Raw genomic sequence first — 136311 nt, 5'->3', positions numbered from 1 at the left:
CAGGCATGCACACATAGATTTAGCAAGTGTAAGTCATTTGGAGTGTAACGTCCTACCCACGGGGAGGAAAGATGGGAATCATCCCTCCCTCATGCAGACACAAACAAATGTGCAATCACATATACTCGTGCAACCCCATGCACACACTTGCACAAGCATTTGTGTGTGCTAATCTTGGCTAGGGTCAAGCCCCATCTCTCACAGTGTCTGTCTGGCTGGAAAGCTCCCACATGGGTAGGAGCTGCCTTGGATGAGGCTAAAGATCTGCAGAGGCCTCCTCAGGGAAACGGAGGGTCTGCCCAGCCCTGTGTTCCTCTGTCTGTCCCTAGGACTACGTGAAAGGGCAGCTGCTGATCGTGCTGGAGCATGGGGACTGCGACTCTGGGAGCTGCCTCCATGCCCTGTCTGTCTCACTGGGGGATACCCACATCCAGCTCAGAGACTCAGGTAGCCTCAGGTCTACCTTCTCAGGGTGACTGCCACGCCCACTGTCCCCTCTTCTCACCCAGAAGACTTGGGTACCATCCAGTCCCTGCCTTCCACACTCCCCACCCTTCAGAGCCCAACAACTCTGCCCCAGATTCTGCAGCCGGGTTCACTGCCTCAGCTGCCCCCTCCCATCTCTGAGGAAGACACACTGTCCTGAGGACGTGTCCCAAGGCCTCTTCTGCCTCATCTTTGGGGAAAACACAAGTCATACTGTTATGAAAATCTAAAAGATCTCATCATGACCAGACCAGGCAGGCCCCTCTAAGCCACTGTCCCTCCAACTCCCCCATGCCCAGGTCAGTTCCTCGCTCTCTTGTGCCAGCTCTTTGTGCCAGCCACAACGGGAAAAAGACATGCAAAACTGGACACTGAAGCCGGGCATGGTGGCACATGCCTGTATTCCCAGAGGCTTGGAAGGCGGAGGCAGGAGGTTCGAGAGTTCAAAGCCAGCCTCAGCAACTTAGCAAGGCCCTAAGCAACTTAGCAAGACCCTGTCTCAAAATAAAAAATAAAAAGGGGTTGGGGATGTGGCTCAGTGGTTAAGCACCCCTGGGTTTAATTCTTGGTTCAAAAAGGGGGGGGGGCACTAACAGGCATCCTCCTTTGCTCCAGTAAAGGTCCTGCTGTCATGGCCACCTCAAAGCCACCAAAGAAATTTATCCTTATAATCCTCTTTCACAGATGGGACAAGACAGGCTTGTCATAGCCACTTCACACAAGACAAAACCAGAGGAAATGGGAACCATTCACTCACACCAGCCCTTCCCCCGCAATAAAGATGGATCATTTCCCAGACTTCCCATAGGGGGAGTCTCAAGTGGGACTGGTGGCCTCTGAGGGTCACTCTGATGGTCCCATTCCGATACAGGCCCTCCCACTCCCACCCGAGTCCTTCTGTTCTTGCAGCCCCATCCACCCACCTGCCCCCCGCCACCCCATCATCAGGCTCCTTTTCCAGGAGCTGTGCTGGTGGATGGGCAGGATGTGGGATTGCCCTGGATTGGCACTGCGGGCCTCAGCATCTCCAGAGCCGCCTCCACCTTTCTGCTGCTACGCTGGCCAGGAGTCCGTGTCCTCTGGGGAGTGGCTGACCCTGCAGCCTACGTCACCCTGGCCCCCCACCATGCCCACCAGGTGTGCCAGGAGGCCGGTGAAAGGCTGGGAAAGGTTATGCTGAGTCTGAATGTGACTGTCCCACATGGTCTCCACGGCCCAGGTCCAAGGTCTGTGTGGTACCTTCACTTGGAACCAGCAGGATGACTTCCTGACACCAGCTGGGGATGTGGAGACCAGCACTGCTGACTTTGCTAGCAGGTTCCAGGTGGCAGGCAATGGAAAGTGCTCCTCTGGGGACAGTGTCCTGCTCTTCCCCTGCAGCACACACTCCCAGCACCTTGCTTTTGCAGAGGCAGTCTGTGCCATCCTGCATGGCCCAGCCTTCCAGGTAGCCGGGGTGGCCTACCAGTCACAGGGAGGCAGCAATGGGGACCCAAGAGAATGAGGAGTTCATAAGGAAGAGCCCCGCTTCCTCTCTTCCCAAGGACTGCCACAGGCTGGTGGACAGGGAGCCATTCCAGCTGCGCTGCTTGGCGGCAGTGTGTGGCTGTGCCCCTGGCAGGGACTGCCTGTGTGCCGTGCTGTCTGCCTACGCGCACCGCTGTGCCCAGGAGGGCGCCCTGCTGTCCTGGAGGAACCAGACTCTCTGCCGTGAGCCCCCGCCCAGGCAGCCCTACCTCACGCTCCCTCCCACCTCCTCCTTCTGGCCCCTTCTAGGAGAAGCTGGAGAGGGCAGGAACCTCTGACCTTAGGGGGTTGCTGGGCTTTTCTTCCTGGGGAAGCACAGCGGGGGTATGTTCCAGAGGGGTTGACTATGCTCCTGATATGCACATGTCCCTGGGTCCAGCTGTCCTGTGTCCTGGTGGCCAAGAGTACCAGGAGTGCGCTCCAGTGTGTGGTCACCATTGCGGAGAGCCAGAGGATTGTAAGGAGCTGACCGGCTGTGTGGCTGGTTGTAACTGCCCCCCTGGCCTGCTGTGGGACCCTGAGGGCCAGTGTGTCCCCCCCAGTTTGTGCTCCTGCCAGCTTGGAGCCCATCGTTACACCCCTGGCAGTGTCACCATGAAGGACTGCAATCGCTGGTGAGGATGATGGCTTGGGGGGCAAGAGAAAGAATATGGGCTGAAGAGGGAGGGCTGGAGAGGAGGGGCTGATCATAGCAGGCTGGGGTGCTGGGAGGTGCAGCGCTCAGGGCTCCGGCATCAGAGCTGGGTTTCAGTGAAATGGATCTGGTGCCTGGGTCCCCAGCGTCTGGGTTCCTGGACTTTGGCAGAGCAGACCAGTGGCCTGGAGGCTGAATCTCTGCTGGGCCTGCCTCTTTCCCCTTCCACCCTCCCGCAGCATCTGCCAGGAGAGGGGCCTCTGGAACTGCACTGCCCACCACTGCGCCCTGCAGCGTGCATTCTGCCCCGGGGAACTTGTCCATGCTCCTGGAGCCTGCCTCCTCACCTGTGACAGCCCCAGTGCCAACCACTCCTGCCCCATGGGCAGCACTGATGGCTGTGTCTGCCCTCCAGGCACTGTGCTGCTGGTGAGGCTGGGAGGGGATGGGATGGGGCACCAGAGTGGCCTTCCCAGCACCAGGGCACTGTCCTGTTCCCCTAGCTGCCCCAAACAGTGTCCCCACTCTCTGCCCAGGATGAGCGCTGTGTGCCTCCTGATCTCTGTCCCTGCCGTCATAGTGGGCAGTGGTACCCACCTAATGCCACCATCCAGGACAACTGCAACACTTGGTATGCCCAGCCCCCCTGACCTACACCCTTCTGGCCTTGTGACTACTGGCTCTCCAAACACAATGTTTCCCCCCACTAGAATGAGTTGGGGTGATAGGTGGGGTAGGGCATCTGGGCTGGGCTGGGCACTGGGGACCTCTGGGATCTTCCACACTGGGGTCCTATCTGGAGTCGCAGGAATCTGGACCAGTTGCCTCCCCTGCTACAGCTCAGGTCCCTTCCTCAGTGACTCTGTCCCTGCCCCTTGCCCACAGTGTGTGCCAGGGCCGACAGTGGCATTGCACAGGCCAGCTGTGCAGTGGATGGTGCCAGGCATCAGGTGCCCCCCACTATGTGACGTTTGATGGGCTGACACTCACCTTCCCCGGAGCCTGCGAGTACCTGCTGGTTCGAGAGGCCAGTGGCCGCTTCAGCGTCTCTGCCCAGAACCTGCCCTGCGGGGCCAGCGGCCTCACCTGCACCAAGGCACTGACCGTGCGTCTGGAGAGCACTACTGTGCACATGCTCAGAGGTGGCCGTGACATTGCAAGGAGACCCTGACAGGGGGTGGGGGCACTCCAGCACAGTATAACAGCCACACACCAGGGTGGCCAAAGTCCAGGTTCCTAGGTCGAGTCCTCACTGGGCTTGGTTGTCCTCAGAGGGGTGGGACGGGTGGCTCTCCTCCTGGTTGGAATCATAATTTCTCAGATAAACCAGGCTCCAGAGAAGTCTAATGACTTTCCTAAGGTCACAGAGGTAGAGAGGCTAAAGGAGGTTTGAAGGGGAAGAGGGCAGGGCTTCACGGGACCTGGGAGGCCCTTCACTCCATGCTGGCCCTGAACACCTTTCCTCCTCTCCAGGCCGGGCAGTGACGGTGAACGGGGTGAGTGTAACACCCCCCAAGGCCTACACAGGCCCAGGGATGAGTCTGCACCGTGCAGGCCTCTTCCTGCTGCTGACCACACGCCTGGGCCTCACCCTGCTCTGGGATGGAGGTTAGGCCCCACCCTTATGCACCTGACCCACACCCAGCCTTAGTACTGGATGGACTGGACTCCCCCCAAACCCTTCCTCCCTGCGCCTGCCCAGCTCTGAGATCAGGGTTGAGCTTCCAACAACCCTCAAAGGCAGATATCCAGAGTAACAGCCAGACCAGGATCTTTGGCCTCCCCTGCCCTGCTGGCCTCCACTGGGCACCCCCAGCCCAACACCACCCCCACCTCACTGCCCGAACAAGTGGTCAGAGTTTCCAAATTATGTTTTCATCCTGTTTTTCTTCATTATGAAAGCAATGCTGCCTCACCCAAGAAATATTTAGAAAATACCAAGTTTTAGGAAGAAGAAATGAAAATAGATTCAACATTCTACCACCCAAACACAAGCAGTTGGCGTTTTAGAAACAGAACTCTCAGTGAGAAATTGAGGGAAGCCAAAATAACCCTGTAGCGACTCGGCGCGGCAGAGCCAGGCTGCCTCTAGGCCTCGCCACCAGGACTCTGGTGTGGGAAAGCCTCAGCCCATCCTGGTTTCCCATCCAGAATGCAGCCAGATGGGGAGTTTTCCAAACTTAGTTTTGTTTTCCCCCTTGTGGTACCAGAGATTGAACCCAGGGGTGCTCTCTATTGAACCACATCCCCAGCACTTCTTAATATATCTTGAGATAGGTTCTCACCAAGTGGCCTAGGCTGGCCTTGAACTTACAACCTTCCTGCCTCAGCCTCCCTAGGCTCTGGGATTACAGGCACCAACCTAAGTTTGCTTAGGAAACTAGGCTCTTACTTCTGGCCCTTCCTCTCCAGTGTCTGTCTCTTCATTTATGACCACCAATTAACCCACCCCCTCAGAAAAGAGGGAACCAGCACTCTCTGTTGGGTGGGGGTACCCATGCAGGGCAGTATTATGTCCCTGGGTCTTCTCTTGACCCCAGCCCTGCTGAAGGGTACCAGGGTCATTTTTTACAATGATGCCACCAGGCACCCGGGTCCTGATACAGCTGTCCCCACACTTCCGTGGTCGTGTGGCTGGGCTATGTGGAGACTTCGATGGAGACGCCAGTAATGACCGGCGGAGTCGCCAAGGAGTCCTGGAGCCCACAGCTGAGCTGGCTGCCCACTCCTGGCGCCTCAGTGCGCTCTGCCCTGAGCCAGGAGACCCGCCACACCCCTGCACTGTGAGCTCGGGCAGACAGCGGGAGGAACGGTGGGCCTGCCAGAGCTCAGGGCTGGGGCAGGTGTCTAGTTGGCCCAGGATGCTGGAGATGGTGCCCTGTGCTGCAGGTAAACACACACCGTGCAGCCTGGGCCCGTGCCCGCTGCGGAGTGATGCTCCAGCAGCTCTTTGTCCCATGCCACACAGAGGTGCCCCCACAGCAGCACTACGAGTGGTGTGTGTACGACACCTGTGGGTGAGGAAGGCTGGCCCGAGTGGGGGGACAGTGAGTGTGTGGGGGCAGCGCGGGGCTGCTGAGCCGACTGCTTCCTCCCACAGCTGCGATTCAGGGGGCGACTGTGAGTGCCTGTGCTCTGCCATTGCTGCCTACGCAGACGAGTGTGCCCGGCATGGGCACCATGTGCGCTGGCGCAGCCAGGAGCTCTGCCGTGAGTGTTCCCAACTCTCAGACTTGTCACCTGCATGGCCCTTGAATGGTGCTTAGCCTGCCCACCAGCTGGACACTTAGTCAGAAGTTCAAACATGTGCTACACGCTTACCGTGTGCCAGACACTTCCAGTTGAACCAAACATGCAAGAATGTCTGACCCACAGGGCCCATGTGTCCCACATCACCTTGGGAGGGTCTCAGCCAAGGTCTACAATATGAACTCTGTGCCCTCCATAGGTGTCACCTTGGGCTGACTCACCTGGTGCCCTTGTACCTGAGTGAGCTGAGCCTCTCTCCCTCCACCCAGCCCTGCAGTGTGAAGGGGGACAAGTATATGAGGCCTGTGGCCCCACCTGTCCTCCCGCCTGCCCTACCCACCGTGCTGAGCCTGGATGGCACTGCCGGGCCATTGCCTGTGTGGAGGGCTGCTTTTGCCCCAAAGGGACTCTGCTGCATGGTGCGTAGTCAGAAAGGCCAGAGGGGAGGGGACATCCCTGGGGAAGTATCCTGCATGGATGGCACTTGTGTGGGGACCATCCAGCTGTGTGATGGGAAAGGGCCACATGACCATGGTGGTGGGCTGGGCCAGGGGCACTGTGCCCCCTTCCCTCTGGAGTCCTGTGCTCTGTGATCTCAGGAGGAATCTGCATGGAGCCATCTGCCTGTCCCTGTGAGTGGGGTGGCAGCTTCTTCCCACCAGGGACTGTGCTGCAGAAGGACTGTGGGAACTGGTGAGTGGGGAGTACCTGGGTGGACCCTGTGCCCCTGGACTGGCCACGCCCAGCCGTGGCTGATCCCAGGATACCATATTCAGCACTTGCCGGGAAAGCCAGTGGCATTGTGGGGGTGACAGTGCCCCCTGTGAGGAGCTGGTGCCTGACTGTGCCGAAGGAGAGTCTCCCTGCCAGGGAAGTGGGCACTGTATTCCACATGAGTGGCTTTGTGACAACCAAGACGACTGTGGCGATGGCTCAGATGAGGAGGGTGAGTGCTTTCACCTGTGTGACAGGCATAGGTAACTGAGTTCACTGGGTGTGCAGCAGGTGTCCCCAGGGTAGCTTCCTGAGCTGCTGCTTCCAGGGCCAGCAGTTATGACTTGGGGAATGAGGGACAGGTAGGGAGTTCCAGTCCTTCTAGGGTTATGGGTTTCTCTGACTCCAGTGTCCTGAGCCTGCCTGCTTACCCTGTGCCAGGTTGCGCCACCCCAGGCTGTGTGGAGGGACAGATGTCATGCCGCTCCGGCCACTGTCTGCCCCTGTCCCTGCTCTGTGATGGGCAGGATGACTGTGGAGATGGCACAGATGAACAGGGCTGCCCATGTCCCTATGACTCGCTGGCCTGTGCTGATGGGCGCTGCCTGCCCCTCACCCTGCTGTGTGATGGGCATCCCGACTGTCCAGACGCCGCTGATGAGGAGTCCTGTTTGGGTTAGTTGTTTCTGCTCTGGACTTGGGCCCACCAGGCACGCTCTCCTACCAGGCCCAGCTCCTGGTTGCCCCAGCCTCGCCCGCCCACTTCTTTGCCAGGTTATATATTGCCTGTGAAGCTGGCACCTGTGAGTGGGGGCACCCCAAGTAGTGAGAAAAGGGGGCAATGTTCTGGGAGCAGCTCCTCCTTTCTGGCTGCAGGGCAGGTGAACTGCACCCCTGGGGAAGTGTCCTGTATGGACGGCACTTGTGTGGGGACCATCCAGCTGTGTGATGGAGTTTGGGACTGCCCAGATGGAACCGACGAGGGGCCTGGATACTGCCCGCTGCCCTCTCTGCCTGTGCCCCCAGCTGGCACCCTGCCTGGCCCCTCTACTGGCTCCCTGGAAGGTGCCTCAAGTCTGCTGGGCAGTGCCAGCCCTGGTGAGTCTCCTGGAGAAGATGGGGTGAGAAAGCTGGGGAGGATGGGGATGGGACCACAGAGGAAGGCATGTGGGTGGTGCTTTGGGGATGGAGCCAAAAGAGGTGGAGGGCATTTGAGGGGAACTGAGGTCCAGCCTCATTTTCTGTACCCAAGGCCTTCTCTGAGTTAGGGGAATCTAAGGGAAGTTCTTGAACCAGGGAGAAATTTGGGGACACCAATAGGGCAACAGAATACAGGGGTGGGTTGGACTCCAGGAGGGACTGAAGGTGGGGAGGGCTGGCTCAGGTAAGGGGCAGGACGACTGGAGCCTGGAGCAGGGGGAGGTGAGCCAGGAGCCGCTGTGGGAGGGCGAGACCCGCCTGCGGAAGCCGGTCCACTCCGGCGGGGTCTAGTGCAGCCCCCCACCCCCACCCCCACCCCCACCCCCACCCCCACCAGCACGGAGCTGCGGCCCCTTGGAGTTTCCGTGTGGCAGCGGAGAGTGCACCCCGCGGGGCTGGCGCTGCGACCAGGAGGAGGACTGCGCCGATGGCAGCGACGAGCTGGGCTGCGGTGAGCCCTGCGCGCTGCACCACGCGCCCTGCGCCCGCGGCCCACACTGCGTGTCCCCCGGGGAACTGTGCGACGGCGTGCCGCAGTGCCCCGACGGCTCTGACGAGGGCCCAGACGCCTGCGGTGAGAGTCGCCCCTGTCCTGCGCGGCCCTCCCCAAGCACCCCCTGCGCACAGCTAGACAGTGACTTAGGTTTGGAGACATCAGTCTGAGCAACTTTTGTGTTCCTTTGATTTTTTTTTTTTTTTTTTTTGTACCAGGGATTGAATCCAGGACACTTAGCCACTGAGCCACATCCCCAGCCCTTTTTTTGTATTTTATTTAGAGATGGGGGTCTCACTGAGTTGCTTAGGGCTTTGTAAAGTGGCTGAGGTTGGCTCTGAGTATGCTCTGAAAGGCTGGGATTACAGGGGTGACCAGCAAGACCCGCCCTTTGATCTTTTTAATGAAACTTTCTTTGCCCTCCTTCCCAGGCCCAGTGGAGAAGGAAGGGGCTTTTGGTTTGGGACAAGAAAGGACAAGAGAGTGGGTGTTGGCTCTGAGGGCCTAGGGAGTGGGTCTGTTCGTAGGGCTCCCCTGTCCCCATTTTCTCCCCATCCCACCTCGGTTGAACCCCTGTAGCCCTGACAAGTTGGTCTTTCTGGTCCTGGCCACTTCCCCTGCTAGGGCTGGCTCCTCCCCAGAATCCACCCCTCCTACACTCCTCCAAGGGTTTCTTTGGCCATGGAGAGCCCCATGCTGGCCCTGCCTCCTGCCTGCCCTCCTCCCCCAGTGCCTTTAGGCCCTTCCTGCCAGCCCTTCTGCAGAGAGGGAGTAGGAGGGACAGGAGCACAGCAGGACCCTTCTTACTGTGCCCACAGGTTCCACCCAGCCTCCCCTGTGCCATGGCCTCTTGCCCTGTGGTTTGGCTCCCTGGCTGTGCCTGAACCCTGAGCAGCACTGCAATGGGGTCCCCGACTGTCCCCAGGGCGAGGATGAGCTGGACTGTGGTATGAACACTTCTCATGGGTCTGCAGCTGGTGCTTGCCCGGAGGTAGCTGCAACTCCCTGCAAACTGGTTTTCTCTCTTGCTCCCCAGAGGGACTGCCACCCCCAGGAAGTCTCAACAGGACAGAATTTCCCTGCCCAGAATACTCCTGCCCCAATGGCGACTGCCTTGGTTTTCACCTGGTGAGGGTCAGGAAGGGGAGGTGGCAGGCAGAGCCGTGCACCAATGCAGAAGCCCTGAGCCTGTTGCTCCCCCAGGTGTGTGATGGGCAGCCCAACTGTGAGTTGGTAGGAGAGGCAGGACTCTCCCCAGAAGAACAGGGCTGTGGGACCTGGGGTCCCTGGAGCCCATGGGGGCCGTGCAGCCAGACCTGTGGGCTGGGGGTGCAGAGCCAAAGCCGCAGCTGTTCCCCATCCGGGCTGTTGGTGCTGCAGCACTGCCCAGGCCCCGCCCACCAGTCACAGGCCTGCTTTACCAAGGCCTGCCCAGGTAAGGGGCTGGGAACACAGGGGAGCGACTGTGGGACAGTGGGGCCTGGAGAGAGGAGAAAGGAAAGGTCCCCGGGCCTTCAACCCTGCCTTGCACTCCCACCCCCTCCCGCCCCATCCCTCCCCTCACAGTGGATGGTGAATGGAGCTCCTGGTCTTCCTGGTCTCTGTGCTCTGAGCCTTGTGGGGGCACCAGGACAAGGCAGCGGCAGTGCCACCCACCCCAGAATGGGGGCCAAGCCTGTGCCCTTCTGCCCGGGGGCCCTCATAGCACCCGTCAGACTGGTGAGTGGAAGGGAGAGGGCACAGGTGGGGGGCGGGAGGCTGCTGGGGGGACACCTGTCCTTGCTGCTGTTCCTCCCTCCCCAGTCTCTGACCCCACTCTCAGAGCCCTGCCCTCAGGATGGCTGTCCCAATGCCACCTGCTCTGGGGAGCTGGTGTTCCAGCCTTGTGCCCCCTGCCCTCTGACCTGCGATGACATCTCTGGCCAGGCTATCTGCTCATCCCACAGGCCCTGCAGCAGCCCAGGTGAGGGGGCTCCGGGATCGGGCTCTGTGGAGGCCACAGTGTCTGCCTGGAAACCTCACCGTGCTTCTTCCCTAGGATGTTGGTGCCCAGAAGGGCAGGTGCTGGGCAGTGAGGGGCAGTGTGTGTGGCCCCGGCAGTGCCCCTGCCTGGTGGATGGTGCCCGCTACTGGCCTGGGCAGCATATCAAAGCCAACTGCCAGCTCTGTGTCTGCCAAGATGGGAGGCCCCGGCGCTGCCGGCCCAACCCAGACTGTGCCAGTGAGTACCCTGCATCCTGTGGCCCTTCTCTCAAGGTCCCTGGTCTCCTCCCAGGCTACCCAGCTGGGCACTCACCTCTGCCTCCTGGCCCTAATTCTTGCCCTCTCTCAGTAAACTGTGGCTGGTCCTCCTGGTCCCCCTGGGCCGAGTGCCTGGGCCCCTGTGGGAGCCAGAGCATCCAGTGGTCCTTCCGGAGCCCCAACAACCCCCGCCTCTCCGGCCGAGGTCGCCAGTGCCGAGGCATCCACCGCAAGGCTCGCAGGTACCAGCAGGGACCTTGCCCTCGCCTTCACGCTCGCTCTTCCTGCATGCCCCTTCCCACGAGAGACCCCAAATCACTGCTCAGTGCCCTCCCAGCCTAAACCCCAGAACCCCCTGGAGACCCAGCCTTTTCCTCCTTTAGTGCTGTGCCATCTAGATCCAAAGCAGGGCAAACGGAGCCCACACGCGCAGCTCGACAAATGCAGGAGTGGGAATGGGTCCCCTGTGTCTCTGGAGGTGTGCGGGGTGAAGCTTTTGGGGGACAGCCATTTCCGCCTGCACGCCCTGCTGGGACCAGCTCTGCTGGCTGGTGGAGCTGGCACAAATTGCTTCCCCAATTTGGGGCCTGTTACAATTTCTGGAATTCAGGAGTGGGATGGGGTTCAAGGTGATGACCAGACATTAACCCTGGATTTTTCCAGTCTTATCACTTGAAGTCCCCAATCCTGAAATACCCTCAATCCAGGCTAACCAGGAGGGTGATCACTGTTAGTGAGCCCTCCCCATGCTGAGGCTGCCCTTCCTCCCCAGGTGCCAGACACAGCCTTGTGAGGGCTGTGAGCAGCAGGGCCACACACACCAGGTCGGGGAGCGCTGGCGTGGGGGCCCCTGCAGGGTATGCCAATGTCTGCATATGGGCACCGTGCACTGCTCCCCCTATTGCCCACTGGGCAGCTGTCCCCAGGTGAGGCCCTGGGAGCCTGGAGGGGTGATGGGAGGCCAGGCTTGTGGAGGCCAATGGAGTGGGTTAGAGGTGGGCAAGTGGCTAATTTCTGTGCTCCACAGGGTTGGATCCTGGTGGAGGGAGTAGGAGAATCGTGTTGCCACTGTGCCCTGCCTGGTAAGTGGGTCTGGGTAGTAGCAGAAGGGGCCAAGGGGAGGAGGACTTTAGGAGGGAATTGGGGATGGTCCAGCTTCCTTATTCTAAAAGTGTACCTATAGGCTGATGAGGTTGGGATCAAGCCAGAGCACACACGGTTGTACATGTGGTTCACTGGACAATTTTTGCCAGCAGTGGGGACTAGCCTCCAGCCCCAGGACTGCTTCCATCCAGAGGCAGCCCCTTTCTAATGCCCACAAGGTTGTAATTAATGACAGCAGTCCTGGGTTAGCAACTGCACCTGCACCTGCTCTGTCCTAGTCCTGAAGTGGCTTTGCACTGGCAGTTTTATTCTGTGTGCTCTGAATATTCAGTGGAAATATGTAAAACCTCCATTCATACAAAGGGAAAGAGGTGTCCTTTCCTGCTGGGGTGGTTCTGGGATTTCTGGGCTGTCGTGGGAGAGAAAGTGCTCCAAATGGGAAGGACCTTGCTGAGCGAGGGGCTGGCGAGAGCCTCTCTGGGTCTCTTCCTCCTGACCCTTGGGTCTCCCTACACAGCAGAGAATCAGACAGTGCCTCCAACAGCCACTCCTGCCCCTGCTCCAGCCCCCAGTCCCCAGATGGGTCCTCCTCTGGTCACCTATGTTCTGCCTCCCCCAGGAGGTAAGGACCCAGCTGAGAGGAGTGCCCTGGGAGGGAAGCAGACCACTGGGAGTGCTGAGGAAGTTGTCCCATCTCCAGCTCTGCCCTTCCCGCCCCCTGTCCTGGGTCAGGGTCACCTGTGTGGCCCTTTTCTTCCCCAGATCCCTTTATGGCATGCCTCTGGCACCCCCTCCTGCCCCCTCCAACCTCCCCTCCTGCCCCCAGATGCCTGCTACTCTCCCCTGGGCCTGGCTCTGCCCCCGGGGAGTCTGTGGACATGGTCAAGGCAGCTGGAGCACCCCACCTGGGCTGCCCTCCTGGGGGCTCCCACCAAAGGGCCTGGCCCCAGAGCGGGTGCTTATGCTGAGTGGCACAGCGGGCCACCCTTCCTGCAGCTGGACCTGCTCCAGCCCCGGAACCTCACTGGTCAGTGAGGAGGCGGGGGGTGGGGAGGAAGTGGGGGGGAACTAGTCCTTCAGCTCTGACTTCGCCCTTGGCCCGGCCCCTCCAGGCATCTTCGTGTGGGGGCCCACCTCCTCCAGCCCACATGTCAGCAGCTTCTCGCTTCAGTTCAGCACTGATGGTCTACACTGGCAGGACTACCATGACATCCTGCCTGGCACCTTGTCCCCACCCAAGGTACTAAAAGCCCAAGGCCTCTCAGGCCAGTGACCCAACATCCCCTTTGTGGATTCCACAACCTCTGTACTCCTGGGCCTTTCGGTCTCCCCAAGGGACAGTCCTTGCATTAGTTGCTTAAGGAATAACTGGTAAGTAATAGGGACTATATTCTGTGGAATAGAGGGCCGGAGTGTCACTGTCAACAGCAGCCTGGGAAGGGGGAAGGTGGGGACACATTAAAGTCACAGAGGGCCTTGGAGGCCCAGACCCACGTGTGTCCATATGGAGCAGCCTGAGTGCGGCCCTCTCTGAGGGGTTGGCTCCGCCGCCTGGAGACAGGCCCACGACCAGGAAGGATCAGTCCACAGGTGTTCCCTCTGACCTGTTTAAGGAGTACCTGCTCTGTCCCCGGTGCTGGGCTGTCCCTGTGGTCACAGCTCTGAGTGGGACCTGGCCCCTGCCATAGGAATCCTGCCACCTCAGTGGGAGGAGCTTAGGCCAGGACCAGACCCCCTGCAGCCTTGAGGGACTAGGTGGCTACAACCAGGGGGACATGGGCTCTGGCAGAGGCAGGATTCTTGTGAAGATTGAGCAGAGAGGAGGGTCACTCAGTAGGGCCACAACGGCAGCCTGAGAAAGAGGCAGGACTCGGTCAGCAGGCACCTTGTGCTTCAGTCTTTCCCCAGGAACTGGGAAGATGTGGCCTCCAAGGTGTGGGCCTTCAGCCGGATGGTGCAGGCAAAGTACATCAGGGTGTGGCCACACAGTGTCCCCCACAGCGACAGGCAGCCTGGCTTCTTCCTGTGGGTGGAGCTCCTGGGCTGTGAGCCAGGTACAGGCTGGGCTGGGAACGGGAGGACCAGGAGGGAGCAGGGGGATGGCGGTAGCCCTCACAACACCCCCCTACCCACAGTGTCCCCACCAGTGCCCCCGTGCCCAGGGGCTGGGCACCGCTGTGCCAATGGTGACTGTGCTCTGCGGGGGGTGCCATGTGACGGTGCAGCAGATTGTGAGGATGGCTCTGATGAGGAGGGCTGTGGGCCCCTGCCTGTGGACACTGGCAGGTATCCTGGGGTCTGGCCTGGACTTGGAGGGACAGCCCTGCATTTCCTGCAACCTCTGTACTCCTGGGCCTTTCCGTCTCCCCAAGGGACAGTCCTTGCATTAGTTCCTTAAGAAATAACTGGCATTTCCTTCCACCCAGGGGCCCACAGACCCTCATGCCAGGAGCTGCATCTGGGCACCCCGAGGCCCTTTCCCCATGGTCTCTCAGGTTCTAGACCTCTCCTAGTCTGGTCTTCAGTGGTTCTCAAATATGGCCCTTGGGCCAGCAGCACCCGAAACTTGTTAGACAGGCAGATTCTCGGGGTGGACCCAGAGATGCGTACTTTACAGGTCCTCCTGGTGATTCAACACAGCAAACTGAGCACCACTTAGCAGGCAGCATCCTTCCTGAATGCCCAGACCTCGCCCAGAGACCCCTGACTCCTCCTGGTTGTGGGGGGGTGCTCCGACTGGGAGAGCCCCTGGAGCTCCCTCTGTGATTTTTCTTCTCAGAGGCCATTCCACAGCCAGGACTCCAACCTTCTTCTCCACCCAGCCGGGACCACTGCCTCCCCAGCCTAGTGAGGTGAGTGGGAAGCTGCAGACCCAGCAGGTGGGGTGCAAGGTTGGGGGCGGCCTCTCTGCCCCCCAGCACTGCTCCTGCACCTGCGTCTTCCTCTCTCTCCATTCATTCATCATTTCCTCTACTTGTCTTCCTTGGTACTGCTCTGTCAGGCTTTTAGTCAGGAGCATTCTGGGGACCACCAGCTCAGTGCCAGGTGGGGAGCAGGGGGCCAGAGGGACAGAGGAAAGTGCAGAGAAGCACAGGGAAAGGCTCTGTCCTGGAGGAATTAGGAGACAAAAGACCCGTGCCCCTGGAGGGGAGGCTGTGCTCATGGGGCAGTGCCAGGGCATCTTCTCTGGGAGCCTGGAGGAGCATTGTGCCAAGGTGTCCCCAGAGGCATCCTGGACAAGGCTTGAAACAAGGGGGATGGGTGGAGAAGAGGGTCCTTTCTTGCTGACCGCACAAGGTGGCTGAGCCCTCTCCTTCTCAGGGTCTGGCAGAGACTGACCGCTGGCATCCCAAGCAGGGTTCGTCCATGCCCCCCACAGGTATGTGTGCCAACTCCATTCTCCCTTCCCATGCCCCTGTCACCATCTGTGTCTGCCCTTCCAGAGATAGGGGCAGTGATGTCTCCGAGGTTCAAGTGCCCTGACCCCTGACTTTATCCCCAAAACTGAGAGAGCTGCAGGGTTGATTCAGGGAAACACTGGTCACCTTGGTCATAGCCAGGTCCTGCCCTGCTCACCCTCCTGGATTCAAGGGTAGATTCCAGGCCAGCTTTTAGGGCTGCACCTGGACCACCTGCAGTGTGACCACCTCCCTCAGGCTCTGGCCGGATAGGTCTCCCCTTTGGGAGTGGGAGGCCACTTGGCTTGGACATCCTCTGCTCACCCACTTGAATAGCCAGGCACTTTTCTAAAGTGTTTGCTGACAGGAAATATTCGTAAATGGGCTTGAGAGTGGGCAGGGTCACCAGGTTGGCATGTTCCTAAACAGGAAAGGATGGGGTCCCAGCCTGGTCATGTGCCAGCCTCCCCAGAGCTACTAACCACTCACCAGCACTGTGGTCCCCAGAGGCCCTTCTCTGAAGGGAGGAGGGGATGCTCCGCTGTCAGACAGCAGGCGTATTCTGGTTCTCCTGCTCCCGGGCAGACCTTGGACACACTGTGCCGCCTGCCTAAGCCTTGGCTTCCTCTCCTGTGGGACCGTCGGGCCTGGTGGCAACCTCTGAGCCCCTCAAGGGGTTCTGATGACAGCTGTCCACAAGGCCAGCTGGCCCATGGCTGTGTCTTTTGTGAAAAGGAGATGAAGTAACTTACACCACCCCTCAGATCCACAAACCTGTACTCATGGGATGAATTCTAGTCTCATTCTAAGTCTGGTTCTTGAAAAAAGCCTGTCTTTGAAGATGAATCTCTTGCAAAGAAAATGAGTCTCTCAACACTCTTCACTGTAGTGCCACAAAGTCAAAACTAGTTTGTTTGGCTTTTGTACAGCAGTAACAATGGGCTCATCTTGAGTCTTGCTAGTGTTCTCTTGTTCTGCTGCTGTGTTTAAATGACCTCAGTTCTTTTTCTCCCCTAAATGACCTATCTTATAATGAATTTGAACTTGAAAGTTGCCATAAGTGTCTTTTTTTTGGCGGGGGCGGGGGGAGTGGGTAACCAGGGATTGAACCCAGGGGCACTTAACCACTGAACCACAACCCCAGCCCCCCCGCCCTTTTTTTTTTTTTTTTTTTTTTTGTATTTTATTTAGAGACAGCTGAGTTGCTTAGGGCCTCACTAAGTTGCTGAGGTTGAAATTTGTGATCATCCTGCCTCAGCCTCCCGAGTTGCTGGGATTACAGGCATGTGCCACCAAACCTGGCACCACAAGTGTCTTCTGTGACTAGAGTACAAACCTCAGATCAAAACTAAGTTTTCTTCTGCTTTTCACTTAAAACCCTTCTCATGCTCTTTGGACTACCAAGAGCTGCTTTACTTTCTTTTCTCTTTTAATCTGAGGCCCCTTGGAAGGTAGGGAATGGTCTGTGGCCCCTGTGATTACCCTGCACCACACAGAAGCCTGGGACACCTTCTCATGTGTCCTCTCATAGGAAGGGGAATTGGGCAGCCCTCATTCCTTCTCCCCTCTGCCCACAGAGAAGAGGCCAGTGAGCCCTGCCCCTGCCTCCAAAGCTCCTCACCCAAGTTCTGGGGAATCCGTGCAGATGGGGAGCAACACTCCCACACTCCATGCTGGGTTTCAGAGCCTGACACCAGGAATGGCAGCCATGACAGTGCTCCCCACACACCCCATGATTCCGATGACCCCTCCTGGTAAGCTCTGAGCTCTTCTACCTGGGCGCAAAGCCTGTTGTGAGCCCCACTTCCCCATGCAGGGGCAGAAGCCCTGGGAGGTTGGTCGCTTTGCTCAAAATCACATGGATCAAGGTCATTTTGGTAGAACCAGGCGTACGACCCAAGTTTCCCGACCCCATTCATTCCCTTCCTTTTATGCCAAGAGAGGCGGAAAGTGGGGCACCCCAGATGCCAAGAGGAGGAAGGTTAGGGACTGCTAAGAAGTGATCAGGGAGGAAGCACAGGGCCACAAGGTCCCTCCTCAGCTGGCTATGGTGGCACCCACAGGCCAGAGAGTTGCCCCCAGCCCCTTCCCACCCGTGCGATGCAGCCCCGGGCAGCTGCCCTGCGAGGTGCTGGGCTGCGTGGAGCCGGAGCAGCTGTGTGATGGGAAGGAGGACTGCCTGGACGGCGATGACGAGCGGCACTGCGGTGAGACAAGGCCTGGGACCGCCAGAGGGCTTCAGACCTGAGGAGACACTGTGCCCATTTCCAGTCATGTGGGAGGATCTGGGAGAGCAGGGGGCAGCAAGAGAGGAGAGGAACTGAATATGAAAAATCCAGGAAAGTGAACCTCTGTAGAAATGGCAAAGAGAGGGAATAGGGTAGAGCTTGAGTCCCACCCTGTTTTATAAAATCTGTTGGACCTTTAAGGACACTCATCTACCCATCTATCCACATATCCACTCATCTGTGTACCCACCCATCCAACCACCCTCCCACCCTCCAGCCAGCCATCAAAGTAATCACTATGATCAAAACCTGCTCTTCAATCAGGAAAAGAAAAATCAAGTGCTAATCAATCACAGGAAGGGGCACCCCTGGGAGTCACCATTCCAGAATGCAGAGCCTGTGTTAATCAGCTTCTCATTGCTGTAAAAATACACTTAAGGAGGAAAGACTTCTTTTGGCTAAGGTTTCAGGGATTTCTGTTCATTGGTCGACTGGCTCCAAGGCAGAAACATCATGGCAGAGGAAAGCTCATCACAACATGGCAGCCATGAAGCACAGGGAGGGAAGGAGGGAGGGAGAGAGGTTGGAGACAAAATATAGCTGTTCAGGCACACCCCCAGCAACCTTCTCCCCCAGCTGGGACCCCCTCCTGAAGTTTCCACCACCTCTCACTAGGCCATCAGTCATGAACCCACCAGTGGATTAATCCACAGATGAGATCAGAGTCTCATGATCCAATCACCTTCCAAAGGCCCCACCTCTGACCAAGCCTTCCACACATGAGCCTTTGGGGGACAATATAACAGGGGGTGAACTGCTCTTCCAGGTGCTGTGACCTCTCCCTGGACACTCCCATGAGCCTTTGACAAGTAGAGTAGGCTAGGCCTGTGTAGACCACAGGCCCATGTAGACCTCACCCACACATGGTGGAAGGAAGCCTGCCTCCGGTGCGGGCTGCAGGAGGCATCTGGAGGAAGGGAGTCCAGGGCCCTGGTCAGTGAGTTCTATCCTGCTCTTGGCCCGAGGCTGAAGGGGCTGTTTATCCTCTGGCCTGGGGTCACTTATGTGGCTCCCTTCTCCTCTATCTGTGTTTCATGGGCAGCAAGTCCTATGCCCTTCATGGTGCCCACCACAGTCCTGCCTGGACTGCCAGCCTCCAGGACTCTCTGCTCCCAGAGCCAGCTGAGCTGTGGCAGCGGGGAGTGCCTGCCCACTGAGCGGCGCTGTGACCTGCGGCCCGACTGCCAGGATGGCTCGGACGAGGATGGCTGTGGTAAGAGCAAGCTGGGTCAGGCTCTAACCTGAGGCCCCACTCCCGCGTGAGCCCCCTCTGATCCCTAGGCATCTGTCCCCTGCAGTGGACTGTGTGCTGGCACCCTGGTCTGGCTGGAGTGGCTGCAGCCGCAGCTGTGGCCTGGGCCTCACCTTCCAGCGCCGAGAGCTGCTGCGGCCTCCCCTGCCTGGGGGCAGCTGCCCCCTGGACCAGCTCCGCAGCCAGCCCTGCTTTGTGCAGGCCTGCCCAGGTAGGTAGGCAGCAGCCGAGAGGGAAGAGGGGATTGTCCCAGACGCCTGTGAGGGGGAGGCCTGAGTTGGTTCCCATCTGAGACCCTCATCAGGAATGTGCCTCTGCTCTCCTTGGGACCCCAGTGTCCATCCCCCCATCTAGAGTGTGATGACCCCCTGATGACAGCCTTTAGCCCCTAAAGGGAAACCTGCTCCCTGGCCCCTCCCGCCTTGCCTCCTAGTGGCCCAAGTGAGTCCCTTCACCCAGAGCCATTCCTGCCCCAGCAGGCTCTGTGTGGGTAGAGAGGCCACATGAGGTGGGATTTGGCACTGGACCACAGATGTCAGCTGGCTGTGCCCCTCACCCCTGGGCTCCACACAGAAGGCCCTGTAGCCCTTTTGTTCCATGAATCTCAGGGACTTGTCCCCGTGCCCCTGGCTCTTGTGCTTGTTCCAGAGAGGGGATTCCCACATAGGGTCTCCTCAGCCCCACGTCTGGTCCCAACCCTCGCTCTGGTTGGTTTACCACTGTCATCAGGGTGCGCCCCACTGCAGGGTTCTGGCCATCAGGGCCTTCTCAGAGACTACACCTATTGTCCTGGGAGGAACCCAGTGTCCTCTCCTATGGGGACTGTTCCTGGGACAGAGGAAGCTACAGACCTCCCAGAGCACCACTGAGCCGGGGAGGGCGCCTCTGCTCTGCCTGCCTCCTCTCTTTAGTACAGTCTTTGTCTCCTTGGGACCCCCCCATTCTTCCTTCCCCACAGTGGCTGGGGCATGGGCAGAGTGGGAGACCTGGGGACCTTGCAGTGTCTCCTGTGGGGGCGGCCATCAGAGTCGCCAGAGGAGCTGCATGGACCCACCACCCAAGAATGGCGGTGCACCCTGTCCTGGGGCCTCCCGGGAAAGGGCACCCTGTGGCTTGCAGCCCTGCACTGGTGGCACAGGTAAGGGGGAGCTAGGCTGGGAGAGGTGTCCTACACGGAGTGTGGGCAGGTCTCTGGGCCTCTCAGTGCTCACCCCACCTGAGGCCCATCCCCTAGATTGCGGGCTGGGCCGTGTGCATGTGAATGCTGAGCTGTGCCAGAAGGGGCTGGTGCCCCCATGCCCACCCTCCTGCCTGGATCCCGAGACCAACGGAAGCTGCACTGGGCCCTGTGTGGAGGGTAAGGTAGACCCAGCCGGCAGAAGCCCACCAGCCTTCAGTCTCTAGCCCGCCTCCCTGCCGACCCCATGGAGCTGAGGGCCCTCCTCTCCCTCGCTTCCAGGATGCCGCTGTCCCCCGGGGCTCCTCCTCCATGATGCTCACTGCCTGCCCCTCTCTGAGTGCCCCTGCCTTGTGGGTGAAGAGCTGAAGCCTCCAGGGATGTCCTTCCTCCTGGACAACTGCAGCCAATGGTGAGGGTGCTGGGCCGGGGCAGGGCCCCGCGCAGGGCCCCCAGTGCCAACCAGCTCCCCCGCTCTCCTTCCCTGCAGCATGTGTGAGAGGGGGACTCTGGTGTGCGAGCCAGGGGCCTGCCCACAGCCCTGCGGCTGGTCAGCCTGGTCCTCCTGGACTCCCTGCGACCGCTCCTGTGGCTCTGGAGTGAGGGCCAGGTTCAGGTGCGTGAGGAGGAAGGAAACGGGGGAGAGAGGGGAAGAGGCTCAGAGCCAGGCAGGCCTGGTGGGGAGGGTAGTGGAAGGAGGAAGGACAGGAAAGCAGCAGCAGGAGGACAGGCACTCAGGATGTCCTCTCTCCCAGGTCTCCCTCCAACCCTCCTGCGGCTTTTGGAGGTGCCCCCTGTGAAGGGGACAAGCAGGAACTGCAGGTCTGCCACGTGGATTGTGGGACAGGTACTACAAAGCCTGCCCCTCGTCCTTGTGAACACAGAGGATGGGACCCACTGACACTCTGGATGGGGATCAGCAAAGCCTCCCCAGTGCCGGAGGCAGCCCTGGAACTGGCCTTGGGGGATGGGCTTGGTGGGGGTGAGTTACGGGCTGCCTTGACGGAGCAGGCTGGCCAGGTGGAGCTCGCGTCTGCAGAGCCAGGAAGGAGGTGAGGCTGGCCAGGCTGGCTGGAGGAGGGACGCAGGAGCACAGAGACAGAGAGGTGCAAACGGCCAGCCCTCACTGGGCTGACAGAACGGGGAGGAGAACATGAGGAGAAGCAGAGCCAGGGTCAGCCCAAGGAGGAGGGGCAAGGGAGGAGGCTGAAACATGAGTCCAACGGTTCTGGGCCACAGTCTTGCAGCAGGAAGAAAAGAGAGGTCAGGTGTTCAGAGACTCTGAGTTTTCCCACATAGAAAAATCTGGAAGAACTGCTCTAGGAGAACTGTGAGGATGGGTGATGATCATGTCAGAGGTTGGCTGGACCGTGGGTATGTCGGTGTGGGTATGGAGCTGAGGCCAGGCTCAGTGGGGAGCTTTGTTCCTGGCTCCCACGTGTGAGAAGTAGGGCTCAGAGTGGAGATCCAAGCCAGCTGGGAGGTGACAGAGGCCATGCCCTGAGCCCGGAGCAGAATCCCTCATGCTCATGAACACTGTCCTGGCCTTCTGCTTCTCAGACCTGACCTGAGTTCATCGACTCTTCTGAGCCCAACCAGGTCCTCTATGTTGGCCTGTCCTGTGTCCCTCTGCAGAGGTGCTGGGCTGGACACCCTGGACATCTTGGTCCTCCTGCTCCCAGAGCTGCCTTGTCCCTGGAGGAGTCCCTGGCTGGCGACATCGTTCCCGACTCTGCCCCAGCCTTTGGGATATCTCCTGCCCAGGAGAGGCCACCCAGGAGGAGCCTTGCAGCCCCCCTGTGTGCCCAGGTACAGCCCCACTGCTCCTGTGTCCAGACACTTGGGTGGATGAGGATCAGGAAATAATGACCCTTGAGCAGGTCCCAAGCCTTAGGGAGACGAAGGAGCAGAGGGAATGGAGGAACCCTGGCTGTTCTGAAACCCCTCCCTGCCCCAGCCGTACACCCATGAGCCAGCACATGAGTAATATGTTTGGGACTGTCCTAGAAGAGGGACCTGCATGACCCAGGACTCTGACCTCTCTCAACCCCTCCCCTATCCACATCTGTGCCATGTCTGTGACTGTGGACTTGACCCTGGACAGTGCCGAGCAGCTGGGGTGCGTGGGCTTCCTGGTCTGCCTGCTCAGCCCCCTGCAATGGAGGCATCCAGATACGTGGACGCAGCTGCTCTGGCTCGGCTCCTGGAAATCCCGCATGTCAGGGACCCCACAGCCAGACCAGGGACTGCAACACACAGCCCTGCACAGGTAGATTCCTCCCCATCCTCTAGCTGGCCACACTGCTGGGATTAGGATCGTCTCTCCACCCTCACCTTCTCATATCACTGAACTCTTTCTTCAGGACGAGGTGCCTTGAGCCAGGGAGACTACGGGATGTCCACTGTCCCCTCCAGTCCCCTTCCTCCCCCACCTGTTGGGGACCAGGTTCCTGCAGGCTTCTTGCTCCTTCCTGCTAGGGACGGGGCTCCTCCCCTGGAAGTGGCCTAGGAGGGCAGGCTCCTCCAGGAAGTCAGACCAGCCTGCCACTCCCAGGCAGATTGCAGGGAGCAATGCTAGCCCCTGGACTCCTCGGCCCCCTTCCTCACTCTCCCCAGCTCTTTGAGTCCTCCTCCTGGCAGACACCATTGTCTTCATGTTCTACTCTCAAGAATATTTGTATAAAGTGAAGCAAAGCTGTGACTGTACTGGTGACATTCCAGGCACTGGAACAAGCCAGTGAGGGCAGGGGGGTAGGGGCTTCATCAGCTCAGTCCTGCCTACCAGGCCAGTCACTGCCTGGGGGTTCCTCTCTCCATTGGCTTCCCCGGCCTTCCTTCTTGCCCCTGCCAGACCTGTTCTGTCTTCCTGTACAGCCCAGTGTCCAGAGGACATGGTGTTCCGCTCAGCAGAGCAGTGTCACCAGGATGGGGGTCCGTGTCCTCAGCTGTGCCTGGCACAGGATTCTGGGGTGGAGTGCACAGGCTTCTGCACCCCCAGCTGCACCTGCCCACCTGGTCTCTTCCTGCACAACGCTAGCTGCCTGCCCCGCAGCCAGTGCCCCTGCCAGCTGCACGGGAAGCTCTATGCACCAGGAGCAGTGGCTCGCCTGGACTCCTGCAACAATTGGTAGGCCGCCGGGCAGGGGGTACAGTCAGGCTGGAGAAGGGGTGGAGAGGAGGGGTGGGTACGGGCTCCTGAGGTAGGCAGGGAGATAGGAATGGATTCACACACACACACACACACACATGGGCTCATCATGCCTCCATTCCCAAACATGTCCCAGCCATAGGTGCCTGGCACAGGCCCTGTGAAGACTAGTGAATGAGATGCTGCCTAGCCACGCACTGCCTCTGCAGGGAATGCTCATCCCCATTTGACACATGGGAAGACTGGCTCTCAGACAGGCACAGCAGTGATGGTGGAACTAGAGACTGGAGAGGACCTTCTAACCTCCAAGCTTCCTGTCTCTCTTCCTGACTGTAATTCTCTTCCTGGGATCCACTGGATACCTGCTCAGAATGTCGAAGTGCCCAGTACTCAGAGCTAAACCAGATTCTGCCAGCAGATGGCGCTCTGACCCATTTCTCTTCCCACTGCTTTTCCTTTCTCATTTCATTTTCTCCATCCTTCATTTTCTCCTCCCTTTTCCCCTTCTGTCCTCTGCCCCCTCTTTCAATTCCCTCCTTTGTTTTTCCTCCTTCGCACTCCCTTTTCTCTTTTTCTGGACAAATGGATTGACAGTAGTTGACAATGGACTTTAAAACCTGCGTTTTAGCCCAGCGCAGTGGTGCACACCTGTAATCTCAGCAACTAGGGAGGTCAAGACAGGAGGATCACAAGTTTGAGGACAGCCTCAACAACTTAGTGAAACCCTGTCTCAAAATTAAATATATAAAACGTTTGAGAATATAGCTCAGTGCACTTGGGTGAAGTGCACTTGGGTTACAATCCCCAGTACCAAATTTGGAAAAAAAAAAAAAATGCATTGGAGAAAACTAGCAGTGGAGAAAAGTATCCAGTTCTCCTTCCTAGGAGAACTCCTTCCTAGGAGAACTCCTTCCTAGGAGAACTCCTTCCTAGGAGAACTCTCTTTCTGAGTTGCTCCTACGTCACACATTACTGAAGGCCATTTCCAAATGGTATTTAGTAAATGTAGATGGAATAAAAAGTACAAAAAGGTGTCTCCTGATGAAATGACGTGACAAAGGGACAGCACAGTACCTGGGGCATCCCAGAGCCCACTGAGGCTGGATTTGAGTGGGGGCACCACTGCATGAGAACCTGGAGTCACATCTGAACTTCTCCTGGGGGACCTGGTGGCCCAGCTTCCTCCTGGGGCAGGTGCGCAATGCCCCAAGGGCAGTGGCTGATTATGGTCAGGATGGGCAAGGTTGGGTCTCACTGGCCCCTCTCTCTGCAGCACCTGTATCTCTGGAGAGATGGCGTGCACCTCAGAGCTCTGTCCAGGTACCCACATACAGTGATGGGTACTCAGGGGTCACTGGGGGCAGTGTCTCGGGGAAGTCAAGGTGCAATACGGCTTGGCCTGGTTTCACACAAACGACCCCCTCACCCTGACAGTGGCTTGTGGCTGGAGTCCTTGGACCCCGTGGAGTCTCTGCAGCCGCAGCTGTGATGTAGGCATACGACGGCGCTTCCGGGCAGGCACTGCACCCCCCGCTGCCTTTGGGGGTGCTGAGTGCCAGGGCCCCAACATGGAGGCTGAATTCTGCAGCCTGCGGCCATGTCGAAGTGAGAATGGGAACTTACATCCTGAGACCTCCTTAAATAACCTTCCATAGAGAAGCCAATACTTGCACCATCCCCAAGGGCCCCTGAGAGATGCAGGGGATTTCCTTGGGGATGCCATTAAGAGGTGGTCCCCAGGAGATACCCTCCCTGGATTCAGCCCCCTCCCTCCCCAGAGGCATAGGCTTCCTGAGACCAGAGACAGCTGCTGGTGAAGTGGCTTCAGGGTTGAGAAGGGAGGGGTGTCCTTGGGTGGGAGGAGGAGGTGCACTGGGCATGGGAGGCAGGGCCTCCAGTGACCTGGGTGCCACCCCCAGGTCCTGGTGGGGAGTGGGGTCCCTGGGCTTCCTGCTCCGTGCCCTGTGGTGGTGGCTACAGAAATCGCACCCGAGGCAGTGGCCCACAAGTCCTCATGGTGTTCTCTACCTGCAACCTGCAGCCCTGCGCAGGTGAGGAGCTGCCCTGGGGACCCTCCATTTCTTGTTCCCACCAACTCAGGACACTGTCAGTCCCATCCGCTGCAGTCCTATCCCTTGGCCCTGTGCAGCCTCCGTGACAACCCAGCCATACAGAGAGCGCTCCCAGTGCCCCTCCCAGGTTGGGAGCCCAGGCAAGATGAAGTGCTCCGGGCTGAACTGTCAATTTCTGTGTCTCCAGGGCCAGTCCCTGGTGTGTGTCCCAGGGGTCAGCTGTGGCTGGATTGTGCCCAGGGCCCTGCCTCCTGTGCAGAACTCAGTGCTCCGAGAGAGACCAAGCAGACCTGCCACCCTGGCTGCTACTGCCCACACGGGATGCACCTGCTGGTGGGTACCCCCTGCCTGGTCACAACTGGGACCTCCTCGGGGCCTGGGAACTCTGGGATAACAAGCAAGGGACAGTCAAAATCTGGGCAGGGGCAGAGCCAGAGGTATGGGACTGCAGACAGGGAGATCAATCCTGCAGAGATGAGGAAAGAGCACTGAGTCCACGACTTAGCTCTGGCCTGAACCAGCAGGTGGCCCTGAGTGAGTGTCGGCCACCTCTCCCTGGACCTCTGTTCTCTCATTTGTAAAGTGGTTGATAGGTCTGGAAGGGCAGGGAACGGGAGCTGGGAGAAGCCATTGGGTGTGGAGGGTTTGAACAAAGGATTCCCAGTCACTGCCAAACTGTGGGTTAGGGTAAGGGACAGGTTCTGTGTGGCTCTGAGTCCAAATCAGTTTCTTCTGCCAGTAGCTTTGTGAGCTCAGGCAGAGTATTCTCATGCCTCAGTGCCCTCCAGAGTGAGCACGATGAAGAGTGCCTCTCAGGCCAGACCCATGAACCTCCCACGCTGGACTTTGAATCATGCACTACTAGATGAATGTTCCTGTTAAATTTGAGCCACTTCTGTCCAAACTCCATACATATGTTATTTTTTCGTTGTTGTTTTTATTGGTAAAAATTTGGTTTTTTTTTTTTACACCATTGCTGTACACATTGCACATTTTATATTTTCATAGCCGATTTCAAGGGCGTATGATGGTCCCATAACAGTCTTTTTCTTCCAGAAGTTGGGAGAGCGGTTCATGTGCCATCCCTGGCAGCCCCTGAGGGCCTGTATCTGCCCGACAGGAGGGGCTTGGGGAGAGCTCTTTGCAGAAGGAGCAGGGGTGGCATTTGAGGGGAGCTGAGGAATTGGGTGCTGGCTTTGACCGAAGAGGGGCAGGCTGGAACTGGAGATGACAGAGGGTGTTCCTTTCCAGAACAATGTGTGTGTGCCTGCCCAAGAATGTCCCTGTGCCCACGGAGGGCGCCTCCATCCCCCGGGTAGTGCTGTGCTTCGTCCATGTGAGAACTGGTGAGGCCCCCAGTCCCACGGTGGCTTTCTGTCACCTAAGCACCCAGCTGTCCCTCTTTGGCAGCAGGAAATGTTGGCTTCACGGGCCAGAGACACCTTCCCACTGCACTCACCCACACGGCCATCCAGCTCTGTGGGGCCGAACCGACCTGAATCCCTCCATCCACCCACCCCACCTGTCTTCTCTATTCCCACCTGTGTTAGTTTCTATGGTCACTGTAACAAAGTAGCACACACCTGCATGCACACATACACACACACACACACGAGGGATAGGGAACAACACTGGTGGTCTCACAGAGCTGGAAGCCAAAGTCCAAGATCTGGGCGTCTGGGCACTGGCCTTCTGCAGTGGTGAGCCAGCTGTTCCTGGCTCTCCTCTGGTCGTCTGCTGGCAGGCTGGCTCGTCTCAGCTTGCAGATGGCTGTCCTCTGCCTGTGTCTCTTCCCTCTCTGCATGCCTATGTCCAAATCTCCTCTTCTATAAGGACTAGAGTCACACTGAATTAGGGGCCACTTTAATTTGATTACCTCTGGAAAGACCCATCTTCCAGTAAGGCCACATTCATAGTACTGGGGGCTGGGCTTGAACAGAGGATTTGGGGGAACACCAGGCAGCCCACAAGCCACCTGACCTTCTGCTGTCCCCTGGCAGCTCCTGCATCTCTGGGCTCATCACCAACTGTACCTCCTGGCCTTGTGAGGAGGGTGAGAAAGGGTCCCCACCTCTTCCCTCGGCAGCAGAGGGCCTGGGCTGAGTCGGCAGGGGTTGTGGGGCCCTCAGGAGAGATGGGGGGCTGCTGCGCATCCATCCTGGTAATTACGCTCCCCTAGCATGCACTGTTCACCTTCTCCTTCCCCAATCCTGTGCACCCCAAGGCCAGCCCGCATGGTCACCCTGGACCCCATGGAGTGTGTGCTCAGCCTCCTGCGGGCCTGCCCGACGCCACCGGCACCGCTTCTGTGACAGGCCCTCTAGCGTGGCACCGTCCACCCTGGCCCTGGGGCCCTCACCAGCCACGCCCACACCCCTCTGCCCAGGCCCGGAGGCTGAGGAGGAGCCGTGCCTCCTGCCAGGGTGTGACCGTGAGTGCCTGCCTGGTGCTGTAGCCAACTCCTCCCCTGCCACCCAGGATGCCCCGTCCTTGTGGACACCTCCCACCACCACCGTGCTCCAACTGCCCTGGTTCTCCGCCAAGCCCTTCCCGATTCCTTCCTCTGATGTCCCCCAGGGGCAGGAGGCTGGGGGCCTTGGGGGCCCTGGTCCAGCTGTAGTCGGAGCTGTGGGGGCGGCCTGCGCAGCCGGACCCGAGCCTGTGACCAACCACCACCTCAAGGGCTGGGGGACTTCTGTGAGGGGCCTCAGGCCCAGGGAGAAGCCTGCCAGGCTCAGCCGTGCCCAGGTACCTGCCAGGGAGGGGGGTACCGGGGAGCAGAAGAGAAGCTGGAGGAAGCAGCCCTGGGAGTGGGACAGGAGGCCCCCACCTGCTCTCAGGCCACTCTGTCTCCCTCTTAGTGACTGACTGCACTGCCATTGAGGGGGCCCAGTACAGCCCTTGCGGCCCTCCCTGCCCCCGCTCCTGTGATGACCTCGTGGTGAGTCTGCGCTCCCTTGACACTCCCAGCTGACCTCTGGCCCAAGGGTCACCTTGGGGAGAGGCTGAATGTTGCCTTGGGCTCGTGGCCTCTTCTGACTTGGTGCTATGTGGCCAGCTCTGATGGAGACGGGTGAGGTCCTTCACTTGACAATCAGCACACCAGGCTGGCTCCCCTTGTTCCAGAGAGTGACAGCTGTACCCGGAAGCCCTTGGCTTCAGTGCAGCAAATTAAAACTTGTATCACAAACACATAGGGAGGGGAAATCACCCGGGTGTATCTTCTTAGATGCCACAAGCGTTTTGGTGGGCAAACCTCATCTCTTGTGTTTGTGCATGTGAGTGAATACTTACTGAGCACCTACCAGTCACCATGGACACCGAAGGAGGCCAACACAGTGGGGCCCTGACCCCATGATCACACATTCTGGGGGTAGGAAGACAGATGCAGCTCGAGATTGGACACCGTGATAAGCACCCTGAAGACTAAGATGGTCTTTGAGGCCCTGACGTGGGGAGCTGTGTGAAGGAGGTCAGGGAAGGTTCCAGATGTGGTGAGGGAGGGGGAGTGCAAGAGGACTTGGACAGAACATTGTTGCTGCAGCAGGCAGGCCTGGCCACAGTGTCCCCAGAGGACACGGCTCTCTCCCAGAAGCCTCCCTGGCTCAGCCAGGTTTCTAGGGTCCCTGCTCCTGAAGTTCTAGGGGGGGTCTGGTTGTGCTTCAGTTCCCAGGTCACTGGTCCAGGTCACCGGCTGAACCCAGCATCCCAAGACATTGGGGTTTGTCACTGGTAGGACGCCAGGTTCCAGGTCCATTCCCTGGGGAGCCGCCAGGTTCTCCACGTGGCCTTTCTGCCCATTCCCCTTCCGGCCTTCCTTAACAGAGCTCCAAGGCACGAACGGTTAGAAACAGGAGGCCTCTCCACTACATACGGTCACACCTCTCTCCTCCCCTCCTCATCCCCTCCCTCCAGCCTCCTTTCTAGGGTCCTCCCACTGAGTCCCCCCACCCCTCAGGCCTTATTTTCTGCTGACCGGAATCCTCCCTTGCTGTCCCTCCAGCACTGTGTGTGGCACTGCCAGCCTGGCTGCTACTGTCCCCCGGGCCAGGTGCTGAGTGCTGATGGGACCATTTGTGTGCATCCTGGTCACTGTAGCTGCCTGGACTTGCTGACCGGGGAGCGGCACCGTCCAGGTGCTCAGCTGGCGAGGCCCGACGGCTGCAACCACTGGTGAGCAGGCTGCACCCCTGTGGCAAGGAGGCAGGGATGTCCGCCGGAGTGGCCCCACCTGGCGTCTGAGCACCTGAGCTCCAGAATCTCATAGGCCCCACTGTCCCTGAGAAAATGTGGGCACCATGACTCCTATCTGATAGGTGGGGAAACTGAGGCAGCCAGTCCCATGTGTGTGCTGAGGGCTGGGTATACGCCCCCAGGGAGGAGGGGGCTGGTCATTTACTCCTGCTGTCCAGCCTCACCTGCAGCCCATAACCTGTAACCAGCAGCCATTCGCTAGTAGAACATACCAGCTGTGACACCCCTGGGTGGCCATCTGAGTGGCACAGGGAGAAGGCTCTTGGGATACTGGAGAGTGGGAATAGGGGGAGGAGGACAGGGGGAGGATGCCCAGGAGGCTGCATGTGGGGCCTGGGGCGGCACTGAGCTGCTGCCTCTCCCCACCCTGTGCCTGCTTCCCTGCCCAGCACCTGCCTGGAGGGGAGGCTCAACTGCTCAGAACTGCCCTGCCCAGGTATGTGCCCAGTTTGGAGGGAGGTGATGGTGGCCTGAGGGCTGGGGAAGGGATCAACTACACCCAGTGCCTGCCCTTCTCCTCTCAGTGCCTGGAGGCTGGTGCCCGTGGTCAGAGTGGACGGCATGCTTCCAGCCCTGCAGAGGCCAAACAAGGACCCGCTCTAGGGCCTGTGCCTGCCCTGCTCCTCAGCATGGGGGTGCCCTGTGCCCTGGAGAGATGGGAGCCCAGCATCAGAGGGAGACCTGTCCCAGCTCCACCACGTGCCCAGGTGTGGTGCCACCACAAGACCTGTGTCTCCTCACCCCTGGAGGCTACAACCTCCCTAACCTGGGGCCTCCTGGGCCTCCTGAGGTGACGATTGTTTCTTCCTGGTACAGTGGAAGGAGCCTGGAGCCCATGGGGACCATGGTCTCCCTGTGACGCATGTCTAGGACAATCCCACAGGAGCAGGGAGTGCAGCCAGCCCCCCATCTCTGAGGGTGGCAGGCCTTGCCCTGGCGCCCACTGGCAGAGCCGCCCCTGTCACGACAATTCCACTCAGTGCGCAGGTGAGGGCTCCACTGGGGCTGGGAGAGCCCGTCTTTCTAGGGAGACGCTGACCCCAAGTGCCCCACACAGCACTCGGGTAGGGAGGGCACTCAAGCCACTCACAGTCCTGGCCAACGTGGCCAGTCTGAGCAGATGGCAGGTGTGGCAGGAGGCTCTTGTCACCCAGAATGGTCCCTCAGCATCCACCCTCTCTGCTTCCCTCTTGCCCTAGATTGTGGGGGTGGCCAGAGTCTGCTGCCCTGTGGGCAGCCCTGCCCCCGCTCCTGCCAAGACCTGTCCCCTGGGAGTGTGTGCCAGCCAGGCCCAGGAGGCTGCCAGCCCAGCTGTGGGTGTCCCCCAGGCCAGCTCTCCCAGGATGGGCTCTGTGTGCTTCCAGTCCACTGCCGCTGCCAGTACCAGCCGGGAGCCATGGGTCAGTGCCTCCCCCCCTCACCCAGCAGCCCACTATCCCCTGCCTGGGCCCTGGGCCTCTGCCAATGGGGCCAACCTGAGGCTGCCGGAGGGGAAGGGGAAGGCCCCGCATCCCAGCTGTCCTGTCTCCTTGCTGAAGGACATGGGCACCGTGGGGTGGGGTGCAGGAAGGCAGGGATGTGAGGTGGGGATCAATGGGGAGCGCTGAGCTGTCTGGAACCCCCATGCTCACTCCTGCGCCCTTCAGGGATCCCCGAGAATCAGAGCCGGTCAGCAGGCTCTGGCCTCAGCTCCTGGGAGAGTCTGGAACCTGGAGAGGTGGTAACGGGGCCGTGTGACAACTGGTAAGGGGCTGTGGAGCCGAGCAGCCATGCCCACAGGGGAGTGGGCAAGGCCCATCCCTGAAGCCCTCTCCCTTGTCCCCAGCACCTGTGTGGCGGGCATCCTGCAGTGCTGGGAGGTGCCCAGCTGCCCTGGGGCTGGTGTGTGGGGCCCCTGGGGCCCCTGGGAGGACTGCAGTGTTTCCTGTGGAGGAGGGGAGCAGCTGCGCTCCCGGCACTGTGCCCGACCCCCCTGCCCAGGACTGGCCCGCCAGAGCCGCACCTGCCACACCCAGGTCTGCAGAGGTGAGCCCCCACTGGCCTAGGCCCTGAAGTCCCCACTGAGCTTTGAGTCCCATCATGGCTCGACCCTGACTCATGGGCGCCTTTTGACCCCTCCTCCCCGCACTCCACCTGCCTCTTCCCTGGCCATTAGTGAAGGGGAGGCAGTGAGGCCGTGGGGAGCCTGTGGGAAAGGGTGTTGTGGGGATGGGGATCCCGGGGGGTGGAAAGCAGGCCACAGGAAGTGTGGGTGAGAGGTCAGCAGGAAGAACACTGGGCCGAGCTGGGCACTGACAGGGGTGTTGCCTCAGAGGCAGGGTGCCCAGCTGGACGTCTGTACCGCGAATGCCTGCCCAATGGAGGATGCCCCTTCTCCTGTGCCCACGTCACAGGGCAGGTGGCCTGCTTCTCTGATGGCTGTGAGGAGGGATGCCACTGTCCTGAGGGTACCTTCCAGCACGGCTTGGCCTGTGTCCAGGTCAGAACTCAGCTGGCCAGGGGCACCGGCTGCCTTCCCCTGCCCCTCCCTGGCAGCTCACCACTCCAGCGGACTCGGTGGCCTCTGGACAGATGACCCCTTCCTCACCTGGCCCTAAGCAGTACACTAGCCTGTAGGGCTGCTAGGGACTCTGCTGCCAGCATCAGGGCAGAGTTGGTGGAGCCGGTGCAATGTCCAGGGTGACTCTCATTCTGGGGAAAGGGGACCACCTGGGGCCCACAGCTGGTGCCTGGGCTTGTGCTCCTCACAGCACTTCTCCTAGCCCCTAGCACCAGCTCAGAGCCACCCACAGGGCTCTAATGCCATACACTCAGGTGCCGCAGTGTGTCCCTTTAGCTACAACACCCAGCCCTCCTGGCACCAAAGGGCAGGGCCTCCTCCAGGGCCCTGTGGTTCCCCCACACCATCCCTCCACACCCCCTGGCCCAACCTCACCCATGTCTTCCACCACAGGAACATGGTCTCAACGCCCCTCCTTTCCCTGGCCCACCCTGGTGGGGAATTACCCCTCACCTTTGCTCTCCCTGCCCCCCCATGCCTCTCTGCCCCTCTGCTGAGTCCAGCAGGGGCCAGGGGCTTCCTTTCCCAATCTCAGTGGCATCCCCACAGTCAGTTCCAGGATGCCATGGCCAGAAGGGGCCTGTGCAGCTGCCTCGTCCCACTTCATTGACTTAAAGATGATGTCACTGAGCCCAGAGAGGGGAAGGGACATACCAAGGTCATGCACCCAAACTCAGTCACCCTGATCCCTCTGATTCCTGTCTGAGGCTCCCTCTGCCTCCATATCCTGTCACCTCAGGGCCTGCTTGTGTCCTGCTGAGCACCCTACTCAGGAAGGTGGCTGATCCCTTAGGCCAAGCCCATGGCCTGTGTATTTCTCATGGTGTGTTTATGCCCCTGACCCAGGTCCCCTGTCCCTCTGGCATCCACTAGTGCCCTCCTGGGACCCAGAGCCCTCTAGGTCCTTACACTGCTATTCCTTCTTCTCCCTTAAGAAGGCTCCCTTAAGGTGCCCCGTGAGCACCTGGTGACTGCTGTCCCCTCTGTCCCACCCAGGAGTGCCCCTGCATGCTGACAGCCTTGCTGCTTCGGGAGCTGGGAGCCAGCAGCACTGATGCTGGGGTGCACGCAGCCTCTCTGGGAGAGGAGGGTCAGCCCCTCAGGCCCGGAGATGAGCTGAGTCCAGGCCAAATGTTTCGAATGGGCTGCAGCAACTGGTGAGGGGGATGCCGAGGGCGGGACTGTGCTGGGGTGTGTGGGGAAACTTGGGGCCAAAGAAGGATGAGAGCCCAGGGAATTCCTCTCTGTCCCCTGCCCCCACCTGGCTGACTTCAAGACTCTGACCCACACTTCTCCCAGTCCACCCTGCCCTGTCCCTTACGTGGGTTGCCTCTCCCCAGCTCCTGTGCCCATGGGAAGCTGTCTTGCTCCATAGAGGACTGCCCCGAGGCCCCCAGCTTCAGCCCGTGGGACCCGTGGGGCCCCTGCTCCCGCTCCTGTGGCGGACTGGGCACCCGCACACGCAGCCGCCAGTGTGTGCACCCCGCACCTGCTACTGGTGGCCAGGGCTGCCAAGGGCCCCGCCAGGACCTTGAGTACTGCCTCAGCCCGGACTGCCCTGGTAAGGAAGCCAAGGGGGGCTTCTGGAGGAGAAGGGTTTTGAGAGAGAAAAAGCGTTCTGATGGGCACTGGAAAGGAAGGAACAGCAGGCAGAAGAGCGGCCTGAACAGAGGCCTTGGCGCCCTGCGAGGGTGTGAGCTCGGGGCTGGGTGTCCAGGGCCTTCAGTCACCCCGAGGGAAGGTGAAGCAGGCCTGGCGCTGAGCACCCGCCTCAGGCTGGGGCCTGGCGCACTGCAGGCTCCAAAACATTTCTGAGCAGGGTCTCCTTTGACACAGGGGCTGAAGGGTCCACGGCAGAGCCAGTGACGGGCCTTCCAGGTACCTCAGACTCCCTGCAGCTCCCCATGTGGCCTCCCTGGGGCCTGCCAGGGCCTCCTCCCATCCCATCACGACTTCTGGAGAGACCGAGCCCAGGGCTGACTTAGCAGGAGGTTCCCTCCCCACAGGTGGCTGGGGCCCCTGGGCTCCGTGGTCCCCCTGCTCCCGCAGCTGCACGGACCCCACTCACCCCGCATGGCGCAGTCGGACCCGCCTCTGCCTGACCAACTGCACTGTGGGGCGCCCCTCCCAGGAGCGCCCCTGCAACCTGCCCTCGTGCACAGGTGCGCCGTCCAGCCTCAACCTCGGACTCTAACTGCTGCCCCTCTCCTAACACAGCCAGTGTCCAGCCCCCCATCCCCGATATCTGATACCACTCAGACAACACCAATTTCTGACACTGATGTCTCATGTCACATCAGTGTCTGGAACAGGACCACTGGTCCTCTGCAGGAGTCCTGCTGTCTGCCCGGTGCTCACTCGTGTATGTGCTGAGCACTCTCCACAAGACCACCCAGTCCCTCAGTAGCCCTGTGAGTGGGGGATTACTGTCCCCATGAGAAAAGAGTCATCAAGGATCAGCTGCTGAAGCCACACAACCATCAGCACCAGATCCAGAACAGAAGCCCTTGGTCCGGATGAGGTCACAGCTGGCTGCACTGGAGGAAGTCCGCACTTGAGCTGGGGCCAGGGAGGAGAGGCGGGGCAGGCTTTGCTGGCTCCAGCTTCACTTTGTTCTGCAGAGTTGCAGCCCCTGTGCTCCGGCCCTGGCTGTGGGCCTGGGAACTGTTCCTGGACCTCCTGGGGCCCATGGGAACCGTGCTCGCGCAGCTGCGGGGTGGGCCAACAGCGCCGCCTACGAGCATACCGTCCCCCAGGGCCGGGTGGACACTGGTGCCCCGACATCCTCACTGCTTACCAGGAGCGTCGCTTCTGCAGCCTGCGTGCTTGCCCGGGTGAGGCGGCACACACGATCAGGGCACACCCATTCCACACCCCTCCCCAGACCTGCCCATAAGAGGCCTGGCATCCTGCTTCCTCCGAGGTGCCCAGCTTGCCCGACGTGCCACATCCGTCTCCCATGCCCGACCCAGGCTTAGCCTCATGGAATGTGTGGGGACCTGCCTGAGCCAACCCCTGACGGAGCTCTCTTTCCAACACAGTGCCTGGGGGCTGGTCGCGCTGGAGCCCCTGGTCCTGGTGTGACCGGAGCTGTGGTGGGGGCCAATCCCTGAGGAGCCGAAGCTGCTCGAGCCCCCCACCCAAGAATGGGGGTGCCCCCTGTGTGGGGGAGAAGCACCAGGCCCGGCTCTGCAATCCCATGCCCTGTGGTATAGCAGTGGTGACAGCCGCTTCTCATCCCTACTGGGCTTCAGTCTCTAAAGCATGTCCACCCCCACTTCTAACTCCATCCCCACAACACCCACAGGACCCATGGGATAGTGGGGGGCAGGCTGATACCTCACTGGCCAGTTAAGAAAACAGAGATCCAGAGATGAGTAGCTTGACCTGAGCACGGGGCAGGAAGTCCCTGTGTGTACCTGGGCACAGCGTGGCCCAGGATGAGCCACCAGGACGCACCCTGAGCACCCACCCACCCTGGGTAGAACTTACTCCCAGCTTTCCCCACTCTCCTGGGGAACCCCCAAGCTCAGACAAGATTTTCAGAGGATTTGAGGGTGAGCCGGTAGAAGCATGCTTGGTCCTCCTGGGGTGTGGCGGAGCCTGCAGCTGAGCCCTGTCCCCCAGCCCTCCCCACTTCAGCTCCTTTCATCGCTCCCCCCCAGCTCACGACCCCAACAGGCCTTGGCTACTTGGTCCCTTCCTCCTCCATTAGGAAACTCCCAGCCCACAGTGCACACAGCCAGGCCCCTGGGAACAAGCCCAACGGAGCCTCAAGGTAGCTCTGAGATGCATAAATTCAGTCCCACTCAATGAACACTTCGTGCCCAGCTAGGTGCTGAGAACACCCCAGTGGGTAAGGGGAGCTCACTGTCCCAAGGTCACCATGCACCTATGGACACCAACATCAAAGAGAGGATGGGCCCTCTAGCCTCTAGAGATACGGAGGTCCTGGACAGGCAAGGGGAGGGGTCCTGAGCCCTGATGCTCAGGGTCCTCTTGACACTTGGCCTCCCCCTCCACCCAGAGGAGGGCTGCCCAGCAGGCATGGAGCTGGTCAGCTGTGCCAACCGCTGTCCTCGCCGCTGCTCAGACCTGCAGGAGGGAGTCCTGTGTCAGGATGGCCAGGCCTGCCAGTGGGGCTGCCGCTGTGCTGAGGGTACATCCAAGTGTTCAGTGGGAAGGCAGGAGGGCCCCAGGGGCCAGCACCAGCCCTCAAGAGCCATCTCCCCACAGGGTCCCTAGAGCAGGACAGCAGCTGTGTGCCAGTTGGGCACTGTGAGTGTACAGATGCCCAGGGCCACAGCTGGGCCCCAGGGAGCCAGCACCAAGATGCCTGTAACAACTGCTCCTGCCAGGCCGGGCAGCTGTCCTGCACAGCTCAGCCGTGCCCACCTCCTGCCCACTGTGCCTGGAGCCGCTGGTCAGCCTGGAGTCCCTGCAGCCACTCATGTGGGCCAAGAGGACTGCAGAGTCGCTTTCGGTAGAGGGCCACCAAGACTAGACGTCCCCTGTCCTGCTCGGGTCTCCCTTGGCCTGGTCCCCTCTCTGATATGCCATTCCTGGGTCCTGTTCTCATCCCATGTCCTGGTCCACCTGTGTCCTGGTTACTCTAGCCTCCCTTGTGCCCACCCTGGAGTTTTCCCTGGGGTATCACCCCAAGGCCTGAAGGGGAAGTGAAGGCCAGAGCTGTTGCTCATCTCTTCCACCCTGGGCCCTGCCAGATCGTCCACATCAGGCTCGTGGGCCCCGGAGTGTCAAGAGGAGAAGTCCCAGAGCCAGCCCTGCCCTCAGCCTCCGTGCCCACCCCTGTGCCTCCATGAGGGCCGTCCCCGCACCCTGGGGGACAGCTGGCTACAGGGAGAGTGCCAGCAGTGGTAAGTTCAAGGCAGGAAGGGTGACCCTACTGTCCTGGAGAGCGGTACCCTAAGCATGGACTCCTTCCTCAGCTCCTGTACTCCGGAGGGCATAATCTGTGAAGACACCAAGTGTCCAGGTCTGGGGTTCATCCCAGGGGGCTGGGGCCCCTGGTCGCCATGGTTCCCCTGTTCCCGCAGCTGCACACAACACACTCACCCTGCATGGCACCCACCTCAGCCCTTCCTACTAACCTCATGTCTCTCAGGCCATCCACTCTGTGTCCTGTGTTCCTACCCCTGCCACCCAACTGCTGCCCTGGTCATGATGGTCCCTCCCACCCTCTGATCTTTGCTGCCTACCTCACTCCTCTAACTACCTATGCCCTCCCACACTGACAGGGAGCTGGACGCTGTGGTCCCTGTGGTCCGACTGCCCTGTCTCTTGTGGAGGTGGAAACCAGGTGCGCACCCGGGCATGCATGGTGCCGGACCCTCACCACAGGGAGCCGCTCTGCCAGGGCCCTGACACCCAGACCCAGCCCTGTGGGCAGCAGCCATGCCAGCCGCTGCTGGAGGCCTGCTCCTGGAGCCCATGGGGCCCCTGTTCGCGCAGCTGTGGCTCAGGCCTGGCCTCCCGCTCCGGGTCCTGCCCCTGCCTGCCGGCGGAGGCAGAGCCCACATGCAACGGCACTTTCCCACACCTGGACACCCAGGCCTGCTACGCGGGGCCCTGCCTGGGTGAGTATGGCGAGGAAGTGAAGCCCTGTCCGCTGCTCCCACCTGGGGAAATTCAGGGAATAACGTGTTGTCCCCGCCCCCAGCACCCCCAATATATACCTATATCCATCCCCCCAACATTTGGCTGGTTTCTTTCCTCTTCCCTTCAAGCCCTTTGCTACCTGACCTCCTCCCCAGGGAGACAGAGTCCACCCAGTGGGACCTTTCTAACCCTTGGTTCCCTCTTGCCCGTGTCCTCTGCAGGGTCCCAGCCAGGGGAGGGCGAGAGGGGAGGATGCAGGGCAGGGGCTGGGGGAGCCAGAGAGGTGCCTGCTGATGTCCCCCCGGCACCCCCTGTCCCTAGAGGAATGCCTGTGGAGTGGCTGGAGTAGCTGGACGCGCTGCTCATGCCAGGTGCTGGTGCAGCAGCGCTACCGGCACCAGGGCCCAGCACCTGGCCGCATGGCAGAGGGCCCCCCCTGCACCCGCCTGGATGGCCACTTCCGGCCATGCCCGACTGGCAACTGCTCAGGTGAGGCCCAGGAGCCAGAAGCCAGGTTGCTGAGCAGGAGCAGCAGTGGCTCCTGTCACAAACCCTGGGCCCCCTAGACCCCAGGACAGTTTTCTATGCCTGCACTGACCCCTGCCCCGGTGCCTGTTTACTGTCCCTGCCAGCTACTCTTGCCCCACAGGCACACACCAAGATTTTCCCACTCCATAGCTACTGGTCTCATGTGGCTTTGTCCCATGTAGCTGTCCCAGTGACAATGTGTCTCTCAGCTCCCATTGAAGCTGCCCTCCATCTTGTCCCTGCCAGTCCCTGGAGCACCCACCAGGCCCAACCCTCAGCTCCCTCCTCTGTACCATTACCTGGCTCCCTGAGGTCCAGACCATACTGATCCTCCCCTGGGGGGACACAGGAGCCCAGCAGGTTCCAGATGGGGGACACAGCAGGGGCAGTCTTATACTCTCACCAGGTGACCCCAGGAGCCTCCCTGGGATCACGCAGTATGTGCTGGGGTGTGGGAGAGGGTGTCTCTGGGCTGCTGCCCCAACAGCCTGCCTCCCCCCAGAGGACAGCTGCACACCTCCCTTTGAGTTCCAGGCCTGTGGCTCCCCCTGCACCGGGCTCTGTGCCACACACCTGAGCCGACAGCTCTGCCAGGACCTACCACCTTGCCAGCCTGGCTGCTACTGCCCCAAGGTGAGGGCTGGGAGCTGGGGACACCCCAAGAAGAAGAGTGTCCTCTCTTTGTGATGCCCTGGGGGACCCCCCACCTCTTCCAAACCCTCAAAACCTCTTCCCAGCTGTGTTCATTCCCACATTCATTCACTTAGTGACCACATGGGCACCTGCTGCCAGTCAGCATGGTGCTGGGCATTCGGGTGACACAGTGATCACCACATAGCCCTGTCATGTCTCTCCTTCCACACAGGGGCTGCTGGAGCAGGCTGGGGCCTGCATTCCCCCCGAGCAATGTAACTGCTGGCACATCTCAGAAGAGGGAGCTGAGGTGACACTGGCTCCTGGGGACCACCTGCAGCTGGGGTGTAAGGAATGGTGAGTGATGGGGTGATGAGAGGCAGAAGGCTAAGGCCAGGGAGTAGAGCAGGGTCCCCCCAAGAGGCAGCCTGGCCTAGCAAAGAAGGCCAAGCTAAGCCCTCAGGTCTAACCCAGCCTGCGGGCAGGTGGCCCTAAGGTTCCAGACTTTACAGCTCCCTCATCTTGCCCCAAATACACCCAGAGCTCAGGCTATCCCCAAAGGAACCCTCCAACACACACAGCTCTGGGCTGGGTCCTGCCTGCTAGAGCCCACTCTGATGTCGCCTTCCCACAGCGAATGCTGGCACGGAGAACTGCGCTGCACCAGCTGGGGCTGTGAAGGTAACCCTGGCCTGGGGAGACAACTGTCCCCATTTGCCCAGGGTGGGGTTTCCAGGAACTTTCAGTGCTAAAACTGGGATAATACCAGATAAAGGGGACCCTTCCCTGCCCCTAACTCCTTCAGTCTTTCCTATTTCCTGTTCTTCCTAATCATAACCCTGAGCACCCTCCCTGCCCACTGGGGTCTCTGGGTTAAGGGGTCCCTGGGAAGTGCACAAACATCCTGCCCTTCCAGGGCTCCTGCCTCTGAGCAGCTGGTCTGAATGGTCACCCTGTGGGCCCTGCCTGCCCCGAAGTGTCCTGACCCGTACGTCCAGGACTACCCTGGAGGAGCACTGGCCTCCGAACACAACAGGCCTCTGGCCACCCTCGACATCCCTGCTGGTTTCGGAGCAGCACCGCCACCGCCTGTGTTTGGACCCTGAGACAGGGAGGCCCTGGGCTGGGGACCCTCAGCTCTGCACTGCACCCCTTAACCAGCAACGCCTCTGCCCTGACCCCGAAGCCTGTCAAGGTAGTGAGAAGGGGCAGAGGCCAACAGGAAGGAACAGGCCTGGAATGGCATAAGGGGGTGGGAAGCTGGGCCACAAGTTCATTCTAGTGGACAGGAGTTAGCCAACCTGCTAGCCCTCCTGCATGCCTCTGGGGCCTGCTGGATTCGAGGCTGGGGTAAGGTCCAAGCAGCAGCTGGAAAAAGGGAGCCTGGCAGGGCTTCAGGACATGTTTGCAGAGGTCAAGTCCACAGTCTAAGGCAGGGAAGGAGGTGGGGTCAATACACTGACCTACAGTTTCTTTCCCAGACTCATGCCAGTGGAACCCTTGGGGACCCTGGAGCCCCTGCCAGGTGCCCTGCAGTGGAGGCTTCCGAATGCGCTGGAGAGAGGCAGGGGGCCTCCCTGGAGGAGCCTGCCGTGGGCCATGGGCTCAGACCCAGAGCTGCAATATGGGGCCCTGCCCAGGTAATGCCATCTCAGCATCCAAAGGGTTGCCGGGACTGCATTCAGAAATAGCACTGCACAGGGTTGGTGCCTCTGTCCTGGAGTTGGACAGGACAAGTGGGGCCACTGTCCTGGATGCCAAGAGTGTCCCCAACACAGATTCCTGCCTTTTGGGCCCCAGGAAAAAGCTGTGAGGCTAAGGACACTGTGCCCACCCTTGAATGTGCCAATCAATGCCCTCGAAGCTGCATGGACCTCTGGGAGCGTGTGCAATGTCTGCAGGGACCCTGCAGTCCAGGTAGCCAGCTGTGCTCAGCCTGGCTTGGGAATTCTGGGGGTGCCTGGTTCCCTTTCACTACCTCCTGCTTCCAGAAAGTGTGAGACCTGGGTCGAAGATCGAGTGGGCTGTGGGGTGGGGGGTAAGATCAGACTGCCAGGTCATCATAGAGTACAAAAGTGGGTCCTTACTTGTAGTAACCAGCTCTGAGTCCTGCACAAAGGCTTTATCAAGCCCTGCTTTTATGAGGAGGCTCACAGGTGCTATAAGGGTGACAGGATGGTGATCACGTACACAGGGCAGGCTAGAGTAGTGTCTCCTGTGCAGCAGTGGGAGAGATTGTGCAGACCCACATTTGCACCAGGTGTGGCTGCTGGAGGGACCCACCATGTAAGCCTTGCCTGAGCACCAAATCTTCTTTGTCCTCCCCACTTCTACCTTTAGGCTGCCGCTGTCCTCCTGGCCAGCTGGTGCAGGATGGGCACTGTGTGCCCATCTCCTCTTGCCGCTGTGGCCTTCCCAGTGCCAATGCCTCTTGGGAGCTGGCCCCAGCCCAGGTGGTGCAACTGGACTGCCACAACTGGTGAGCTGCCATAGTGATGCCCTGGCGTAGGAGATGTGGGGCAGGTCAGGGCTGTGGACCCTGCAGAGGAGTGAGGTTTTGTTCCCCCTGCTTTGTCCCTTGTCTATAGCACCTGCATCAATGGGTCTTTAGTGTGCCCACACCTTGAGTGTCCAACCTTAGGGCCTTGGTCAGCCTGGAGCAAGTGCTCAGTTGCCTGTGGTGGGGGCACCATGGACCGTCATCGGAGCTGCAAGGAACATCCTCAGGGGGCACTATGCCAGGCCCAAGACATGAAACAACAGCAAGATTGTAACCTGCAGCCCTGCCCTGGTGAGCACCCTGGGCCCAGGGGCCTGCCATCCCTCCCTCTGTCCCTCCATCACTGCTGGATCCAGGCCCTGACCTACCTGAGTGGAGGCGGAGGTTGGGAAGTCCCATCAGCCTCATCCTGGGACACTCCCACTTCCCCACAGAGTGCCCCTCAGGCCAGGTGTTCAGTGCCTGTGCTGCATCATGCCCAAGCCTCTGCTCACACCTGCAGCCTGGCACCATCTGTACGCAGGAACCCTGCCAACCGGGCTGTGGCTGCCCCAGGGGACAGGTGGGTACGGCTGCTGGGTCCTGACTCCTGCCTGGGGAAGCGGGCAGGTTGGGAGGTAAGAGGCAGTGTCCACATTCAAGCAAGCCTGCCCTCCTCAGCTGCTGCACAATGGCACGTGCGTGCCCCCTGCTGCCTGTCCCTGCACTCAGCTCTTGCTGCCCTGGGGCCTCACCCTGACTCTTGAAGAGCAGGCTCGGGAGCTGCCTCCGGGGGCTGTGCTCACCAGAAACTGCACCCGCTGGTGAGCCCAGAGACTTGGAGTGGGGAGCCGGGTGAGGACGGGGTTGCTGAGAGGGCGGAGGGGAGGATTGTGCAAAAGGCTCTGAGCTGTGCTTCTGTCCTCCCAGTACCTGCCAAGATGGAGCCTTCAGCTGCTCCCTCATCGACTGTCAGGGTGAGATGTGGCTGTCCATGCCCCTCAACGCCAAGGCTGGCCGGCCTGAGCAGGGCTGAAGCTAAGCTAGCTCCTCAGGAAGCCCCTTCCCTCTCTGTCCACACTGCCCCCTCCCTGCCCTGAGGCCCAGCAGTCCCTGCCCAGGACTCCTAGGCACTGTCACACCGCCCCACCTGTAGGGTGTTCACCAAGAACATGTGCACACTGAGCCAGGGCCACCCGTGAGGCCAGGTTCTCTGTGGAAGGTTCTGTCCTGCTGTTGAGGACATTGAGGCCCAGAGCGGTAAGCAAAACAATCCACAGATCTCGATGGATTCAGAGGAAGACACGGCCAGCCCCAGGCACGCCCAGCCTGGCTGGCAAGAGGGGGCCACCACCAGAACAGGTAGAGACAGGAGATCACGCCTAGGGCACTGACAAGCAGGCAGTGTCACAGCATGTGAACTTGGTGCCAGAACACAGAGGTCAGGGTGGCAGGATGGCCAGGGGGTGAGACCTGGCCTGGTCCCAGCTATTTGGGTGGGTGGGTGGGTGCAGGTGGCTAGAGCTGAGGAGAATCACTTAGGAAGAAGAGGGGTCTGAGGGCTGCCCAGCAGGGCAGGGGATTGAGGCTGGGCCCAGGGCTGACCAGAGAGTGGGTGGATGGTCTTCTCTACAGAGTGCCCCCCTGGGGAAATGTGGCAGCACGTGGGTCCTGAAGAGCTGGGTCCCTGTGAGTGGACATGCCAGGAGACAAACACCACAGCAGCTCAGGGCAACTGCAGTGCTGTCCAGACCCCGGGATGCATATGCCAGGAAGGGTACTTCCGTAGCCAGGCGGGCCCCTGCGTCCCCGCAGACCAGTGTGAATGCTGGCACCACGGGCATCTCCACCTGGTAAGACGTGTCCCCCTGCCTGACCCCAGACCGCCCCACCTGCTGAGTATCTGTAACTTCCCTGGCTGCCCTTACTCCCAGGACCTACAGCAGTGGAGCCAGGCTTGGCCATCTCAAGGGACAGAATCTAGCCCTGGGTGGGACCCCTGCTCTGGCCCCTAGGGCTTGTCACTTACCTGAGACTCATCACCCGACTCCAGTCCTAGACCACTGTCCTGGCTGGGTGCTCCCAGGCTGGGTTCAGGCCCAGGATGTTACCATGGAAAACTGGGAGAGACCAAGAGGTGACTTTTCCCCACCCCCCACTCCCAGCTTGGATCTGAATGGCAGGAGGACTGTGAGAGCTGCCGATGCCTCCGCGGGAGGAGCGTCTGCACCCAGCACTGCCCCCTCCTCAACTGTGCTCAGGTACCCCCTGGGCTCTGCAACGCTTCCAGGTGGCTCCTAGGCTCTTCAGGGGTCCTCATCTATGACTGATCTTAGGGTTCTACATAGGCTGTGTGGGGTGTGGGTGATGGGGCCATCCTTCTGACTCACGCAAGGGCCACTCTGCAGGACGAGGTGACTGTGCAGGAGCCAGGGAGCTGCTGTCCCACTTGCCGCAGGGAGACCCTTGGTACGTAGGACCTGGGTATTGGTCCCCAAAGATGCAGCCCCTTAGCCCTCAACCACTTCTGCATCTCCTTTCTCCCCAACTGCCCCTACACCCCAACTTTTTAGCCTGGTGTGTGCCCACCTTGCCCAGGCTGCTCATATAGGGATTAGAGGATGAAGCTCTATAGGGCTGCATCACAGCAGCTGGCCACCCCCACCCCACAGAGTCCCAGGCCCTGTCCCCCACACACCCCCTTCCCAGGATCCCCTTAGTCCTAGCCTCCCCCTCTGCCCTGCTTCCACCTCCTGCCACTTTTACGTGACCCTTCCACACACAGAGGCACAGTCAGCCTCCTGCCGGCATCTCACTGAGCTTCGTAACCTCACCAAGGGCCCCTGCCATCTGGACCAGGTAGAAGTGAGCTACTGCAGTGGGCACTGCCCATCTAGCACCAACGTCATGCCTGAGGTGAGCCAGAGGGTGCTTACAGGCCCAGAGTTCAGGTCAGATGGTGCCCCTGGGGTCCTGTCACCAGGACTTCTACCCTGAGACCTGAATGACAAAGGTGCTTTCCAACCTGGTCCCCAAAGATGCGGCCCCTCAGCCCTCAACCACTTCTGCACCTCCTAGAGATGCTTTCCCAAATCTCTTTTGGAATTTTAAAAATGTAGTGAAGAAAGTAATTGGGAGATATAATCAAATAATCTTTGTAGTTTTGTAACATGGTATTATGTGAATGTATTACCTGTCTCAAAGGAGAAGAATAAGGCTGGGGATGTGGCTCAGTGGTAGAGCACTTGTCTAGCATGTGCAAGGCCCTGGGTTTGAGCCCGAATACCCCCCCACACACACACACATGGAATTATAACTAGTTTACTTGTAAAAAGATCACTATAGCGTTGAAGGGCAAGAAGGGGCCTGTTCTGGAAAGAGAGCTCACTTTATACTGGATCAGAATTGCAGTTAGGGTTTAATTAGGGTTTCAATATTATCAGCCCATCTATCCAACCAGACCCTAAGCCCCTTGCGGGGGGTGGGGGGGTGGCTATGTCTTTCCCCTGCTGCTTTCTTTTAACCTGAAGGTTGTTGACCATTCAGGCTGGCAGAAGTGAAGAGGGCGGTTTCTTGGGAAGTGGGGCTTGCTGGTGACACTTCCCTCCCGGCTCAGCTACCCTGCTTGTCTAGGAGGATTGGGATCAATACTCCCACCTCAGATGGGAAAGGCCAAGGAACGGTTTAGTCCCTCCCCAATTCAACCACCCTGTCTCGCCCAGGAGCCCTACCTGCAGAGCCAGTGCGACTGCTGTAGTTACCGCCTGGACCCCGACAGCCCTGTAAGGATCCTGAACCTGCGCTGTCCAGATGGCCGCACCGAGCCAGTGGTGCTGCCGGTCATCAACAGTTGCCAGTGCAGCGCCTGCCAAGGTGTGTCTGCACCCCCCACCCCCACCCCCACCACCCCCACCACCCCTCCCCCCCAGGGGCCAGGGACACGGACAGTTAGTTCCTAGACACTTCCATCTTCCTTAAGTTCTTACAATGCGATCTTGTCCCCTTCTCAGGATTCTCTTTATTTCTCCGATCATACATAAACTTGGGTGTTTGGAGTAACTCATACCTGGTTCAAGCTCCTCTGTGACTCTGTAGAGCCCCCAAGGACCTCAGCTTATTTAACCGATATATGAGACCATGAGTGTGAAGTACCTGGTATATAACTGAGGTCACAGTGTGGCAGATGAGGGAGACACAGACGGAAGGGTGCCGATGCCTCCTGGGTTGCACACAGTGGAAGAGCAGATGCCAGCTTCTGCTGCCCTGCTTTCAATCCCCTTCCCTCTCTTGCTAGCCTATCTCTCCTCTTCTTGTCCTCCAGCAGGTGATTTCTCAAAGCGCTGACAGGTTCCACCAGATGCGTCCACTGCTGTCCCTCTTATGACATTTGGACTCAGAGGCACTGATCATCTCCTCCCATGCCCATCCATCCCCCATCCTCCCAAATAAAATCACACTGGCAGCAAGTCCATGTGTAGAGTCTCCATCCAGGAACTGGTAGGAAGGCCGTGGAAGGGTGGCTCTGAGCCCTGCCTAGCCCAGCACAAAGACTTGGTCTTCTGAGGACCTCTGTGAATCTGTCATGGATTCACCATGGCATTCATGGTGACTGGTGAACCTGGGAAAGACACTTTCCATAACAGGGCTTTGGTGTCCTCCTCTATAGCAGGATAAGGCTGAATATAATCTGAAGACCTCTCCCATTAGGAGTCTACAGTGCGCCAGGTCATATCCCTCCACTGAATGTGATTTCAGCTGCAGCACATTACAGAATTCCATGGAAGCTCAGGAACAAGTTTGCTTCTCCTCCTCCTTTTTATGTCTCTCCCTCTCCCTGTGCCCCCACCCCCGTCTCTGTCTTTTGTTGTTGTTGTTTGGTTGGTACCAGGGATTGAACCTAGGGGGCTTAACCACTGAGTTACATCCCCAGCCCTTTTTATTTTTTATTTTGAGATAGACTTTTGCTAAGGCACTTAGGGCCTCACTAGGTTGCTAAGGCTGGCTTTGAACTTTGGCTTTGAACTTTCAATCCTCCTGCCTCACCCTCCCAAGCGCTGGGATTATAGGCAGGTGCCACCATGCCAGGCCTCAGTGAAGTTTTGATTCACATTTCCTAAATGACCAATGATGTTGAGCATTTTTTTTTTTCATGAGCTGTTTTCTGATATCCTCTTTCCAAGCTTCTTTTTCTTTCTGCCCTGGGCTTTTCTGACACACAGACTGCACAAGAGTAGCCAGGAAGGAATACAAGTGCAGCGATGGGATGTAGTTCATGTCTCTGGGGTGACCCTCAACCACTCAGGATGAGAGCTGCAGATAAATGCACCCCCTCCCATTCCTCAGAGAGTCATGGCGAGCATCCTGTACAATTCTGAGAAGTGCAACCAAGCCCCCAGTGCTCATACCACTGATCTCTCTCTCTCTCTCCTCTCTCTCTCTCTCTCTCTCTCTCTCTGGGGTTTACTGGGGATTGAACCCACACCCTTGCACATGCTAGGTAAGCACTCTGCCACTGAGCTACACTCCAAGTCACCACAGGGTGATCTCTAAAATGCACCTTTGTGTCAGTTCTTCCTCTTCCCTGCTTCCTTTCCCAAGTCCCTGTGAGATCCCTTTCTAGGACCAAGTTCTTGTCTCAGGCTCCACTTCCAGGACGGAAAGGGTGGGAGCCAGGCCAACCACTTCTGCTCTGGGACTTGGTGATGCTGAATCATAGTCCTCAGACACCCTGCAGGCCAGAGTCCCATCCAGTTAAAGCTATTGGCAAAGGAGAGAGGACCTAAGATAGTTGGAAAGTAAGAGTCTCTAGTTAATAGACATGGGACACAGGAAGGGGGACTCTTGGGTAAGTGAACATTGGGACCTGAATTGTACACAAGGCTATACATGGGGTCAGTCATACAAGTTGGTGGGATTCCTGAAAGGGCTACCACTAGGCGTATCCAATTTCCATATGTTTCCTAGAAACCATTACTTCCTGCAAAGCCTTCCCCCCTCCTTTTTCTCTGCACATCCAGCTCCTATCTGGTCACCTACACCCCTCGTTTATCTTCATCATGCTCCTCCAGCATCTGAGTCCTCCCATTTTCTAAATCTATCAGTCCCTGCTTAGCTCCTCTTTCTTTCTTGACCAGTAGGGATGAACACCTTCAATTCCTTCATAGCTTATATCCTTCTCACAATCCCTAGAATTTCCAAGTCCTTAGCCAGTATCTCTCCTATATCTCCAGTATCTCTCCTGTACCTGATGTAATGCAGTAAACCATCATCCTCCCCCTCCGGGGAATTCAGTGGTCCACCTTAAGTCAGCCATGGCAGTCAGTGGTGACCCTCCCACATATCTGGGTGCACCAGAATCAACCATGGCAGAAATGGTGACAGATCCCTATCATAAAACAAGAGAGCAATGTGCATGGGCATCCCCTCAAAAGCACTGTTTCTGTGGTTGTTCAGGTAACTGTTGCTGTGTAACAAATCCCCACAAATGTAAATAATCTCCATTAATTTTCTTATAGGTTTGTAGAACAAGAGCCTTACATAGCTGAGTCAGATTCTCTGCTTAGGACTCACAAACCCAAAATCAAATTTGGTGACACATTAGGCTCTTACTTGGAGGCTCTAGGGAACAATCTATTTCTAAACTCACTCAGGATGTTGAATTCAGTTCCTGGTAGCTGTGGGACTGAGGTCACCCCTTCCTGCTGACTGTCATCTCATCTCTCAGTATTCCTTCTTGAAGCCAGCAAGAGCACCTTGCATCTCTCTCTCTGGCCTCAAATCTCTCTGACTCCATTTTTGCCCCATATGGAGAAAAATCTACTTTTTATTGGGCTTTTATGATTATGTTAGGTCCACCTGCCTAAGCCAGGAACCCCCATTCTAAGGTCAACAGTGCCATATCACACAACCATGGAAGTAATCTCATCAGATCCACAGGTCCTGGAGATCAGGGTGGGGTTCTCTGAGAGCCATTTGAGAAGGTCTTCTGCCATGGAAGTTTTTCATAGCCGTCAACAGTCCCAGTTTGGCTTCAAAGACCCTACTTCCCACCTGGTGGCAATAGCCAACCATTGATAATTACTGATTCTTGATCACATATAATTTTCCATGGGGAAGGACCATCAGAAATGTGGAAAGAAAATGTGCCAAAGGACTGACATCCCTAAGTCAAGCAACTTTTATAATTTGATTACCTACCTGATATCTGTCCTCCTGGACAGGTGACACTAACATATATTTGCGTATCCAACTGTCAACTAGAACATCCACCTGGATATCACTTAGGTCCCAAATCCATCATGTCCAAAAGAGCACTTCTCACTTTCCCACCACTCCACCCACCTCCAAGTGTTCTCCTTGTTTTATTCACCCCAAAGTCCCATCCCACTCTATAGACCCAAAGAAAGCAAGTGGCCTGAAGCTACACTACTGAGCCAAGTACTGGGGACAACAATCAATGCTCCAAGAGACCAAGTCCACCATGTTCCATGTCCCCACTGAGTTCTTTGTTCTTTAAAAGAGCTAACCCCTTGCTTGTTTCATAACATCACATCTCATCACCCACTTGCTTGTGAAACCCCCATTCTGAGCCAGCATCCCCACATCCTCCCTCCCAGCCCACACTGTGCTCTCTGGCTCCTGGTTTGTCTATAGTAGAGGCTGCCCGACTGTCAACATCTTTGGAAGTTTCTTCCACCACCGTTTCATGACTAACACTAGGATCCTATTCCTTGAAGCCTCCACCTTACCAGGAAGCTAATATTTCTTTCACATCCCACCTCAGAGCCAGGAAGAGAGACACTTGACTTCTGTGATGTTCACGTTGTTTCTCCTGGGCCAGTTCCGGCTCTTCTTCCTGCAAGAGATCTCTTCCTGTGTTGCCTGTGTGGCTACAACACTCTATACTGCTCCCCACTGTCCCACTGGGCACTCCTCACCATTACAGAAGAATTCTATAGAATGGTTCAGTCCTCCTTTCCACCCATGCTCAGTGTTTGAATAAACATGTGAAAAATCAAAATTCTGATCTCACTGGACACAGGGGTGCTCACTTGGAATCCCAGGTACCTGGGGGGCTCAGGCCAATGCATTGCAAATTTGAGGTCACCTAGGCACTTGGAGAGAATCTATCTCAAAAACAAAAACAAAAACTGACCTTATACTCTTTGCCTCCTCACCTACAATGTCCTTCTCCTTGGCTCCACCCTGGGAATCCACTCCCACACCTAGACCTCATCTTTAAAAACCTTCAGATATTTACTTACCAGTCATGATTTCCTATCATTCCAGTTTACTTGCTCTAGTAGTTTACTGCTATCATTTTTGCTGTTTTTGTAATTTCAAATTCACTGACTTTATAACATTTACTTTTTATTTGTTTCTTCCTCGCCTCTCTCATGACTCAGCTTGGATTCACGGTCTACGTAGTGCCAAATGCAAATTATACGTACTTGAGGAGTTTTTAAAAATGCCAATACTTGGTCCCCATCTTAGACCTATTAAATCAGGATTTGAGAGCTCCATGGGTAGTTCTAATGTGCAGCTGCAATTGAGAATCACTTTTCTATCATTATGATGTGAATATCATTAATTCCCTTGCTTTTTTCTCCCCTCATTTCCACCCACCTGCAATATTACAATCTAGAGTTAACTCAAACATCTGTCCCAGTTTTGGCTTCAAAACAGAATTTTGCAGCTAGGTTGTTTCTATCTTAAATTTGTGACCATAAATCTCAACTCTGGTTGAAATTGAACTTGGCCATCTTATTATGTCTCCCCAGTAAGTTCTATTTCCCCTTCTCCAAGATGAATATGCATACCTCTCTTCTTTCCCTGGCTTCATTTTCATGAGATGACCTTGTCTCAAAGAGATGTCATCAGTTGAGAATTTTCTCAGGGAATCTACTTAAGTAAACCTATATCTACTCTGTCTTCTCCTTCTTCCCTCCACATAAGCTAGAAGTATTCCTGACCCAGTCAGGGATCCTCATGAAAAACAGGACCCCTTAGCACTAAGGGATGAATATTTTTCAGAGGAAATAAGACAGTGTAAGGCTCTAAGGCTCTAAGGCTCTCGATCTTAGAGGGTTAACAGCCATATCAAGAAATCAAGAGTTAAAAGGTGAACCCATCTTCCAGGCTGTGGGAATGAAATAACACGCCAGGAGATGGGAGGCTGGGAAATCTGCTCTGCTGAGATTATGTGGTCAGCAGAAGCCAGACAAAGTGGGGTCTGCACTATTTGGAAAATAATGATATTAGAGACTTTCCCAGATGATAAGAGTAATTCCAGGTGGTGAGAGGCAAATTCACACACAGCATACTCACTGAAGTAACCCACAGTTACCTTTACCTTATTAGCATAGCAGAATGTGCACCCCATGGTGGACACTTAACACACAAGAAGACACATGATGAGGCAGAGCGCAGGCACATCTGAAGTCCCACTTCTTCGTGTGCTGACTTCCAAAGATGCAGTTCCTGCCTACTCCAGGGATGCCACAAAACCTACTCTGCTTCATTCTTTGCTTGAGCCAGTGCTGTTACTCCCTTCTGGCTCAAGCAGAAGGTCCTAACTAAAACCTTTCTGTGCTGAGGTTCTTCCTGGGTCCAGCGCTCATTTCTACAACTTGGACCCAAGAACTCAAGTTTGGTAACATTCGCAGCCTAGAAAGAGCCCTTTGTACTCTGTCCCCAGCCCTTCTTTTCTTCCTAAGAGCTTGGGTCATAGCATCATCCATCTTTGTTAAACCATCACTTTCTTCCCATCACACAAGGCATGATCTTATGTCTCCCACCTTAGACCTCCCGTTTTGACCCCACATTTCCCTCTAGATACTGTCCTTTTTTCTTGGAACAATGGAAACCTTTCATGGAAATTTTTGTTGAATTATTTATCTACCCTAGATATCTCAACTGCCTTATCTCCAATAGTTTAATCCCAAAAGGACTTTTTATTTTTTTTTTAATTTTTTATTGTTGGTTGTTCAAAACATTACATAGTTCTTGATATATCATATTTCACACTTTGATTCAAGTGGGTTATGAACTAAGGACTTTTTAAATAAGAATATCAGAATAGCTCATGGGCAGAATATAGCTCTCCAAGGTGGGGACGTAGCTGACCGGGGAGCCCGAGACTGGAAGGCCACCTGGAACCCAGAGTTCCTCACTGTCTGCTTTCTCATCCACTTCACTTGTGTCTGTCTCATTCTTCTTCCTCATTAGCACAGACCCCTCTATCTCTGAGTGCACCTCGAGGAAAGTGGCTGCTCACAGCACACAGCTCTACCCACAAGGAAGGATGGCCTCTCTCTTGCATTCCTAGAGAATGTGTTCTTATTGGCCCTGCTGAATTTAGCTCTATTCAACCTTGACCAGGAGAGCAGAGTCATATAATAGAAAATAGTCACTCAGGACCTACCCAGGACTGATCATCAGAATATTTTATAATTAGTATGGCAATATATAAAATATTTACAATATAAACTATATTTGCTTTATTTTTATTTAAAGCTTTGAATTGGGACTCAAAAGAAATACTTGTATGTATATATATACACATATAAAACATAAGCATAAAACATATGTATAAAACATAAGCATATAATTTAGTGAATAATAATTGTAAAACAATCATCCAGGTCTGGAAATAGCAAACTTCTCACACCAGAAACCTTGCATATCTCTTCCCAACCACATCTGCTTCCTTCTGTCTTAAAGTTAATTTGACAGAGACATTTATAATACAGAAATCCCCCTTTATCCAGTTTTACTTTCCACCATTTAGGCTATCTGTGGTCAACTAGAGTCCACAAATATTAAATGGAAAATTCAAAAAATAAACAAAATTTTCAAAAATATTTTTAGATGTACATGGACACAATACCTTTATTTTATCTATTTATTTTTATATGATGGTAAGGATCAAACCCAATGCCTCACAAGTGCCAGGCAAGTACTCTACCACTGAGCCACTCCAGCCCCCAGGAATAAACAATTTATAAGTTTTGTATTGTGTTCCTCTCTGAGTAGTGTGATGACATCTTGCACATCTTGAACTCAGGGGCACTCAATCACTGAGCCACATCCCCAGCCCAGTTTTGTACTTTATCAGAGACAGGTCTCAATGAGTTGCTTAGCAATTCACCATTGCTGAGGCTGGCTTTGAACTCACTATCCTCCTGTCTCTGCCTCCCAAGCTGCTGGGATTACAGTTTATTATTTGTTATTATTGTTAATCTCTTACTATGCCTAATTTAAAAATGAACTTCATTACAGGTATGTATGTATAGGAGACAACACAGTATATGTAGGGTTTGGTATTGTCCACAGATTCAGGCACCAACTGGGGGGGTCTGAGACCATATTCCTTATGGATAAGGGGAGCTACTATAATCACTTACATACATATGACATTTGGAGGACTTCAACATGTATATCGGGAGGAGGGATACAATTCCATTCATAGCACTTCCTTTACCTGGCTAATGCCTACCTCTTATTTTAATTCCGTTCAGGTACCATTTTTCCAGGGAATCCTTGACAAATTCTCCCATATCCCCCTTACCACCTCACTCCAAGATAACAAATTATGCCTTCTTACCCCTTTCATGGCACTTGTAATTCTTGACTGAATTCCTGTAGGGCATGATGTAACATGGGGCATGTTGCACCAGAAAAGAGGAAACTTAACTTGCTGGCTGCTACCCGCTTCCCAGTCTGGGGCCACATGTGGCTAAGAGAGCACCTAGCAATTAGCCAGAAGGTATTGCCATGGATAGGCTCAGAACCCTTCTGCCCTCATGAACACTCCTGTCTCCCATTACTGCCTGTAGGATGGGTGTAGATGTAAATTCTCCCCATCCTGTTGACCTTTACCCTGATTGGCTCCTGTACATTATATTAGCTATGTGTGTTTTCTCATTAAAGGAGATCCTGCTTTGACTGTTCTCCCTGGCGTGTCTGATTGTCCTCCGGGAGGGAGGGCTGGGTATGGGTGCCAGTCGACCTTTACCTTTCTTGGTTCCTCCTGGTCCGGGCGTGCTCCCCCAATCTCTCCCGCAGGTCAGGAGGGAACAGGGGGCTAAAAACTCCGACAAATTCCTAGAGGGTCAGGACTGTGTTTCACTCTAGGAAACCTATGACAGTGCCTTTCTCGTGGCAGACTGTCAATGATGCTTTTGAAAACCTATGAAATTTGCCAGATTATATTGTTATATTGTATGCATGTACGAATATGTAAGAAAATTAAAAACAAAAATGTATGTAAGGAAAAGTATTGTTCTCCTGGTTAAATAAAGCCTGGAATCTTCAAAGCTGACGTTGGCACAGACCAATCAGGGCGCTGTGCCCTTACGGCGTGGTCTAGACGGCTCCTGGGCCGTTGCCTAGTAACCATCGCCCAGGGAGGTGAGAAGCGCAAAGAGCGACCACCCGGAGTCCAATCAGGACCCTGCCTTACGGGAGCCAATAGAAGCCTCGACAGTCGCTCACCCACGCCGGACTACACTTCCCGTGATGCCCCGCCGCCTCGGCCAGGCGGCTGCCGTAAAGCTGTTCGTTCGCACGACGCTGGTCCCAGCTCAGCGCCTCTCCGCACTCCTCTGGCGCTACAGCCCCCGACGTGCCAGAGCAAAGTTCTCGACCGCGCTCCCTCCGCGGCAGGGCGTCCTCCCCCTCCGGCAGCCGGGGTCCCCAAGTGGGTCGTGGCGGCATCATCCTCAGGCCGGGCCGCGGGGGGAGGGGGCGGCCTGGAGGCAGTGGCGGGGTCAGCACGGTCCGCGCCGGCGGGGCCATGGAGCCCAGGGAGTCGGGGAAGGTAGGACTGGAAGGGCCCGGGGGCGCCCACTCCCTTCCCGCGGACCCCTGCCTAGGCTCTGTCTGAGCGGGACAGTACGGGAGAAGTGCCGGCAGCTGAGCCAGCCCTGCAGGGAAGGGCTTGCCCTCCCGCGCTTCCTCCGCACTTCGGCGGCTGCCTCTGGGATGGACGCCACCCCTCGGGTTCTCGCATCTTCCCGCTCCCTTGCTAGCGCCTGGCCGGCCGCCCTCCGGCCAAGTGACCGCTCTGCTGGCGCCGGCTGGGGGGACCGGCCCAGTGCAGTGCTGGGAAAGTGCTACGTGTCTCCGTTCACCGTCGCTGCGGTCTGGAGGGGGCCCAGCTGGTTTTAAGGCTTTGAGGCTGGTTAAGACACCAGTGGGAGCCAAAGGGTGGGGATCGAGAGGCGGGGTGAGAGCCGGCCCTGCCTACATCCTGCTTCCCCAGAAAGAGCTGAAAAGCGGGGGTGGGGGGGCATCTGGCATGTTTCTTGCCCACTTCTCTCTAGATTATCCACTTCGTGGAGCATCTGGGCTTTGCTTAGAAGCATATTCCACAAACTTGTTTGAGGCTTTGGGCAAGAGGATCTTTGAGTTGGAAGAGGTGGGAGAAAGTGCTTGGAAACAGTTAAGGGTTGCTAGAGCTCCGAGGCAGTGTCAGCCTCAGCGTCAAAGAACCCCATGATTGTAGGCACATTAACTTTTGAGACAGTGGCAGCTTCTGGGATTAAGATCTTTCTGGATGTTCTTTGCAGCCAATTCCTTTTTTGGAGCGGGAAGCTCAGGCATGCCAGGCAAGTGCTCTACCATTGAGATTTGTCCCCAGTTCTTGAGGATTGTATTTTTATGGCACAGGGAATTCTCTCAGCAAACATTTTCAAGTGTTTATTGAGTCTCTTTCTTGAAAGGAAAAAAAAGTGTCCATTTAATAAAGACTTTGTTCATTGAGTAAGATGCCTGAAGGAGCCCTCCAGAAATACTTACCTTAGGAATTCGAACACACCCCAGAAAGAAGGAATAGGAGGATATCCAGGAAAAAAAGATTCCTGGAAAGACTGGAAAGTCTTTGCAAATCTAGCACCTGGCTGGCTAGGCGCTGGAAGACTTGCAAAAACACTCCTTGCTTAAGCACCTCTTCCATCTTCCTTCCCTCCACAAGCTAAAATGATGCGTTTTTCACACTGAGCCACATACACAGTCTCCAGGCCAAGACAATAAAGTCAATAGGACCTAAAGAAAGATTGGAAGGAACTATGTGCCAGCATTTTGTTAAGCACTTTGGGGAATACAAAAAAGGAAAAGGAAATGCCCTTACCCTTAGATAATATCCCCAGATTAGTTTAGATTGAACCTGAATTTAGATGAGGAGGGGCAAAATTTAAGGGAAAGAGGGTAAAAAAAATAATAATAACTTGACAAGCAGGGCAAGCCTGTAGTCCCTGCATTCAGGAATCTCAGGCCAGCCTGAATGACACAGTGAGACTCCTGAGACTCTAGGGGGAAAAAAAAAGTAAGAAAGAAAAAGGCATTAAAATTGGAATTAGTGAATTGAGTTGATTTAAACTGTTCCAGTCAATGGTAGGCTTTAGCCTTTAACAGGAAGAGAAGAATACAAATATTTTGGGAAATGGAGTAGGAATTGATGTCCTTCTGGGATCCAACCACTAATTTCACCCTTGATTCTAATCCTCTGTCTCCATCCTGGGAATTGATGATACCTAGAACCTTCTGCATGCTAAGCAAGCACTCTACCAATAAGCTACACCCCAGCTCTTTTTACTTATTTTGAACTCACCAAGTTGCCCAGGCTGACCTTGAACTTGCAATCCTCCTGCCTCAGCCTCTGGAGTAGCTGCGATTACAGGTGTGACTATCATACCCCGCTACTCTTGATTCTAATCTTTGATTGCAGAGTATCTCAAAAATATGCTCACCCTTCCTAAGTATATTTGTTTTCTACCCTAATAAATAAGAATATTATCCAAAAATGAAATAAATTGATTGTAAAACCAACTGGCAATGTGAGATGTGCTACAAATGAATGACAAGGCAATGGCCTGGGTAGACTGTGGTTTTGGGGGACTCAAAGTTGGTAGCTAGGGGTTCTCTTGAGGTGGCAACTTGGTCAATTATTAGAATCTTCTATAGATGCTATTTTGTGACATTGGTTAACTGAAAGCAATCTTGGGCCATTGGATGGCAGTAGGATATCTCACTGTTGGTGGAATGATGGATAGAGGGCACCCAGCACTTTTATCCCACTGAGCCACATCCCTACATCCCCAGCCCTATTTTGTATTTTATTTAGAGACAGCATCTCACTTGAGTTGCTTAGTGTCTCATTTTTGCTCAGGCTGGCTTTGAACTCGCAATCCTCCTGCATCAGCCTCCTGAGCTGCTGGGATTACAGGCATGTGCTGCTGCACCTGGCTCTTTAAAAAAAAAAAAGTTCTGCTCTCGTACTTATAGTTGTCTGTCACTGCCTGATGGATTTTAATCTCTCTTCATATCTTTGGTTCACCTCACAGCAAGCACATAGAAACACTGAAATAAGCCAGGCATGGTGGTGCACGCCTATAATCCTAGCAGTTTGGGAAACTGAGGCAGGAGGATTGCAAATTCAAAGCCAGCCTCCAAATCTTAGTGAGATCCTGTTTCAAAATTTAAAATGCAAAGGGCTGGGGGTGTAGCTCAGTGGTAAGTGCCCTTGAATTCAATTCGTGATACAAAAACAAACAAAAACCACTTAAATAATGGATGTATGTTGACTGAAAAAATGAATTAAGTGCCCATGAAATTCTTTATAATGTGGTATCAGAGAAAGGGGTGGTGCTGGTGAAGGAAGTTATAAAATAAGCCAATCAGCATTGGTTTCCTGAGTGCCACCTACTAAAAAGGGAAATAAAGCATTCCCAGCTCTAGGGAAGGAGCACTGGCTGGGGCCAGGTGATGAAATCCCTCATGAAAGATGGAATTGAATAGAACCCTGATGGGCAGGTTAGCTCTAAGTAGAGGGAGGAAATGGTCAATCATGGGATCTAAAGATGGGTAGGTGAAGAGGAAAGGTGCATGGTAGGTTGAATGATTACAATGGTACTAATCTGGCTGGAAGGAAGACTCCTGGTGGGGAAGCCCTGAGATACAGATTGAGGCTCTTTGGTACCAAGCTGAGAAGCGAGAGCTTCATCCTGTAGATGGTAGGAATCACTAAAATAGAATTTCCAAAGCTACTTCTTACCCTCTATAGATAAGGAATTCCTTTTATTTAAGCAGATTTGTTTCCTTTACATTGCCAATCATCCAGAAACAGAAGGCTCTTGCCATAATGTTTAAAAGAGGGGTGCCAGGTTTTAGTGTGGTCACTTTTGCTGGGAGTACACCTCTTTATCATCCAGACAGTCCAAGCCACACTCCTGGTTGTGCAGCTAAGGTGATGGGGCTCACTGGCCCTCATTATGCTTACCCCTTAGCCCTGGGGGAAAGGTGTGAATAGGGAGCCCTGCTTGTCCTTGGTCACAGGCATTTTATTTTATTTTTATTTTTTAAATTTAATTTAATTTAATTTTTTATTAGTTACACATGTCAATGATCTTGACATTTCATACATTTGAATCAAATGGGGTATAATTTCTCAATTTTCTGATTGTGCAGGTTGCAGAATCACATTGGTCATACAGTCACATATATACATACAGCAATAATAATGTCTATTTTATTCTGCTGCCCTTCCTATCCCCCCTTCCTCTCCCCTCCCCTCCCCTCCCCTCCCCTCCCCTCCCCTCCCCTCCCATGGTCACAGGCATTTTAACCTACTCCGGTAGGAGCAGGGAGGCCTCCGGTCCTGGTGTGCAGCCGGCTTCCTGGGTTATGCCTTCCACATAATCTTGGGGTCCCCTCCTTGGCCCTCCTCCACTGTTTTCATGTTCAAGGCCCTGTTCCTGTGTACCTCCTTTGAATGCAGGCTATTCTGCAGTAGCTTTTGGAGATCGAATCATATTTTACTTTGGAAGACTCTCTCCACACAAGTAGTTATTTAAAGCATACATTTTACAGTACAATTCCATGTCTGTTTTTAAACATATTCATAGACAAAATAATACTGAATGTTAAAAGTAATTCTATTTCAGTGATGGGAATATGGGGATCTTAAAATGTGTTTTTTTTTAAATATATTTTTTAGTTATACATGGACACAATATCTTTATTTTATTTATTTTTATGTGGTGCTGAGGCTTGAACCCAGGGCCTCGCACGTGCGAGGCAAGCGCTCTACCACTGAGCCACAACCCCAGCCCCTTAAAATGTGTTTTTCTGGGGCTGGGGACATAGCTCAGTTGGTAGAGTGCTTGCCTCGCATGCACAAGGCCCTGGGTTCAATCTCTGGCACCACAAAAAAAAAAAAAAGAGAGAGAGAGAGAGAGAAAATGTGTTTTTCTACTTATTTTCTACATTTTCTGAACATGTTTTAATTCTTAAGAAAATGCTCAAATTATTTTTGAATTTATATTAGCAGCTGATTAGAACTACCCGTATAGTTTTTCTCAAGAAGCATATTCCATGTGAGCTAAAATAGATGTATCATTTATTTTAAGTGGCATGCTTCCATTTCCCAAAATGTTGTTTTTCTCTGGATTTCCTGTGCCTGAACCTTTGAGGATTTAGTAGTGGAACTGGGTTGTCCCAGCTTTGTTCTCCGCCAAGTAAGGATTCCGTTTTCTTGGATCTGCCCAGTTACTACTTTTTCATCTGCTTTTCACTTTCCAAATTTATGTTGCTATTGTGTCTTCTTTGTGCTCCCCATCCCGGAGCAGCTTTGTTTTTTTTTTTTTTTTGGGGGGGGGGGTTGGGGGTGTTCTTTTAAATTCACAGGGAACAAAGACAATCAGATGAGCTCGTTAAGGGGCCATCTTAATGTGGAAGACCCCCAGAGCTTCTCTGCAAGCCATACAGATGCCAAATGTCAATCTCGGCTCTAAAGCTTTGCCTGACTTGACCATCAACTTCATTCATAGATACAGTTCTTTCAACTACTTCTAGAAATCTGAAACATCTTCCAGGGTGAAAATTTATCATGTCCAAGATTTTGTAAAAGAAGGGGCTGGGGTTGTGGCTCAGTGGTATTTCTAGCACGTGTGAAGCAGGGGGTTTGATCCTCAGCACCACATTAAAAAATAAAATAAAGGTATTGTATCCATCTATAAATAAATATATTTTTTGAAAAAAGATTTGCTGGGACTGGGGTTGTGGCTCAGTGGAGAGCACTTGCCTAGCATGTGTGAGGTTCGATTCTCAGCACCACATGTAAGTAAATAAATAAATAAATAAAGGTCCATCAGCAACTCTGTGTGTGTGTGTGTGTGTGTGTGTGTAAATTTGTTCAAAAAATAATTTCTGAGGGCTGGGGTTGTGGCTCAGTGACAGCACTTGCTTCGCATATATGAGGCACTGGGTTTGATCCTCAGCACCACATTAAAAATAAATAAATGAACAAAATAAAGATATTGTGCCCATGTATAACTAAAAAAGTATTTTTTTAAAAAAGATTTTCTTGGGCTGGGATGTGACTCAAGCGGTAGCGCGCTCGCCTGGCATGCGTGCGGCCCGGATTCGATCCTCAGCACCACATACAAACAAAGATGTTGTGTCCGCTGAAAAACTAAAAAATAAATATTAAAATTCTTTTAAAAAAAAAAGAGATTTTCTGAAAGAGTGTGCCATAAATTGTAAATAAATCCTTGGCAGAGAGATAATGGGGAGTGTGGGAAGCAGGTGAGGAGCTGCAGGGAAACATCTGGAAGTTCTTCAGTCAGCTCTCTTTATGGCTGTACTTCGTTTCACTGAGTGGCACTTAAAGAACAACGTGCCTTATTTTCACTGTGATTTGCACCCAGGGAGTGAGTAGGTCGTGCATGTAAATTGACTGTGCCTCCACCCCCAACCCCAAAGCTGGTAAATTCCCAGAGTAGGGGCGCCTTGGGTGGTTGTGAACACTGTATGGAAGGCCGATCTCAGGAAGAAGTTGGTACTTCACAGGTGTCATTTTTCCTTGCAGGCTCCTGTGACATTTGATGATATCACAGTGTACTTGCTCCAGGAGGAATGGATGCTGCTGAGTCAGCAGCAGAAGGACTTCTATGGTTCTGACAAGCTGGTGCCACCACTTGGTATGGATTTCTACATGTCTCCACCACTGTCAGTGTAGATCCCCAACCAGGACAGTGTGATATCCCCAACCAGGCCAAGACATATTGGAGAATTTTCTGGGGGCACTTTACTACTGAGCTACATCCCCAGCCCTTTATTTATTTATTTATTTTTTTTTTTTTGAGACACGGTCTCCTTAAATGGCTGAGGTCCTTGCTAAGTTACTGAGGCCGGCCTCAAACTTTTAACCCTGCTGCCTTAGCCTCTGAGTTGTTGGGATTAAGGTGTGTCCCTTTGTAGGAATTTTTACATGACTCCTCTGCTCAGTCTCACATCTTACTTTCCTGCAAACTACACACCACCCTTTCCCTTCTCCCCTTAAATTGATGAGGAGATTAGGGAAGTCTGGCTTGCCAAGGATACCTTGAGGTCTGTCTTCTGGATGCCTCAGAATATCCCCCCAGTAGAAAGACTAGTCTGTGAATCTGCGAAGATCATAGGGCCGTGGGGTTAGTAAATAGTAGTGGGAAGAGCAGCAGACTTGCTATGGAAATCTGGTCTCTCTTCCAATTCTGCCACTGGATACTGGCATTCCTTTTGCCTTTTTAAGCCTTGGTCATTCTCTTAGAATTGCCTAGAGATTTAATGAGATTAAACAGTTTAAAACTTTGTACAAATGTAGGTATCTTTCATCTCCTCTATTTTTTTTTTAATTTATGTTTAGTTGTAGTTAGACACAATAGCTTTGTTTTATTTATTTATTTATTTTTATGTGGTGCTGAGGATCGAACCCAGAGCCTCACATGCACTAGGCAAGCTCTCTACTGCTGAGCACAACCCCAGCCCATCCTTTATTTTTTAAATGCTTTTTTCTCTGCTTCTGAGGGTAGATTTTCTGTACCAAGGAAAGAGTGGTTGTATCAACATGTGTATGTTGTATTGTGCAGGTTGAGCATTCCTAATCCAAAAATTGAAAACATGAAATGCCCACAAAGTCTAGAACTTTTTTTTTAAGAGTCACCTGCACTCAAAAGATTTTGGATTTCATGCCATATGCAGTGGCACATGCCTGTAATCCCAGTGACTTGGGAGGCTGAAATAGAAGGATCACAAGTTTAAGGCCAGCTTGAGCAACTTAATGAGACCCTGTCTCAAAATAAAATAAATAAAATTTTTAAAAAAGAATTGAGAGTGTAGCTCAGTGGTAGAGCACCTCTAGGCTCAGTCCCCAGCACCAGAAAAAGAAAGAAAAAGTTTTGGATTCCAGAGCTTTCTGGATTTTGAATTTTCAGATTAAGGGTGCTAAGCTAGTAAAGTCTTTGCAAATGTTCCAAAAACGGAAATACTTTGGACACCAAGCTTTTCAGGTGAGGGGAGCCAACCTGTATTCCCTGACTGCAGTTGGATGACTGTCTCCCATGCCTTTATCTTCTCTTTCCATGAAGAAAAAATGAAGGCATGGTAAGAGCAAAGAGCTTTCTATTGGTGGAGAGGTTGCAGCTGGGTTGGTCTTTCTGTGCCTGCTAAAGGGACAGGAAAACCATGGATTCTCCTAAGCCAGAAGTTGCATAGTAGCAGCTCAGATTAGACTTAAAGATTATAGTTGTTTTGTTTTGCCCCAGTTTTACTCCCAACTTTCAGGTCCAAGTTTTCAAATTTCTGCTCCACTCTCTGCTCCTGAATATCACAATAACCTTGGCTAAAAGCCACCAGCAATACCCATGCCACTTCTTGAATGCTGTCTACCAGATTAAGAAGTTCATTGCTTTTAAAATCAGCCTCACAGAAAGTCTCTAGACATGGGCAAAATGAAGACAGTTTCTCAGCCAGAACATAACACAAAGGGCCTCTACTCCAAATTCCAATAGAGTCATCCTCTGAACCCTCTTGAGCCCTGTCTTTAATGTCCATGGTCCTATTGGCATTCTGGTCTTCTGACCTCCACTAGAATCAGCCATTAAGCTCCGCTTACAACAACCTAAAGCATTTCCAGCTTGCACTGTTAAATATCTCAAAATTCCTCTCACCAATTCAAAAAAGCTCAGAAAACTTCTGAACCACAGGATCAGGTTAGGCATAACAACGACCCTACTTCTCAGTACCAATTTCTGTTTCAGTCAGCTTTTTCACTGCTCTGATTAAAAGACCCAACCAAACACTTGTAGAGGAGGAAAAGTTTATTTGAGGGCTCATGGTTTCAGAGGTCTCGATCCATAGACAGCAGAGTCCATTCCTCAAAGCTTAAGGTGAAGCAGAACATCATGGTAGACGAGTGTGATGGAAGGAGGCAGTTCACATCATGGTGATCAGGAATCAAGAGAGTGAGAGACTCCACTCTCCAGATAAAAATATGTACCCCAAAGCCACATCCCCAAATAACCACTTCCTCCAGCCACACTCCACCTGCCTCCAGTCACCACTCAGTTAATCCCATCAGGAGTTAATTCACTGATTAGGTTAAGGCTATAACCCAGTCATTTGTCCTCCAAACTTTCTTGTTTTGTCTCAAACATAACAGCCATTAAGAATTTTCATATAAAAATAAGGATGTCTGGCTTCTCTTAACAAATGGGACTGTGTGGCAGCTCTGAGTCTGCATTCTGTGCAGTAGCCTTCTGGAACTGAGTAACCACTGCCCCCATCTACAGGGTCCTCTAGGCTGCCGCAACCTCCATGCCCAGTCCGGTTTCCTCAGTTGTAGTATCAGGTTCCCCTCACCATTTGGGCTTGAGAGCATCCAACTGAACCATTACATTTCACACTGTTAGTCCCTCGTTGCTTTTACCTGTGTCCCCATTCTCTCAGGGTTCTCTCTGCAGAGTTTCCAAACTACTATGCTAAACCACCCGCTCCTGCTTTCTTCGTCCACAACACCAAGAGAACACAATGTTGTGTTCACAATGCCAAGGAAGGACCCGACTTCATACTGGGCCTAGAGGCACACCCTTACTTGCTCTTCTCTATTTCCAACTCAGGCCCAACTGTTACCAGCCCTGAGCTCTTCTGTGAGTTTGGGAAAGTGTCCAAGCCATGGCCAGGCAATGTCCAAGGCCAGAGGAGTCTCCTGGACCATCACCCCGGTGAGTGTGGCCTATGCCCCAGAGACAGAGCTCAGCAGGAGGGAACAGGGAGGGGTACCAGGACCATTCTCATCAGAGTACCTGACATATCTGCAAGTCTGCTGTTTCCCTGGGTGTCACCTTATCTGAATATGCACGCCTCTCCCAGTGTTCTTCTCTGCCCTCTTGGCTCCCTGTCTTTGATTTCTACCCTGAAGTATATGTTTATTGTTCCCAGAAGGTGTGGTTCTCTCATCTTCTACCATATTCCCAGTGCCTGTAATGATGCCTGGCACACAGTACATGTACCATAGGTAATCAGCAAATGAGGGAAGAGTGAAGAAATGAAGAAACAGCCGTCTGCTAAGTCCTAGAGATTTTTCTTTCCTCTCCTGTTTGATAAGCTTCTCTGCAGTTGGCTTAGCTAGAGCCAGGCCAGATGGCAACTTGTTATATAAGATGAGAGTTAACCCAACTCCCCCTATGGGAGAAGGACGTGGGGAATAAGCCTATATGATTTGAATCACAGAAGTTTGCTCTCCCTGTGGTTTCTCAAATGGACCATAGTCAGTGACTATAAAGAATCACAGAAGCCAAGTATGGGGATGCATACCCATAATCCTGGCTATTTCTGTCTGCTTGAGAGGCTGAGGCAGGAGGATTGCAAGTTCAAGGCCAACCTGGGCAACTGTCTCAAAATAAAAATGTCTGGGGCTGTACTGTGGTAGAGCTCTCCTGAGCTCAGCCCAAGTACTGTAAATAAACAAACAAGCAAATATATAAATAAATAAAGAGGCTCATTTGTTTTGTTTGATTTCACATCACATTTGGAGCCTGTTGACTGTGTTAACACTTTTGAGCTCTTGGGGTTAACTGTTTTATAGACAGGTCCATTGGTTTGGAGCCAATGTCTAGTTCTTGGCCACTGGCCATCTAAACTTATGTTAATACAGAAGAAATGGCTTTAGTGTGTTAGAGTTTCTAAGGTACATTTCAAGGAAGGAGGGAAAAAAGAAACTTCTAGTGCAGTTTGAAGAAGAAAATCCTCATGAGATTACGAGAGTCTTCACCTCTTTGGAAAGAGGAAGTTGGGTTTTGCTCAAGCCTGTGTCACCTTCGCCAAGCAGAAGTGCAGCAGTCCCCTTGTCCATGGTGTCACTTCCTACTATTTCGTCACCTCGGCCAACCATGGCCAGTAACAAGCAGTAAGATACTTGAAGGAGAGAGAGACCACATTCTCATAACTTATGTTGTTATCATTATTCTACTTTATTATTGTTGTCAGTTTCTTATTGTGCCTAGTTTATAAATTAAACTGTATCCCATCCATGTATAGATAGGAAAAAACATAGTATATATAGTTTGGTGTCCATGGCCCAGGAATCCATGGGGACCTTGGAATGTACTCACTGTAGACCACAGGGGACCACTGTACTCAGAGATGGATCACAGCTTAGGTAAAACTATCTGGAGATAAAAATAGTGCCCAGGGGATAAGTAACTTTTGCCCTAAAGGTACAGGATGCTGATGCCTCTCTGTTAGGCCTACCACAGCAGGGGGCTCTTGGAGAGCAAGGAGTCTAGTTAACTGGCTTTAATGACCAAGTTTAACCCTGTGTTTTCTTATATCCATGTTCTTATCCAAAAGTAAGTTCTGAGAGCTGGGGGTGTGACTCAGTGATAGAGCACATGCTTCATGTGCTCAGGGCCCTGGTTCAATCCCCAGTACCACAAAAGTAAGTAAATAAGTAAGTTCTGAACCCCTGAAGATTGCACTGCTGTCTTAGCTTGTATTGATCAAAGTGCAAAGATCTTCCTTTGGCTGGCTGGGTGTATCTTTCCTTTAAATTGTTTTTTAAAAAGGGGTTTGCTTAAAGCATGTCTGATACATATCTGTCAGCATATCCTACACACAACTAAACCAGTCAGGGTCACTTCAGGAGAATTGGGCTGGCACAAATTAATGACACACAGACAGAGAAAATACCTTTTTCTTTGGTTTCTGTGACCCCCAGACCCAGCTCCCACAAAGGAGGCAAGGCAGGCAAGAAAGAGAGGTAGGCTATTCAAAAGAACACTCTATCCATATAAGGCAGAAGGGTCATGTTACAAGAGACAGCCCACTCCCATTGGGTAACACCCACTCCCAAAGCTGTGCTCCTCTGCTGAGGCGAAATGGGGATCCACCTGCCTCCTGGTCAGGGAAGCCAGTCTCCACATTTCCATCACTCAAAGCCAGGGGGTGCTCAGCTCCCGACAAGGATTTTTCTTCTGGATTAGGCAAGGTGGACCTGGGAACTCCAAGAAACTAGAAGTGGAGAATTCAAGTATGGTAGAGCTCCTACAAGAACACAGGCTGTGTCATTTTGGACTGAGCATGTGCTTTCCACCTTTCATAGCGGATCCACTGTGAATTGTGGTGGCTCTGATCATAGAATTTCAAAGCAAATTCCTTTTGTCTCTTCTTTTTAAAGGAAAAGATCAGGTGGGCTACATGGGAGAAATGGATGTGCAGGGTGCTACCAGGGAAGGTGGACTGTACGTGCCACCTCAGAAGAAAGCTTGCCTTGGCCGCTGCAGTGTGGAGAGTGACACCATCAAGGGAGACTGGACAGGGAGAAGCAAGAAACCTCTGAAACCCCGATCTATCCAGAAGTCATGGTTTGCACAGTTTCCATGGTTGATCATGAATGAGGAACAGACAGCTCTGTTTTGCTGTGCCTGCAGAGAATACCCATCTGTCAGGGACAAACGGTCAAGATTAATAGAAGGTTACACAGGACCATTCAAGGTGGAGACTCTCAAATATCATGCCAAGAGCAAAGCCCATATGTTCTGTGTCAATGCCCTGGCCGCCAGGGACCCCATCTGGGCAGCCCGTTTCCAGAGCATCAGGGATAGTTCTTCAGAGGTCCTGGCCAGCTCTGAGCACCTCTTCACAGCAGATTATCCCATGTTCTACCCCCCAGGGCCTCTGGAAGACTTTGATAGTATGGCCAACCTCCTGCCAAGCTCGAGAGCAGAACTAGAGGACCTTGGAGGGAGTGCAGCAAACCCTGCATTGTATCTAGACTGCATTTCAGATGTGAGACAAAAAGAAATCACCAGTGACATCTCTTCAGACATTAACATTTTGTGTAATGACGCTATTGAATTCTGCAGTCAGGTAATACATACATAATGATTGAACTCAGGGGCACTCAACCACTGAGCCACATCCCCAGCCCTATTTTGTATGAGTCAGGGTCTCACTGAGTTACATAGCCCCTCCCCATTGCTGAGGCTGGCTTTGAACTCTCAATCCTCTTGCCTCAGCCTCCCGAGCTGCTGGGATTACAGGCATCTGCCACCGCACCCAACTAGAACATCTAACTTCTGATATAAGGAATGATAATCTATCCAGAATCCAAAACCTACAAAATTCAAGAAATAATCCACAATCACACAGTGACCACAGAGCTCTTAAATAATCAGTATTTTTAAAATTTCAACTTCAACTTGTGGAGTGATGTAGCACTTTTAAACTCTGCAGAATTTTTTCAAACATCTTGTATGATAGTTTGTCTAATGTTGTTAGGAAGCTGTGGAGCTGGTGTTAGTAACTCACCGTGTCAGGAGACGGAGCCTCAGGAGAAGTGTTGTAAATGTGGGACTCTGCCCAGGGCCCTTGACCACCTGCTCCTGCTTTCCTTCTGCTTCCTGTAGTGCTGCTTGGGTCCTAAACAACTCTAGCATTTGCCTTGTTTATTTTGAATTATAGTTTTCTGGAAAGTTGGTCTCTGAGGAAGCCGTGTTAGTTGGAATTTTCCCCATTCTGAACTGTTGCGTGTGAGTAGGATGTTACTATCAACCACTGTTAGTGCTCCTTTGGGAGTCCAGCGAGAGTAGCCTGGGTGTGCCTCAGAGCTAGCACCATAAGGAACCCAGCTGAAATTAGTAAGCATGAATTTTTCCAGAGTCCTGAAAAACAGCAAAGTTTCTTTCTCGTTCTCTCTTTTTTTTTTTTTTCAGTATTGGAAGCCAATAAACAAGTCAAACCTTTATAATGAATTCCTTTAGCAGTAAGACATGCGTAAGCTTAGTCACTGATTATAAGTATCCATAATTCTTTTTGCTGTCTTTCTTCATGTCCCATAGGGAAAGCCCAGCCGATGCTCCCAGAGGCAGGCAATCCCCTCTATAGTCATGGAAGAGCAGAGGGCACCCCTATTAGGACTCTAGCAGACAGGGTGCCGTTAGAGGCTCCACTGAAATTCCTACCCATGTGTTCTTGTTTTCTCCCAGGAGATCCTAGGATCTGACTGAGGCCTATTTGGTTTTACCTAATAATTCTGGGCCTCACAAATTTGATTCTTTGACTTCCAGTGAAGAAATTAATTCCTCAGCATGCATCTGGGTCTCCTGGTGGGCTTCTCAAAGGCTGCTGGAAGTGACAAGTGGTATCTGACTCCAAAGGTGAGCTGAGCAGCACTGCTCTCTGTTGCAGGACCCTCCTGAAGAGGGGCTGCTGGAGGTTCCTGTGGTGTCTGGGGAGCTCCCGGCAGTGTTTGAGGATGTGGCAGTGTATTTCACCCGGGAAGAGTGGGGCCTGCTGGACAAGTGGCAGAAGGAGCTGTACAGAGACGTGATGCGGATGAACTATGAGCTCTTGGCATCCCTGGGTAAAGCTTCCTGTAGTCTTTTTCATTTTTCCCCCCCAGTATTGGAAATTAAATCCAGGGTCTTGTTAGCACTCTACCACTGAGCTACACATCCCCAGCACTGTTTATTTTTTGAGACAGAATCTTGCTAAGTTGCTGAGGCTGTCCTTGAACTTGCAATCCTCCTCCCTCCGCCTCCTTAATTGCTAGCATTAATGCATGCACCGCCACGTCTGGCTTCCTGTAGTCTTTTATATGCCAAAATCAATTGACTTCAGAACCCACATAAACATCTATGGCTTGTGGCCCTCTTCCCATTTCTGCTCTTCCCTTGTTGTGGGCAGAGAGGGTTCATGTCTTTTGTTACTCAGAACTCTCTCTGCTTTGGAATACTGTACTTTGTCACCTCTTCATCCATCTACCTGTCCATCCACCTGTCTGTCCTCCACCAAACACTTATGGAGTGTCTCCATAAGTGCTAATGAACAAGCGCAGACCAAGGCCTCTAATTTCAAGGGACTTATTTGAGAGGTAAACATTTAGATGAGAAACTGTCAAATGACACAGGCAACCTCCATAGGAGCTTCAAGAAAGACTGCCCTGGGGCCACTGAAGTAGGGCCCTGTCAATCTGGGTGTGGGAGGAAGGGATCAGGATCTCTTCACAGGGAGGATCTGTTTAAACAGTCAAAACTAGGTGCGCAGGAAGGAGGAAGGGCATCTTGCATGACAGCAGGGGCAAAGGCTGGAGGTAAAAGGGCCTCTCGGTGGGTCCCATGCTCCTGTCTGTGCAGCAGTGCTGAGGCTCCTCCATTTCACCCAGGTGCCAGCACAGGTTGGCAGCCTTGGGCATCAGTTCACTAGGTGAGGGCATGCAGCATGGAGAGTTATGGAGGTAGTGATGGCTACCGCATCATCCTTCCCTGTGTCTGTTTCTTCTTCACTTTCCCTCCTTCCTGCAGACTCCCAAGGTTCTTATGCAGCATAACATGGGAAGACAGCTTTTCATCTTCCAGAGCTTGTATTTCTTTCTTTATTTTACCAGCCTATATCTGGTATCACAGTAGAAGCTTGCCAGAGCGGGCTGCTGTGTTAACTTAGGAATTGCAGCAATAACCCACGTCAGACTTCTGTAGACTTAAGCAGCAAGGATAATATGACTTCATTGATTTCATGCCCCTTTTTTTACACTCCAGCTAAGATCTGGACTATTTTCTAAATATTATTGCCCTGTGTATTTGTTTTTAATCATTGTTCATCAGTCTTATTACAGTGTGGTGATCAAACCCAGGCTTTGCACATGCTAGGCAAGTACATGTGCACCACACCACAATTGTCCCTAATTCGTAAATGGCCTCCCAAACATTCAGAAATGGCTTAAGTCATGGTTTATTTTGTGGTGACAGAAGTTTCGTATTTGGGTCCAGGGCACTTGAACACAGTGTACCTTCAAAGACAGTTGCTACCCTGCTGTGCTGAGAAACAATGAGAACCAGAGGAAATTGATTTGTGAACGTATACACCGGCAAAAGTTGGGTTTTCCTTTAAAGTAACGCGCAGCAGCACAGGAGCTCCTGTGAAGAGTTGTGAAAGGAACAGGTCGCTGTCACTGTGGAGAGCAGGCTCCTTGCAGTGCAGTGGGTGCTAGCTCTATCTTGTTTAGCCTGTACTTGATCCCACAGGTTTCGTATTTTGACACATGAGCTAAGCATTGTAAATTTTCTTTTCTTTGTTTTGAGTTAGGAAGTGGGGAAATGTTCACTAAGTAGGGGAAATTGGAGTATAGTTTAGACTTGGTGAAGTTTTGTTCAATGAGCAAAAAATATAATCAGAGGACGGGGAGCTAATTTGCTTGTGGGTTGGATCAGGAATTAGGAAGGCTTTATGGTGCCGCGACTAAAAGGCTCCAGGAAAAGTGGGCTGACTGGGCTGCACAAAATAACCACACAAGAGACATAAATACCTTTTTCTTTGGGGTCGCTGGGACCGCTCCTCTGACCTTAAGGGTCCACAGGGAGGGAGAGAGAGAGAAAGCATGCGCTGACCCCTTTTATTGAGGGAAGCTATTCAAATGAGGCAAGAGGTCAGGTTTCAGGGGGCTGAGTCTATCTTCATGATGTCCACTGTCAGCAAGTTGACTGACGTCTGGGTAGGCCACACCCAAGGGCACAGTAAGAGAAGGGGACACATACAAGGCACTTCCATGGAACATGCTATCCTAAACAGGGCAAGGGGTTATATTACAAAGGAACAGGTGAGCATATCTCCACCCATGGGGATGTAGCAAGACACATCCGGGCACGAAGACACAGTCACTCAAAGACGGTCACTCGAACCCTAGAAGAGCCAAGCAGTCTAGCAGCATGGGTGCCTGATGCCACATCGCCCAGCAGGGGAGTTAACTCAGTCACGTGCGAGGTTGGTCTCCCACATTATGGAGAGTGGGCTTGTCCTAAACTGAAAGCAGTGCGGAGTCCTGGATCTGAACCGCACTTGGGATCCCTGTGAGGTACTTCAGTTCAGTGTCCAGCCAGTCTCTCTTCACCCTCCTCCAACTTAAATACTTTCTCTTATTTGAAGTAAAAGCATGTTACGGAGCCTGGGAATTGTAAACATAGCCAGGCATATGTGATTTGTATGTTTAAAAGGAATCAGGCCAATAATTAGGGTAGAAAACAGTGTTAAAACATAGTGAAGATTCTCTAATCAATATTTTTACTTTGGATTATTTCTTTTAGTTGCCTACACTTGAGCTCCCTGTGGCAAGTGCTTTAAGAGTTAAAAAACAAATATTATTTTGCATTCTTTTAATTATTTTTTGGTAAGTAGAACTTCTTCTTGAAATGAACTCAGTTTTTGACTGCTTCTTATCAGAGTTTACAACTGAAAACACAATTAGAGTTTCAACTGAAAAAGAAAATGTTCTTTTAGAGTTAACACTATTGAGCCTGTTTTTAAACAGACAGTCTCAATTTAATACAGACAATGTTGATATTAATTTCTTTTCTTTTTTGGTCCTGGGGATTGAACTTAGAGGTGCTTAACCACTGAGCTACATCCTCAGCCTTATTTATTTATTTGTTTATTTTTGTGTTTTTTATAATTTATTTTAATTAGGTATATATGAGAGAAAAATGCATTTTGATTCATTGTACACAATTGCAGCACAACTTTATATTTCTAGGGTTGTACACAATGTAGCATCACACCATATATGCAGTCATACATGTACCTAGGCTAATGATGTCCATCCCATTCCACTATCTTTCCTGCCCCCTGCACCCTCCCCACCCTCCTTCCCCTTTGCCCAATCAAAGTTCCTCCATTTTTCCCATGCCTCTCCCCTCCCCGTTTTGGATCAGCATCCGCTTATCAGAGAGAACATTTGGTCTTTGGTTTTTTGGGATTGGCTTACTTCACTTAGCATGATATTCTCCAACTCCATCCATTTACTTGCAAATGCCATGATTTTATTCTCTTTTAATGCTGAATAATATTCCATTGTGTATACATACCACAGTTCCTTTATCCATTCATCTTTTGAAGGGCATCTAGATTGCTTCCACAGTTCAGCTATTGTGAATCGAGCTGCTTTGAACATTGATGTGGCTGTGTCCCTGTAGTATGCTGTTTTTAAGTCCTTTGAATATAAACCGAGAAATGGGATAGCTGGATCAAATGGTGGTTCCATTTTTAGTTTTCTAAGGAATCTCCGTACTGCTTTCCAGATTGGTTGCACCAATTTTCAGTCCCACCAGCAATGTGTGCCTTTCCCCCCACATCCTCACCAACATTTATTGTTGTCTGTATTTTTGATAACTGCCATTCTGACTAGAATGAGATGAATATTTATTTGATTTTGGTGTGAACCAAGGGGTGCAACACTGAGCCATATCCCCAGCCCTTTTTATTTTTTATTTTGAGACAGAGTCTCACTAAATTGTTTCGAGTCTTGCTAAATTGCGGAGACTACCCTCATACTTGCAGTCCACCTGAGTCATTAGGAGTATGGGTGTGTGCCACCACTCCTAGCTTGATAATAATTTCTATTAGTTTAGCATAGACTGAAGCTTTTTGACAGATGTGCATTTCCATGTTATACCCACTCACCTGCCACATATTCCTTGGCCTTGCCAACTGTCTTATCAATAGTGCTGAACTTACAAAAACTTTTTTTTTTTTTTTTTTGGTACTGGGATTGAAACCAGAGGTGCTTAACTACTGAGCTATATCTCTAGCCCTTTTTGTTTTATTTTGAGACAGAGTCTCACAAAGTTGCTAGGGCCTCACTAAGTTGCTGAGGCTAGCTTTGAATTTTCCATCTTCCTGCCTCACATACCATCGGTGATGCTGGGATTACAGGTATGTGCTGCTCTGCCTGGCAAGAACATTCATCTTGATTATGTTGATTATGGGGAAAGAGGCTTTTTTTCCCACCCTGTTTTGCAGTGCTAGGGGGTGGAACCCAGGGTCTTGCACTCTACCATTCTGCTCTACTCCACCCTTCTGTTTTATCTTTAATGTTTCCTGTTCAGTGGACTCACTCTTTTATAGCTATTTTAATTATCACTGTGCAGAGTTTCTGGATGTTCTTTTATGGAGTGTGTTGGTTTGTGCTTGTGCATTCACAGTGGTTAGTCCCCTCGGTCCCTTTCATTACTAGAGCTTAGGAAAGTCTGTTTGGAAATTCCCTTTGTCACTTGTTCTGAAGGAAACAGAAAGAAAAGGTTTTGGTTGCTCCTGGGGCCAGGGTGCTGGTGGCAGTCAAAAAGGTGGACAGTCCCCAAGGGAAATATAATCTGAGGCAAACAGAGTATATTTGCAGGTATTTGGTTGGTTGTTTTTTTCCAATTATTCTTTTAAAATATTTTTTCAAAATTATGTTTTTAATCAAAGTAGTCCCAGTAAGACTTATAATGCCAACCTGACGGTCCCCTGTCCTGCCTTGATTCTGAGTCCTCCTCCTGAAAGTCTTTGAACTGTGTTTTCCAGTCAGTTCCTCCTATTTCCAGATGATCTGTTGGCCATTAGTCTACAGAGTAGCTTGGGTAGGTGCATTCAGAAAACAGCTTGGCGCTCTCGTCACCACAGCTGCATGTCAGTCCTGGGGATCTTCTCTCTCACCTCTGGGTCAAATCTAGGACAGGGCCTGTGACTTTTTCTTGTCATACCCAGACAGCAGAACTTCCTCTAGGTAATGAGTGAAATGTCCAGTGCAGCACCCTTTAGAAATGTCCTTATTAAGAGGGTAAAGGAAGGCTGACGGACATTTCCAAACTAATGGAGACTAAAAGCTGTGGCACCGCATGCCTGATGCCAAGTCAGATGCTGGGCTGGCAAAAATAGACTTCTATAAAGAACATTTGGGGGACAAGCAGAGGAATTTAGTTGTGAGCTGTGAATTATATAATAGTATTATGTCAATGTTCAATAATCTGGTTTGGGTCATATGCTTTAGTTGTATAGGACACACGTTTCTATCGAACAAAGTCCCACACACTCACTCACTGTCTTTCAGCTCTCTAGGTCAGAGTCCAGGTGGCCTCAGCAGGGCTTGCTGCTTAAGGTTTCAGGCCAGAATTAAGATGCTGGTCCAGGAGCTCTTCCTAGAGGCTCTGGGGGAGAATGGCTGTCTTGGTGACAAACCCTGCTCCTTGTGGTCGTAGAGCTGAGGGCCTGGTTTGCTTTCTGTCAAGCAGGGATCTCTCAGCTCCCGACAGCTACTTGCAGTTCCTCTCCTGTGGCCACATCCATTCTCAGGCCAGCAACAGTGCACAGAGTGTCTTGTGCTTCGGAACTCTGGCTTCCCCATTAGCTTCCAGCTGGAGAATGCTCCCAGCTTTTAAAAGGCTCTGGAATGAGGCCAGTCTGCCTGGATGCCCTCTCTTTGTCACCCAACATAAAATGATCACAGGAGTGACATCCCCTGTTCACAGATCGTATCCACACCCGCAGGGAATAGATCAGGCCAGTGTGAGCATCACCAATGCCAAGTTAGAGTTCTGTCTGCTGCCCTTGAGGATGTCCTTGAGTAATACACACAGGATGGAGGGTCGTGATAACAATTTACTCTCAATGGTTCAGAAAAATATTAATCATATATCCACATGCAAAGAGTGAGTGTGCATGTGAGCTCATGAAAGAAAAATGGGACAAAATATATACAATTGGCATTCCTTGTATTACTATTGAAACTTTTATTAAGTTTGAAATTATATCAAATTTTTACTAAAAAAAGAAAAAAAGCTAGACCACAAAAGTCTAGTCCTCCATTAATGCTAAGTGTACTTCTATTAATACTAAAGTTTCTTACCTTTCTACCTCATCCTGCTTCAGGTCTAGAATCTGGAATCATAAAAGGAAGAGAGGAGCTGCTGGGCCTGGTGGCACATGCCTGTGATCCCAGCAACTAGGGACGCTGAGGCAGGAGGATTGCAAGTTTGAGGTCAGCCTCAGCAACTTAGCCAAAACATGTCTCAAAATAAAAAGGACTGAGGGGTGGCTCAGTGGTAGGTGGCCTCTGGGTTTAATCCTCAGTACCACAAAAATAAACGTTTTTTAATAAAGACAAGGGCTATTGTCTTCCTGCCCCCAGCTTATTCCAGGGCTTCTGCTGCACCCCGGGAGGGAAATGGGGTAAGTAAGAGATGTACAGGAATGGTTTACCTGGCCTCCCTGTCATCTGACACCAGCTCTTTACAACTGTGATAGTTTAAAGCTGCTTCTTTGGATATGTTTGGGTTCCACAGACCAACCCCCTCCCAACCCTGTCACTGGGGACCTTTTTTTTTTTGCAGGGGGGGTGGTACTCAAGATTGAACCCAGGAGTGCTTTTTACTTTTTAAGCTCATCCCGAGTCATTTGTATTTTTTATTTTGAGACAGGATCTCTCTAAGTTCCTGAGGGTCTCGTTAAGTTGCTGAGGCTGGTCTTGCATTCCTTCTGCCTCAGCCTCCTGAGTTGCTGGGATCACAGGTGGGCACCATCATACCTGGCTTCTAGGGACCTCTTGACATGGGTAAATGTCTTCTTTGACTTTCTTCTTAGGTTCCTTCATGGAGGGACCATCACACCAGGAAACAGCTATCATGGCAGAACCTCTGAAGTATGGTTCTGGACCTCTTCTCTTCCCTGCATGGCCCACACCTGGACCATGGAGAGTACATAATTATCCTTTGCTCAGACAAACCTTGGGAATGTAGGCAATTTCCACCAGGGCCCCTGTGAGGGCACCCACTCTCAGCATCTGCCTTTAACCCTTCCTAGGCCTGGATTCATGGCCAGCCCCACAGCTCCAGGGGACATAACTCAGGATGCATTTCTATAATTAGGAGAAAGAAACACCACCCTCCATAGTAGGAAAGAGAAACTCATAATCCACTTGACAACTTTTCCCAGAAACATCTCTAATACCCAATATCCTGACCCAGTTTTAGCTCCTTGATTCCTTCTTCCTGGGTGAGGGCCAGGGCCATCCTCCTTCCAAGTGTGCCTCCATAGTCCAGCTTGAGAATGGATGATGGTTGGCTCCTACTTTGGGGCCTCCAGCCCAGACAGACCCTGCTTGAACACCTTGCTGCCGGGTTCACTGCTCCTTCTGTTTGTTGATTTAGATGTATCTCTTGGTTCCTACTGTGGAAAGTGCAGACATGCCTCTCACATCTCCCAGGCCCACTTCTCTTCCCTTGTCCTCTCAGAACAGGTGTCACACACTTTCATGGTTCCATCAATGTAAGTTATTTGCCTGGTTGTAATTATGTGTTATTAACTGTTGAGCAAAGCAGTATATTATGGTGATATTTTCTTTGTTGTAGGACTTTCTCCCCGGAATTTGATTTTTTTCATATTTTTATTTTGCTAGTATTTGTCCTCTCTCCAAATCTTCCCAGACTATCCAGTGGAGTTACAGAACTCCTCTGGAGTCTTTCCACGTGGTGAACAATCATATGATCTGTTGGTCTTATTCTTATTCTGGAGGCTTCCTTCATTGGGCCTTCCTCTCCCTTGCTCTGTCTAAACTAGTGATTAATCTAGTTACTGGGCCTGCCATGTGGCCTTAGCCTCTCCTTGTCACTTCCCCACTTCCTGGACCTGTCTCTTCTTTCATGATGTGTGTCTTCAATTTGTGGAAGCCCGTCTTTGAGTAGCCTCCTAGGCAGGGTGGATAGGAGGACATTTCTTTTCTTTAAGACTCTACATGTCTGAAGATGCCTTATTCTACCTGCACAGCTGGTTGATAACTTGATGGCCATAGAATTCCAGATTGGAACCCCGTTTTCCTCACCATTCTGAAAGCATTACTCTGTTAGTTTTTATTGATGCTGTTGAGAAGTCTAATGCCCATTGTATTTCTAAATCTTTGAACACTACTTATTCTACTCTAAAAGCTTATAAAATTTATTCCAGTGTTCTGAAATGTCTCATGACATGCCTTTATATGGGAGTTCACTTATTTTTTGTTCTGGCTGTTGGGCGCTTTTCTTCCACTTTGTAGTTTAGGGAAGTGTTCTGTTCTTAAATTTTTTCCTTTATGACTTCTTCCTATATATTCTCTTCTCTTTCTTCCCCAAACTCCTCTATTAGCTAGATATTGGACTTTCTGAGTTGAGCCTTGGGCTTTTTTTGTTTCCCATGTTCTGCTTCTGTCCTTTTTACCGAACTTTCTTAGAGGTCTCCTCTGTTTTTTTTCCTAACAATTCAATTTTTTAAATTTTTCTATTGGATTTTTCTATTTTATAAGCTTCTTTTGTGGATGACTATCATTGCTTTTTTCACTGTGAATACTTACGCTTTTTTTTTTTTTTTGGTCTTTTTTGTGGCCTGGATTGAACCCCGTTCCTTACGCATGCTGGGCAAGTGCCCGACCACTGAGCTACACCCCAGCCTGTGAATATTAGTTCTGGATTGTTTGGAGTCTTGTTTTGCTCCCTGCAAGATCTTTAGTTCTTCCAGGGCTTTTTCCTACTTGTTTTGGTTTTTCTCTTTCATGTTGGAGTCTCTTGAAGAGTTCTCTCTATGTTCAGTCCTATTTAAAAACTGAGGGGAAGCTCTGCTTGTGGCTGGAACTCAACAAAGAGTAGGTGACACTGTAGGGGACCAGCTCAAGCCTGGATGTCTCACTGAGGAGTCCACAACACTGTCTGTTGATGTTTTGGCGGGAGAGCGAGGGGCAGTTCTATTTCTGCAAAGCCAACTCTTCGCCTCCGCTTGGAGGTATGAGCCGAGCCCTGGCTCCTGGAGCCAGCAGCGCCCCCAGCCTTGGTGTGTCCTGGTGTTAGCACCGTGCTTCTTCAGCATCCTGGGATCTGGAGCCTTTCTTGGTAGGTTTTCCTGCGGAATCTCTGTTCTCCCCCGAGGTGAGGTGATGGTGTTGCCTGGCTTCCTGGGATGGCTGAGAGGTCCTGGGGTCTGTGTAGACTTTGATCTCGTTCCCTGCTCCCTCGCTCCCTACCCACTCCCTTCCCTCACAGCAAGCAGAGCCTGCTGGTTCTTAATCTCTTTGGGATTTGGGGCTGCAAACAACTTGCTTCTCCTTGTCCCCCCCTCTGCAGGTGTGGATATGCATCTGTTGGTTCTCTCTTTTATTTCCTTTTCTTCTTCTAAAAATGTATCAGCTTTTTTTAGTCCAGTATTTCTCTTGGGCTTATGCGTCTTTTTATTATTATTCCTTTACTCTCATTTTAGAGATATTTCAAGAATGATGTGAGTTCAATCAACCACACTTTTAATAATTTATTTTTTATCACAGTAGATAATAGATACTAATAAATACCTACATAGTAAACTTAAATGTATTTAAGTGATCCAAAAGATGAGTAGCAAAAAATAATCCCTCTTTTCCCAACCTTCTTCCTCCCCAGAAGTTACCAGCTGCTTATATGCCCTTCCAAAAAAAGTCTATACGCACATTCATGTAGACATGAAAACATGCAAGTAGATAGTAATGGGCTTTATTTTTAAAAAAGGAAGCAATTTCTTTAGCATATCCCTGAAAAATAGTTACATTTTAAATAAGGGGTAACTTTCTTTTACTCAGATTTCAGGATCCATTGAAGGTGGTGAATTTTCAGGGGTGCGTCAAATAGCCTGTGCAGTTGGCCACCTAAAGTGCACTAGGGGATGCATGCATGGGACAGTTGTGGGTGGTGACATCCACTTCTTGTGAGGCTTTCCTTTTCACTCTGCCTTTGCTCTCCTTCAGTTGTATCCTCTGCTTTTCCTGTTTTTCCTCTTCCCCTCTGAATGCATCTCACTGGCCCCGGCTCCTATGGCTGATCCACAGAGCTGCAGAGGTGAGCCATCCTCTGGCAGGGCGCCCCTAGCCATCTCTTTGGCACTCTGGGTGGGTGTGCCCTCAGCTTGCCCTGGCTGACTGACCAAAGACAGACCCCACTGCGTGGACTGGGGGCCAGGTGCAGAGGGGCTGCTGAATAATGGTCTGGAGCAGTGGCAAAAGTGTGACTCTTCATTTCTGCAACAGGGCCTGCTGCTGCAAAGCCAGACTTGATCTCAAAACTGGAACGGAGAGCTGCCCCCTGGATCAGAGACCCGATCGGACTGAAGTGGGGGAGTGGTCGGTCCCCAGGTGAGTCTTCACCCACTGAATTCTGAAGGTCTTATGTGCAGGGGCCTTTACAGCTATGACAAGTAACACGACATTAGTTCAGCCATGTTTTTCCTGGACCTGTTGTGCGTCAGGCCCTGAGTAGGCGAAGGTGACTAAGAAACAAGGCCTGCCCTCAGGTGTGAATGGTCTAGGAACTGTGACAGTAAGGGGAAAAGGAGGTTCTTTGATGAACAGAAGTGCCAAAGGACTCTGTGGCAGAGCTAGCAGGAGAAGGGACATGGGGGACATGATGGACATGAGGAACCAGGTGGCCCACAGGTGTCGAGCCTGTCTTCCCCTCTCCCCTGGGTGTATAGTGACAAGAGTATAAGGAAAGGAATGTGAGAATGAGCAATTTTGTGCATCTCAGTCACAACCTGCTGGCTAGTAGCTGCCTGTGTGCTCTACCTCCCTTCTTTTCTCATTTCACAAGAGGATTAATGCCACTTCTTTAATAATATCTGTGGCCAAGGGTGATTGATTAAGCTTCTGAGCATAGGCATCATATGATCCCAGAGTAGCTAAAAGGATGGACAGGAGGGGAGGCCAACAAAAGCACCCACAAGGACACACACTACTCCTGGGGAGACAGATTGACTTTCTTTTTTTTTTTTTTAATTTTTTAGTTTTGGATGGATCCAACACCTTTATTTTATTTATTTATCTTGATGTGGTTCTGAGGATTAAACCCAGTGTCTCACATATGACAGGCAAGTGCCTTACCACTGAGCTACATACAACCCCAGCCCACCAGATTGACTTTCACAAGTAATACGGTGAGGGGTTAAGTAGAAGTCACTAATGATTTCTAGAAAGAGGGGTCACCTTCAGCTCCTCTGCTTTGCATAAGGAGCACTTATTGATTGGGAGTATCTTAGCTGGTAGAAGACTGCAGAGCTCTGGCAGCAAAACTAATCACAGTGTTATTTCCCCCAAAGGGAAAAAGAAAATGGTAGCAGAAAGAGAGGCAGATACACAATCCTGGGCTGCAGAATCGGCATCACTTCCGGCTCCTCCTGTGGAATCTTATGCCTACTGCCCTTCCAGCACGTGTGAGGTAGAAGCAGAAGGACCTAGGAAAATCCAGAGGACTTACCGACCCCGATCCATTCAGAGGTCGTGGTTTGGGCAGTTCCCGTGGTTAGTAATTGACCCCACAGAGACCACGCTCTTTTGCTCAGTCTGCAGAGAGAGACCTACCCTCCATGACAAATCATCTCGGTTAGTTCGAGGCTATACTGGGCCTTTTAAGGTGGAGACTTTAAAATATCACGAAGTCAGCAAGGCACACAAACTCTGTGTCAACACTGTGGCCGTCAAAGATGACAGCCCTCAGGCTGCCCTAATCCCAGAGATCTCTAGTGACCTCATGGCCAACATGGAACACTTCTTCAATGCTGCCTACTCCATCGCATACCACTCCAGGCCCCTGAATGACTTTGAGAAGGTCCTGCAGCTCCTCCAGAGCACTGGGACTGTGATTTTAGGTAAGTATCGAAATCGCACTGCATGCACTCAGTTCATCAAATACATCTCAGAGACTCTGAAGAAGGAGATCCTTGGTGACATCCGGAACTCTCCGTGTGTGAGTGTGTTGCTGGACAGCTGCACAGACTCCTCTGACCAGGCCTGCGTGGGGATCTACATCCGTTACTTTAAGCAGATGGAAGTGAAAGAGTCATACATTACCCTGGCCCCTCTCTACAGTGAGACAGTGGATGGGTACTTTGAGACCATCATTGCTGCCCTGGATGAGCTGGACATCCCCTTCCGGAAGCCTGGCTGGGTAGTAGGCCTGGGGACTGATGGCTCCACCATGCTGAGCTGCAAGGGAGGCCTCATGGAGAAGTTCCGGGAGATCATCCCCCAGCTGTTGCCTGTCCATTGTGTGGCCCACCGGCTGCACCTGGCTGTGGTGGACGCTTGTGGGAGCATTGACCTGGTGAAGAAGTGTGATAGGCACATCAGAACTGTCTTCAAGTTTTACCAGTCCTCCAACAAGAGACTGAGCGAGCTGCAGGATAGTGCGGCTGCCCTGGAGCAGGAGATCGTCCGCCTAAAGGACCTGAATGCGGTCAGGTGGGTGGCCAGCAAGAGGCGCACACTGAACGCACTCATTGTGAGCTGGCCTGCCCTGGCAAGGCACCTCCAGAGTGTGGCAGAAGCAGGGGGCCAGATTGGGCACAGGGCCAAGGGCATGCTGAAGCTGATGAAGGGCTTCCATTTTATTAAATTCTGCCACTTCCTGTTGGACTTCCTTAGCATCTACAGGCCCTTGTCTGAGGTGTGCCAGAAGGAGATCGTTTTGATCACAGAGGTGAACGCCACACTGGGACGGGCCTACGTGGCACTGGAGACCCTCCGCCACCAGGCAGGACCCAAGGAGGAGGAGTTCAATGCCGGCTTCCAGGATGGGCAGCTCCATGGCGTCTTCCTGGAGAGGATGGAGATGGCAGAGCAGCGGTTCCAGGCTGACAGGGAGAGAATGATCCTGACTGGGCTCGAGTACCTCCGGCAGCGGTTTGATGTGGACCGTCCCCCTCAGCTCAAGAGCATGGAGGTATTTGACACCATGACCTGGCCCAGTGGGGTTGAACTGGCCCACTTTGGGAATGATGACATTCTCAGCCTTGCCAGGTATTTTGAGCTCTCCCTTCCTACAGGGTACAGTGAGGAAGCGCTGCTGCAGGAGTGGCTGGGTCTAAAAGCCACTGCCCAGAACCTCCCGTTCTCCATGCTGTGTAAAAACGCCCTGGCCCAGCACTGCCGCTTCCCCTTGCTGAGCAGGCTTGTGGCTGTGGTGGTCTGTGTGCCCATCTCCACCTCCTGCTGTGAGCGGGGGTTCAAGGCCATGAACCGGATCAGGACCGACGAGAGGACCAAGCTCTCCAATGAGGTGCTCAACATGCTCATGATGACAGCGGTGAACGGTGTGGCAGTCACAGAGTACGACCCCCAGCCTGCCATCCAGCACTGGTACCTGACCTCCTCAGGCCGGCGTTTCAGCCATGTCTACTCCTGTGCCCGGGTGCCAGGCGGCTCCCACACAAGTAAGTACAAGGCAGTTTCCCCACAAGGGTGACAAAGCAGAGAACCTCATTAGCCAGGTCCCATGCAGAGCCAGAAGTGGGAGTGAGGGAGCCCACAGAAGAGGTTCAGTTCCCAGGGGCTTCTGCCCAGCCAGGCCAGTGGATGCTAGAGACATAAGAGCTACCCTCACAGGTGTGTACCCAACCCAGAGAGACCAGAGCATGGGCTCGAGGCAGCAGGCATGGTGAGAAGAACATGCAGTTCTGCAGCCCGACAGCCACCCTGGCTGTGGCCGGGCGCAGGTCAGCCTCCTGGGGCTCTGGTTTTCATCTTAGAGGTAGTAAGTCTACTCAGAACCCTGAGAGCAGTCTGGCCAGTAATACAGATGGCACCAAGTGAAGCCTGCAGAAATTAAGCTAGAGGACTGGATGGGGCAGGGCAGGGCATCATGTCCTAAGCAGGGTGGGTCAACCCTGGGCTGTGTGGGGATTGGCAGGAGGGAAGAGGACATCGTGGGTCGGGGTGGCAGTGGAGGAGATGAGGCAGAGGGAAGGCAGGTGTCTCAGGCAGTGAACAGAACAGGAAAACGGCCACCTAGACCACAGAGCTCATCTTGGTCACAGGCCTGAGGGCGGCCATGTCACACCAGAGGGCACACTACTGACAGCTGTAAACAAGAAATCTCCCTCTTAAGTAGTCACTGAGAACCAAGGCAGAGGCCCAAGCCACGGGAGTCCTCCAGGCTGTTCCCGTTTGCTCAGTAGGGACAGAGTGGGTGTCTTCTCCTAGCTGTTCGCCTTACCACCTCTTCCCTTCTCTCTCTCACCTCTGTGCCTGTGGTCATCAGCAGTGGGACTGAGTGCCAGGGTGGACTCAGGCTCTGCAAGAAGCCAAGTGGCCCTGAAGCCGCAGCTGGGGCAGGAGGCAGTCCCTCCCATATGAGAGACTGAGAGCCCAGAGGGGCTTCAGTGAGTTCTGCACACACCAGTCAGTTAAGGGAACGTGGGGTGAAGGAGGCAAAGGCGCCATTGGGTGCCCTCCAGCAAGCTGTCCAGCCCACAAGGCCAGGTACTCTACCTGGGAGGAAACAACTGCTGCATGTGATGACACCCTCCTGCCTGGGCAGGCAGTGGACCCTTCAGCAGAATATTTCCTGTGGTAGCCTCCATGCATTGTGTGGACACTAGTACCCGCCAGTTGTGACAATCAAAAGTGCCTCCAGACATTGCTACATGTCTGCTAGGGACAGATTCCCACACACAACCCTGCCCAATGCTGAGCTCCCTTGCCAGGGAAAAACACCAGACAGAACAAGGGTTGCGAGGTGCAGTGCTGGGCCACCTAGCCTGTCCTGCACGCTGTCTTCAGCACGCAGGCCTGAGGGCGTGCTTGGCTGGTTCTTTTGCTTGGTCTGTTTGTCATTCTCCTCTCCTGCACAGGTGCGGGGCTCAAGAAGGAGGGGATGGGAACACTCCACATGGAGGGCCCTGTGGCCCCGAAGCCACCCGTCCCGCCCTCCAGGGAGCCCTGGAGGTTCTGAAGGACTGCATCATGGAGCCTCCTGAGACTCCTGTACCAAGCACCAGCCCAGGGGCCACACACGGTTCTGAGCAAGTGACAGCCTGGAGAAGGCTTTGGGAATCCCCTAATGACCCTGGCCCTTCTCCCCCAACTTATGAGAACAGGCCCTCTGCAGGTTCTAGGATGTCCTGGCAGACATGCCCCTAAAGGCCCAGAAAGTGGGCAGATGGTTGAAACCAGCATTCCCAAAGGACAGGGTAATTAGGAGGTGTGCCACTAATTGCCCACGGTTGTATCTGAGCACAGCAGTGCCTCGCCACTCCAAATAGGCCAGCGAGCTGGGCATATCAGGGCATTTCTCTACTGCGCTTGGGCCTGCTTTTAGGATGCAGCAGAGGAAAACCCTTTGCGTGGAGCACCAAGATGGATTTTGTTCCACAGCTCCAGGACGGTGAGATGAGTGCTTTCCCTGGAGGAAAGCTTTGTGCTCCCCCCACCGCCACTGGAGCCCTTGGGCATGGCCAGCATCAGAACAAAAGAGTACATGGGATCAAGTCTGGAGCTGGGGGATGTGAGATCAGACCAGCTCCACTGCAGGCAGTGGCTCGCCATGGTCAATTCCTTCCTTTCTGTGCCTCAGTTTACCCGTCCATGCAGTATAGCAGAGTCCAAGTGCCTGCTGGCTCCCCGTCTGCCATACCATTAGAGAAGGCTCTCTCCAGGTCTCCATCCTTAGTGGGACAGTAAGTTTTGCCCCCAGAGTCCTGCTGTGGGCTGAGGTGCTCTCCACATGTACCTTCAACAGGACAGGCATGCCCATGCTCCTGCAGCCTCTTTGGGGGGCTCTGCTGGGAACCACCAGGGCTGCCTGTTAAGTGTGCCCCACCCAGATATGTGGAATCATCCTGTCAGGGCTTAGCTACTGGCAGTTTCTAAAAGGCTCCTGCAGGAACTCTTTGGTTATCCTGCAGCTTAAGAACGTGACCCTAAAGGCACAGAGGACCTCCTACACGCCCAGGTCCTTTGTCTCTTCCGCTGTCTTCAGCCTGAAGTGAAGCACTTTCCCTCCCCAGGGGAGGCAGCAGCTTGGCCTCTGCTGGCTCAGGGGCCTGCCCATTAGGGCGGGATGATTTGTCCAGGTTCTGCCTGCCTTAGCCATGGGTGAGAAGTAAGGAATATTTGAGGGGAGGGCTTCTCACTCCCGCCTTATGCCTGCAGGGGGGCCCTGCTCTATGGTGCAAGTACCCATAGTCGCCCTGACCAGCAGTCAGCCTGATTCTTACGCCAACAGGTGCTGGAAGCCTGTGAAATGCTGGCAGCCAGGTGCCTCACTGTTATGCAGCTGCCCTGGATCCTGCATTCCTTCCTGTTACCCCCTTACACTCTGCCTTAGCACCTCATGTTCCTCTAGTCAGGAATTCCTTCCCCCTTCTGCCCCCATCCTGTGGAGCTATCTCCACACCGGCCCTCTGGGCCTGAGGGCTGAGGGACAGCACAGGCCTTCAACCCTCCAGCTCTGGGAGGTGGCCACCTAGGGCACAGACCTCCCTCTCCCACCCACCTGCGTTTGAGCAGTTCAGGGATTTGCCAGGGCAGGGGTGGGGTTGTAGTCCCACCCCAGGGATTCCAGACTCAAGAGATGTTCCAGCAAGTGCCCTTCTAGTGGGTCTTCCATCCCTTCAAAGTCCCCTAAGTGAGCCACCAGTCTGAGCATTCAGGGTAGCTTTCTTCAGAGCAGTCTGGAAGGATGTTCTAGAGCCGAGGGGACTGTCAGGTAAGCAAGCGCCCTCCCTTTCCACTGCAGCACACTGTGGTCACCATCCAGTGCCTCCCGCTGGTGGAGAGGAATTGGTCCCTGAAGTGGCAACTGAAAATGCTGTTTATCCCAGGTGTTTGCCCTACCCCAAGTTTCTCGAGGGACCTGGGCCACCTCTGGTATGTCTTTGCCTGCTCAAGGCAAAGAGAAAAGAAGACAAGTGACATTCTTGTTGAGGACCCCTGGTGGCCATGTGGCAAGTGCCCTTCTGTCAGAACCTCAGTGCCCAGGCTGGCCTTCTTGCTCTGTGTCCAGGGGCTGGCTGTGTTCTAGAGTCTGGGCCCTGGAGACCCGGGTGGGAAATGCGCCTGTGTTTGCCTCACAGGGAAATGAGCTGGGGGGCACTGTGAGGCAGGAGAAGCACTTCCTTTGGCCATTGTCTCCACCTCCTTCCCTGCCTGAAATTTTGACAGCATCTCCAGGCGCACATCCTGGCCCTTGGCCCTCCCTTCCTTGATGACTGACGCCCACAAGGGCTGACATTCTGAGTAACCAGCATTGTACTTGACACTTGATTTCAGTAGCCATAGAGACTGGGGGAGTGAGGGAGCTTAGCCCCTGTCCCAGCTGGGCACCTTAGAGTGTAACCAACTCCATAGCTTTGTTTCTGTGTGTTGCAAAGGGCAAGTCCCTAGGGTGCTCGAGACAAGGTCACCAGTTCCCTCACACAAGCATCTTCATAGCCAAGAAACCAAAGGTGACTGGCCAGGAGTGTCCTTGCCTTCTCTCGTTTCAACAATGTACAAATGTGGTTTAAAAACCATGTTCAATTCTTAACCTTTTGTTATCTGAATAAAGCAGTTTATTTCAACACAAGCTTTTTAAGTCCCTGATTAAGACTCTGGAGATGAGGGATGTTGATCAGAGCTTGCTGGATCACCCCTCTTTCAAGAGGTGACAGGGCCCAGAACAGGTGGGCAGGGAAGCTCGTGTGTGCCTTCAGCATTGTCTGGGTCTCTGTCCTTTCTGATCCTGGAGGTGAGCAGAGTCTGTTCGCAGTGAAAGTGGTGGGATGTAGTGAGGAGTGCCACTATCTCCCTGCCACCTGGCATGTCATAGTTAGCAGAGTCCTTTCACAAATGCTGTCTCATTGGATTTACTGGGAATATCAAAGCCAGACTATTGAGGGGAAAACATCTCTTTCCACCAGTAGTGCCAGACCTGCCACTCCAAAGAGTTCCTAAGGGACCAGCTCTCAGTATGCCACTGCAGCCCTGCTCTGCAGGCCACACATCCTTCCTGGCAGTAAAGAGCAAAGGTTTACTACAGAGGCTGAGGTACAACCAAGTCTTTTTGGTAGAGAAGAGTCGACTGTATCTGAGGACATTTTTTTTTAAAGACATTAAAACCACTGATTGAGCAGGGCATAATGGTGCATCCCTGTAATCCTGGTGATTTGGGAGGCTGAGGCAGGAGGATTTTTGAGTTCAAAGCCAGCTTAGCAACTTAGTTAGGCCCCAAGCAACTTAGTGAGACCCTGTCTCCAAATAAAATTTAGAAAGGGCTGGGGACGTGGCTCAGTGTTTCAATCCTTAGTTCAGAAAACAACAAAAACTCCGTAAAAAGAGCTCAGATATTAATCTGGTGACAAGGACATACTACTTTCAGCCCCTATCACCCTCTCTTCCTGTAGTCCCAGCAAGATCACCTCTGAGAGCAGGATTGTGTGGATGTTGCAGTGGGGGCCAAGTGTGGCTTAGTGTCTCAACTCAGAGAAGTGTCCAGAATCTGAGAACACTGAAGTCCTGGAGCCAGGTGAGGCTATCTGGCTATCACTTCCTCCTGTCATCACAGCATCTGTTCAGAGATGACTTCTGCTAGGGAGTCAGGGCTCTCACTGCCACTTCAATAGCTCCTGAAGCAGCTGCTACTAGGAAGGCTGGGGAGCCTTCTATAGGCAAGTCAGAAAACATTTCTATGAACAATGTCACAGAAGACAGTATGTCCTTAGGAAGACAGATGGACAGAGAAGTACCTGGCCCTTTGCTCTTGACTGCCAGGTTCAGTGAACCATACTAAATACCTGCCTAGGCCAACCTATCAGGAAATTTTCATGAGGGACCTTCTGTTTCAACCCTCAAGCTGGTTTCTATAAAACCCATCCCTCATCTTCCTCCCATACATAATGAGATGGAGTTTTGCAGAAAGAGCTCTTGTGTTCAGGGGCTTGTGAGGCAGAGTACTTCTGAGTGTAAGTTCCATCTGTGGCTGCTAGACGTGAACCTCTGCAGGAGTAAACAGGAGGTCACCCTACAGCTCCCACCCAGATTGTCTCTGTTCCTTCAGGAGTAGCTGATCTCAGGAATTCCTAGGTGTTGCTGTAATTCTCACAGGCTATCCAACTCCCATCATAGAGGGGAAATGGGAGAACAAAGTTCTGAGGGATGTGGATCTGCAGGCTGCAGCCCGGACAGCTTCTGAGGCTCCAGGAACCTGATGAGCTCTGTGAGGGAATTCAGATGCCTGGCTAACAGGTGGTTTGGGGCCTTTCTTGGGGATGCTGGGAATCCTTCACCCAAAGCTCTTCTCCCTTTTACAATCAGCAAAAGCAGCAGCAGCATGTTCTGTGGAAAGACAGCCAGCCTCACTCTTCCTAAACCCACAGGTGTGCACACACACCTGCGCCAGTCCTGAAGCTGACTTGTGCTCCCTACTGAAATGCCATCAGTCGGAATAGTGGGAGTAGGTTTTAAGAGAACTCCAACACCACGCAGGAGAAATGAAGTTTATTTCAATGCAATTTCAAGAGTTCTAGGAGCTGTATAAAATAGTGTCACATTTTTCCTCTTTTAGAGGTTCCCAAGAAAGATCAAGCTCAACTAGTGACAGAGACAGCTGAGCTAGGAGTCTTCGACCAGCATGATAGTTTTAACATAGTGTATCACTCCTCAACTTGATTAGAATCTCCTCCGAGGCTAGGATGGCATTTTAAACCTAAGATCTTTGTGTACCACTCCCTTCCTACCTCTAACTTGCATGGATACTGAAATGATGGAGGGTGGAATTTTACACTCAAAAATCTTTGTATCACCCACCTCCACCTCCAATAAATACATGTTGAAATGATGGTTAAGAAGGTTCAACTAGAGAATGGCGAAGGTGGATGTGACTGGTTCCTGCTTTGGGAAAATAGCTAGAACCATACATCACTGGCGGCGTCAGAATAAGGCATTTCCCCTCTACTGTATCACAGGCTCCTTTCCCGTGCTACGCAACCACTGAAGCCAGAAAATATATGTGGCAGGCTGCTTGGGGAGGCGACTGCTGCTAGAGCGACCTCTACCAGCAGGTAGAGGTATCTCTACAGAAAATAGTGATAGACGCTCTTCGTCTCCAAAGAGCCCAGGGGCAAAATCAGACTCACCGTAAGAGCGCCCTACTATGCTAGGTGCTGTCCCCATGCTCACTTCACTTTGTCCCCCAGCAACTTCATAGGAATTGCCATCCCCACTCTATATTTAAGCGGACAGTAGCTGTGCGCGGAGTCGGGAACCTAAACACAAAGCCGCTGCTGGGTTTCCTAGACTGAAGCCAGGAGAGGGCGCCGAAACCCGATGAGTGTGGGCTGCCCGGGGTCAGCCCTCGCGCCCACCTGGCCCCTCCGCATTCGCCGCCCGCCACTGAGGGCCAGAGCACAGGCTGAGATCCTGCCGCCCCCTAACTGGGCTCAGCTCAGCCGCTCTCGTCTACTGCGGCTTCCAGGACCCCAGATCCACATCCCGGTCCGCCGCCCCGAGAATGGGGAGATCGTTGGCTGCAGCGCAAGATCGGGGTACAAAGCAGGGACGACCTCTGGGATGACCCACGGCGCCAGGGGTCTTTGGGAACAAAAAAGGAGCGTGGGTCCCCAGTACACCTAGAGGGGGGCGTTTCTTTAGGTCCTGGGACCGTTCAGCCAATTAACAAATGGGGTCCTCGGAAGGACCGCCCTCTGCCGCTGAGTGACAGTGTAAAGGCTGCGTACCCACCAGGCCCGACCCCGAGATGCGCGTGCGCGGATCGTGCCCAGAGGAGAGCCTAGACCCCCACCTTGGGTCCCTCTGCGCATGCTCACTGCCCGCTGTCTGCAGTCAGCTGCCTGCTACCCGCTGTCCGGACCAGCGCAGCGTCTGTCTCGTCTCTCCGGCCAGCATCTCAGCCTGGGCATCCCGCGCCCACTATGACGACGCACTCCTTTGCCCTCCCAATCATCATCTTCACCACATTCTGGGGTCTCATCGGCCTCGCCGGACCCTGGTTCGTGCCGAAGGGACCCAACCGCGGGTAAGGAAGGCGCTCAAGGCTTGGCTGCCTACGCCCCCTCCCCTCTCCCATGCCTGGGCTCACCCCTCCACCCCGGGGCGACTTTTTTTTTTTTCCTTTCCTTTTTGTTTTTTGTTTCCCTGCTGCAAGCCAGCGCCCACAGCCGGGGCACCCCTCTGTGACGCCTCCACCAGGTCTCCGCATTCGGGCTGCATTCAGCTCAGGAACAGGCAGGAGGCCGGGGAGAAAGGGCAGATACTGAGGTGAAGAGCAAGCGACATTGTAGTTGCTGTCGTCCCCTCCTGACTGGCGGATGGACTATGATGCGATTTCTGAGCTTCTCGCCATCTCTGGGACCTTGAACAAATGTCAGGCCTCGGTTTTTTTCATAGTAAAATGGGGATGACTATGATCCCTGCCTCATAAGGCTGCTAATACCTGAAATAATGCACTTAAAACAGCAGTGTATGGCACATTTTGTTACCAAAAGGCACAGAAGAAAAAAGAATATATACACATAACAAAGCATATAAAAAACAAGGACAGGGGCTATTAATTTTAGAAGGTTCATTAGCATATTTCTGCGCCATTCACCATTTGCTGCTTCATATTGTCCTCACAAATCCGTTGTCTGATCAGCACTACCCACCCAGTGCCAACCAGGACTGGACAAAATTGCTAGGTAATATCGAAATAAGGGATCAAGCAAGTACTAATTTCTCCAGCACCAATTGGAAGTGCTTTAGATCTGAGATCGAAGGCCCAGCTTTGGATTAGTTTTAGCCTAAGCTAAAAGGCTGGAGGCTGCTTGGATAAATGAGTGTTGCCATTGTTCTTAAAAATCTGCCATGTCAGCCAGGCGTGATGGCGCACACCTGTAATCTCAGCAGCTCTAGAGGCTGAGGGAGTATGGCGGGTTCAAAGCCAATTTCATCAATTTAGCGAGGCCCTAAATTACTCAAGGAGACCCTGTCTCTAAATAAAATATTTTAAAAAGTGGGGGTGTGGCTCAGTTGAGAAAGTGCCCCTGGGTTCAATTTCTGATACCAAAAAAAAAAAAAAAAAAAAAAAATCCTCAGGGCTGCAGGGTCCCTCCACTTCACTTTGTAAACCATTTTAGTGTCATTCTTTCTGCCAAATTTGGTGGTTCTTTTTTGAGTCAACTGACATCTCTCCTGCTGCATTTTAAGCTTTTGTCTTCAGTTTTGATTAGATACAATGTTGCTAGTCCCTGTACTTTATAACAGTTCAGCCTCAAAAATGTCTCAAGGTCTCCTTGCCTCTTGCTCTGATTTCTGCTCTATTACGTTTTTTTCCCTGTCCAGTGAATTTTGCATCCCAGAGGCCACTCCACAATGTGCAGCTCTGGGCAATGACTGTTCTCAACATGTTTGTATTAAGATGGAGAAATCTTAGGTGATGGAAAAGGGAGATGAAGGCAAGTGTTGGTAACATGGCTTGGATGTGGGCAAGGTTAGCCTTCCCATGACATTTGAATTTTTCATTTACATCTTGCAGTTCTTACCCTGATAGGACTCAGCCTTCTGTGTTCCTGTGGCATCAGAAAGGCCATTGGGAACAGAGCTGACACCAGGAGCTCTTTCTCTGGCCCCAGCCAGGCCTTCTGGAAGTGCTGATTTCACCCTTCTGACCTGTGTCCTCTTCTGTTGCAGAGTGATCATCACCATGCTGATGGCCACCGCTGTGTGTTGTTACCTCTTGTAAGTACTGCCCTCCTCAGCTTTGTCCTCCTGTTGTGCCCTGGCCTGCTCTTTTCTCTGCCTCGAAGTGAACCCTGCTTGAATGGCTGAATCTGTAACACAGGAGTGAAGGCTATGTGCAGGGGTCGTGAGATCAGATGAGGGCATAAGGGGAGTCATGGACTCCAGCTCTGGTGCTGGCTCTGCATGAATTCTGTAGCAACCACAAGCCAAGTTTTCCCACTTGTGGAACGAATGGGGTTGGACCAGCTCAGTGGTACCTGGACCTGGCTGGTCACCCAAATGGATCCTTCAAACATAGCTTTCACGTTCTACCCTGGATCCAGCATCACAGACAGGTCTCCAGTTTGCTCTTGGGAATCTGTATTTTTTTTTTAAGTATTTATTTTTTAGTTTTAGGTGGACACAATATCTTTATTTTATTTTTATGTGGTGCTGAGGATCTAACCCAGTGCCTCATGCATGCTAGGCAAGCACTCTACCTCGGAGCCACAACCCCAGCCCAGGAATCTGTATTTTTTAATGAGTGGCCCCAGGCACTGGAGTGCAGCTGGGTTAGAAGCAGTAAGCAAGAACAACTCTTCATACTTGGGACAAGTACCCTGGAGGTTCATAAAACCTAAGGATGCAAGTACCTGGGCACAGGTTGCTTTTTATTTGTTTCTGTTTTTTGTTTTTCTTTTAGCACTTTCCCTGGAAAAATCATCTATAAGTTCCTTTCTCTAATGTTGTTTGTTGGTCCTTCAGAGTTTGGCAGAATGTCTTCATTTACCCCAGGGAGGGCCTCAGAGGGGCTAAATTTGATGGATCAGAAACCAGAACATAAAGGATGATGGCCAGAATTTTGGGGAAATGGGATACACACAAGATATGGGATAATTATTTAATACCGAATCAGCGTATAGGAAAACAGGCCACAGATTAGTTTCACAGAGACATTTTAAGAAAATTCCACACCTAGAAATTATATTTCAAGACATAAAGTCTGATGATGCTGATATAAAACAAGTAAGATTCCTGATGGCTTCCTGGCACTGGGTGCTCCCAAGGCTGCTGTAGGGGACTCTGAGGTGAAAGTTGGACCCTTCCTGCAGAAACAGGCAGAGCACCATTGATAGGGGCTCTGAGCCAGGCACTCTCAAAATTTTCTGAGGCCTCTACTATGGACAAACAAAATGGGGACTTTTGCCCTAAGGGACAGGGCCAGACACCACCCAGATGCACAGCTGCTGTTGGGATGCCTTCATGTCCCTGGCCTGAAGGATAGAAGTGGCTCAGCAGTCGGCAGGCGCAAGGCTGTCTGCCCCGCAGTTTCTCCTGTCCTGGGATATTCCTCCCTCTTATTCCAGAAAGGTGTGATTCTGGGCTGTGGGTGTAGCTCAGTGGTATAGCCTTTGCCTAGCATGTGTGAGGCCCTGGGTTCTGTCCCCAGCATCCCAAAGAAAAAAGGCCATTCTGGCATACCGCCCCTCCAGGCTAGCACTGCTCTCCTGCACCCCCCACCCCTGTGTATTGGACTGGGGAGTCCAAACCAGAGATATTTGTGGACCCCCATGGGAGTGGCTCCCAAAGACCCCTGAGGTTGCCTCACTGTTTCCCAGATCCCTGTTCCAGCCCTAATTCAGGGACCTTACAAATCTACAAAAAATCAAATCAAGCCAAATCAAAACCCACAAACCCCAGACCAGTGCCCCTTGCCTGCTGCAGTGTGGGTAGCTCCCTGGGGCCCTGGGCGCATGTACAAGCTGTGCCACCTACTGTGTTGGCGACTTGCTCTCTAGGAGAAAAGAAAAGAATGGCCAAGACCTCCCTAGGTGTGCAGGGTAAATCCCTTCTGAGCCCATCCCCCACTCTGCTGTCCCCTGCAGCTGGCTCATCGCCATCCTGGCTCAGCTGAACCCCCTGTTTGGGCCCCAGCTGAAGAACGAGACCATCTGGTATGTGCGCTTCCTGTGGGAGTGATGGACCACCTTCCTGGCCCCAGGTACCAGGGTGTGGGTGTGGGGGCCCTGCAGGTGGGGAGGCAGGGAAGGCAGGTCGTGGAAGAGCTCTCCTTTGGGTTCAGGCATTCATTTTTTCAGCAAAACACAAAGGCTGAGTGCCAGCAACCAAGGGAGCTGAAGACTGGCCCCTACTCCATGTCCTGTGGTGTTTCCTAGGGAGGCATGTACCCCTGCAGCCTCTCCACACACAGCCTCGGGTGTGGGGCAGCCAGGTCATGGGAGGTGGCGGGTGAGATGGAATCTGTTCAAGCGAGGTGAGGCTAGGTCCCAGGAATAATGAGATAGCCTCCTGGACAGAGGGACAGGACAAGAACAGGGCTGAGGATGCTCTCCAGGGAGGGGGGGGGGTAGGGTCTCCACAGCAAGTAAGGTCTCCACAGTGACCCTTAATGTGATATTGCATTTCAGGTGCCCCAGCTCTCTGGATGACCCTGACTGGATGTCCCTGGAGACAATTCAACCCTATCCTCCCCGACAACTGTCCTGGTCCCTCTGCACTCCCTCCTGCCAGCACCTTGGGCCCATACCTCCCAGGCCCCCCAGGTCTAGGATGCCGCATCTTCCCAGCCTGTTGGGGCCTGGGGAGGCTGAGCAGGGGCATCCTGCCCTGAAACTCCCACTGCCCTGGGGTTTTCTCCCCTCCCAAGTGGATCCCAGCTGAGAAGCTGGTACTAGTGGGATCTGTCCCTTACGAGTGGGGCTAAAGCCAGGACTCCATCCAGGCTGAGGATGGTGGCATCCCTGAGAGGGAGGGGCATCCAGACCTGGAGACTGGAGCCTGGGGTGGAGTCGGGCTGGGTTATCAGCTGTGTCCCTGCCTGCTGGGAAGTGGAGGTCCCTGTTGGGTTAGGCCAAGGCCTTTCCCAGCTCTGGTGGGAAATTCGGAATCATTCTTTAATTTTCTGACACATCAAGATGTGAAATTTTTGGAATTATACTTTGGGTCAGATTTGACACCCATATGGCCAGGATCCTTTGTGGCTGTGAAATCACTTGATGGCTTTCTCAGGAGGCTCTGTCTCCTCAGAATGTTCTACTCTGCCTTCCTGCCCTACTGGGGCCTCCCCAGGCTCACTGCAGCGTCCAGGTGACCTAGAGTTGGAACAAAGAGAGACAAGTGAAGGCCTGACTGGGGACCCCAAAACCAAACAGCAAAGGTCATGGCCACAAGCATGAATGGGCGGCTACACCAGAAAGAACAGGGACACATGTCCTTAGCCCTGTGTCTAAGAGCTGACAATGACTTTGAGGTTGTGTAGAAAACAAGGATTGGGGGTTTGCATAGCTGGAGGCTTTGCAGAGCTACCAAAGCTGGTGACCTTGATAGGAGGTTGCTGTTGCTTGCGAGGCATCTTGGACTGAGCACGAGATGTTTATCAATCAGACCTGTTGTTCCTGGAATCCAGGGTCACTCTGAGCAGAGGAGACTGGAGAAAAATGGAGTCAGAGACTCCAAGTCTTTAATCCTGTTTTTAGCTATCCCTGGGAAGTTTGCAGGCAAAAGTGAAGAGTCTGGGTACTGGGCCTCCCTGACTCTTGCCAGCCTCTGCCCGCCAAGTGCTCCGGGCTCTGTACTGGGGACAGTGAGAGACAGACATGCAGATAATATGGGTCAGACCAGGAGGGACCTGGGGACCCTCCAGCCAGTGCCCTCGCTCCTCAGGAGAGAGCATGGGGACATCACACTCTGCCCGAACTTCCAGAGCTAGTCAGGACAAAGCTCACTCACCTTGCCTGGGCTTTTTGTTTTGTTTTATTTTTTGTCGTTTTTGTTTTTCGTACGGAGATTAAACCCCAGGAGCACTTAACCACTGAGCCACATCACCGACCCTATTTATCATTTTGAGACAGGTTCTCACTAAATTGCTTAGGGCCTTGCTAAGTTGCTGAGGTTGACCTCAGCCTCCTGAGCCACAGGTATACACCACCATACCTGGCCAGCCTCACTTATTTATTGACTATTTATTTGGCGTTTCTTCTTTTGTAGTGGCAGGAGAATATGAGTCCCTGGTGCTGGGTTTGCCAATCATTTCAAGTTGGGGCCTCCCATGTACAACCCCTCAAAATCCCTTCCTCCCCTAACCCCTACAGCCTCCCTGTGAAACGGAGCATGGTAAGCATGACTTGTATTGAAAACCTGATTCTTGTCTAATAAAGAATTGTGATGTAAGATTACCGTTTGGTGGTTCAACCCCAGCCTCTGCCAAGTTTGCTGGCTGCCACGTCCTGCCCACCTGATTTCCCTTTCTTTGGCGGGTGGATCTGGGGAAATGTAAAGGGGCCTAGCTACTGCTGCCTTTGGAACTGCACTTTTTGGAACATGGACACTGAGAACCACATTTCTGACACCTGGAGGAAAGCGGGCCCCTGCTCACAGGCCCGGGGGGATGAGGAGTGCCTTGGCTGGTGGAGTGGAACTTGACTCGCTACTCCCCTGTGGCCCAGACGACCCGACCAGAGCTGTGCAATAAAGCAGATCCCCAGTGTTTGTGCAGTGTGACCTGCTTCATCCCTAAGTATCCAAGGACTGGAATCACCTGCCCAGCTTTCTGCATGGGTGAGGAACAGAGAGGACTGAGTACTTCCCGACCAGGGCTTATAGCTTTGGGGATGTGCTGAAAGAAGTCCTGAGGGAGTAGGAGGAACTGGGGTGACATGAGGCGGAGCCAACTTCTGAGGCCTGTGGCTTAGATTGATCCTAGGGGCAGCTGGGATCCAGAGGGTTTAAAGCAGGGAGGTGGCATGACCCAACCTGATTTCCAGAATTCTCTCTTCAGGATGCACAGTAGATAGGAGACGGAACATCTGATGACAAGGGCCATGTGCAGGTGGCAAGGACAGAAGAGTGGGTGGGAGGTGGACACAGCTTGCTGGCTGCGGGTGAGGGAGGAGGCAGTGTCTGACCTGCATGCACTGTGACCCCTGATGACAGGATGCCAAGTCCCAAGCCAGCTGGGACAGCTTGGAGGTGAGCACCGAGCAGGAGCAGGCTGGAGAGGGGGTGTGATGAGCTGAGGTCTTCCTTTGTCACCTGCTGAGTTGAAACATCCAGTCAGTGGTTGGCGATGGGCTGCAAGGTCAGGACACGTGCCAGGAGATGCTGGATTGGAGTCCTGGGCTTAAAGTACCTCATGGTCACCAAGGGATGGGAGGGTCCCAGGGGGCCTCAAAAGCCCAGAATGGGACCTCCAGGAATGCCAGAGTTTATGGGGTGGGCCCATGGGGATGCTGGGAGAGGTCTGGAGCCAGCTGAGTAGGACGCCAAAGAATCCAGAGAAAGAGGATTCAAAGAGGAAGGGGTGGTCCTGAGTGTCACATGCCCCCATCGCCCCCCACAGCCAAGAAGTCAAAGCCAGCTGGCAGCTTTGGTGACAGGTGAAGTGAGCTGGGAGTGAGTGGGCAGATAAGGGGATAAAACACAAGTGACAGCGGGAGTGACGTGGCTGCGGACCCTCTTAAAGCTGGGCCTAGAACTGTCAGAGGGAGCTATACAAGGAAGGGACCTGGGGGTCAGCCTTGGGCCTGGGCACCACTGCAGCTCCTGCCACCGTAGCCGCTGTCACTCAGTCGGCCCCAGCCTGCTGCGGGCCCACGGCTAGAACCTCAGGTCTGGGATGCCTCAGGGCCCTCATGGCCCTTGGTTGGGGTGGGAGGGTGGGGGTGTCAAAACGGTTGTTTCCTGCACAAGGTTTCCGTGCTCTGGATTCGTGCCTTGTTGGTCGGAGGCCTAGAGCAAGGGTTGGCTGGAACGAACAGTGAATTCTTTGGCAGCCTTGAGCTTTCAGAAGGAACTGACATCAGGGACTTGGTGGACCCAGGGATGTGGCTTTGGGCTGCAAGAGGCCAGGCTGCCCTGCCTTTGGACATCATGTACCAAGGTGTCTTTTTATTCTAGATTTGAGCAAGGCCCTCGCCCACATGGGAGAGGCACCAGTAAACGTCAACCTGTCACAGATACTCAGGGAACCTACCTGAAGGAAAGATCTCTCCAAATGGGCAGTGATAAGAGTGCAGGGTACCCTTGAGCCACACCCAGAAGCAGAGTGGGAAGCAGCCTTGGGGACCACTGAGGAAAGTAAGGCTGCAAAGATTAAGCAAAGCTGCACGCTTTGCCTGTGGCCAGCAGAGGGCAGTGCCTGCGTGCGAGTGAAACCTCCAGAGCAGTGAGTCCAGTTCAGGCCCCTCTGGGGTGTATCAGGCTGTTAGAGGTGGTGGTCTTAGAGTGCTGCCTTGGGCTGAGGGCAGCAATAATTCTCCAGGGAGTACCACACCCTGCATGAAACATCTTCCATCTTTTTTTTTTTTTTAAAGAGAGAGAGAGAGAGAGAGTTTCATTAATATTTATTTTTCAGTTTTCAGCAAACACTGTTAGAGTCTGTAAACAAGTCTGGATGGCGCCTGGCAAAATGCCAGAGGGAGTGGTTTGTGAAGTAATGCCATCGAGCCATTAAGTGTGGAGATTCCTTATTGGTTGACTGCTGTATCTAGTTTATGCTAATTAGATAAGCTGTGTGGAATGTATAAATACTGCTCCTGTCCTGTAATAAATGGCTCCTATTCCTGCTGTATCAACGTACACAAGTTGTTCGTCACCTCCCGGTTATTTTGCCCAGCCAGCCGGGCTGCGGCAGATGGTGGCCCGTACGGGGAGCCCCGGGACACTTGAGGGTAAGTGACGAAAAAAAGCTGCCCGTCCATAGATAGGACGGGAGCAATCTGCTCGTCCCTAGGCAGATAGGGTGAGAGGAAAAATGGCCATTTTGAAAAAATGGAAAAGATTGATACAGTATGTTTGTGTCTTGTTTTGTTTTGAAATGTTGTATTGTCTTTGTGACGAAAATATGGAAGGGGTGAGAAGTAAATTACTAAGGAAAGGAGGCACCCCAGTGGAACCAAGAATAGTTAGGGCATGTGTTGATAAGAGCCCAGGAACTCTAGTCAGAAAGAAAAAGAAAGTTCAAAAGAAGAAGGATTATCAGGAAAAAAGTTGCAGCAAAAGGCTACTACTAAATACTTTTCGTTACCGGAGGGTGCGTGAAGCAGAGAGGCGGCTGCCGAGTGTGCAAGCCAGTCACAGCGCAGCAAGGATTTTCCAAGAGGCGGCGGCGACTGGCCCTTCCCCGCCTCCTGGCCGGGGAGCTGGCTCTTCCACTGCCGGGAGCCCAAATCTAGACCTGACCTGGAGGCACAGTCTCGCAGGCTCTTGCTCCCTGTGCCCAGTGGCAGTTTGAGTCTGGGACTCTCCCCAGGGCCATCTGGGGCTGCCCAGGACGCTACAGCCAGCAAAAGACGCTACTGGCGTCCCTGATGTTTGGTCATTTCCAAGGCTAGTAACTACAATGGTTCTCCCACACCTGGAAGCTAATGAGTAATAAGCACTATTAAGGCTTATTTCAAATGTAAAAAACCTTGAGATAATGTACTAAATTGTTCAGAAGGTTGTTTTCTTAGTGCCTGCTGGAATACTACAGGATTTTCTTTAGCCATCCGGAGTTCCTGCCTTCGTCCCAGTGTCAGTGAAGACGAAGGTGGAAGAATTTCCAGTGTTGCTGAGAACCGGACAAAACTTCGGCTGAGAAACGGACGAGACTTGGGAGTTGTTGCTGTTTCTGCTGCTACAGCTTAGGCTAGCTGCCTGCAGAACTTACCTGGACTGTGATTTAAGCTAGCTGCCTGCAGAACTTACCTGGACTGTGATTTAAGCTAGCTGCCTGCATAACTTACCTGGACTGTGATTTACCTGGACTGTGAGTTAATCTATTGAGACACTGCTTTACCTGGACTGAGACAACAAACTGTAACTACAACAAATTGTAACTTGGTATCTTTGCAAATGGTGTCATTGCTGGTATAATTTTTCCAAAGGCTTCTTGCATGGAGCCATCAATTGGCTTGGTATTGTGACATTTTGTATCCTCCCCTTCTGCTCGTAGCAGATTATTTGTGGTGTTTATGTAAAAACCACTATGGTCGTCATTTAAATTAAACAAAAGGGGGAATTGTTAGAGTCTGTAAACAAGTCAGGATGGCACCTGGCATTTTTCTAGAGAAATGTTAGAGTCTGTAAACAAGTCTGGATGGCGCCTGGCAAAATGCCAGAGGGAGTGGTTTGTGAAGTAACGCCAGCGAGCCATTAAGTGTGGAGATTCCTTATTGGTTGACTGATGTATCTAGTTTATGCTAATTAGATAAGCTGTGTGGAATGTATAAATACTGCTCCTGTCCTGCAATAAACGGCTTCCACTCCTGCTGTATCAATCTACACAAGTTGTTAGTCACCCCCCGGTTATTTTGCTGCAGCCGGACTGCGGCAGAACACAACATCTTTGTATGTGATGCTGAGGATCGAACCTGGGCCGCACGCATGCCAGGCGAGCGCGCTACCGCTTGAGCCACATCCCCAGCCCAATCTTCCATCTTTCAAAGATGTTTAACAATGGCTGGCCAGGCACGCTGGTGCACACCTATAATCCCAGCGACTCAGGAGGCTGAGGCAGGAGGATCTCAAGTTCAAAAAAGTTTTTACAAAACCAGCTTCAGCAAAAGCAAGATGCTGAGCAACTCAGTGAGACCGACCCTGTCTCTAAATAAAATATGAAATAGGGCTGGGGTTGTGGCTCAGTGGCCCAGTGCCCCTGAGTTCAATCCCTGGTACCCAATAAATAAATAAATGATAATATCAATGGCTAACATTTATCCAAGAGGTCCTCAGGGCCACACACTGCTTAGAGAAGCCAAGGGGAAAGAGCAGAGGTATCCCAAAATCTTATACTTCTCTGGTTCCAGACCCAGTCCCCCTCAACAGTCTCCTGTGGCTTTTTTTTTCTTTCTGTCTCAGCATTGCTAAGAAATTTGGCACATCCCAATCAATGACAGGGACACCCATCTGCCCACGTACCCACTAAGGAGAGGCAGGTACTGGCCTAGCATGTGTGAGACCCTGGGTTCAATCCTCAGCACCACATAAAAATAAATGAATAAAATAAAGATATTGTGTCCAACTACAAGTAAAAAATAAATATTTTAAAAATAATAATAATAGAATCATCCAAAGCAAAACAACCCCTTGAGCACAGCCCTCCAGGGGTTTTGGTTGCTTTTTACAAAAACGGTCATTTCACAGAAACAGGATCATTGATAATTCTGGAAATGTGTGGAGCTGGATGTGAAACCACGTGGGGGTGGGTCCCCCTGATTTTCTCCTCTTCTGTGTTCTGGAAGTGACCATCTATTTATAAACCCAGGGGTTTCCAGGAACAAAATCAGTTGGCAGCCACCACAGTTTTGCTGGACTTAAATAGCAGAAAAGTCCTGTGGGGATTCAGACCACACTCCAGTTAACAAGTCTCAATAAGAATCACTCAGTGGGGGTATGGTGACCAAAGAATATGAGATTTCAGCAAGACAAAACAAATACATTCAAGAGATCTCACATGTTGAGTAGAAAGTTGCTGAGAGCAGATTTCTAATGTTGTCACCTCTAAATAATATGGCTTGATTTAGCCATTCCACAATGTATACATATATGTTAAAACATCCCCCTGTACATGATAATTTTTATTTGTTAATTTAAAAATTAATAATAATAATAATAATAGAATCCCAGGGGCTGGAGTTTTGGCTCCTGGGTAGAGTGCTGGCCTAGCATGTGTGAGGCCCTGGGTTGAATCCTCAGCACCACATAAAAATAAGTGAATAAAATAAAGATATTTTATTCAACTACAAGTAAAAAATAAATATTTTAAATAATAATAATAATAATAGAATCATCCAAAGCAAAACAACCCATGGTATGCTGGGACCAAGGCCAGGTCTGTTGTGGCAGAAGCTCCCAGCATGGAGCAAACTTGCACACTGAGACAGAGTTCTGTGTGGTTCTTTTGCAGGCAGGCCCACACAGGTCCGGGGCCAACTGTGGAGTCATGCTGCAGATCAGTCTGCAGTGGTATTTCTCAGAGTGCAGGATGACCTAAATGCTTGAAGATGCAGGTCCCTGGTCCCATCCCCACGCCACCCCCACCAAATTAGGGTCTAACTGGTGGGATGCAGGCTGCATTTGGGGGATCGAACCCAGAGCCTCGTGCATGCCAGGCAAATACTCTGCCACTGAGCCACATCCCCAGCCCTCAGACTGCATTGTAAACCAGCTCCCAAGTGTCCTGGTGCTGAGATCCTCAAGGTCAGAGTTTTCTAACCTTGGCACCATTGACAGTTTGGGCTGGATAATGCTTTGGTTTGGGGAGGCCCAGGAGGGCTGTCCTGTGTATTAGAGATGTTTGCCCCAGATCTCTACCCAACAGAGGCCAGCAGAGCCTCTCTCACTGCTTTCAGCTGTGACCACTGTAATTTCTCCACTCTGAAATGTTTCCAGGGGAAGCTTCATGCACCAGCCCAGAATCTCTGAAAAAGAAGGTAGAAAAGCCCTGAGATAAAATGGGATCCTGAGCACCCCCGAGTATCTATCACCTTTCTTCTGGCTCTCCCAGCAGTGAGCTCTGAGAGAAGGAAGCACCCAAGTTTGGGGAAATTATTGGGTGCCAGAACCAGGTGACCCTTCAGTAAGTAGTGGTTCCTGGGGGCCAGGAGAACCTGGGGCTCACCCTGCAGCGCCTCCTGAAAGGGCACGTGGATATGCTTGGGATGGAGATTCTCAGAAACCTAGAGCACCTCCACCTTGACCCCCGACCTCAGGGTGAAGGCCACCGCGGCAGCAAGGATCCTCCCCCTACTGGAAGCTCAGGGTCCTGCCCCTGATGAAAGCCTGGCACCCCCTGGGGTGCGGACACCTCACCTCCTCATTCTGCGTCTCCTTTACCAGGGACCCAGGACTCTGAAGAATCACTGGCCCTTGGTTGGTGGCAGCAAGTGATTCTGCAAACATGGTTGTTTTTTTTTTCCCTCTCCTCTGTCTCCAGGAGCAGTTCTCCCTCAGGTAGCAGCCCAGCTCAGCTTCAGGGTGGAGAGTGCAGAATCTAGAACTGGCTTCTAGTTCCAGCTCCACCGACAGTTAGCCAGGTGAGAGTGACTTAATCTCTCTGATCTAGCAGCGCCTGCCTCATAGAGGCTGTGATAGGAGCTGGGATGACGGACTCAAGCGCCTGAGGGGTCAGTCACTGCTATTTATCACACTATTTTTACATACTAGCTCTTACATTCTGTGCCACACTTTATTCTGCCACAATTGCGGATCCCCCTGGTGGAACAGGAACTGCTCGTATCCTGAGGTTTTTGATATCAAGACAGGACCTGGGAAATGAGTGCTGTGTTTTGAAGCAAGTGACTTTAATATATCAATGTAGGGTCCTCTCGATAAAAAGTCAAATGCTCCGCGAGAGGGCAGCGGGAGGGAATGAATACTGGAACTGGGGTATTGATACTCAAGCATTCAGGGAAACTTAGATTTAAATGTGTAGGCTATAACCAGGATATTCTCAGGGGGGTGGGGGAGAGTATTGAGAGGGACATTAGTACTGCCAGCTATTAAAAATATGACAGGTTAGGGTTTGCAAGGCTGCAGAAATTAAGCCAATGATATTGGCCGATGACCACCAGATAAAGCAATGGAAAGAGATCAATGGAAGAAAATCAGAGCCCAGAAATAGATTTAAATTTGCTGGGCATGGTGGCACCTGCCCATAATCCCAGTGGCTCAGGAGGCTGAGGCAGGAGGGCTGCAAGTTCAAAGCCAGCCTCAGCAACTTAGCAAGGCCCTGAGCACCTTAGTGAGATCCTGTTTCAAAACAAAAAATAAAAAGGGCTGGGGATGTGGCTCAGTAGTTAAGCTCTCCTGAGTTCAGTCCTCTGGTACCAAAAAGAAAAAGAAATAGAATAGACCTTCCAGCAACAAAAGAAATGCCAAATGGATCCAAGATTCAACAAATTTAAATGACACTATAAATGTGTTACAAGAAAACAGAATTTTTAAAAATTATTATGTAATGGGAAAGATATCTAAAGGAAAGGAAAAAGTAAAAAAAAAAATAGAAGCTATGGAATCCTTTTAGATAAAAAGCTATGGAAGCTTTTTAAATAAAGCTTTAGAAATTTAACTAAATTAAAATTCAAGCCAAACACCATGGCACTGGGCACACTGCCCTGGAAGGGCTGGGTTTCTCTCTGGCCCTTTCCGTACTTTCTCTTTTCTGTCTCTCTCTTCCCACTCTCTAGGCTTGAGCAACGGAGCCAGCTCAGCATGGACTGAAACCTCTGAAACTATGAGCCAAAGTGAATCTCTCCTGCTCTAAGCTGTTGTCGCGGGTATTTTGGTCACAGGATGACTAACACAGACACACATCTAGAACCAGAGAGCTGTCAACATTACAAGGTATTGCCAAATTCCTCTCCAAAATGTTTGTTTCCATCTCCATTCCTACCAATCTTACAAGTGCCTGGATCCCGGTGCTCTTCATCCTTTTGGATTTTTTCGGTCAGATGGTGTGTGTGAGATGGAACTTGCTTTGACGCGCGTTTCCTAATCGCTAATGAGCTTGACTGTCATCCGTTTACTGACCATTGGGTTTCTGCTTCTCTAATTTGCCTGTTCACTTCATTAGCTGACTTTCTAGTATGATAGTATTTTGTTTGGCTTTTTGTTTTTTGTCTTTTTCCTATTGATTTATACAAGTTCTTCATATATTTCCACTTCAAGTGGAAATCCTAGAGAATTAGGTCCAGGAAGGGAGAGAAGGACCGTGTAGAAAGTGGGAAGTGCAATCAGACTGCCCCATCTCTCCTTCTGCTCTTCAAAATAATTAAGACAATGAAAAGCAACCACAAAATGGAGAACATGTTTGCAGTGTATACATCTGTCAGAGGACATGGACCCTGTTTTCATGAGCTTTTGCATCACGGTGACCAACATGCCCAATAAGAACAATTTAGAGGAGGAAAAGTTTCTTTGGGGTTCAGCATTTCAGGGGTCTCAGTCCACAGACAGCCCACTCCACTGGCCTGGGCAACATCATGGGGGAAGCTGCAAAGCTCATGGCAGGGTCAAGAAGCAGACAGAGAGAGAAAGGGGGGAATGGACCACAGGGAAGAAGTACCCTTCCAGGGACACCCCCTGTGACCCACCTCCTCCAGCCTACAGTTGCCACCAAGTCAGTCTGCTCAGGCTAGGATGGACTGCGCAGGTTACAGCTCTCACAATCCAATCATCACTTCACCTCTGAACATTCGGGCATTAATACAAGGGTTTTGGGGGGACACCTCAGATCTGAACCATAACATATCCTAAATATATAAAGAACTCATAATTGAACAAGACAAACCAAAGTTTTAAAGGGGGGCAAGACATTTGAACCCATTCTTCACAACAGAAGAAGTACAAATGGCAAATGAGCACAAAAACGAAGTCAACCCCATCCGTCATCTGGAGATGCAACTTTAAACTACAATGAGATACAACCACAACCACTTGAATGGCTAAAATGAAAAAGACTGACAAAGTGTTGGTAAGGATTTGGAGCAACTGGAAGATTGCCCGGAAGAGCACAAAATGGCACGAACATTTTGGAAGAGTTTGTCAGTCTTCTCTTAAAAAGCTAAAGAGGACTTACCATACAACCTAGTACACCCACTCCTATCTTACTTGCCCAGGATAAATGAAAACATAGGTCTACACAACACATATTCTTTATTTGCAATAGACCAAAACTGGACACAACCAAATCATCAGTGGGGTGAATAGGTAAACAAACTGTGCTGTCTGCACGTAACTGAATTCTACTTGCCAATAAAAAGAAATGATTAGGGGGCTGGGATTGTGGCTCAGCTGTAGAGACACTGGGTTCAATCCTCAGCACCATACAAATGTAAATAAATAAAGTAAAGGCATTGTATCCACTACAACTAAAAAAAAGAAAGAAAAAAGAAGAAATGATTAGCAAGGACACCAGGAGGCTGAGGCAGGAGGATCAAAAGCTTGAGGCCAGCCTCAGCAATTTAGCAAGACCCTATCTCAAAAATAAAAAAGGGCTATGGATGTACCTTAGTGGTAGAGCCCAGCTGAAAATCAGACATACAAGTATATACTTTTCTTAGTCCATTGGGTGCTATAGCAAAATACTATCAACTGGGTAGCTTGTAAACAACAGAAAATAAGTCCTCACAGTTTTGAAGGTTGGGAAGTCCCAGATTGAGGGGACGGCAATTTTAGTGTCAGATGAAGGCCTGTTTCCTGGTTCATAGGTCCTGATTCAAGGGGGTGACCTCTGTTGTGTCTTCTCATGGTACCAGGGATAAACTAGTTCTCTGGGGCCTCTAAGTGTGTTCATGAGGCCTCCACCTTCAAGATGTAATCACCTCCCAAAGACCTGTCACCTTGTTGGTCAGGATCTTGATAGATGAATTCTGTGTGTGTGTGTGTGTGTGTGTGTGTGTGTGTGTACGTATGTGGTGGCAGGTAGGGGCAAAAGCATTCAGATCAGTAGGGCGTGGTGGCACATGTCTACAATCCCAGCAACTCAAGATCTTGAGACAGGAGCACTCTCCTACCGCAGAGCCCTCTTAAAGAAAGGAATCTTTTGCCGTCTTTAACAATTGTTTGGATAATTTTTCTTTAACAGCTAATATCTCCTATTGTGTGACTGAGTACCGGTTTCCTCATCTGTACAGTGGAAAAAACAACAGCTTCATCTTTGAGGCATGGAGAGGATCAATTGAGATTCCAAATCACTTTGGTAAAGGGTAAAGCTAAAGTGTATACACACTCTTGTTCTAGAGGTCCCTGTTTTAAGTCCTAGGTGGAGGACTGCGCAAGCCTGGAGTTGATTGGCTTGGGACAGGAGGAGGAGGCCTTCGGAGTTTTTCTGACTCTGGTGGAAAGGAGCTAACAGAGCCTGAGAGGCAAAAGTTGTAAACGTTGGCGCCCACAAGGGAAAGGGCCATTCTCTGTTCCACCGCGGAATGCAGCCTTTTCGGCCCTCGGGCAATGCGGTTTGCAAGGCCTTTGGGGCATCACCATGCCGACTTGTGGCTCCTTCTTACTGTTGCTGGGGAACTGATGTCTCCAGAGAAGGGTTGGAGGAGTTCGCAGAGAGAAGGGGGAACTCAATTCAGGACCAGCGGGGTTTTCGCCATACTGGATGGAAAAAAAATTTCAGTACGTTGCAGTCAAAAGCAAAGGCAGAGGTTTATTTAGGAAAGTAGATACACATTCAAGGGAGAAGTGGGGATGGGGAGCAATCTCAAAAGAGAGACACCTTTGGGGTAAAGTATGGAATACACACTCAACGGAGAATGCTAGCCATGGCCAGAGGGAGGGACAGCAACCCGTTGGTGTGGGGTGTTCATGTCTACAGGGGGCCGAGAGCCGTACCGGGGGCTGGACTAGAGACGCAGGCAGGGTGGAGCTACACAATTTTGCACCAGTTTTTATCATTTGCTTACACATTTCCCTCATTTTATAAGGGCAGGAGCCAAGGGCAAGTTGCTGAAGCTCAAGATTTACAACTGTACTTTCTGCATCTCAATGGCTTGTGGGAGGGTCCTTTCTTTATCCTAAATCCCATCTCACTATCATCTTTGTGGCCTTCCACCTGCAGCGCCCGCGGAGTGGATCGGGTGGACTGGGATCTCTTGGAGGGGCCCGGAGCTGGTACAGTGAACTCCAACATTTGTATTAGATAAGGGCATACAATAGCTTTCTCCAAGACCATACTAAACCGGTTGGTACCTAAGACTCTCCCGTCCTGCGGTCCGCGCCTGCGCACTGGAGCCCGCCGCGGGCGGGAGGAACGTACCAAGCGCGGGGCCGGGGGTGCGCGCGGAGACCCCTGCGGGCTGGGGCTCACCGAAGCAGCCCCTTGCCCGCTCCGGAACTTGCAATCCCCGGTCTCTGCCTTCCGGTTGGCGCGTCGTGGGGACTCCCTCCCTCTGTGCTGGGAGAAGCGCAGCGGCGGCTTGGCGTGCACCTCCCTTGGGCGCGCGGACCCAGCCCTGGCACCTGGCCCCAGGTAAGCCGCGGGGGACGCCACCGTCCCACTTTCCGGTCTCGGGAGCTGAGGTTCGGGGGCGACCTGCTAGACTTACGCTGCGGGCGCACGGCTGAGGCCCTCCGCGGCCGGCCCGGTCCGGCTCCCAGAGCTCTTACGCACGGATGAGGCCAGAGCTGCGGGACAGACCGCCCTCCAGCCACTTCGGAGCCGAGAGCCGCCCTGGATGCTGTTACCTACCGGACTCAGTTAACCCGCGGCGGCCCTCCGGCTGGGTGCTGTCCTCGCCCACGGCGTAGCGCAGGCGCCCGGTGCGCGCAGGCTCGTGGGCGCACCTGGCGGGTAGCCGAGCCCGGGTTCTGGACACCGTCCTTCTAGGCCACCGGGGACCCTCACCCCCACCTCCCGGGAAAAAGCAGAACGTTCTGGTGGTGCATTTCAACAGATCTCATTTTGTGTCACTTTTGCCTAACTTAAAGGTCTGGTGATGTTTGATTATTATTTAAGACGTTCCCCCTTTAGGTTTTTGTAAGCCAAATGTGTATGTGGGAGAAAATCTAAAAATATATAGTGGTTTTCGCTCTTTAACTTCCAACACATTCCTCCTTTTCCCCACCACCTTTCCACCTGCTTAGAAGCCCAGGACTTGAGGGCCCAGCTAGTGTTACCGCTGTTTACCGGTGACGGTCCTGGCTTCCCCGATGCTGAAGTATAACATCAGAGAAGCACCCCGAGGCAAGTTTAGGGTGGAAAGTAGAAGCTTTATTAAAGACAGCAGAAAAGACTTGTCCCCGGAGGAAGAAGGGGACCCAAGAGGTGGAATCCGTGGAAGGGCGATGTCTTCCCCTTTTTATAGTTAAGGTCTTCTTTCAGCTTTCCCACATTTTGTCGCTGTTGCTGTCCTTTGTTCTGTTATCTTGCAGTGACACAATGTAGGTGGGGAGACCTGAAAGGTGAGGGGCAGTTGGGCCAGAGGAGTAATCTGGGCAGGAAGGACCTGGGGCGCTTCTGATTAGCACCTTCCAGTTTGCTGGGAGCTGCTCTATTAACATTTCTTTAGAATGGGCTCTGGGCCTTGGGAACATTAACATTTCAATTTCCCCAAGTGCTGCTCTGCTTTCCCGTGTGAATTCTCAACATGGCTTTCATTTTCGATTTTACTGGATATTAGACCCGATTTTCCTAACTATACTAACTACCTATCTTTAAATCTGGCTTCACTAGTGCCCTAGTATGGGGGGGGGGGGGCGCCGGGGACGGGGTGAGAGGTGGGGACTGGTTGCCCTGGGCAGAGTAAGAATTGGAAAAGATCTGGCATAATTAAGGCACCTTAGAAATAGAGGAGTGGCCCCTCTCTCTGGGCGCCCTCAAGGAAAGGATTGGCAAGAGCAGTCTGAATAGGATAGCCTCAGATTCATTAAGCCCACACATTTATCAGTGGCCTGGCTTCCTCTGGGGGACCAATAGTCCCTCAGGCATAAAGGACCTCATTTTCCGGGCACCTGATCGATGCTCGCCTGCCCTAACTCCCTAACTCCGAGGCCAATCCCTTCCCCCTCCTGTGCTCTCAACCCGTTTCCTCTGGAAGCTCCCGGCCTTGGATTTGACCTTTGTCCTGTGTGGTTAGCTTGCCCCTCTTCCCATTGTACTTGTTCTCTGTTTAGGGTTGCAGCCAAGCCCTTTCCTCCCATCACCATCTCCAACACTTGAAGTATAGTCAGCCTTCCACAGCTGCAGGTTCTGCGACCAATGGGAGGTCATAATTATCAGGAAAAAATTGTGGGGCTGGAGGTGTAGCTCCACGCTAAAGCCCTGGGTTCAATTCCTAGTACTGGGGGGAAAGGAAAGAAAGAAAGGAAAAAAAAAATTGTGTCTGCCCTGAACATGTGTAGACTTTTTCTTAAAATTAGTTCTAAACAATAGGGCTTAGCAATTATTTACATAGCATTTACATATATCAAGTATTATAGGTAATCGGAGATGATTAAAGAATGTGGGATGATGTGTGTAGATCATATACAAATGCTACTCCATTTGATTTAAGAGACTGGAACTGGTTTCTCACCCCAAATGCCCCGAGGGCAGTTATTCTCCTATATTTGTGTACTGGGGATTGAGCCCAGGGGCAGTTTACCACTGAGTCACATCCTCAGCCCTTTTTATTTTTTTACTTTGAGACAGGGTCATGCTAAGTTGCTCAGGGCTTTGCAGAGTTGCTGAAGCTGATTTCAACTTGGAATTCTCCTGCTTCAGCCTCCTAAGTCACTGGGATAACAGGTATGTACCACTGCACCCAGCCATATTTTTTTATCTTGAGGGCTTAATGCTGGCTCGTAGTGAGTATTTCATGAATCTTTGTTAAAAGGTTGAATACACTGAGTATAGCATCCTAATAGGACAAAGCTAATTGGGAAGCAACAGGATCGGTACCCTGAGGTACACTAGTGGATCTTGGGTGAAGGTTTTGGGGTGTGCCCCTGGGCTATAGCTCTTAACAGACAGGTGTTTCCCATTTCTACCAGGTTGTATACCATGGCCTGGTTTTAGTGCCCTGTGTCCTCGTTGATGGTGATATAGCCTACAGACTCCTGGAGGTTTGAACTCACAGTCTGGGTTGCAGTCTCCAGTCAGGAAGCAAGAGCTGAGGTAAGTCCCTTCCAGTGCTGACATGTGGAAGCAGCCTTCTGGGTTCAAGACAGTATCTTGTATGTCATTCCCGACGTTATCCAGCCTCCCACGTGGCACCTCACCTGGGCCTTTGTTCATTTGATGTCTGGGTGGATGACTGAGTTCTGTGAAGTAAGCTTGAGGGTGTTGCTTCTTTAGCCTTGGAGACTGCTATCTGGAAGGATCGTCTCCTGACAGAGACTCAGAGCCAGGTGGCTTGACACCTGTGAAATACAGCCCTGCCATCTCCGGGGATCTGTAATATTTGACGGCACTCAGTGTCAAGGTGTCTAGGTTTTCCATCTTCCCTCTTAATCTCATCTTGATCTTCTCTGAAGAGATGAGGCCTGCTGACTTCGGGTGCTGTGGGTGGGTTTCTAAGTCGCCTTCCCCAGAGTCTTCTCCATCACAAGGACGTGCATCCTGGCTCACTGGGCTCTTCCTCCTCTACTGTCTTCTTTTCTTCTCTCTTCCTGTGTCTCCTCTGACTTCTGAGGGTCTTGTCCCTTCATAGTCCTGAACTCCACCTAACACCCAGGAAAGTGAATTGAAGATCACACCCAGGTTTTGGACTTGAGCATCTGGATGGCAGGGTGTCCCAGTAACCAAGACGGAGTGGCACGCAGGGAGAGCAGGCGAGGGGAGCTTAAGAGAGAGTCCTGATCCCCAGACAGACCTGGGTGAAGAGCAGAGCAGCCTGGGTGCCGGTGGGCCCAGAGAGGCAGCCTGAGGAACATTACTCAGGGGACACCCAGAGGAAGAGGCACCAGAAGAGAAACTGGGAAGGCACCTGAGGTGGGAGGAAAACCAAGAAAATGTGTTCCTACCTGAGGGGAAAGGGCATTTCAAGAGGAGGAAGTTGGGGTGGGGGGTTGCGGAAAAGCCATTGAGTTAGGGGAAAGACCCTTAGAGGAGCAGGTATTGAAAGGAATGGGGGGGTGAGAAAATAGCCCTCCTGGAGGTTTGTCTGTGACAGGAAAGAGCTTGAGAGGGCACTGGGGATGCTCCATCTATAGTCTCTGCAGGAGGCTGACCAGCAACACCTCTGGCTCAGGACACTAGGCTGCCTTTTTTTTTTAAACAAATTTTGAGCCACATTGTACATTTACTGTGCCCTCCTGCTGCCCAGGTTTTCAAGACACAGCTTGGGAGTCCCTCTCCCTTTTACTAGTCTCTCCCCTGGGAAAACTGCCAGCACTTGTTGGTGAGGTCATTCCCTTCCGTGGGTCGCACAGTCCACGTGGTACTTCTTGCCTTCTGCATGGCTCTGCTTGTGTGAGTCAACACAGGGCTCTGGTCTACTTTACTTCGTATCTACTACACCCCATAAAAAAATCACCACGTGGGGCTGGGCTTGTGGCTCAGTGGTAGAGCACTCGCCTAGCATGTGCAAGGCCCTGGGTTTGATCCTCAGCACCACATAAAAATAAATAAAATGGAGGTATTGTGTCTAACTACAACTAAAAAATAAATATAAAGAAAAGAAAAATCACGTGCCTCCTGTGTTCTCAGACATTGAAAGAAAAAAGGGGAAAGTCCATCAGTTTGGCAAAGAAGATGCACACAGAAGCCTGTCATGTGCAGAGGGCCGTGGGGACCAGCCTCCGGAGTGCCCTGTCTGGCTAGAGGAGTGAAAGTTGCTCTTCACCTGGGAGTTCGTGGCCTGGGGAGTTGGTCCTGGGCCTGAGTTCACTCTCTTGCTGTGCCTCGCCACTTGTCTCTTGACCTTCTTTCTCCTGTCCTGTCTGGGCCTCCCCTTCCCCTCAGTGGTCCCCAGAGTTAGGTGGGGACAGTGAGAACTGTGCTTTTCATCTTGCCTTGCAGCCTGGGCCTGTCTTCTCATTTCGCCAAGTTCCCAAGCATAATAGAAATGGAGAAAAGCAAAAAGTCCCGCAAGAGGCAGATACCCTCCAGATTAGTGGGAAAGGAGCCCTCTGTGCGTGCCAGCCGCCCTGTGGCCAGACCCAAGAGCCCAGCTGCCACCTTGGCTTGTGCCAGCTCTGACTTCAAAACCATAGCCACCAGTATCTCTCGTGGACTTGGCCTGCCACAGACTGAAGTCAAGCTGGAGTCTACGTACAGAGAAGAAAATGCTGGCAGTGGCCACAGGAGGAAAGTCCTATTCCTCGGCTCCCAAAAGAAACGTGAAAGGCACTTGTCTCTGCAAAGGAGCAGCTCCTGGCCCCCACCCACTGGTACGTTGGTCCCTTCATCTGACCCAGGCCAAGTTTTCCAGGAGAAGCAGGTAGAAACTGCCTTTGGCCTACCTTCCTCCTGCGGGAAGAGAAAAACCCACCCCGTGAGGAAGCCTAGTCGTCACCCTGCCACTTCCCAGGCAGAGTGCCAGGCTAGCTCTGAGCAGAATAAACCAAAGACAGACTCTGGAATTCAGGGCCTCAGACCTGTGCCTGGGCAGGAGCCCCACACACAGCCCGAGAAGAGGAAAGTGTCGAAGCGGAAGGCATGTGGGTGCACAGAGGAAGGAGAGACGGCAGGACGGAAGGCCAGGTCCTTGTTGGGTGGTGCTAGAGCTGCCCCCTCTACCCTAGCTCTGGTTCAGCCCCAACCCCCATCCCTGCAAATGACCAGTCCTGAAAGGTTGGAGGCCAACCAGTCAAGAGAGAATGAGGAGGCGGTGCCAGCTGGGCTCCTGAATGAGGAGGCGGTGCCAGCTGACCTCACTGTGCATCTGGCCAGAGAGGCGTGGCAACGTCCCAAGAAGGGGAAGAAAAAGCGTTCTCTTCCTGTAGTAAAGAAGAAGTTGGGGCCCCAGCTGAACCTTCAGGAGACCCCCTGCTTGAAAAAGTTGGTTAGAGCTAAGAAAACAGAAAATCAGGGCTTGAATTCTTCCCCGCATTCCGCAGGCCTTCTGCGTGCCACGGGTCTGACACCCGTGTCGGACATCAGACAGTTCTTCACCATTGATTTAAAGAACAGCTGCCGAGTCCTCTGTACCTTGTGTCACGTCAGTGTCAGACCGTGCAAAACTGAGGGGCAGTCGCAAGCCTCAGGCCTCGTCCATCACCTGGCTAGCCAGCATGGGCTAGAGTGGGAGAGAGGGCTAGCTACCAGCAGCCCTGGCAAGGGGGTAGAGGACATGGAACAGGCACAGCTACAGGCCTTGCCCATGGATGCTGCCAATTTTGCCTCCAGGGGGCAACTGGTGCCCGTACACCACCCAGACACTGTGTTCTTGGGACAACGTAGCAGAGAGCCAGGCCTGGACAGACCTGACCAGCCACTTTTGTCCTCGTCACCCCTGCCTGCTTTCCCTGTTGCAGTCAAGGACAGGCCTAATGACACAAATGCCCCTGAACAACCCCACACGGAGACCTGGAACCACAGCATCACAGAGCTGCTATGCAGCCTGGCCTTGCCCTTCTCCTTTGTTTCCTCCAAACCCTTTAAGAGGTTCATGGCGCAAGTGGACCCTCGCTACCACCTGCCCTCCCCAGCATTCTTCCGCGACAAAGCCTTGCCCCTGCTCCACGAGGCTGTGGGTGAGCAAGTTCTTCAGGAGATGCAGTGGGCAGAGGAGGGCCATGTTCACCTCACAGCCTCTATGTTGACCCAGGACTCCATGGTGAACTATGTGGCTGTCAGTGCCCACTGGGTGGTGGCACAGTCAGGCAGCAAGCTTGGGGCATCGGGGAGCCTGAGGAAGAAAGCCCTGCTCTGGGTCCGAGGCCTGGAAAGAGCGACAGAGGACAGGCAGCCCGAGCTGCTGGATCAGATTAACCTGTGGTTGGGCCGTGGCTCCCTGAGAGCAGGTTTCCTGGTGTCTGGTGGCTGCCCTGACCTGGACCTGGCCCTGCAGGCTGAGGGGTACACCCTCATCCCTTGTTTTGCCCACTACCTTGACTCAGTGGTGAACAACTTTCTGTGTCACCATCATAGCGTCCAGATTATCCTGGGCACAGCCAGGGCCATCTACAGCCATTTCCAAGGCTCCGCAGAGGCCCGGAATCTCCTTAGCCAGCTCCAGCACCAGTGTGGCCTCCCAGCCCAGCAGCCCTTCGAGGAGCTCTCAGACCACTGGAGCTCAGCCTACCACCTGATGGAATGGCTGGTGGAGCAGCAGCAGGCCCTGCAGGAGTACTCGGAGAAACAGCAGCCAGGCAAGGCCAGCACTGCCCTCTCAGCCATGTTTTGGAGCCTGGCAGACAGTCTGGTCAAGCTCCTGCAGCCCTTCCAGATGGTGATCCGTGAGGCCAGCACAGAACAGGCCTCTTTAAGCCAGGTGTTGCCCCAGGTGCGCTATCTGCACATCTTCCTAGAACAGGTGCATCGGCACTTCCAGAAGCAGGGAGTTGGGGAGGTGGGTGCGGCCTTGCGGCTGGCTGAGGGCTTGGCCTTGCAGCTTTCCACAGATTGTAAGCTCAACGATCTCTTCTACCGAGAGGAATTCGTGCTGGCCACGTTGCTGGATCCCCGGTTTAAGGGCAAGGTTGAGGCCATCCTGCCCGTAGGGGCTGACATTGATCACTGGAAACAAGTCCTTGTGTACAAGGTGAAGGAAATTATGGTTTCCCAGTATTCCCTGCCCACCTCAGGCTCCCTGCAGCGCACCAGGAGCTCTCGAGTGAACACCAACAAAGTAGCCAAGGGCCCACGAGCCCAGAAGAAGGGCCAGAAGGAGCCTCTGCAGAAAGGCAGCGAGTCTGGCTCTCTCCTGGTCATCCAGAGGGAGAAGACCTTGCTGGAGCAACTGGAAAGCGTGGGACTGATGGCTTCAGAAAGCAGCGGGGCCTCGCTGTCCACTGAGAATCACATAGCCAGCATCATTGTCAGCCGGTACCTGCGAGAGAACGAGACCATCGGGGCTCAGGAGGACCCATTGTATTACTGGGAGAAGAAACGTAAAACCTGGCCAGCTCTGACCCAGCTGGCCACAGTCTATCTGTCTTGCCCGCCCACAAGAGCCTTCTCTGAAAATGTCTTTGGTGCCCTGAACAGCCCCATCATCACAGAAAAGGGCTCCCCGCTCAAAATGGAGACTGTGGAGCAGCTCCTCTTCCTCAACACCAACCTGGAGAGCTTCCCCAACTACACCCCACCACCCTTCAACTGCTCCAGTACTGACCCTGCTGAGCAGGAGCAGGCCCTATAGCCTATCTGCTGTGCTGGGGTGGGCAGACTTGGGTGTGTGCTAGTAGGTTCCAGGAGCTCAGGAGCTTGAAGGTGTCCCAATAGTCTGCTGACCTCAAAACCTCAGGGAACCCTGCAGCCACAAAGGGCAGAGGACATCTGCTTAAGCCTGTGCAATAAGGATGGGGACAGCTTCTTGGTTCTTGACAGGTTGCCATATTCTTTTCTGAAGTCATCTTCCAGGCCTGTGTTGATCCATTTATGTTCAGCAGTATGCATGGAAGAGCTAACATGCCAGACACAGTCATGTACACCTGTAATCCCAGTGACTCAGGAGTCTGAGGCAGGAGGATTGCAAGTTTGAGGTCAGCCTCAGCTACTTAGTGAGACCCTGTCTCAAAATAAAAAAAGGGCTAGGGATATGGCTCATTGGTAGAGTAGCCCTGAGTCCAATCCTCAGTTCTGGAAAAAAGAAGTGGGTAGGCTTTCCTAAACAGTTATCAGGGCCCAGAGGTAGAGTATGAATTCAGCATCCCCCTCACACTCACACACACACACACACACACACACACACACACTCCTGCAGCTCTCCTGAGGCTCCTTTCATTGTAGGAAGGAACCTCAAGGTAGAGTCGCCGTCTCAGGAGGCAGGTGCCTACACTGCATGTGCGCAATAAACACCAGATTTGGGAATCCCAGAGTGGCCAGAGAGCTCCCGAGGGTGGAACTAACCAGCTTGCACCAAGAACTGAGCTCCCCCAGTCCTCAACAGGTCATTCTTGCTGATACATGACCGAGTCTACATTCCACCCTTCCCTGGCCACTTGTGTCCTGCAGATCCCTTATTTATAAGAGAAAGGTATGTGTGAAGCCTGCTAATAACAGATTGCCCAGAGTTCTTGTAGGACCAAATATAGGACCTGAGGATTGGGATCCAGGAACCCAGTGGGGTTGGACAGAAGAGTTCTGGGCAAGGTGGTCACTAAGATGGGTTGGAAGAAAAAAGGTGCACACTCAAAACCATCCCCTCGCTGGACTGCCAGCTGTGGAAGCCTGTCCAGTGGCCTTTCCTGGATAGATTATCAGCTTATTTCACTGTGACATTAATAAATTATTGAAAATATAAGGTAGCAGGGAAAGTTAGCCATAATCTTGTCACTCAGAGAGTCTATCTCAGTGGTTTGATATGGTCCCTTTTTTATATTGAGGTCATACCCTATGAGCTGTTTAATATGCAGTATTTTCATTTTGGCTATAACAATTGCATCCTTTAAATAAAGCTTTGTGAACACCATATTTAATGGCTGGAGTGTCATGATTTGAATTCCAGATTGGCCTCCGTATTGCCTGGCTGTCCTCCCTGCCCATAGCACTCCAATGGGGACCTATGGAAGGGGGTGTTCACAGGCTTCCCCGCAGGAGGTAAGGCTTGTTGAGGGAGGGGTGGTGGCTGTAAAGGGATATTCTTAATGTCCCCTGCTAGGAATCAGGGTATTTTGTTCTTGAGGGCGGGGTATGCCCCAGACCTTCCCAGAACCCTGCCTGCAGTCCCGTACCTCCCCTGCAAACCCTGGTTCAGTGGACAGGGCAGGGTGGTTTCACGTGAAGTTGCCCTAAGGGACAGCAGGTTGAGCTGAACTGCCATTCTTCATTTTGTGTGACAGCACTAAACAGACTCCCCAGTGTCCTCAGAGAGGATGGAGAAGCCAGGCTGGGGGCACAATGGGGGGAGGAAGGAGGTGGGTGGGAGGAAGAAGATGAGAACCACTGTGGTCCTGAGCTCAGAGGCTTGGACTCCAGAACCTTATTTCTCACTGGGGGCATTTATGTCTCTTGGGGGACATTGGCAATATCCAGAGACAGTTATGGTTGTCACATCTGGGGGAGGGGGCTGGTTCTATTGGTGTCTAGTGGGCAGAGGCTAGGGTTGTTGCCGATGCATGAGGGCCCACAGCAAAGACCTTGCCCCGAGCAATAACACCCAGGTGAAGAAGGCCTCCGTGGAGCCTTTGGAGAGGGAAATGGGTGGAGGAAGGCTCCCAGGTCACTTAAGCCACTGAGTGACTTCTGAGCCTGCTCAGGGGTGAAGGACTTCTCCTTAGACTTGGCTCTGTTCTGTCCAAGCTCACTCCATGAACATTGTTTTTTCTGGTCCTGTTTCCTAGAAAGATGAACTGAGACTTGGTAGGGCAATGGGCTCATCTTCCCTTGTTCACAGTCAGCCTTCCTCAGGAGACCCGAGTGTCCATGTCACCCAATCCTCTTATAGACTGCCTGCTGCTGGGCCCAGAGGATGGTTCATTTCTGTCACCAGGACAGGATGGCTGCCACTTTGCAGAGACAAGGTTGGAGCAGTTGTGCGTGGACAGAGCCGTTCTCTGCTGCACCTCTGTCCACTGCATGCATGGGTGGGCACTGATGGTCCTGAGTTTGCCGAGGGCCACCTGGTCCGTGATCAGGAGCACAATAGCACTCTGTGGCCCCATGAGAATCGGTTTTGCTCTGACCACAGCCATATATCCAGCTGCTAAAGCCTAGACGAGGTGGCACTGGGGCCGAGCTAGGTTCTAGCAGGCATGTGTCTCACCTAGGCACACTTTGGGGCAGGGAAGGCCAAATTCCTAACCCAGTTGGGCCTTTCTTCTTCGCTGTTCCCTCTTCTATAACTGTTTCCTCTCTGCAAATGGCCTCACGGCTTTAAGGTGGTGATCCATCACCACGTCGGCTTCTCACTGGTATCTCCCTCTACCCTGGCTCTCGCTTTCTTCAATGCCGGTCCTCCTTGAAAAGGGCCTTGCCCCAGTCCCTCAGGGGACTCCCTCTTTAGCCCTCTGCCAGTCTTGGTTCCAGCGCCCCCGAGACCGACTGCCCAGCCCCCAGCCACGTCCGGCCTCATCTTGTCCAGGCTCAGCAGGCGTGGCCAGTACTGTGCTGTCGCTACTTTAAGGCCTCGAATTGTCCTCCCAGCCTCACTCAAGTAGCCCTTGACCTCTGTCCTCTCACTGACCATGGCTTCCTAATCACCATCCCCGGATAGTGCACTTCCATGGAGAGATGCCCAGAGAGATTTCAAGTGTCCTCCGGAAGGTTAGCCCCATGTACTGTACACCCTCCTTTATGCCGGCTGCCCCCTCCTACTGAAAACGCCTGAGGCCATTCATCCAGCTGCCTCTGGAGCCTGACGCCACACCATCCCTCACACTTAGTGTGTGCAGCCTGATGCCACCCAGTCCCTCACACTGTGTGGAACTGGAAGTCTTTTTTTTCCCCCTGTGGTGCTGAGGGCTGAAATCAGAGTCTCGCATATGCTAGGCAAGTGCTCTACTACCCAGCCCGTTGGAGGTCTTCTCATCCCATTGTGTCCCCTCTATGTCTTGTCTGAGAGGCCCCTGCCAGTCACTTAGCCAGATCGCCAAATGTTCTGGCCTCTCCCCTCCCTGTCACTCTGTATCTTCATTGGGGTTGGGTCTCCATGTTTCTTTTCTACCATACGCACTGATGCTGTCCTGCATCCCCCTCTATGGGCCAGGGCCATTTCCTTCAGATGTGAAGTGGCTGCATCACCCTCTGTTCACATGCCCCACCCCACTCGTGTTGAGGGGATGCACACTTGCAAGGGATGACTGCCAGTCCTTTTGGAAAGAAATGAGGTGTGAATTTAGAAATTCAAACAACAACAACAAAACAGATTGGAGTGTTGCAGGCTGGGGGACTAGGTGAGGAACAGGTGTAATGAGGACAAGATCTATTCAGTCTCCTGACTCCCTGGTGGGAGTCCTTTAAAAAGCTTTTTGCTATGCCGGGGTGCGGTGGTGCACGCCTGTAATCCCAGCAGCTGGAGACTGAGGCAGGAGGATCACAAGTTCAAAGCCAGCCTCAGCAATGGTGAGGTCTAAGCAACTCAGTGAGATTTTATCTCTAAAATACAAAAAAGGGCTGGGGATGTGGCTCAGTGGTCGAATGGCTCTGAGATCAATCCCTGGTACCAAAAAAAAAAAAAAAAGCTCTTTGCTGGTTGGGTGGGAAGAGCTGATGGCCAGGGCTCTGGGCCCGGATTCCCTGGAGAGGGACATAATCAGTGGTGTTGATCCTGCGTACTTGGGAGTTCCAGTGCCCTGCACCCCAGGTCCTTCAGCAGCAGGGGCCATGATCTCCTTTGCAGGCGTCACCTGCCCTTGGCCTGCCAAGAGTCTGGAGGGTTGGGATTGACTTACAGAGCAGAGGTCTGCTCTTGTTTTCTTCTCTGCCTAAACCTTGACCCTTTGTGGGCAGCAGCACCATCGGCCCTGCCCCCAGGCTGCCTTCCTCATGCTGCACGAGCATCTGGGCTCCCTGTCCCATGGTCACTGCTGATTTAATGTGCCCTCCCCCACCTTTTGTTGCCAGCTGAGTTGACCACCCCTCCCACCATACCTCCCTCCAAGACTCTGGCCTCCCCCAGCTTGCCTTTGGCGCAATGATGTCATCTTTGCAGCCGGCACTGGGCTGTCTGGCACAGTGATCAGTGCTGGTCTGCTGATCTGACCAGCTGATGTCAGAACTGGTTTGGGTGGGCAGGGGTGCAGTGGGTGGAGAGCAACCATACCTAGCTCACCTCAGCTTCCCTGGGCCTCCCCTCCCTTGACCTCAGGTTTTGCCCTCATCTAGGATTAAAAGCCAACTCCTCAGGCCCTGCAGCTCCAGCCAGAGGGTGGGGAATTGGCCCCCAAATCTGGGAACCCTTTCCTTTTTTTTTGTACTGGGGATTGAACTCAGGGTCGCTCTACCATGGAGCTTCATCCCCAGCCCTTTTTGAGAAAGGGTGTCACTAAGTTGCCCAGACTGACTTGAAACTTGTGAACCTGATGCCTCAGCCTCCCAAATCACTGGGATTACAGGCATGTGCCATGTGCCTGGCTCAGATAACATTTAAAAATATATATATTTTTAGTTATAGATGGACACAATATCTTTATTTATATGTGGTGCTGAGGATCAAACCCAGTGCCCCACACGTGATAGGCAAGCGCTCTACCACTGAGCTACAACCCCAGCCCTAACATTTTATTTTATTATTTGTTCTGATTAGTTGTACATGACAGTAGAATGCATTTTGACACATTGTACACAAATGAGCACAGCTTCTCCTTCCTCTGGCTGGACCTGGTGCACAGCCACACCAGTAGTGTGATCATACATGTATATAGGCATGTATATAGGGTAATAATGTCTCAGGAAACATTTTAAGTGAATGAAACAAGGTACAGTGTGCTTATTTGGTTTTTCACGTGCATCATTGTCCCAAGAAGGAAACATAAGAAATTGGTGATGGTGGCCTCCTATTATCTAGTCAAAAATAAATTTGACATTTAAAAAATGAATACCTCACGACTCAAATGATGTATCATGAGTGGTTACTGAAAAGAGAAAATTGAGATTTTTGCCCCCAGTCCAACTTTTTTTTTTTTTTTTTTTGGCAGTGCTGGATGGAAGCACAGGCTTTGCTAGGCATGCCAGGCATGTACTCTACTACAAGTTGCATCCCTTTTTCTGTTGAGACAGGGTCTCACTGAGTTGCCCACATTGGCCTTGAACTTGAGACCCTCTTATCTCAGCCTCCTGAGTAGCTGTGATTACAGGGATGGGCCACTGTGCCCTACCCCAGTGGATGGAACAGGTGACATTGGGCCTGAATTCTGTGCAGTGTGGCCCTAACTCACAGGGTGACCTGGGGCTGCTGTCCTTAGGCTGGGCTGTCATGGCCTATCTTCAGGCCTTGGTTTTTAGGTCTTATTTGGCTGTTGATTTGTTGGTTCTGGTGGTAAAGACTGATGGGACAGCCTTTGTGTCTTCTGTCACCTGCTGCAGAGGTCACAGTAAGTGCTCTGGAGATGTCTAATTGTGTGTCTCTCCTTAGGGACCTGCGCACCCTCCAGGTGTGTATCAAAACAGGCCCAAGGAGAGTGGAGGGTGCCTTTTGGGGGCGAGCAGCCAGCGGACCCAGTGGTGTTCCTGTGACGACCTGTCAAGGCCCAGATCATCCAAGCCAGCTGTCCCATGGAACCTCCAGGTGAGCAGCCAGGAGAGGCTGAGGGGCCGCGCATCACGCCCCAGCTGCTGAAGGCCCGCACAGGCGAGTTTGCTCTGGAGTCCATCCTGCTGCTGAAGCTGCGAGACCTGGGGCTGGCCGACCTGGGCTGCCTGGGGGAGTGCCTGGGCATCGAGTGGCTGGACCTTTCAGGCAACGCACTTACCCAGCTCGGCCCTCTGGCCTCCTTGCGCCAGCTGGCTGTGCTCAATGTGTCCAACAATCGCCTGACCGGGCTGGAGCCACTGGCCGCCTGCGAAAACCTGCAGAGTCTCAATGCTGCAGGCAACCTGCTGGCCACTCCTGGCCAGCTGCAGTGTCTGTCTGGGCTCCGGGGCCTGGAGTACCTGCGGCTCCGGGACCCTTTGGCCCGGCTCAGCAATCCTCTGTGTGCCAGCCCCTCTTACTGGGCTGCGGTCAGGGAGCTGCTGCCCGGCCTGAAGGTCATCGATGGGGAGCGCGTGAGTGGGCGTGGCAGTGAGCTCTACCAGCTGTGCCGCGACCTGGAGAGCTCCTTGCGCCCCAGCTCCAGCCCAGGCCCCAGAGCCATGGAAGCCCAGCCCTGGGTGGAGCCTGGGTACTGGGAGCTGTGGCCCACCCGGAGCAGCTCCATCCTGGAGGAGGCCTGCCGGCAGTTCCAGGACACACTGCAAGAGTGCCATGACCTGGACCGCCAGGCCAGTGAGAGCCTGGCCAGGGCCGAGCAGGCACTCAGTCCTGCGGGCACTACTTCTTCCTTTGTTTTCTGAAAGTGCTCCCCACCAATATCACCCCAGGGCAGCCTAGCAGATGGCCCTCTGCTTACACCTCCTTTCCCTCTGCATTGTCTTTGAGGTTTCTTGTGCTGGTCACTGGCCGTAGGAACTGGGCCTTCACTTATTCCTGTCCCGAGGGTAGTCCCCCCCCCATGAAAACTTCCCTGCCCTCCCTTCACATATAGCAGGGAGGGACACATCTCCTAAATGACCTCCAGCAGGTGGCACACAGACTGTGCACCAGGCAAGGGGCCACTCCTGGTTGCTCCAGTCTGAGACTTAGTGGACGGGATACTTCTTCCCAAGGCTACTGGTGAGAAAGGCAGGGGTGAGCAGCCCAGCTATTTCAGGCAGAGAAGAGTGCCAGAACATTACTGAAAGCTGGAGCCCACCCACCTTCTGAATCTGCCTATCCAGATGACTGTCCTCTGTGGTTCCTGGCCTGTGCCCTCCCCAAGTCTTCCCCCTTTCTCACCCACCAACTCTATTAAATGGCTCTGTGTCCATTCGCATTATTGTGTGTCCGTGAGTCTGCTCTTTCCCCCTCTGCCTCTGATCCTGCACAACAGGCTCCTCGGAGCCGCTGGTGTCTAGGTGTCCAGGTGTCCAGCAGGAGGGGCCAGTGTGCCTGTGCACACACACCCAGCTTGCCCTCTTTCTGCTGGCCTCCTACAGGTTGATCCGAGGGCAGGGGCAACATAAGGAGCAGAGGGAACAGGGTCTGAGAGCAGTTTTATTAGCCCAGGATGTGAGCAGATCTTCTGCCTAAGAGGGCAGGCCTTTCACGAGGCAGCAAGCCCAGCTGTGCAGGAAGTGGGATGAAATTCTACAAACAACGGACGCTCTGAGGTTCGCTCTGAGGTTCTGGTGGGTGAGGGAGGCCCAGCTTCCTTCCAGGCTCTAATCCATCCCCTCCCCTTCTCCCACAGTCCAGCAGCAGCATCTCCAACCCAAGGGCTATCCCTGCCCCCTGGCTGCCTACCAGTCCAGGGCTCAGCTGGGGGGCAGCGCCTTTATGAAGGCAAATTGTCCTGGGAAGTAGTAGCTGTGAGGGTCCTCGCCGGCCCGCTCCACCCTGCTGCACTGGGTCTCCTGGTGTTCCTGGGGCTCCTGCCAGCGCCAACAACAATTCAGGCAACTGCCAGTAGTACTGGCAGCACCTTCACACCCCCAGGAAATGTCTAAACTATGCCCCGAGACCCTTTTGCCCCTCCTCCCTCTCATCCAAACTTCCTCTGCTCTCCCTCAGACCCAGCCTCAGCCCATCTTTCCGCCCCCTTCCCAACCTCTTTGCCTCTTACCTGTCGTCCTGGCGCGTGTATAGGGCAGTGAACCATTCTGCCCAGAACTTTATCTTCAGAGTTCAGTTTGATGCAGGCCAGGCATTTTCGCTTCCTCTGGGGAGGGAAGCATGGAGGGAAGAAAGAAAAAGGGTGAGGGGGCATGGGGCACCAGGAGCACGGTAGGGGGGAGGCTGGGAGCTGTCCTCTGGAGACCAGCTCCCCTGTCAAGTCCCAGAGTAAGGGACAAGAGATTATGCTGGTTTCAGGCCCAGGATATTTTAAGAAGTCAATCTCACTTTCCTTCCTTCCTTCCTTCCTTCCTTCCACTGGGGATAGAACCGAGGGGTGCTTTACCACTGAGTCACATCCCCAGTCCTTTTTCTTTTTTATTTTGAGACAGGGTCTTGCTAAATTGTTGATGGTCTTTCTAAATTACTGAGGTTGCCCTTGAACTTTTGATCCTGCAACCTCTGAGTTGCTGGGATTTCCCAGTTTTCAAATTATGGAAATTTGACATGTATATAAACAGGAATCCTTCCCAGATGAGTGTGTGCCTATGTGCATGAGTGCACATACAAGTGCAATTACATGCATGGCTGTGTGGCATGTGAATGAGCATAAAGGCAAGAATCCTCCCCAGAGGGGTTCTCTCCACCTGACTTCCACCAGACCACTTGGCTTTTTGTCTATTCTGTTTATTTACATTTTTTTTAGATTGGATTTGAACAAAAGTGTCCTAAAGCCAAACAAAAGGTTTGAAAATCACTGATATAATGCCCCCCTCTTAGTAGATGAAGGTAACTGAGGCCTTTACAGAATCCGTACAGCCCAAGGTTGGTGTTCCCTCCCAGACAGGAGCCAGAACCAGAAGACAGCACCCCCCACCCCAGGGATGGCCAACAACAGTGGCTTTGCCCAGGAGATGACCGATTACTGTGAAACCCTGCTATGAATCCACCATGGTGCCAAGCTACACCAGGGCTTCTACTGATGACTGAGAGACTCCAATGTGAGTGCTGATGAGGATAATCCTTCCCTCTCCAACCCACCCCTCCCTTCCCTGCCTGTGGGCCCTTTGGAGGCACAACCTTGAGCATACACTGAGCCCTGCCCCTCTAGGAAGGCTCTGTCTTCAGGGCTTCACACTGGACCTCCCAGTTCCACACAAGGGTGCAATCTGTGCCCCCCCACACACACACATCTTCACTCACCCCGCTGGGCTTAACTTTGCACTCTGGTTTCTTCCAGTCCTTCTTCCGGCAGTTTGTCTGCTGGAGCTTAAATTCCAACCTCACAAAGGTGCCCACTGGGAAGGGCTGCGGACAGACAGACAGGAAGCTCAATGGGTAGCTGAGTGGGCAACAAGGCTCCTGAATGTGACCTAGGCTGGTGGCCTTTCTCTGGAAAGCTTCCTGGGAATGTGCGGGTCCCCCTGAGGTGCAGCCCTCAACCTCCCTGCCAGACCAAGGCCATGCCACTAACCGTGTCCACAGCGCTGTCCACGCCAGTCTCCTGGAAGGCCCACTGCACAGATGGGTGCTTGTGGAACTCCTCCAGGGCCACCTGTAGGGCCCTGCGCTGCACCCCTGTGAGCTCGGCCCTGCCCAAGCCCACTGAGTCCAGCCACAGGGCCAGCGGGATAAGCAGCTGCCACATGGCGTCACCTCAGTTGCCCGGGGCCCTGGAAAGAGGGTGTGTGGTCTTCAGCTCTCCAGCCAGCCAGGGCTCCTCCTACCCTGCCCTGCTCCTCACAGTTATGCCTGTAGAACTCTGGGAAGAGGTGGAGGAACAGGGGAAATGGCCTTTCCCTGAGTCGCCCCTGGTGTCCACCTGGTGCCTCCCACCCTGCTGCGCACCTTTGTCGGGGCCTGTAACGTTTTACCAGGGTTCCCTGGCCAGCAGCCTGGGAAGCAGTCCTGTGGCCACAGCCACCCTTCAGCGCCCTTTCTATCCGCCCCCTCCCCTCCCCTCTGTCCAGGCTGTCCCCAGGCTCTCCCCGACAGACCCTTCTTCCTCCCGCTCCCAGCCCGGAATCTCCCGGCTGCCAAAGGTCGCCGCCCCGCCCCGCGTCCCAGGCCAACAGCGGGGGAGGGGCAGGGACTGGAGCTCCTAACCGAGACCCGCCAGAGGCTGAATATTTTTGGGAGAACGTAAACACGTGGGAGGGCCCAGGGCGGGCGGGACTCAGGATGCTTAACCCTCCCTGCACTGGGGCTGCCGCTGCCCACAGCCCCACCGCTGTCCCCAGAAGCGGGGGTCTCCACCTCGGCCCGGCCCTCCGCTCTCTTCAAGCAGGTTCTCCCTCCTTTGCCTCTTTCCTGGGGTCTTCCTAAGTCCTCCCTCCCAGACCTTCCGATCCCTACCTCAACCCCTGATCGCGGCCGCCAGAGGGGCGACCCTAGGGGTCAGCCCTGCCTGGAGAGGTGGTCTGGGGCCAGAAAGCCACAGAGGAGGAAACTGAGGCCCGAGACCCCTCGGTGAAGAGGCTCCAGGGGGCTGCCTTGAAGCAGGCGCGCACACTCGTGGCCTTGGGGCCGCTCCTTCGCCCACTCGGCCCGTCCAGCTGCCTCCCCCGGCGGCTCTCCCCTCCTCACCTCCTCGCGAGCCTTCGGCGTCTCTGCCACCCTTGCGCGGCGCAGACCTGGCTGGCTGTCAGCCTCTTCCCGGCCTCTGCCCCGGCCCTTCCACGCCCCCGCCCCCGCGGCCCCACCTCCAGGCCCCGCCCCTCCCCGACGCCCCGACGCCCCGACGCGGGCGGGCGCCCTCCTCCTGGGGTCAGCCCCTGACCCTGACCCTGGCCGCGCTGGCGGCTCATTCCCGCCAGCGGGGCCGCGGAGCGCTGGGTGCCAAGCCGTCCCTGGTCCCACCTCTCCCTGGCTGGGAGTTGGAGTTTCCAGGTTCTTCTCCGCTGGCTGAGGACTGCCCTGCTCCCTCAAGGGCTTCCTGTGCCCGCTCACCTGCCCGGGTAGGGCTGCCCTTTCCTGATGGAGGAAAGTTTCCCAGAAATAAAGACACCTTCAAAGCACACTGAAGCTTAAGGAGTCCCCCCACCCGCTAAAGCTCCTCTGAGAAGGGCTCACTGTGGTGCCCAACCCCCTGTCTGGACCCTGCATGCTGCTTTTCCTGGCCTGACTTCTCGTCCTTGTTGGCCAGCGACTCAGTCTCCTATGGGGTGTTGGGAGACTTCAGGTGTGCAGAATGGCCTGGTGGAGTTTATAAGGCAGTGAAGAGTCTGGGAGCTCAGTGTCCAAAAAAACACTGAATTCCTGGGTACCTCAAGTGCCTAGGAAAAGCCGTGAGGCTTCATATCATTAGCAACCACCAGCATTTATCTAGCCTAAGCCCTAAGCCAGTCACCCCAGAGGGTCTCATGCAGCACACCAGATGCCTCTGAAAGCTGGGGTCAAAAGTCCTATCCTATTGGGGCATTAAACAAAAGGGCACAAGGTTTTCTTTCCTTTCCTATTTGCCCTCTGTTCTCCACATAGTAGAGACTTCCATAGACCCTGAGGGCACCAGAGAGTCTCAGCTCCACAGAACCAGTTACTGGAGCCTCAAAGCCCACCACTGACTGGCATTTCATTCCTCAGCTGTTATTAAGCAGAAACAAGAGATGGCTTCTTCATTCTCTGAGAGAACAAAAATCAGAGAGAAATAAAACCACTCTAGGCACAAGGAGTGTGAGACAGGCACCTCAAAAGAGAGAGCAGTCCTACTGAAAAGTAGTGAGTGACTGGTACAGGCTGGGATTACCCAGGGAACATTCGGGGACTCAGCCCAGGTGGTGTCCCATCCAGGGAGCAGTAGCAACTCAACCATTATATAGGACTTACCTTTATCATGTATAATGACAGTTAATGATTTTCCTGGGCATCATGTGAAAAAAGTACTGCAGATTCTCACACCTGGGGCTGGGAATGTAATGAAGTAGTACAGAGCTTGCATAGCATGGGTAACACCCTGGGTTCAATCTGCAACGCTGCCAAAAATAAACAAACAAACAAAAATAAATAAATATTGGTAAGAATTTACGTTTTCAAGTTACTCTAAATTTAGTTTAACAATAACTGAACATTTTCCTTTAATATCTGTAACCACAGGCTGGGTGTGATGGCCTGTAATCACAGTAACTCAGGAGATTGAGGCAGAATTAAAAGTTTGAGGCCAGTCTCAGCAACTTAGTGAGACCCTGTCTCAAAATAAAAAGAACTGGGATGTAGCTTAGTGTAAAGAGCCCCTGGGTTCATTTCCCAGTACAAAGTAAAATTTTTAAAAAATTGCAACCATATTAACAAATTAGTTTATCTTTTGTAAAGAAAGAACTGATTTGCCTTTGAGATAAAAGTATGTCTAACAGTTTATACAACTATACCTGTCTCTGGGTGCTAGTGGCGCACACCTGTGATCCCAGTGGCTTGGGAGACCAGGACAGTAGAATCCCAAATTCAAAGCCAGCCTCAGCAACTATGAGGCACTAAGAAGCTCAGTGAGACCCTGTGTCTCAATAAAATACAAAAAATAAATTTAAAAAAAAAAAAAAAAAAAAAAAAATATATATATATATATATATATATATATATATATATATATATATATATATATGGCTCAGTGGTCCAGTGCCTGAGTTTAATATTTTCTTTTTCTTTTTCTGTTTTTTTAAATGTTACTGGGAATTGAACCCAGTGGTGTTCTACCACTGAGCTACATCCCTAGTCCTTTTATTTTTTATTTTGATACAGGATCTTTCTAAAATGCCAGGCTGGCCTTGAATTTGTGATTATCCTGCTACAAACTCCCAAGTAGCTGGGGTTATAAGCATGTACCATGACTCCCAACTTGTATGGAATATTTTTAGAAGGAAAAGCAAGGATTTTTTTTTTTTCAGAGTAATAGGCATGAGTTTCTTGAAGGAATAGGAAAAGGGAAAGGGGACACTCTCAAGAGAGAGAATAGATCCTCTCAGAGAGGAGAGGGACAGTGTGCCTCTCTTGCACTCCAGTTTTATTGGGAATCCCAGAGAAATTTCCAGAGAATCCTTCCCAGGTCCATCTCTTGGCTTCTGATTGATAGCCAGATGACATCAGACAATTCCACTATCATGACAATTCTAGGTCACCTTGGTCCATGCTGGCTGGGTCTAATTGGATTCTTAAATTCTTACAAATAAGGAACTTCTAATGGTTGCCTATAAGGAGAAGAAGTCTCAAGCTGAGGAAAAGGGGAGGAAGGAGAACTGTATACCTTTGCACTTCTTTTTTTTTTTTTTTTTTTTAAAGAGAGAGAGAGAGACAGAGAGTTTTTTTTATCTTTATTTTTTAGTTTTCGGCGAACACAACATCTTTGTTTGTATGTGGTGCTGAGGATTGAACCCGGGCCGCACGCGTGCCAGGCGAGCGCGCTACCGCTTGAGCCACATCCCCAGCCCATACCTTTGCACTTCTAAAATCTCATTACTTGTGGATAATTCCTCTATTAAAATGTTAGGCTTACTCCCCAAACCCCCAGTACTGGGGATTGAACCCAGGGCCTTGTGCATACTAGGTATGTCTATTAAAATGTGAAAATGATTTTTTTAAAAAAAATTTAACCCCCCCCCCATAACCTTTCTAAAGGTTCTCTCCAGTGGTTTCCTGGAGAGTGGATTGGAGGGAAAAGTCCACAAGAGACAAATGAGATTGTCTAGGTGAGAGATGAAAGTGACTGGGACAAAACAGGGGGCCTTGATGATGAGAAAAGTAGAACCAAAAACCCTTTGGAACTAAAAGCATCAGAGTTGGTGGTAGGTTGGATGTGGGGGTAGGTAGAGAGGGCTGCAGGAGTGGATCCCATGTTTCTGCCTTGAACAAGTTAGAGACATTTTGAGGTTCCCAGGAAGATGGGGACATGGAAGAGAGCCTGGAGGTGTTCATGGGGCATGCAAAGGTTGAGTGTAAGGGACTCTCGGGGAGCCCTGGCTGCAGATGGGAAGCCATGTCATGGACAAACAGGTGGAGACAGGACCAGAGAGGGAAGTTAGGGATTGGAGCAGGGGCCCCAGGTGGGAGGCCTCCCAACACTGCACAACACCAACTGAATAACACTAGGCAGAGAAGGAGCTAGTGTAGCTCAATGGCAGATCAGGAGCAGTTGATGTTGATTAAGTGACAGACAGACGTGAGTGGTGGGAACATGAGGTTAAGGGAATAATTCTATGAACCAGGCCCACTGTGCTGACCCCCACATGCTCTCACTTTTATGAAAACAATTTGTTTGCAGCCCTTCCTGGCTTAAGTCCACAGGATATGTTACAATCCTCAGCAAACTATGTTATCTGCAGTGGAAATGCAGCTCCAAAATAACGCTGATAAGAGGAATACAGGTTATCCTGATTTTTGTGATGCTTACACAAACCAAATCTCAGAACTCAAGGAGGTAAGGATAAAACCCCCTCACCATAAAATCTGTAAAAACAGGTTCCAATTATAACCAGTCAGCATGGGCCAAAATGACCTAGAATTGTCATGGCAGTTGGGACTTGAAAGTCTAATGTCTCGCTGCTGTCAGTCAAAAGTCAAGAGGTAGACCTGGGTAGAAATCTCTGGAAACTTCCCTGAGGACCCCCCCCCCCCCAGTAAATCTGGAGGGCAGTAGGGGCATGCTGTCCCCCTCCTCTCTCCCTTGGGAGTGTCCCCTCTCCTCTTTCCCCTTTTCCATCCCTTCTAATAAACCTATCCTTGCAACTCTTGAGTGACATGTCTGAAATCTTTCTGACTCTGTTGCAAGAATTGGGATTTAAAGGGGGCTTTTGTGCTTCCTCAGTTTCTAGAAGGTCAGACCCTTTAACAGCATCACACAGGGCAAGCTTTGAGGAGGAGAGAGAGTGGGCAATGTGTGCTTAGAGATCCAGTTTACTGATGATGGAACCCCCTGGATGTAAGTGAAGCCAGAATTAGACAGGCAGTCAGTATATAGGTAGATCGGGTCAGGCCAGTTTTGAATGAGTCCAACAAATTGAAGACTGTCCCTTGAGGGATTGAAATGTTAATGACCCCTTTTTCCACTTTTATCAGGAACCTCCCCCTGCTCCAATCTGTTGCCAAGGTAACCTGTCCCAGGAATTGCCCCCCCCTTACAGGGAGCTTTAAGGTTGTTAATGTATCCTTGCAGCTCCATCCTGCCCTTCCCCCTTCAGCCCACCTGTTTCCCACCTTTTGGCCATCCAGCTGAGCAGTCCTGGGCCTAGTCACATATTCTAGAAGCAGAAAGGTAAGGGGAAGAAGGCAGGAAAACAAAGGAAGCCCAGGATACATAAAAAGGGCAGAACCCCTGGCATCTCTGGATATCAGGATACCAGCTATGGCCCCCTTCTCCCTTCCAGGAGAAGTCTTTGTTTCCCCTTTTAAAATAAACCCTGCTTGCCTCTGCGTGCTTCTCTAATGTTCAACATTTGAGGGAGCAGCAGTATCATAAGGAGACCAGGGGTGACCTTAGCAAGAGAGGGGAAGGGGATAAAGCTGGTGAGTGTGGAGTGATACCACCAGTCATCAGTGACCAGTTCTGCTCCCTCACATGTTGAAGGCTGAACATTAGAGAAGCACACCACACACCCAGGCAAGCATATAAAGCAGGGTTTTTTTAAAAGGGTAACATTGGGGTTGGGGATGTCGCTCAGTTGGAGAGGGCTTGCCTCACATGCACAACACCGTGGGTTCAATCCCCAGCACCACCAAAAAATAAGTGAATCAATGAGTAAGAGAGATAATATAGACTTCTCCTGGGAGGGAGAAGGGGGCACCACAGCTGGTATCCCAAGAAGTGGGGGTGTTTTGCCTTTTTATATGTCCTAGGCTTCCTTTATTCTCCTGCTCTCTTTCCCCTTATCTCTCTCCTTCCTGTGTAAGCCCAGGAGATGGCTGGTGGGATGGCTAAAAGGTGAGAAGCCATGGGCTGGAGGGGCCAAGGGGGAAGGGGTCGTAATTAACACCTCTGTAGGGACAGTCTCTGGGACAGGTTACCTTAGTAACAGGTTGGACCAGGGGCAGGTTTTCTAGATTTGGGTGGAGGTGGGGCTCTGAAGGAACTGACGTTTCACTCTCTCCAACTTTCTAGACCCAAGTTGGTCTCCGTGATCTGACCTGACTCGACTTACCTGTCTATACTGACTGCCTGTTTTAATTCTAGCTTCAGTGTGGGGAGAGGAAGGCCAGAGGGAGGGTGTTAGAGTCTGTAAACAAGTCAAAAATAACACCTGGCATTTTGCCAGGGGAATGTTAGAGTTCGTAAACAAGTCTGGATGGTGCCTGGCAAAATGCCAGAGGGAGTGGTTTGAGAAGTAACAAAACCGAGCCATTAAGTGTAGAGATTCCTGATTGGTTGACTGATGTATCTAGTTTATGCTAATTAGATAAGCTGTGTGGAATGTATAAATACTGCTCCTGTCCTGCAATAAACGGCTCCCACTCCTGCTGTATCAATGTACACAAGTTGTTCGTCACCCCCCGGTTATTTTGCTGCAGCCGGACTGCAGCAGGAGGGGATGTTGTCTTTGTCTTTGCTCAGAGGGAGAAAGAGGAATGCAGATAGGAGGGGGAAGGGCAGGAGGAGGTCAAGCTGTAGGATTTGCAGAGGAGCCTGGGACTCTCCAGTTCCCCAGGGGGTTGGTTTCCCTTAATCCGCTTTCTTTCTCTGTGCATTGGCAAGGGCCTTTCCCTTTGTCCATTTATTGAAGATATATTTCAGAATATAAAGAAGTAGGCACAACACATTTTCTATCGTGGGTTGCCCTGGAAATGATGATCCTTGGTTAGTCCTTTTTTTTTTTTTTTTTCTTTTGGTACCAGGATTTGGACTCGGGGGGCACATGACCACTGAGCCACATCCCCAGTCCTATTTCGTATTTTATTTAGAGACAGGGTCTCACTGAGTTGCTTAGCGCCTCGCCATTGCTGAGGCTGGCTTTGAACTCGCCATCCTCCTGCCTCAGCCTCCTGAGCTGGGACTACAGGTGTGCCCCACTCGCCTGGCTCTTGGTTAGTCTTAATGCTGCGTGCTGAGGCTCTGGTGCTTGGTGACCAGGAGCTTGGCCATGGCTTGCAGGGGAAACTGGGGCTGCAAGGACCAAGCTGTCCTGTAAAGATGGAGCAATGGTGACGATTTCTGGGGCTGATTTCTGAGATTCCACTTTTAATTACAAAGTGTGATTTCATTGATTCGATTATTTAAAAAGACAATAATAAAACTAGAAATTAAAGAATTCTTCCCACTTCGCATTTTAAAAAGCAAAATACTTCAGGGGGCAAAGGATTCTAGGTTGAATGATTGTCTTTCCCTGGGTTTTTGCCAGCTCCAGTCTCCTGTCCATTTTTTTCTCTGAAATTCTCAATCGGAGTTGAACTTGGAGACTGATTTCTTGCTGGGCACAGTGGCACATGCCACAGAGGCTGGGGAGGCTGAGGCAGGAAGATCACAGGTTCAAAGTCAGCCTCAGCAATTTAGTAAAGCTCTGAGCAACTTAGCAAGACCCCCTCTCAAAATAAAAAATAAAAAGGACTGAGGATGTGGCTCAGTGGTTAAATGCCCCTGGGCTCTGTCCTGAGTCCTGGAAAAAAAAAATGAATAAAAGCTCCATTATGCTCCTTATTTTGCATGTGGCTTTGGTTTTTCACTTTGAACACCACATTCCCCGAATGCCTGAGAGAGCTTCCTGGGAGATGGGGTTTTGCCCACTGGTGGGCCAGTTACAGAGTGATGAGTAATAAGCCCATTGTTTGGTTCTGTTTGTTTGAATGTTCCAAATATCAGCATGATTTATTTGTCTTTTCTTTGGGCCAATACTGTTACCCAAAGGAGAATCCTCTGAGCTTTTGCCACAGCTGGGGGCTGAGCTCTGGGGGCTTGGGGACTTTGGCTTCACCCAGGGTTTCCTTTGGGCTTTTTGTCCTGCCTGATTCTATTTTTGCAGAGGAAAGCCCAGGTCTCCTGCGGGGGGGGGGGGGGGGGGGGGGTGCGCGGGGCATGCCTACCATCCTGCAGCGGGAGTTCAGTGGATGGAATTCTCCTGCTTGCTGCAGACCCCCTCCTCCCACTGCAGGAACTCGGCCTTTGCTTAGTCACCCTTGTTCCTTGCTCACCACCTTCTCTTTATGGATTGATACCATTTTCTTCCTTTTATGGTAATTTTAATGGGGCTTCAGGAGGGAGTAAGGATGAATACATGTGTGTATTGAACCATGTGTAACCAGTCGGTGAGTAACTTAAACAGACAAACTATTACTCTTTCTCCTGGGTGCCCCACCACACAAAAGAAATCCCTCCCTAAACTTTGGTGCCTTGCACTCAGCCCCATTTGAAAAGTCGTTTTTCTGTGTGTGTGACATGATAATCAGAGGTGCTTTGGAAACAAGAGTTGCACTGTTAAAAGTTAGAAATTACCTCATTGAAATTAGTCATCTGGATCTTCTCATTTATACACACACAAACGAGAAATCCAGTATTTTTTTCTTTCTATTTTCTATTTTGCAATGCGGGGGTGGGGGGGTGTGGGATGAGTGGGGGTGGGAGGGATTGAACCCCGGCCTACTGCAAGCTGGCAGTGATTCTGCGGCTGAGCTACAGCTGTAGCAATGTTTAGTATTTGAATGCGACAGGAAATGAAATTCAGATCTTACCAAGTGAATGTACCTTAACATGAATATAACAACACAACACACACATTAACATTTTAAAACATACAATTACACTAAAAAATTCAACAAACTTATAAAATGAGTTTGCACCATTAAAACATAATAAAAGGGGACTGGGGAAATAGCTCAGTCAGTAGAGTGCTTGCCTTGCATGCACAAGGCCTTGGATTCAATCCCCAGCACCATCAAAACAAAACAAAAAAACAATAAAAGTCAGCGTTATGAGCGGAAAATACTCCTGTAAATCAAAGTGGTCTGCTTGCTGGTACCTAGTGGAATGCTTGTAGATCCCCGCCTGAGCCCATGCGATCTTGTCAAGGAACTACCACCAGGTGGCGATGCTGAGCACCAACCAAGTCCTTCACTCTAGGGAGTTCTGTAGTTTTTCAAAAAAACCAGGTTGTGGGATTATTTTCCTTACATACTTGGGGCAGCCTATCGTCACTTATTGATTTGTGATTTAACCCTAAGAACTTCCCTCTTAACGGCATTCTGGCCACAAATCTTTCTGATTTGGTGTCTCGTTTCACATGCCACATATATTTGTTAGAACTATCACCCAGTAAGGAGCGGAGGCATTAGAGCAGCATTGGCTAGCAAGAGTCGCTGAGGGCAGTCTAGATGCTGCGAAATTAAATGCTTTTTAAGTGAAATCTTTTAAAAATAATTTTTATTATATTACTAAATATACTGTTATAAAATAAGTAAAATGCATGAATTTGATATGTTAATTTAAAATTAACCTTAGTATATTATTTGTTGAATTACTATTTATTATAATGCTGGAGATCAAACCCAGAAGTTTATATACTGCCAGACAATCACTTGAGCCTCCTGAATGTAGTAATTTAATAGAATGTTATTGTGTAGTTGCTAAATGTCATATTGTTGTAATTGTTTTTTTTTTAAAGAGAGAGAATTTTTAATATTTATTTTTTATATTTCAGCGGACACAACACCTTTGTTTGTATGTGGTGCTGAGGATCGAACCTGGGCCCCACGCATGCCAGGCAAGCACGCTACCACTTGAGCCACATCCCCAGCCCATGTTGTAATTGTTATTAATGCCTTCTTAAGTCCTACTGAGAAGACATTCTCTTCTCCTTTCTTAACAAAGTGAAGGCAAAGCCAAGCCCTGTGGCCTGTGCCTGTAATCCCAGTGACTCAAAAAGCTGGTGCAGGAGGATTGCAAGTTCAAGGTCAGCGTGTACAATTTAGTGACAACCTGTTTCAAAATAAAATAATAATGAGGGGGCTTGGGAATGTGGCTGAGTGGCAGGGCACCCCTGTGTCCCATCCCCAGTACTGGGGGGAAAAAGTAAGTGAAGGCAACTGTTTATAAGGACAATGTAGATTTCCTGGCCAACTTGACTGTGACCCGGATTTGGTCTTGGAAGCAAATCCAGAGGGCACAGAGTGAATCTAGGGTGACACCAATTCTTTCAAGTCACCAAAATGGTTCTACTAGAGGAGAGTCTGGGCAGGAATGAGCTACAGTTGGAGGTTTTAGTTGTTTGGTAAATGAGTACAGATGGTGTTCATAAGCACCTGCCACCCACAGGAAACAAAACAGTCCACAGTGCACCTGCTTCTGCTATAACTCAAAGACTCTGCAGAAATTCCGCTTAGCATTTCCAAGACAAACTTGGCTTTCAGTAATGTTAAACCAAGAATGGGTACACACTGGCTTCTAAATCCATTTTGTGAATTAAATGGAGGAGACTATAACCAGATCCCAGTGAAAAGAGACATGGTACTGTAATGATAGGTGGAACTTTTTTTTTTTTTTTACAAGGCAGAAGCCTGCTGTGAAAGTGAGGCAGTGTGGAGACCCTCCTTCTAGAAGGGTTTCAGATATGACACTCAGAGTAAAAGGCACGAGTTTATGAGAAGGGATAAGAAAGGGAGAAGGGAGACACTCTAAAGGGAGAGTGGGTTCTCTCAGGGAGGAGAAGGGTGGGCTCCTGCTCTTCAATTGTATCGAAGTCCCAGGGAAGCTTCCAGAGTCCTGCCAATCCACCTTCTGTCTTTTTTGGGGGGAGGGATAATGGGAATTGGACTCAGCAGTGCTTAATTACTGAGCTACACCCAAGTCCTTTTTATTTTTTTTATTTTGAGACAGTGTCTCATTAAGTTGCTTAGGGTCTTGCTACGTTCCTGAGGCTGGCTTTGAACTTGAGATCCTCCTGCCCCAACCTTCCAGGCTGCTGGGATTACAGGCATACCCCACTGCCCCTGGATACCTTTTGACTTTTGGCTGACAGCATAGGAAATGCATGGACTGCCTCAAAGAGATGCTGTGTTGCTTACTGGAGAAATTGATGCCCCCTGTTTTGTTTTGTTTTGTTAATATTTATTTTTTAGTTTTCATACCACATCTTTGTTTGTATGTGGTGCTGAGGATCGAACCTGGGCCACATGCATGCTAGGCGAGCGAGCTACCACTTGAGCCACATCCCCAGCCCAATGCCCCCTGTTTTTATCTCAATTTTCTGCCCCCTTAATTAGTTTATTGCCCTTTGAATAGCTCTCAGCAAGCTTTCTTTGTGAGAATCATGGTGTTTTAGTTGCCAGGATAACTGAGGGTTGTGACAGATTTGGTGATGAGGGTCCAGTTAGTCTAGCTAGAATAATGTTCCAGACAAAACAACATGTTAAGTAAGGTCCTGACACCTAAAATCAGAGCCCTTCAAGGAGGAAACTTAGAGTTCAACATTTCATCCAAGTTCCTGATTTTTGCCTCACTCATGCATGTATCGATTTGAATCTTCCTCTATGCAAACGTGTTACTAGCTGGGCATAATCCCAGCAGTTTAGGAGGCTGAGACAGGGGAATCGCAAGTTCAAGCCAGCCTCAGCAATTTAGCAAGGCGCTGTCTCAAAATAAAAAATAAAAAGGGCTGGAGATGTGGTTCAGTGGTTAAGCACCCCTGGGTTCAGTCCCTGGTACCAAAACAAAAAACGTGTTGCTGCTCCAGGGTTGGGGCCTTCCAGGAAACTGAGGCAGCTCAGAGCACTGCCCCCCCCACCCCCCCCGCCTTTGAACTCTGATTCTTGAGATTGAGTCAGAAAGATTTCTGACATACCGCTCAGAGAAACAGGCATTAGTTTATTAGAAGGAGGGGAAAGGGGCCACTCAAGGGAGAGAGTGGGTCCTCTCAGAGGAGAAGGTGGCGCACTACTCTTGCCCTTCAGTTTTA

At 52.3% G+C, this 136311-nt stretch overlaps 4 protein-coding genes across 14 annotated transcripts in view; 3 read left to right on the top strand and 1 right to left on the bottom strand.

Annotated features, from left to right (window-relative positions):
* The window catches only part of Sspop (SCO-spondin), a 50916-nt gene extending 5516 nt beyond the window's left edge, over positions 1 to 45400 (top strand). Inside the window, exons 13-103 of the mRNA XM_071605408.1 lie at positions 330 to 447; positions 1448 to 1623; positions 1706 to 1933; positions 2031 to 2196; positions 2393 to 2627; positions 2887 to 3076; positions 3184 to 3278; positions 3533 to 3789; positions 4121 to 4255; positions 5234 to 5430; positions 5537 to 5664; positions 5748 to 5857; positions 6166 to 6315; positions 6496 to 6589; positions 6673 to 6842; positions 7052 to 7285; positions 7487 to 7708; positions 8148 to 8384; positions 9340 to 9431; positions 9507 to 9738; positions 9870 to 10022; positions 10126 to 10266; positions 10342 to 10524; positions 10636 to 10786; positions 11317 to 11470; positions 11572 to 11626; positions 12166 to 12270; positions 12475 to 12675; positions 12761 to 12888; positions 13546 to 13702; positions 13784 to 13934; positions 14428 to 14500; positions 14970 to 15031; positions 16640 to 16800; positions 17110 to 17253; positions 18377 to 18547; positions 18633 to 18797; positions 19545 to 19724; positions 19821 to 19943; positions 20046 to 20175; positions 20254 to 20379; positions 20519 to 20610; positions 21399 to 21572; positions 21868 to 22032; positions 22638 to 22890; positions 24185 to 24231; positions 24346 to 24516; positions 24831 to 24962; positions 25171 to 25316; positions 26235 to 26329; positions 26984 to 27036; positions 27208 to 27414; positions 27561 to 27731; positions 27845 to 27924; positions 28987 to 29156; positions 29627 to 29673; positions 29762 to 29944; positions 30054 to 30224; positions 30437 to 30637; positions 30884 to 30980; positions 31063 to 31262; positions 31550 to 31716; positions 32794 to 32954; positions 33138 to 33358; positions 33634 to 33675; positions 33804 to 33959; positions 34419 to 34631; positions 34839 to 35006; positions 35825 to 35956; positions 36034 to 36280; positions 36522 to 36674; positions 36747 to 36793; positions 37056 to 37394; positions 37738 to 37905; positions 38447 to 38577; positions 38810 to 38934; positions 39212 to 39258; positions 39494 to 39772; positions 40059 to 40217; positions 40378 to 40494; positions 40918 to 41056; positions 41166 to 41368; positions 41512 to 41639; positions 41738 to 41880; positions 41987 to 42033; positions 42692 to 42909; positions 43222 to 43317; positions 43465 to 43525; positions 43842 to 43972; positions 44779 to 44929; positions 45378 to 45400. Of these exons, the coding sequence (XP_071461509.1) occupies positions 330 to 447; positions 1448 to 1623; positions 1706 to 1933; positions 2031 to 2196; positions 2393 to 2627; positions 2887 to 3076; positions 3184 to 3278; positions 3533 to 3789; positions 4121 to 4255; positions 5234 to 5430; positions 5537 to 5664; positions 5748 to 5857; positions 6166 to 6315; positions 6496 to 6589; positions 6673 to 6842; positions 7052 to 7285; positions 7487 to 7708; positions 8148 to 8384; positions 9340 to 9431; positions 9507 to 9738; positions 9870 to 10022; positions 10126 to 10266; positions 10342 to 10524; positions 10636 to 10786; positions 11317 to 11470; positions 11572 to 11626; positions 12166 to 12270; positions 12475 to 12675; positions 12761 to 12888; positions 13546 to 13702; positions 13784 to 13934; positions 14428 to 14500; positions 14970 to 15031; positions 16640 to 16800; positions 17110 to 17253; positions 18377 to 18547; positions 18633 to 18797; positions 19545 to 19724; positions 19821 to 19943; positions 20046 to 20175; positions 20254 to 20379; positions 20519 to 20610; positions 21399 to 21572; positions 21868 to 22032; positions 22638 to 22890; positions 24185 to 24231; positions 24346 to 24516; positions 24831 to 24962; positions 25171 to 25316; positions 26235 to 26329; positions 26984 to 27036; positions 27208 to 27414; positions 27561 to 27731; positions 27845 to 27924; positions 28987 to 29156; positions 29627 to 29673; positions 29762 to 29944; positions 30054 to 30224; positions 30437 to 30637; positions 30884 to 30980; positions 31063 to 31262; positions 31550 to 31716; positions 32794 to 32954; positions 33138 to 33358; positions 33634 to 33675; positions 33804 to 33959; positions 34419 to 34631; positions 34839 to 35006; positions 35825 to 35956; positions 36034 to 36280; positions 36522 to 36674; positions 36747 to 36793; positions 37056 to 37394; positions 37738 to 37905; positions 38447 to 38577; positions 38810 to 38934; positions 39212 to 39258; positions 39494 to 39772; positions 40059 to 40217; positions 40378 to 40494; positions 40918 to 41056; positions 41166 to 41368; positions 41512 to 41639; positions 41738 to 41880; positions 41987 to 42033; positions 42692 to 42909; positions 43222 to 43317; positions 43465 to 43525; positions 43842 to 43972; positions 44779 to 44929; positions 45378 to 45400 (13647 nt within the window). The remainder of the gene's footprint in view (positions 1 to 329; positions 448 to 1447; positions 1624 to 1705; positions 1934 to 2030; positions 2197 to 2392; positions 2628 to 2886; positions 3077 to 3183; positions 3279 to 3532; positions 3790 to 4120; positions 4256 to 5233; positions 5431 to 5536; positions 5665 to 5747; positions 5858 to 6165; positions 6316 to 6495; positions 6590 to 6672; positions 6843 to 7051; positions 7286 to 7486; positions 7709 to 8147; positions 8385 to 9339; positions 9432 to 9506; positions 9739 to 9869; positions 10023 to 10125; positions 10267 to 10341; positions 10525 to 10635; positions 10787 to 11316; positions 11471 to 11571; positions 11627 to 12165; positions 12271 to 12474; positions 12676 to 12760; positions 12889 to 13545; positions 13703 to 13783; positions 13935 to 14427; positions 14501 to 14969; positions 15032 to 16639; positions 16801 to 17109; positions 17254 to 18376; positions 18548 to 18632; positions 18798 to 19544; positions 19725 to 19820; positions 19944 to 20045; positions 20176 to 20253; positions 20380 to 20518; positions 20611 to 21398; positions 21573 to 21867; positions 22033 to 22637; positions 22891 to 24184; positions 24232 to 24345; positions 24517 to 24830; positions 24963 to 25170; positions 25317 to 26234; positions 26330 to 26983; positions 27037 to 27207; positions 27415 to 27560; positions 27732 to 27844; positions 27925 to 28986; positions 29157 to 29626; positions 29674 to 29761; positions 29945 to 30053; positions 30225 to 30436; positions 30638 to 30883; positions 30981 to 31062; positions 31263 to 31549; positions 31717 to 32793; positions 32955 to 33137; positions 33359 to 33633; positions 33676 to 33803; positions 33960 to 34418; positions 34632 to 34838; positions 35007 to 35824; positions 35957 to 36033; positions 36281 to 36521; positions 36675 to 36746; positions 36794 to 37055; positions 37395 to 37737; positions 37906 to 38446; positions 38578 to 38809; positions 38935 to 39211; positions 39259 to 39493; positions 39773 to 40058; positions 40218 to 40377; positions 40495 to 40917; positions 41057 to 41165; positions 41369 to 41511; positions 41640 to 41737; positions 41881 to 41986; positions 42034 to 42691; positions 42910 to 43221; positions 43318 to 43464; positions 43526 to 43841; positions 43973 to 44778; positions 44930 to 45377) is intronic.
* An 8240-nt stretch (positions 45401 to 53640) lies between these two features.
* Positions 53641 to 94823, top strand: Znf862 (zinc finger protein 862). Of its 9 annotated transcripts, XM_027943345.2 has the most exons (12): positions 53641 to 53876; positions 59925 to 60036; positions 62992 to 63096; positions 65550 to 66241; positions 67562 to 67736; positions 78195 to 78299; positions 79259 to 80399; positions 80583 to 81370; positions 88758 to 88950; positions 90603 to 90650; positions 92519 to 92634; positions 93062 to 94823. In XM_027943345.2, exons 1-11 carry the CDS (start codon positions 53853 to 53855, stop codon positions 92610 to 92612), a joined length of 3477 nt encoding a protein of 1158 aa, XP_027799146.2. In that variant the 5' UTR covers positions 53641 to 53852; the 3' UTR covers positions 92613 to 92634; positions 93062 to 94823. The 9 variants fall into 9 exon arrangements, with proteins under 9 accessions (XP_027799146.2, XP_071467126.1, XP_071467136.1 ...); XM_071611025.1 differs by having other exon boundaries at positions 79259 to 81370; XM_071611054.1 differs by lacking the exons at positions 53641 to 53876; positions 65550 to 66241 and having other exon boundaries at positions 59929 to 60036; positions 79259 to 81370.
* A 25486-nt stretch (positions 94824 to 120309) lies between these two features.
* Positions 120310 to 121386, top strand: Lrrc61 (leucine rich repeat containing 61). The gene has a single exon (XM_027943359.2). The coding sequence runs from the start codon at positions 120379 to 120381 to the stop codon at positions 121156 to 121158; it is 780 nt and encodes a 259-aa protein (XP_027799160.2). The 5' UTR covers positions 120310 to 120378; the 3' UTR covers positions 121159 to 121386.
* A 493-nt stretch (positions 121387 to 121879) lies between these two features.
* Rarres2 (retinoic acid receptor responder 2) lies at positions 121880 to 125128 on the bottom strand. 3 transcript variants are annotated; one of them, XM_027943360.2, is made up of 5 exons: positions 125042 to 125128; positions 123930 to 124128; positions 123659 to 123763; positions 122466 to 122561; positions 121880 to 122274 (listed from the first exon to the last, which is right to left on the bottom strand). In XM_027943360.2, the coding sequence occupies exons 2-5, from the start codon at positions 124101 to 124103 to the stop codon at positions 122158 to 122160; spliced, it is 492 nt and encodes a 163-aa protein (XP_027799161.2). In that variant the 5' UTR covers positions 124104 to 124128; positions 125042 to 125128; the 3' UTR covers positions 121880 to 122157. The 3 variants fall into 3 exon arrangements, with proteins under 3 accessions (XP_027799161.2, XP_071463177.1, XP_071463135.1); XM_071607076.1 differs by lacking the exon at positions 125042 to 125128 and adding an exon at positions 124811 to 124907; XM_071607034.1 differs by lacking the exon at positions 125042 to 125128 and adding an exon at positions 124304 to 124378.
* Positions 125129 to 136311: the final 11183 nt, after the last annotated feature.

The sequence above is a fragment of the Marmota flaviventris genome, chromosome 1, assembly GCF_047511675.1.
Source record: "Marmota flaviventris isolate mMarFla1 chromosome 1, mMarFla1.hap1, whole genome shotgun sequence".
Lineage (NCBI taxonomy): Eukaryota > Metazoa > Chordata > Mammalia > Rodentia > Sciuridae > Marmota > Marmota flaviventris.
Note: the sequence above shows the minus strand (reverse complement) of the source record. Positions and strands in the feature narration are given on the sequence as shown.

Coding starts and splice junctions, on each gene's coding strand:
- Znf862 (XM_071611025.1), top strand. CDS start 53,853: ATGGAGCCCAGGGAGTCGGGGAAG. Junction 60,037..62,991: donor CAAGCTGGTGCCACCACTTG/GTATGGATTTCT, acceptor TTTCCAACTCAG/GCCCAACTGTTACCAGCCCT. Junction 81,371..88,757: donor GCCAGGCGGCTCCCACACAA/GTAAGTACAAGG, acceptor CGCTGTCTGCAG/TCAGCTGCCTGCTACCCGCT.
- Lrrc61 (XM_027943359.2), top strand. CDS start 120,379: ATGGAACCTCCAGGTGAGCAGCCAGGAGAGGCTGAGGGGCCGCGCATC.
- Rarres2 (XM_027943360.2), bottom strand. CDS start 124,103: ATGTGGCAGCTGCTTATCCCGCTGGCCCTGTGGCTGGACTCAGTGGGC. Junction 122,562..123,658: donor GCAAAGTTAAGCCCAGCGGG/GTGAGTGAAGAT, acceptor TTCCCTCCCCAG/AGGAAGCGAAAATGCCTGGC. Junction 122,275..122,465: donor TACACGCGCCAGGACGACAG/GTAAGAGGCAAA, acceptor TGGCGCTGGCAG/GAGCCCCAGGAACACCAGGA.